This window comes from Megalops cyprinoides, chromosome 24, assembly GCF_013368585.1.
Source record: "Megalops cyprinoides isolate fMegCyp1 chromosome 24, fMegCyp1.pri, whole genome shotgun sequence".
In the NCBI taxonomy this organism is placed as follows: domain Eukaryota; kingdom Metazoa; phylum Chordata; class Actinopteri; order Elopiformes; family Megalopidae; genus Megalops; species Megalops cyprinoides.
This window is the reverse complement of record NC_050606.1, coordinates 8,006,099-8,150,277: the sequence shown is the minus strand read 5'-3', so window position 1 is coordinate 8,150,277 and position 144,179 is coordinate 8,006,099. Positions and strand designations below refer to the sequence as shown.

The following is a 144,179-nucleotide window of genomic DNA, read 5'->3' as shown; positions in this document are numbered from 1 at the left end:
TCAAAGGCTTGGCACTGACGATTTAATTAGCCTACAAACTTGAATTACAGCAAAATGAGCCCCTCATCCCCAAACCAGAGGAGTACAAAACGGCCCTCACTCAACAGGCAATTCCATAGTGCAGCCTCCTACCACGTTTCAGTTGGCTCCCCGTCCGATGGTCTCTTTATGAATATAGAATTACCTGTCCTAAAAGGAAAAGTTCTGTGTACCACCTTTTGTAAATATCTCATGCATTCATATATGTAGCATACGGGTCGGTAACCTTTATATACCCTTGTCTTTTATGTATAAAAGACAACTGACCCAACAGCCCATAAAATACAGGGCCAATGAAAATTTGAAAATGAAAAATAATGCACTGGAATGCGTCAAATACGATGGCGTAGTAGTAATAAATTTAACGTATACTTACAAGTATAATATGACTTCTCTTGCATTATTCTGTTGACAGCTTTGAAGTGGGGTTCGTAGCTGGTTAGGCTGAGCTTCGTGCGGGCATTTAAACTTTCCTTTGTCAAACTTGGGCGTAGGTGGTTATTGATGTGAAGTGGAGGAAGGCCTGTTTGCACATATACGGAGCAAAACATCGTCAACAATGCAAAACGACAATCTGTATTATATCGCAAGTCGCTGAAAGTTCATTCCAAGTTTGTAGCATGAGTTCTCACGTTATAATTTCTACAGATCCGTCCATTTGTCATGATTTGCCTGCTGCTCGTGCTGACAAGCAACGCTTTCCAAGTTTGAACCAAGGGCGTAAACTTTTCAAACCAAATTTCCGACACCTTCAAGTCGGCAACTTCTGGCTCCAAATCTGCACCAAATCCAGTCCCTCCACACAGCGTTACTGATAACGACTGATGAATTGGAATTCACATTTAATCCATTCCATGCCATAAGTTGACTTGGACCAATTAGTTGCTGACCAGCATTTTCCGTCCCTCACCTACAACCCACTTTGCTGCAAAGTCAGCATGATTTGCGGTGAGATGTAGTTGTAATTTATTTTTTTGGAGGCTAAACGTTAAGTGCATATCAGGCAAAGTGGATATGCCGACTTCCCCTCACAACTGAGCGCATTCTTGCAGAAATGAGTCATTGCTCTTCCCTCTCGTTTATTTCGTTTCTTCCATATTGTTTATAGCTTTTGCTCTTTCACATAAGTGTGTTCCAACGAGTGCTCGCGCACGCACTCTCGTTAATTTTTCGCCTAATCACAATCTTGCTCATCCGGACCAATCGATACTCAGTTAAAGAGACGCTAATTCAATCGGCCACCGCGTGTAATTTTCCAATCACAGACATTACGATTGGAAACATGATTTACAAGTACGACAAAAATGAATTTATTTGTTAACTTTCTGCTCTTATCTGCCGATGACTCATATCTAGGTACTTAAAGAGCAAGATATTTCTCGGGAGCTATTACGTTGTCGACCTAACTTTCGTAAATTTCAAAAGAAAATTGGATGATCAAGTGCTGTAACAGCTGTCTCATGTATGTCCGCCACTGCTTGCCTCTACATCACTATGACCAAAAGGCAACAGGGGAAATAAAAGTGGATTAATGCACATTGTATGACAGTTATTTACAGCTTATTGTCAGACATTTACATTTAGTTGTTTGGCAGACACCCTGATACAGAATGACTTAGAATGCATCTGTCTACACAGCTGGATATTTACTAAATCAACCAGGGTTCCGTTCCATGGTCAAGAGTACAACAGCAGCATTCTGCGTGGCAATCAAACTGGCGACTTGTAGGGGTACAATATCTGCACTTTACCACTGTGCCACACCGCTGCCCTCAGGGAGAATTGTTACCACCCCTCTCAATGAATGGGTGTCTGGCCTCCATGGAGCAGTCTGAGTTGTTTGGATGTTTTCCACCTTCCCTGTCTGAAGGGTCCGCCTTTATCTCTGAGGCAGGGAATGAAAGCGTTTTTTGGGCGCCACTCATGACGCTGAGCGCAGCGGGGCACAGTTGCTGGGCTCGCTGGTTTTTAAACACAGTCTGGATCCCCCAGCCAGCCGTTTCAAACCAAACCAAACCTCAAGGCCTCTTTATTATGTTGAAAAACAGTTTTAACACACATTAGGCTCACTCCTTGCCCCCCCCCCCCCCCCCCCAGCTTTGCTTTGTATGGGTGTTTTTGATTAATACAGCATCGGGAGTGCTCAGAGGTGTTTTCCTTTCCAGACAGATAATAAGCATGTAAACGTAATTTGACTCATCTGTTCTGCATCATGCTCCTCAGGCACCAGAAAGGTCGCTGAGGCGTCCGAGCGTCGTGCCGCCTTTCCGAGAACACGGTGTCCCGGCAACGCCTCCACATGCACGCGTGTGCCCGGCCGACCCCTTTCCCTCTGCACTCTGAACCCGACTTGACCACGTCAGAACAAGTCAGCGTAAGGTTTCCTGTGTGTGTATCTTTGTGCGTGTGCGTGTGCGTGTGTATGTGTGTGTGTGTGTGTGTGTGTGTGTGTGTGTGTGTGTGTCCTTTACTCCAGAGGCGTCAGAAGTGACTCTGGGCTCAGGTTACGATGGGAGTCCTTGTAAAAGTGCCCCAGCTGATATGTTCTACCTCTCTTTTCAAGCCCCTTTTGTGTCGCGCTGTGATCACAAGTGGAGGGGCGGTGAGAGGGTTCCAGTGGGCCTCTCTGGGCCGGGTCGGGAGGCCCGAAGAGCAGGCGGTTTTAGTTACAGGGAAGCATTATCCAGGGCTTTGAGCTGGAGCTGCAGCAGGGAGCGGCTTCGGTTATCTGATCGAACGTAAGGTTGTGAGTCAGGGCTCCAGAAGAGTAACTCCTGGATTCAATCAAACCTGCCAAGCCGTCCCGGGGGAAGAGTGCTATTCAATCAAGAAAACTCAAATGTCCAGGATTTTATCATAATGCGCTGACCTCTTGATTCAATCAAAACCCACCCAACTATCTTAAAGGGAAAAAGTACTTTTCATGTAATATTTATCTGGGGAGATCTTTTTTTAGTAGCACTTTCCTCTTGGAGGAGTTTTGAGAAGCATTTTTAGGTCCAAGGGTAAGTCCATTATGTGACATAAACAGGTCTGCTTGTGAAATCACAGACAAAAATCCTGGAGGCAGGATGGCCCTCTGCAGGTTTATGGTCCATTTCTCGGAGTGCCTCAGCAGAAATGAATAATGTTCCATTTCTCTCTCTTTTGTTTGGTAATTTCTTAGATCGGTAATTGTGGCATTCATTACCACAGTGCACAGCGAAAAAGCCTGCGTGGAAATGTTTAAAAAAGTAAGTGCAGAGGATGTCTCCTCCATCTCACATATCTGCAAGGAGAAAGGGGAAGTCTGGGTTTCTTTTTTATTTGAAAAAAGTCAAGTGACGGGGTAGACATTCATAAATCAACCATGTAAAAGCTATGTGGCCTATGCTGACTATGACCAACCAAACAGTCCTACTGGGCTCCATTTTGTTTTACTTATTTAATCCAGCTAAGATAAAAATATCAACCTACTACTAGCCTATCAATGTGACATGATAACACAGTCATGACAGACCTGATTGTGTGTCATAAACACTTCCTCAGAACATTTTAATCCAGAATCATAACCCCTGCACTTATTAAAGGTTCCATGGCAGTAACTCACCAATAAGTCCAAGCTTTACAGGGTTAACTCATAAAGACTATGGAATGAACACAAGACACAAGTCCCAAGTACTATAGCTTTTGCATAACCTTTTACAGGACCAGTTCAGAACTATAGCTTTGCTTAACCTCGTAGTGGGCCTATTCACATGGGCGAGACTGCGTTGACATCACAGTAGCCACAGGACAGCAACTGTCAACAGGTTGTTAAGTAACGGAGGGTCGGGGAGGGAGCGGGATGAAACAGATAAAAACCATTTCCAGCACAGGATAACAGCAGGCTTCTGTGCAGGGACAGGGCCCAGCTTGATGTGTAGGATGCGCTTGAACAGAACCTGACAGAAAGAAGGGGCGGGACTGCAATTCGTTCTTCATCATCCCATTGGCCAGCTCTCTACTGTCTTGAAGAACGGAGGTCATCACACCCCGGCGAATGCAGCTAGCTCTTACCCGTGTGTGTGGGAACCCGATTGAGTGGCGCCGATGACGTGAAGGATGACGAGACTGTGTCCATCTAAGGGGCTTAACGTTTCCTTTTCCTCGGCCCAGCAATCGCTCATTCTCCTGCACTTGTCTGTGTTCTCATGTTGTGCGGTGGAGAGGAACCATCAGCCCCACGCATTTGTCTTTGTCATTTGCCATCACATCACATGACTGGTGTAGGGCCATCTGGTTACCCTCATCCCTGGCGCTCAGGTTTCCACTGGGTGGTTCGACTGCATACCAGGCACATAATGCATCATTCTTCACCATGCCATAAGCTCACCAGGGAAAACATAAGCATTGAACAGGCAGTATTGATATGACAGGGTTTCTACGGCAACTCCAAACTTGAAAAGAAACATCAGTTGGCTAACATGGTGTTATGCAGGAGAACCTTACGATGATACACTTGTATATTTTTGAATGCTTGTATGCTTTAAAATACATAAAGGCATTAGAAGATATTTAGAGTAGAACGTTAAAATTTTACAACTTATTTTCTGTGCCCCCTGTAACATTTTAAGGTTTCACAATAAGAATGCATAAAATGTTCAGCTCCATCCTGCAGACGAGGAACCAACTGTATATTATATCTTGATGGGTCGGCTAAGTAAAAGTTTTTCGCCGTGTGACAAAACAATACATTTGTGATGAACTTCCCATGCCCTCTGTGATGCCAAATTGCCTCCTCTGTTACTGACCCTTCCCCGTCCTGTGCACATCCTGAGTTTTGTCTTCTGCTTACCCAGAAGGCACTGCAAACCGCCGCCCACGTTTCCTCCGTGACACTTACACTATTGTTGAGGTGCAGGCTCTAAAGTTCGGAGCAGACAGACAGCGCCTCTGTCTCAATGGCACAGCATCACCCCAGGCCAGATTCATCTCTTCCTGGATACCATCGCTTGGCAACCACAAAGTGACTTCCCATCGTCTCAGGAGATTAAACCTGTCTCCTGAAAATCCTTCACCTAAGACAATAATCTCGGAGCGAAACAAGAGACGTAGAAGGGTTTAATAGTCCATTATGCTGACAAAACATTCCAGAGACGGTCATTGACTGCAGCTGAGGTTTTTTTTTCCCTTTTCCAGCCAATGTGTCAAATAGAGGTTGAGTGCACAAATCACAGCATGTTTGTGTCTGACTGAGCAATTGTTTGGAGACCTCTTGACCCCTCCATGTTGGCTTCGCCTTGTAGACAAACTGTAACGCAGGGGCCAAAAGTGCACGTCCAATTATCCTTAAATTGTTTCACAACATGGCTCTTTCGCCGTTAAAACGTCACAGCGGTCTTTAAAAAGCACTTACGCTTCGCTGTCAAATAGTAATATAATGAGTGAGATCTGTTAAGCAGCAGATTTTTACAGTGAGTCTTCCTTTTAGAGTGCCATGTTTTCAAACAGATTCTTTTTCTTTTCCAGATTTTTACAAGCTGCCTGTGCCCTTTTCACAAAATACCGAGCTACAATAAGAGATACGAACTGCTACACATCAAGGTTGCTGTTTCCCGCAAACTTCACTCCAGTGATCATAAAGAGCCAATTTCCAGCATGGAGAAGAGGGGGAAGACCCAGGACAGGACATGGGCGAACGTGTGCCCCCCTCCCACCCAAGTTTACCCCCCTCCCTGAATTTTCCCTTCAGTGCACTCAGCTGATCAGCAGAAGGCAGCCTGACATTGAGCTGATGAGACTTTCATGGTCGACCCCCTCTGGCAAATGAATCTCAATCCTCTTAGCTGTGTCCTTCCAGGAGGGGCAGTTGCTGACCTGCCCCACAAAGTGAACGGTAATTCCAGGGGGCGTCTATGTTTGTTTGTTTGTTTGTGTTCACGGTAAGGAGCTGAGCCTTTTCACACAGATAAAAACACGAGAATTAAGCCAAAGAGACCGGCCTCCATTTAGGAGAATGGGATTAGCTGTGACTGGGATGTGCTTAGGGGCGTAGCAGAACGAGTGGATCAAATGGAGCAGTATGCAGGGGCCCGGACTCCAATGTGCTTCCCTCCTCCTGACAACTACTGTGGTGGGGGTGGGGGGTAAAAGATAACTGGAAACTGTGGAGCCCAGCGCTAGCCTGTCCTGATAAAGGAGGATAACTGCAAGCTGTCTCCCATGTCTCCGATTCATAAATTAAACAGATCCGGTTACCAAAAACAAAGAAATACATTCCAGTGCTACATTCAATGACAAATCTTGCCATATTTTGTGCAGATCCGGCTTGGAGTAGTACATTCTGTTCTGTTTTGAAGGTCTTACGAAGTTACTGTCCCGTGATTTCCCAAACTCACAACATTTACATGCAACCCACCAAATCCAACTGGCTTTGAATTTTGTAAATATAACCGAGGAATGTTAGGTTTGTGTCCTTCATAGTCATAAAAAAGCATTTCAATGGCTGTGATGCACATTAAAGCAAATGTATTGTTCTCAAGCAACATGTGTTGATCACTGTCTGACACATTGCCTTAAACATCCGTTTTCATCCAGTATCACAGCAAATGAAGTGGGTTTTTTTTTTTTCAGTCAGTACTGGGGACAATTCGTTGTGATATTATCATATACATAACAAGTAAATATCACCACAGGGAAAATAATGCATTAGTCCTTCTAACTCTCCATACTGCATGAGGGCAAAGTCTCAAGATATAATTTGTTATTTGTGTGTCGTCTCTGTTCCTGTTTATAATTTTCCAGCATTGCTCAGGGATTAAATAAAAAGCTTTTTGGAAGGAAATGGAACCAGAGGCAGGAAGAACATAGCAAAACAAGAATTATGGGAAAAGCCGCAGTAAACAGAACCTGAGAACTGTGTACAAAAGCGTGGACCTCAGAGCAAATGCACAAAAGACGTGACAGACAGAGCCTGATCTTGGACGCTTGCCGGCTCCGATTTGAAACAATCGGCGTGTTTTGTTGTCGAGAGCACAGTGTTTTGATTGGTTTATCATGATTGAGTGATTGACAGTACCACCCATCAGAGGCCCATGGAGTCTCACTCTCCAAACCACCAGCTTTTCAACTACAGCAAATATGTGCGCCCAGAATGCACAGATTTAATGGAGTAAGTAGTGCCATAAATTGCGGGGATTATCAAGATGAATGGCCAGGCAGTATGTCTGAACGCAGATGTTGACAGGAGAGGCGTATTAAAGCAGCAAAAGATTCACCTCATTTCTATTCAGAACCGAACAAGGCCACTACAGGAGAACTACTCTTGAACTGCACTATTTTTTCAGTTCTTGGTTCAAATGTGAGGTGAAATATAGTTACGCTCCAATATTTTGTCATCTTTTTCTCTAAATTAATTCATTTTTTTAAATCGCATTACACTTCTTTGTATAAAAAGAGTCCTAACAGGGCCATCTGTTAACGCTCATTGTTAATCCCGAGGCCACTATGTGTAATGTGCCGCTGTCGTGAGTCAGTGTCGTCATGGGAACAGATGGGAAGCGTCTAAATTATATCGTGTGCGTGCGAGTCAGCCAGGTGCAGTGAACACACCCACCGAGGTCTGTCCTAAATCAGACAGGGGCTGGCTCGGAGCGCCGGTGCCATCGTGTCGCCTGAAGACAACAGGGCAAGTGGCCGGCGTAGACAAGCGGGCGTCACGCTGTCAGAGCCCAGGGGGAGCGTCGACCTCCCTCGCCTCCCTCATTACAGTGTCTGTGAGTCTGTCCTCAGGGGGGGTTAGGGGGTTGGGGGGTGGGGGTGCGGCTCCTCAAATCACCTAGTGACATTTACAGCGTAAAAAGGAAAACACGGTGGTCGTGTTGGTCGGGGGCATTACTGGATATCTAATTTTCCAACACAACGTTCCATTTGTTCTGACCTTTTCGTCCGCACGGACACCATGTGAAGAGTCAGAAAACATTGGGTAAATTGCACCTATCACATGTTCCTACCAGAGGAGACAAAGGCCTGTGGTCTGCAGGAATGGTCTGTTGCTTCTGGCAGGTGGTTCATTACTGTGTTGGTGTGTGGGGCCTTTTAATAGCGTGTTTGCCATTGAAACAACCAAAAAAAGTTTCTCTTTTCTGGCACTTTCTTGTGTGATCAATGCTCCATGTAGTAGGATTCATTTCCATCCCTGAAATAATCATATAAGAAATAAATGGAAACAGTTTTGCTCCATAAGCACTACCCACCTCAGAAGTATAGTATTCGGGTAAGGGATGGGATAGGTGGAGGGGTTAATAATGATTCTACCAAAGAGGAGAGCATGAAACCAGTTTTTCACTTCATAGCAGACAACTTTAAGGCTTTGTGTAATGCAGCAGCAAACCCCATTCATGAAAACTTGGTGTGTAACCCAAAAATGTAGGAAATGAACTCAATCAATGGAATCCGTGGACACTGCTCACAGTCAGAGTGCTGGCTTTGCTCACAGTTGGACATGCTGCGCTCTAAAACTAAACCTCAGCTGGCCTACTTTCAGTCTCCCACAATGAGCACGCCACATTTTTTAACAGTGTGAATACTTTAAAGTAGCGCATGGGGGCTTCCAAAAAATCCATGTATTTCTAAACCTGGCCCTTACCAAATCCCTGCAATCATCAGAGATCATTTGGCTTAATTTTTTTTTTTTTCCAACCCGTAGTGGGTCACAGAGCTCAGTTTCAGTAAGACCATGTTCATCTGAATGTGGAATATTCATACCCGCAATTATTGTTTTAGATTACACATGCAGATGCAGAATGTCTGACCCCCCCCCCATTCGTGCTAAATATAGGGTGTGAATTTGATGTAGTGCAACTCAGGCGTTGGTGGAGGACGGAGACAGAAAGCCGGGTGAGATCTTAAACATCCCAGCAAAGAAAAATTTAAAATACAGTGTGCGCCGTGTGATTTTTTTTTCCCCCTCATCTCTCTGTCTCCGCCTCTGTGCAGATGGAGGGCTGTAATCTTGGCCAGCCGCTGGGTTTCGCTTCAGACCCTGCAATCTTCCTGGCCCATAATTAGCCACGCCGGGTCTGCGAGGACTGCAGTCACTCCAGGGCGGTTTTGGCTTTCTTTGGTAAAGTGCAGGAGACGCTCCTATAAGGCCCGCTCAGAAAGGCTAAATTATAACTCTCTTCTGCTGAGTCGTCAGTTTGACATATCGTCGGCATCTTGTTTTATTTCCGCAGTCTTGAGAAGAAAGGATTTTTGAAAAGGGGGGGGGGGATGTATTTTTTGCCCTCCGTTATTTCCAGCTGCTGATGAGCTTCGCAGGCTTCATCCAAATGCACTGTGGCCCACGACCAATTAGAGGCTGACAGGTAACAATTACCCAATCATGGCTCTGGAAACTCAACAGTCCTCCATATTAAAGTCAGTAAGTTCCTGAAAGAGAGAACAATTCTGTCAGAACCAATCAGATGCAGTCAAAGGGGAAAAAATACTCCACAGAAATATATATACGCATTGAGTCATATGGGCTGGTTTCACCCCTGATGAGTGACCAAGTGATGGAGATGAAATTATTTCATCTCCAAAAGCAAACAAACTTTTAAAAGGAATGCTATCACCATCTCTTCTATTCTGTATCAGCAGAGCTAAATAACCAACACAGCATGATTGCCCATTTACAATATGAAACAAACACCAATAATGTTGCATTCGGCTATGTGCATAAGTGCATATGTGCATAGAAGGCAGGTATATGTTTCAGTGTCTGTCATTGGAGTGATTATGTGATGTTTATATGTATTATGTTTATATGTATATACATATTTTATATGTATTAGTTAAAGTGGTTTGAGTTTGAGACAATCATCACTAAATGTCCTATTGCTAGAGCACCAGTTTGATAGTAATGCTAAGGCCATTATGTGCAGTCCGGCAATGCATTGGTTTCAGATCAGTACTTCAGATCACTTGCCAGGATGGCAGTGTAGTCACATTGGTCATAATCTGGCTCGCAATTCCAAATCTTAGTGATTTTAACTGTGCAGTAAATATCTGACCTTGAGTGGACCAAACACACCTTACTGCATGACTAAAAGATTGACAAATTTTTATGTATGCACAGTTGCATTTTGTCTGTGTCTGCATTGCCATGACTGTAATAAACATACAACCACTTCCACTGGCCCGAAAAAGCATTACAAACCAATTCTCATAATAGGTTGCCATGAATGACATATTCAGGCCTCAGGAAATGTAAAATAGTTACACGTCATGGTAGCATTCCGTGTTGTAAGTACATATGGAAACATAGCACAACTAAATATGTTCACTGATATAAGCTTTGCTGAGAGTTTGCCCTTTTTGTCTGGCAATTTGCTCATGGACCATATTTTTTTTCTCAGGCCTGTAGAAAGTATTTTGATTACTCTCTGAAGGCTGTTTTGGCTCTCACACACAGCTATTTAAATGGGAGTGGTGATGCTTATGGTCAGTGTTTGATTGCATCAGAGCTTCCTCTGTAAAGCTCCTGGTTTGTGTAGGAATACTGTAAAAAAAAAAAAGAACAAGAGGGAAAGCAAAGAATATGAACATTATATCCTTGCCCTTTTTGCATCATTTGTGAGAGGCTTTCTGTGCGCCTATAATCCCGAACACAATCCCCTCTCACTGCCTCCCACACTGTGTGTTTTTAATGAAATACAGTCCTCTACACCGTTGGCTATACAGGAATGCAGCCATACGACTATTTCCTTTCTGCACAATTGCCCGGCTTGGTGTGGTTTCAGAAGAGCTGCTTGGTGATTTCTGTCCTACCATGACAGGAATCTATCAGCAGCCTTCTAGACCAACCCATGGGGCTACTGCGTAATTGTGTGTGCCGTGTGAGTTGGCTATACAGTGTGACGGTCACAGCTACCATAAGTGATCTGTTGCAGGCTGAGGAGGCCTGTCACTTTCAGACCTGTCATGTTTGTACAGCCTCAGTGTATGGTATGTGAGGGATGAGACACTTGGGCTTAAACCTTGACCAGATTAATGGTACAGTAATCATGGTAACAGCCAGAAGGTTTACAGCACAAAATCTCCAACAGTCACCTTCCAGTCGTGCACAAATTCCACTCGAGTCGGTGGGAGAGGTAAGGGGAACGGGGCAGGGTTAGAGGAGGGAGAGCTGAACAGGCCCTTTGTCGCCGAACACACATCGGGCGACAGCTGCATCGAATCTGGCAAGGAGCGCAGGAGTCAAACGGTTAAACTGCGAGTTTCATTCACCGAATTGCGCAGGCAGTTTACGACGGCTGTTAGAAGTTTAACAAGGTACGCGGTTGGAAACATAGACCTCAGGAAACAACGTGCTCCTTATGGAATACCAACAACGCCGAGCCAACGGCGCAGTCTGGGTGTGATAGGTGACCTCATACAGCGCCTTTGCCCAATCCATACACATACATCCATTAAGGCCCAAGTAGCAGGTAAATAGATTTTCAGAGGTGTGGATTCCGACACCTCTTTACCATCAAATTTGGAAAAGGGGCTTTTTCCCCCAGGTAATGAACACTTCTGGGCCTTTCTGCGGGTGGTCTAAATTAGCTGAGCTTTCATGCGGTTCAGTCATTGGCCGAATATTCATGCAAGATTATAGCCGTGCACTTACATGAACTCCTAATCATCAGCAAACATCGGAATTTAAACGTGTCCAACCGATGTTTATTTTTCACATCAGGGGAAAGCGAAGAGAAGCGCTCAGAAAGGCAAAAGAAAATAAACAGGCTTACGTGGAGAGAAAGACTTTAGGGTAACATCCGGGAAGCACACACGAAGGGAACGACAAATCCAACAGATTTTAAAAAGCTACCATGTTGCAATGATACAGATCCAAGCTGCAATCGTTGTGAAAAGGGCTGCTCTTGGTGTTTCATAGGGCACAGAGTGAGCCCGCACACCCGTAACAGGATTGTTTGTTTAGAAGTAGCGACACACTGAAATTCTGCAAGAGTTGCCTTAGCAATGAGAACAGGGCTGTGGTGATAGCTCAGCAGAATCTCCAGCCAAGTGAGCCACTCAGAGGCATCATGTGTTTGAATTTCCCATCTGCCCTGACCAGGCGGTGAAGCCCGGCAGGACAGTCACCGGACCAGGGCCAGACGACCCTCCCGCTGACCCCTCCCACAGAGTGTTCGGGGGTTGAGGGGGGGCGGGGGGGGTCAGAGCCTGACATAGCCTGTGTACGGAACACAAAACACCAGCAGTGCTAGAGGCAGTCTGCCCTGTCATTAGGCCCGCCGCACCCTCTGAGTAATTCCAATCCTTTCCAGTCTACCTGTAATGACAAGGGGGCCAGACGGCCGCCGCAGCCGGGAAAGGCCTGGGCAAGGCAAAGGCTGGAATGCGGCGCAAACCCGCGATAACAGCGGATGCCTTCCTCCGAGCCACTCGGGGCCCCGAACCGGGCCGCAGCGTGCGAGACTTTAAGGGAAGCCTCAGCGTGCACCCCACCAGGCACTGCACTTTAATGTTGGGGGGTGTGGCGGGGGTGGGGGGTGGAGGGGGGGCTTCACGGCTGGGGCCGACAGCTCCGTGCAATTATCAAGCGTGCTGGGACAGGAGAGGAAACAGCTGCCACTCCTCTGTGCAGGAGACAACCGCCTTTGATCTCCAGCTGGAGCTGACTGCGCTGCCGCGGCAGACCAGCCCCACAGGCCTGCGCTGCTTAAGCGGCAAGGCCCCTGTCAGGCCGGGATGCCTCCATTCTGTTAGACAGTATTTTCACACAAGCTCTCCCCCTTTATGTCTTTTTTTCCTTCTTCCTTGAGATCTCTTCTTTCACCCGTCTGTCTGTCTCTGTCAGAGCGGGGAGGTACCCTTGTGTGTCAGTGAGAAGGTGCGTACACCTGTTTCAAGCAAGAAAAAAAACATTTTGGGGGATTGTGTGCATTTCAAGGGCTGTGTATATCAAAATGTACTTTGTCCTTATGCAATTTTTTACAAATGTCCTTTTCAAAACTATTAAACGTGTGTTTCATGTTGCAGAATGTCACTATAGTTTGCTAGCTAAAAGAAGTAACATTTTCTTAAATTTGTTAATCAATACTAAGGGCAAAACACTCCCCACACATGTGTAAATTTGAAACTACGGGTCAGCAATGCACATCCATTGGTTTTAAGCAAATGTCTCACATGTTAATCAACTGCTGAGCAAACTGTTGGACTAAATTAAATGACATCACACTGAATACCATGGCTCATTCTGTGGGCAGGGCTCAGTGGCTCTGTGACAATGCCATGTTGCAGGGCTGTGATGTAGAATTATACGGATGAGTGAATTTGCTTAAACTACATTAATTATAATGGCTTTTGAATGTGGCAAATACAGGGGATGTGGATTTGTAATGAAAAGAAAAATGAACGGTTTTGTATTTTATTATCCATAAGAGGTGGGGGACGAGGGAGAGGATAGAGAGAAAGAGGAAATGATAGTTTTTGCAATTCCAACCAACAGGTTGTGGTTTGAGAGGATAGGAGATGAATCCCTTTGAGACTGAAATGACTTCCTTTGAAGGTCTGGGCAGGACAGTTTTATGATTACACGGTTGACACCTTTCTGTTTAACTATTTGTGTGGAGCAGTGCCTTTTAAAAACTAGAGTTTAATTTTATCTAAAAGTGTGAGGCCTTTTGTTCCTAGAAAGGGACCTTTTATTCAGGTGACGGGCATCAATTGAAATATTTTAAACTTTCTATTGCAAACTCTTCTTGTGATTGTTCTGTTGAGATCTTTAACTTAAAAAAGAGAAAATACTTGTAATACAAAAGTTGTTTGTCTGGCTGTCTTATCTGCTTAATTATTATTTACTATTTACACTGATGTAATACCTTTGAAGTTCTGGGGTGGCTACATGACTTGGAAGAATGTGTTGAAGAGGTCTAATGCTATGTCCTCTGTACAGTAGCATAATGACTAATTGTCATGGTAACTTATCCGCACAGCGTGACACATTCTCTAAAAGCCCTGCCAGTGTCATTTCTTTAATAAAAAGGTCTTTACATTGCACAAGTGGGATTTTTGCATACAGCATGCCTAGGCACATGAAGTGCAGTTGTCAGACCATGAGCAAAAACTGTTTATGAAGCCAACGATAATCAGCGCTTTTATTTTTAAATCTCCTGACTTTCCCACCAAATGTTCTGATTGTGTCTGGATGTGTGCTTGATTCTGATCTAATATCAACTGTTTTAAGTTCATTTTATGCTCATAATTACTTCCCTCTGAGATTAATGGGGTTAGGTGGGTAATTGCTCATGGAAGCTTGGCCCCAAATGTCTGGTTTTGCTGGGTTGTAAAAAAGCTCTCAAATGGCTTAATTAGGTTCTTCCATTTATAATGTCATTACTCATTTAAATTTAGACAAAAATCCCACTTAGCTGTCTGGGTGAACGTTTCATAATAATTTCAGAGCAGGAAAATCTTGCTGTGTTTTATGAAAGAAGCATGATTGTGGTGTGAATTACAACGAAAAGCTCTAATTTAAAGAGAAAAATCCTTTAGTTTACCCATTTGCATGTTTCCAAGCTGTTCCTTTTCAGTCTGTGGCATGTGTAAAGTCTATTGAAATGGTATTTGACCTGAGCAGTTACCTTTGATTGTTACTTCTTCGTTTGCAGCAGGTGACAAGGTGCTTGGCATAATGGATGTCTCTAATGTGAGAGTATGCCTGGAATGGCAGAAACCTTAGCCATGTTCTAAACACTCCTTTCAGCAGAGTTCAGAGGGCAAGCCCCACAGGGCGTCTTAAAGCTCACTTTGCATCTCTATTGTTTTACCATAGATTTTTTTTGGGGATGGATTGGCGGGGGTGCACATTTGTCTTATGTAAAGGTTTTGATTTGTTTTTCTTTCAGTAATCTTCTCTAGGTGTTCTATTTCTACCTGGTTCAGTCACAGCCCAAAACACTTGCTCACCAGGAAAATTGATTGTGAATAACTTGATTATGATGCCATGCATGGCAACATACATACAACAAATCAATAGCTGCATTTCTTGTGTCCTTTGGCTTTAAAGATGGTGTCATACCTATCTACCAGTTTGTTGTCTCTTGTTTACATACTCTTGCTTATTACTTTCTGCTTGGTCCAAAATGTTCTTCATATGATTTAAATTCTGTGTCTCTGATAGCCAGCTCTAATCCCAGTTCTCTCCTCCTCAAACCTCTCTTTCACACTGCTTCTGTGTCAAAGTTATTTATCCTGTTAACATATGCCTTCATATTCTTAAGTCTACTCTAATCTCATGTAAGACTGTAGGTATGCTGATTGGTTGGGGAAAACCCAGGTTACTGCCTTTAGAGGCGGTATTGGTGTGCCAGATCAAGGCAGTCTTGCTTATAGAACACGTAGAAAACGAATGCCTCAGTACAGTGATGGGGACACTGCGCTATAGGAGACGCCATCCTTCCCATGAGACGTTAAAATGAGGTCTTGAATCACTACAGTCATTAAAGATCTCATGGCGCTTGTCCAAAGAGTAGGGGTGTTAACCTTGGTGTCCTGGTAAAATTCCCAAAGTGGCTCTCTACATTTGGAAATGTACTAGATGGCTACACAGTCCCTTGCTTTCCCTTCCCACCTTGTCTCCCCAGGTTGTCACTGAAAGTGAGGCATGAGCTCTCAGTTGACATTCCTGGTTAGATAAAGGGTCCACAGTAATATATGGTGAGTAATTTCTTTTGCCCTCAGTATGTGACCTCTACTATGGTTTCTGGTATGTATACAGATTACAGCATGAATCAAAACCTCATTCCTTTGGCGCTGCTAAATCTGCATACCTTTAGACTGACCTTGTTTTGCTTAAATCATGTTATTTACTCAGCAAATTGTTTTCATCTGTGTCATTACCTGAATCATAGTTCAATATTTACTAATGATAAAATCTATAGACATGTATCCATTTTAACTATAAATCTGATACTTCTATAATGCCCTGCAGCTGCAGCTGCCAAAAAGTGTGAAAATCAGCATATTAATAAAGTACTTGTACTGCTACCAAAGCTCTTGCTAAGTAACCAATTAGAGATCAGTTCCCTGCCTTCCTTCTTTGTAGCTCCCTGACCACCTCTCTTAACCACACTGTGTAACAGCACAGTTAGGCTGTCAGGTCTTGCAGGGTTAATCCCTGAGGGTCTCTAAGGGGGTGGGGTGGGGTGAGGGGTGTTGGGTGGGTGGGGGGGGGTCTCTTATCGGAGCAGGCGCTCTCAGAGACAGCCGTTTGGAGCTCGTCACTCCGAAGGCCGTGAAAACAAGACACACTGTCAGACACCAGCCCAGTGCTCCGGCAAATGGCACCAGTGGGCCTGATAATTCAGCATACTTGTCTGTGATTCATTAATTTTTCCAAGGACGGAGGTGAACGACTCCGTCTGACGATGATAAAGCCCTTGGCTTTCATAATGAAAAAAGGCAACACGCTGGCTGCCTTGCTCTCAGGTTACAGAGACTAACGACGTAGCCCCTCGGCGTTATCATTCATGCAACATTGATTTTGGAGTTGCAATGGGACTTCTGTGGCCACAGGACATTCTGATACTCCCATATAGTCAGACATTGTTTAATCTCAAGCCATATAGAATGCACGAAAATGCACGTCACTCAGTTAGCTCACAACAGCCACTGGCAAATATGATAAACAAGCATACAATCAGTCATTTCAGCACACTTTCTACCAGTAATTTATATCTATTGTTCCCATGTTATATACAGAAGTTATTAGTATAGGTCTATATTTAAAGATTTGTTGACGTTTAAGGAGGTTTAAACTTAGTAAAATATCCCAATACAGTCATCTATTTACCCTTTCAATGTGCCAGTTTAGTATCTTTGTTTCTCAAAGAAAGGGACTTCAGTACAGACAACAAAAATGAATAATCACAGTATTGACTTGTACGGATATGTGGCAAGAAGCACATACTTTTTTTTTTTTTAAATCAACAAACCAGTGAGATTCAATGAATTCAATGGTTTCAACAAAAGAGGATATCTTCCCAGGGAACAAAGAAGCACTGTGCTCGTCTTTATCGTTGGTTTGTTTGGCTCATGTCTTCATCCACTGAGGTTAACAATGTTTAAAAGATGCCTTGTTTTTCATTAACTTTAATTTTGAAAATTGTGCCATTATGTGAGTGGAATTACATTCTCACCCCAATGTTATATAGAGGTGAGTCTAAGGGCATACAGGGGCTACATTTGGAATGCTAAGTATGTCACAATGTGTTATTTTGGCGTATAAACATGCCAAGCTCTCCGGTTGAGGCTATAAGTAATTCATAAACAAAGTTTAGTTGATACATTTAGCTTGTGAAACATATTTCATTTTTAATCTCATTTATTTTGTTTTAAGTAAGGCAAAGTAAACAAAATGGCAAAATGCTTTAGCAAAAGTTTAATTTTAATTTTGAAGCTGGCCTACACTTGAGTGTTTTTATTTTTGTCTGCTACTTGTGATGTTGACATTAATGTCTGCATTGGTTAAGAAAAGAAAATATGAGCATTGAAAGGGACATTACAACACACAGAAAACACAACCAAACCAAAAAAAGGATCAACCTATTTTGAAAAGACAAGAGGCAAGGATTTACAGTCGGTTGTGAAAAAGAATTCATTTACCCATAAATCTATTTATTTATTATCTTTTCTTGCATGTTTGCATTTTAATTATGCCTGAAAATAAATGTTTTTATGGTGATGTGGCGGTTGGGGGAGTTGCTCATGCAAAATAAAAAGAGCTCAAATGAAAAGAGTTTAATGGCAGTATGACAGCATCATGCTATTTCTGCTCTTTCCTCAGGCTATGTCAACCCCTTTGTTAAACGCTGGGCCGTCGCATTACATTATTTGCTTAGCAGACGCCCTTATCCAGAAGAACTTGCGCAGAGTCCATTTATACAGCTGGATATTTACAGAAGCAATTTGGGGTTAAGTGCTTAGCTCAAGGATACGACAGCAGTGGCCCAACCTGGGAATCGCACGGGCAATCTTCAGGCTACGAAGCCTGCCCCTTCCCTCTACTTTTGAATGGGTCCAGGCCTTTAGCAAGTTAGGTTGATGTGCTTATTATACATATACGCTGTGACAGAGAGACTTTGCTGTTCCTTTCAAAGATTTGGTTCATTTTTTTTTTAATCTCCCCCTGCTTATTGATCCGTAACAGAAGGGATAAAAGGCCTGCAGTGCGTGTTCAGGAAACGTGTTCCAGAACACTCTGGATTCAATGCAATGGCATGTTTAGAAATGATAAGGTCATTAGTCCCCAGACCCCCTAATCTGTTCTCTATGTCTGTTGGCAAGGTCCTTCTAAATGCCTTCAGCTATGATTGAGACTCAGGATGGGTGAGAATAATAGAGTATTTAAAAAATATGAGTGTGTTATTAATATGGACTGTGTATACATTTTACACACACACACACACACGCACACACACACACACACACATATGAAGAACACAGGTCAGAGGGAATGCTGGGAGGAGGGACTGAGTTCTTATCTCCAGACATGCCTTTTTATCATTCCTCCTGAGGGACTTCATCCTCCACTCCTATCTGCAGACTGGGGCTGTTTGATGACAGTGTGCCAACCATATCCAGCCAATTCAGCTACGTGTGTGTGTGTGTGTGTGTGTGTGTGTGTGTGTGTGTGTGTGTGTGTGTGTGCATGCAGGCAGTTTTGAAAATGTATGAGTATGTCTGATAGGATAGGAAGTATTTCACATTTTATATCTCTCAGAAGTGCAAAATGAAATGAATATTCAGATGTAACCACATATTGCCTAAATTTACAAACACACAAAGTCAAATCAGAGCGCTCAAAAATACCACAAAACAAAATAAAACGACAAATGAACTGTTTGCCATGAGATTCTTAACAGAAGACCATTGGTTGGTACAGGCACAACAAATCCATGTATCTGTCTGCAGTGAAAGCATCCTTGTGAAAGTAATGATTTCAGGCATCGACAGACAGGTACTAGAATGATTGGTGCAGTGTTTTATTATTCATTGATTTATTCATTCATTTCTTTATTGTGGTAGGTAGTGAGACTGCCCAATCTGTTCTCACTCACCTGATCACCATTAATTTATATTTATTCTCATATGAAATGGTGCTGTTGCAGAGAAAATGAGATAACCACGTGCCCAAGTGTGCACACTTAAAAAATATCACAATTTATACATTTCCAAATAAGTGTCATACTTATGAACTCTAGACACAGTCCCAAGTGATTGACCCTTACTTAATGTTATCAAAATGAAAACAATTGTATTGAATATTTTTATGCATTGCGCTAAAGGGACAGCACAATGACTTAAGGTTTAAGCTTAATTTAGCTATTCAAGGACTTATGAACATCACTGGTGTCTTCATTGTTTCCCTTTATTCTCTCAGTTGTTGATATATGGCTGAACCATAATAGAACCATAAATCATTGTTTACATTTTGTTCAGATTAGACCAGGGGGTACAACTGAGATAATAACCTTTCAAGTAGTATAATGTAATATAAATGGAATGTACAACATGGTCATAAAATGTATATATAGAAGGCAAACCAGAGTTCGTTGCACTGCTTAAGAAAGGCTTCTACAATAATGCTGGAAACAGGGCTTGTTCTACTTTATGTTTTCAAAGGAGTGCTTTTATGGCCTTTTAAAACCAAACAGATTGAGAGAGCAAGGAAAAAAAAACAGTATTAAAATACTTTGGAGAGTTTTGCGTTGCACATTTCCACAAGTGCTCTTTTGTATATAAAGTCAGCTGCCTGTGTCTATAATCAGTCACTACATTGTAATGGGTATATTTCTCAAGCCTGTTGTGTCAATAAGCTTTTGTTTTGTTTTGTACATTGGAGGCCAGAATGACCATTGCTGACTATTATATTGGATGTCTGTCTTGTTTTCTTTCCTGCTTTCCTTAATGTAATACCCTTGGATTCTCTTATCTAGTGATATGTTAAATTAGGCTGTGGTACAAAAGAGTTTTGAGGTTTTAAACCAAACATTAATCACATCCAAAGAACTACACGTGGTTGATATTTTAGAAATTCAGAGGGGCACAAGAAGGTCAAAACTTGGAGATTGGAGATTGAAAATCATAGTTCCTGCTGCCTACATTATAAAGAGGTACACTACCTCTTTATAATGAAGTATAGATATACTGACCTCTTAACGAATTAGTATGCAGGTGATGTGCAGGTTAATTCATGGGATTGCTGGATGAAATTACCTTTTTCTTAAGTCACAATATTTTACTTGGTTGTATGACCATACAGTTGCGGGGTAATAATATAACACATATAATGCAGAGACATATATTGAAAATAAAAATCTGACAACAGCATCAACTTCAGGTTGATATGGAAAAGATAAGGTATTCCTATGTCTAGTATGAAGATCATTTTTCTCATTATTATCAATAGGACAACAGAAGTGAGTTTTTTAACAATATATGTACAGTATATGCGTTCATGAACATGCATACATACACTGCCTGTGTTTGTGTGTGTGTGTGTGTTGAAGTATTACTGCAGCTACAGCTGATGTGTATTCAGAAAGCCTGAACTTCACTTTTCAAAAAGGGCAAGTATATGTAATACGAGTCTTGTTGCAAGATTAATGTGGAGGCCAGAATCCGTTCATTCCTCCAGTGTCTCCCTCTCTTCACTCTTAGGAGTGCAGACAAGTCATCTCAGCATTCCAGCCCCAAGCTCTCTCCCAAACACATCGCTGAAATGATGTCCCTGATGTCACGGAGAATTCACCTCCATCTCAAGTGGCACTGAGGTTTGTGGAAATTACACAGGGCAGTTTCGCAAACGTTCCTCAGCCCTTCACAGTGGCAAAAGTAAGCACTGTTCAGAATGCCCCAAGTTAATGCTTGGGAAGTCAGTAGTAGCATTTAAATGTGACCCTTTCAAGAGCAATAAAGACTGTTTTTTTAGATTTTAATACAAAACTGAGAATTCAACCATGCCCATCATCTTGTCTTTTATTATGAATGACTGCCAAGGGGCAGACTAGGAGGAAAGAAAAATATTTATTCATCATTGTAGATCTCTTACTTTTTTTTAATATACCCCTTTGAAAAATGTACAAACTTTGCCAGTGAATGGGGACCCAACAGCAAGTTTTAGGAGTGTCCAATCTAAAGAATATGAACCTAATGATTGAATGCAAAGGTTTATTTATGATGCAACAGTACAAAAGGAAGCTTTGTTTTACTGCAGAATATATCTTAACTTCAAGACTGTTGCAAACGACTTTGCTCAAAATACCCACTGCTCACTTTTCCCTTTAGTCTTTAGTTTTCAAACCCAAAGACAACCCATGTTTGAGACATTGCTTTAACACTATGTAGACACTATCCCTGACACTATTTATGCAATCATTCCAATTTGTTACAGTACACTACGACGTTAAGACAGAAACAGACATGGGACTGTTAAAAGGGTGAGTTCATTTGCAATGGAAAACAAAATCCAATATAAAGGCATCCTTACCAATACTGTTAAATCTTGACCTGAAAGTCTACTGATAATAGTGTAATTGTGGCTGGAGCTAATGACTTACATAGGGGAAGAAAAACAGTGGGATCATTATGGGAATAATCCCAGTTTTGGCAACCAGTTTGAGCAAATATTGTTTAGGCCAACATCAGAACTTGAACAAACACTATATTATTTCAATCTTAATTTATTTACAGCAGACAGACACTACATTTCGCAACACCCACAAGTGGTCACTGTGTGGTCACCCATTCTTCTTAAAATTGCACAGGGCATGAGCAGGTTCCTAGTTTACTCTGGTTGAAGATTTACAGCCATATTTCTTCTATAGTTCTGACCTTGATGAATCGTCTACTGTAGGAGCACAGTGATATGCATATGAGACAAGTGAAGCACAGTTTATTCTCACAGAACACCTTGGACACATTTGAATGGCTTGTGATTGCGGCTCCCTCCCACAGCTACAGTTTGACAACGATGTGTCCAGAATTATTTGATAGGTAACCAGTCCATGAATAGACATTTTTGTCTGTCTCATATTTTAAGCACCATATTGATGTCACCCTTTCTGTGTTCTTTAAGGTAAGGCCATACAATGAGGATTTTTTTGTCTCTCCAAACATTGTCCCATGTGCCATTGACCCCACTACACACATTAATGATCTTCACAGCAGGCTAAAATTTTGAAAAAAAAAAAGTTATCTGTATAAATATTAAGCCCACACTTTCATCCTAGGAGCTTTTGAAAGGGTGCAAGATGTTTAATCCCATTACAATCTCCAAAAATATTAGTGGGCTATAACAAAAAAGTCAAAGACAAAAGTTAAATATTTGATATTCATAGTGTGAGTCTGTATATTTAACCTTGAGAGCAACATACTGAAGGTGAGCCTGAATCGCAAACAAAATGTATTCTGACTTTACGGGTGATGGTCACACATTTTATCAAAGTCAACAACTGTCACAGCGCCAGATGTGAGCGATAACTGAATGTCAGTCAAAACAGAGAGGCGGCTGTTAGGGGATGAAATGACAGTCCATTATGGGCAGTGAATGGCTGCAATTGCAATATTTTACTGAAATCCCATAATTGTTCCTAATGGAAGGATTGGATTCAGACTCATTTAAAGAGGAATGCCTCAAATCCATTTTACATTCAACCTGGAGAGGGGCGGATACCTTTTCTTTTCTCTCTAAAATGTCAGTCAGGACAGACCCTTGCGCTCAAAGCAGGCCGTCTCTCCAAACACTCCCATAAAGCCAAGTTCAAAGTTTCTGCTCTCTCGCAGACTTACGTTTGAACAAAGGCACTATGCAGACACAGAGGGGGTGGCAAAAAGCTATTGAAAAACAACAAAAAACTCACAGAATGGAAGAAATGAAAGTGTGTCCAACTGTCAGGCCTTTATGGTAGTCCAAAGGCACAGGAAAAAATTTAATGCTGTTTTTTTAATTGGTGGATAAAAAACTGTAATAAAAAGGGCACATTTGAATTATTGGGCTACTGTAAATGTCACTTTTGGGCCACCATAGATGCCATTACATTTCCACACAACTATTCATTTGTGGCCAGTGTGTGATTGTTTTAAGCAGATATCCCATTGTTTTTCTTCCTGAAATTGGATGTCTTCGAAAGATGTGGGTCTTGGCAGCGGAAGAGATATGACATTGGCCTGAGTTTTATTGTCTTCACTTTTTATTTTTACGCTTGTGCTCAATTTCCAGTAAAATAAAAAAGCTGAAAATCATAATTATGGTTACGATGACAGTGTCTGTCCCACTTCAACACAGAGAACATTGTTTAAGCATGGCTTGTTTTAAGCTTTGTCACACTATTTATCTGATAAAGGGCACAAGTCAGACTAGTTCAAACCAGTTCAGAAACCCACAGCAACTGAAATGCTTTGAAAGGCACTTTTTTTCTCTCCTCACCTCTGCCAATCTAATTTTGCACCACCAAATGTCATTTATCATATGATACAGATCATCATCCACATGCTATATTGAGACTCCTTTTGACATTGATGATGTGACAAGTTATTATTTACTGAATGAAAACCACAGACTCCATATAAATATATATAAACTAAAAATATTGTCTTGCTCTAGGGTCAAATATAAAGAATAATATACATTTTTACTGATGCCCTGATTATTTCTTTGTGAATCATTTTTTTTTTCTAAACATACAGCATGTATTGGGTCAGTTTGTGGTAAGTGATTTATGTCCACCTCTCTCGTGCAAAAAAAAAAAAAAAAATTCCTTCTTATTCCTTCTTATTCCTTCCTTCCTGGCTCATTCCTTCTTACCTGTTATGCTACCTATGGATAAAATTCACTTATCTTGGGATGTGGAAAGTCATGGGGCAAATATCTGAAAAGAAGAAAAAAAAACAGAAAGCTGTAATTAGTCCGGATGTGACAGTCTTTACCATAGTGCATGAACACACTATGGTAAAGACTGTCACATCCGGACTAATTACAGCTTTCTGGTTTCTTTTTTCTTCTTTTTTTTTTGGTTTTAAAATTTTGAAAGAATCCTCCTCGTCACGTGCAAACAGCTGCTCGGAGCTCCGTTCGCCCGGGCCTCAGGTGCATGTCTGTATTTAGCCTGCATTTACAAACACAAACTACAATAGCAAAATATTCCCATTCTCCACGCGTCACAATGGACTTGTTTGGCATGAAAACTGGATTCTACATGCTGGTCCTTCTTCCAATGTTTACCGGGCTGTTACTCTGTTTCCCTGTTGTGTGCTTGGATGTTCCACCTCATTCTCCTGTTGCTTGAGTGATACTGGAAAAAGACAATTTCACCTCTGAACATTGTTTATTCAGTGCCTGATCGATAAGTGTGATGACATCATAGGTCTGTGCTCTTGGGGTTTCTGGTAAGATATGCACAGTTTCCAACTTTTGTTATACTAGCAATTTTTTTTTTTGCTCTTATGCTTAATCATTTAATTTGTAAACAATTTCAGCAACTGAAATTTAACAGTTTTGGTAGGAGCCATAAAAATCTTGTTCAATTTTGTTTTGCACAAAGTTTAAAACAAAGCAGTTGGACCCTACTGTCAATTTAGTCAACACCAATCTCCAGCTTTGTAGTGCCCATTTTTTTTAAAAAAAGCTGCACAAATAAATATATGGTTCAGTAAATACGTAATCGTATTCTGTAAGATTATAATTAGGCAAAACACAAGTCAGTAAGCACAGCGCTCATTTGGGCCGAGGCCAAAACACAGCACACCTCGACTTGGAGGACAGCAAAGGGTAGCTTTTTCCCTCATTGCAGAGATTCTAATTACAGAGCTGTGAATCCCATCGGAGTGCTGGTATCCATTAAAGGTAATGCGCAGTTTCAGTCTGCAGGGTGGGGGACAGCTTTATAATGAACATTCCCACCCCCCACCCCCCTCCCCTCTCATTCGGCTACAGTCTGCACCTCCTACATGGATGGCATTTATGAAAAAAAAAGAAAATAATGATTTTATTCAATTACGCCCAACATTATTACATGTTATTTAGGAGAGGAGGAGGGGGAAAAAAACAAAAAAAAGACAGATTTTGTTTTGTTGTCATCTTTTTTTTTGTGCAGATAGTTCTCCAAATAGGCCCTAATAATTACTGCAGCCAATTCTGGGGCTGCATTCCTCATGGTCTGAATTAGGAGACTGTTCCTGTTTGGGCAACTATCCCCACCAGCCACCAGCAGCTCAGACATTGTGCCCGTTGGTTGAGGAAGTCTCTTGAAAAAACATGTTTGATATGCTCCAAACCTCTTTTCCCTTTGATGGGTTCCAACAGAGATGCCAAATAGAATTTTAGAAAAACGGAAGGCGACGGCAATGACGCATTATAGGGCACGATGAAAAATGAAATGAACACCTAAATAAGGACAAAGATGGAAGAGAATCAGAACAAGGGGGAACTCGGGACTACTTGTTTCAGTTTTTATCCTGCCCCGGGCAGAAACTAAATAACATAATGAGCTCTACCTCATGCTGGCTGGTTCCGTAGGTTTCTTTGGTTTCTTTAGGGTTCCCCCCCCCACCCCCCTGCTCTGCCTCTGGGACAAAATGAAGTGACATGTGGAAGATTACACTCATTAGCTAAAGTTTTTTTTTCCGGCTGGCATGCCAGAGAACTGCCTAATAGATACATGTCAACATCAGCACTTCTTCTTCGTTTTTTTTTTTTTTTTTTTTTTTTTCGGTTAATGTCTGTTTTGTTTTCTCACCCCCTTGTTTCTGACAGGGCTGTACTCTTTGCAATTTATTAAAAACAGGTGTCAGCTGATTTGTGGACTAATCTCTGCCAGGCCAGATAGGTAGTCTACTTTGAAATAGCAGCTACTGTGCGCTAGAGAAGAGGAGGGGGGGGGGTTCTTTTGGAAAGCATGTACATGTCTGTCATCAACAGAAATGGTGTCAGACACATAGAACAACAAATACTTCTACAGGCGCTTGTTTGGGACAAATAAGATATGATTCAGGTGAAGGCGGTTCTGTATATTCAGGGATGTGCTCGTATATTTTTTGCTTCATTGTAGTTCAACTGTATTTCACACATTCCTGTGGTTCCCACCTATGGCGAATCTTTAATAATCCAGCTGTGTGCTGCATTTGTGTTTGAGTGTTTGGAGACACAGACTTCAAGAAGAATAAAAACACCTTGGCACAAAGAGCTGGGACATAGATAAGCGGCGACTTTTAAACCTGTTTGCAAGAAACTCATTTTCTTGGGGTCTCAGAGGCATTTACTGACGTTTTATTCAGCTGAGTAAATATAGTCTTGTGTGAATTTACCAAGTCTGGGACATTAAATACTAGATTGTTATGCTCTATCGTTTAAAGTATTATAACAAAAAAAAAAAGGTTTTTAAAATGTAAATAAAACCTTTTCCATGAAATACTCAATTCAGTTATCACTCAGCTGAAGCCGTAGACATTGTAATTCTAGCAACTCTATTGGCCTGTTTATTTTTAAACAGAGTTTACTGAAATTAACTCTAGCTTGGCTATTCAAAGCGTAAACCTGTAAGTGTCAGGTGTTGAAAGCAGCACACAGACTAAGTAATATACAGAAATCCCTGTCCCTCTGCCAAAACAACACTGCAAGGCAGGGGCCCATATGACTAAAAAGGTCATCCAGTTGTGGGAGGCAGATACACTGGGATGTCAGTCCTGTGTAAACGGCGTCTAAGAAAAAGTAAAGGGTTAGGCCACTTAAGAAAAGCTGTCTCATTGTTTGTCTAAAAGGTATTTGGCTTAGAAAAAAAAAATCTGTTTTGGTTTTGCAGTATACATATGTTTTACCCCAGGCGCTACCCCTGAGTGCTAACTTTTTGCAGAAAGTGGTAGGGTTAGGCAAATATGAAGAAACTGGCCAAAATCTTCCTACCCAAAATGAACAGAAGAGACAAACTAACAAAAACCCAAAAGCAAACCCTATTTTAAAGTTTAAAATAAAATACAAAAAAAAGTAACAAAACCCAGTCTTGGGCAGAAGCACCATAGCCACAAGCTGCTCACAAAAGTGAATGCATTACACCTGTATTTAATGTGCCTCTGATCAGGCAGGTGTGGCCCATTAACCAATGGCTGGCTTCACATGCACGATCAGCTAATTTTGACAATCAGACAATTAGCAGGTTTCAATGCAATCTATGAAATGTGATCTGCTATTGGTAGATTTGAAATGGATTGACTACAAAGGGCTCTTAAACATAACATTTTAACAATTAACACAAACTAACAATTAACAAGCATTTGAGTTGTGTGGGACAGGTGAGGCTCTCTGTCACAGTGGGTAAACTGATCCTGGATCAGCTGCTTGCATAGAAAGTATACAGAGTCTGGGACATCAGTAACCCTTCTGAGCTCCCCAGTAAAACATCTTTTCCCCTCTCCCTCTCTCTCTCTCTCCCTCTCTCTGTCTCTGTCTCTATATGAAGACTGTGGAATTAGTATGGAGTATTATATGCCCTAAGTTGATAGTACTTTGCAATACATTTCTCAATTATTGTCTGAGAATTATCTGATAATAAAGGTATTATACAAGAGAGTCCAACTAGTTGTTGCCTGTATAACTTTTTTTCAATATAGTTTTTTCATCACATTTTTAAAGTACTTTCAGGTATGTAATACACTGTGTAGGTAAGGGACGCTGGATGGAGCATTCCTGTGTCAGGAGGTTATTTTTGACAAAATTGGTAGTTACAACCCTCTAATTCTAAGGTCTCGGGAACATTCTGGATGTAGAGGCTGCAAATTATGAGAAGTCCAGACAGTGACACATACTGACGCCTGGTCCTTGCCCGGCGTGGTTGCAGTGTCAAAAAGAATGCCAGTATGTTGTGAATATCCCTTAAGGAAAAGCAATGGCTAATTTTACAGACTTCTAGGTCATTGATGACTGCTTCCTAAATGTTTTTGTTCTTCCTAAATGTTCTTTACTGTTTGAGACAGCAATCTAATCTTCAATAACGCTAAGACTAAGTATTTAAAGGAGTCAGATCAGATCCAGTCTTCTCATAGAAGAGATATTTAAATCTAACTGTAAAAAATGGGCAAACAAACATGTATTTTACAACAGGCTAGGTAACTGCCACAGGGCACCAGTCTATTATGGAGAGATTATATGCAATTGTTTTTGGATTTATTGACAATGATGTATACAAATGTGTGACTTTGCTGGAATATGTTTGTGCTGTGTATTCAACTGCACTAGATCACTTGTTGCGTGCCTTTTCTGATGATGGCGGTAGGGTGTTTCTTCCAAGGCCGGATGGAGGATATCCGCCATGTCCGACTGCTAGAATGTGCCTTAATCCCGATGCTGAGCACCCACTGTGTGTGCTGGTGTTAGTCCAAGTTGAACACTAATGTAATTCGTTTTGATTGCACTATTAATTAAGTGCTGATTTGTAGTGGACTGACTAACAGTGTGGATTAGGAAAAGAGCTGTGGATGGACACAGATTCCAATGAGGGCATGGCATTTTTCTGTAGGCACTGTTGTTCATGTTGGCCTTATTATAAGCGCTTGGGAGGAGGACCTGTGCCTTCCTCAACGTTGGGGTTCATCTGCCATTGTTCAGTGAAAACAGAAAACCCCAAGGAATATGGTTAGTTGGATGAATCAAGCATTTATTTATTTTCAAGACAACCTGGTAAATTCTGTTCAGTTGGTGTACACCTGATACCATATTTTCAGGTAAACACTTTACCTGGGGGCTCAATATTGAAATGAGAAATGTCTTTTTTTCTATTGAAAAATCCAAGTTAATTCATAAGTAGACATGCATGCTAACCATTCTAAGATACAGATACAGATGGTCCTATGGAGAACAGTCCTGGGCTGCCATCCTGGGTTGCAACTGCACTGCGGAGGGGTGAGGGGGGTCGGGTGGGTGCAGCTTTTCTGGCTGATCGCCGGTGCGGCCTCTGGTCTGAATTATCCTTGTCCCTGACCTCCCTCCTCACCCCCAGCAGTCTGTGCATTAGGGTTGGTGGGCGGATTGAATACGCTCCATTGTGGAGGAGGCACGCTTAATGTTCTTTTCAGCCTTAATGCCACACAGGCTAGGGCGCCTCCCACACCATACCGCCGCTGGCTGCACTGAAAAAAAAAAAAAAACCCCTGGGCCCCCCCTGTAATAGCCGGGTTTATAAAAGGCATTAAAGGAGAACGGCAGGTACAGAACATTACTGTCTCGAAAGCCTGTGATAAGGGTAAATGGCTGTCTGAAAGCTCAAGGAGAAAAGACCACTGCTCTAGCTTGCCTTAGTGGTAATCTGCATTTTTAATGTGAAGCCCACAGCTCTGTTCACTGGAACTGAATGGAGAGAAGGTGCCACTTTGAGTCAGGCTAGTACATATGCCTGACAGAAAATGTGAAAACCTTCTAATACACAATGCATTTGTGTGAACATAAGTGTAACTTGAATGAATACACTTATGTTCTATTATGCTGGAAGTTGCTCTGGATAAATGTATGTAATGTAATCTAATGCACTATAGCATAAGTTTCACTTATTTTGCTATGACCCAAACAAAAAAAAACTGATCTGTTCGTCTCAGATAATAACATGTTGAAAAAGAAGAATGTGGAGAGCATGTTTGATTCCGCCGCGTGCGCGGTGGGTAAAATTTAACAACGGCACTTTCCTGAGCAAGTCTATAAACATACAACTGGAACTTTGACCTCGGCAGTAAACAGTTTTTTTTCCCCAGATGATAAACTGCAGAGCTAGCTTTGGCCAAGGAAAGAGGTTCTTTCACCCAAACGTTCTCTTACTCTCTGGACCCCACCCCCCCCCCCACCCCACAACTGGAGTACAATCTTAGATTCCTGTAAATCCTCTTTGCCCATTCAGCTCCAATTAGAGCAGTATTCGGTTTCAAGTAGGTCTGCCGCTTCCCTCTGCAAAGTCTTAGAGGGAAACGTCACTCTGAGTTATATGAAGGAAGCCATGTATTTTTTTTTTACCACCCCCCTCTCATTGACCCAAACCCATGGCGCATTAAAGCATATCTATTTTTGGAAGTGAAATGTTCTTTTTTTACATGCCAGTGAGGGGGAAGTTGCTAACAAAGGAGCTCAGATCTGCTAAATTGCTATTTTCCTAAAAAGGCAGACTTTTCTCTCTTTTTTGGGGAGAATAGGCTACCAATCTAATTCCATTCAGGCACTGTCTTGAGTTTTCAGATTCCACCATGAAACCTAGCTGGTCTTCTGAGTTGATTTCATCTCATTTACTCAGCTGCATTTATTTTGTCTTGATTTTGAATTTCACCCCTCTTCTCCCTTTCCCCTCCCCGCTCACACCGCCCCCAAATGACTGCTCCAAATAACCCCTGTGCCCGTGCTGGAGGGAGGACAAAGTACATGCATGTCCTCTTGAACTTATACTGATCCACATTCCTCACACTACAAGTTCAAAGTGCAAGCCGGTTGGTGGGTGCATTCTGCTGAAGATTTGGTGGGGGCCCCGATGCGCTGTTCCACCAAGGCACATCTCACTGTCGAAAACCACAACCGCTGCTGACATTTTCCACAATCTGACAACTACAGTAGAAAGAACCACGGTCTGGATCGAACTCTGCATAGCTCTTACAAAATGCTCCACTGGAAAGCTACCATAATACATGCAAAACTCTCAGGTGGCAAACTGTACTAAGTAACGATATCTAGCACAGCTCTGTTGACACACTCTCACACTCAGTGTTTTAGGAGTACTAAATTCACTACCCATCTGATGCAATACCCCCCTACCCCAACAAACACACACACACACACACACACACACACACACACACTTACAAAGAAAAGAGTCATTAAAAGAGTGGTAAGATAACAAGACTCACTTTTCTGTAGATTAAGCACTTCAAATGAAAACAGCCATATTACTTTGTATAAATACACATTATTGCAATGTACATTTTGATAATAAATATGACTCCAGTCTTGTTTTATGATCCAAACTGGCATGATGGTGAAAAGGTGCCAAGCAGAAAAAGGTGTCCTCAGCTGTCAAATCAAATGTATTCATTACAATCTATCACAATGCAGACATTTATCTGGACAAAGATGTGAAAGGGGTGGTCATTGTACAGGCCACAATCTGTGCTTCACAAAGCTATATCAGACTTAATTGTAGTGGTGTGATCCTGTTAAACCTGTCCTCTTAAAAAAAATATTCAAGCTCCATAATTTTATGGGTCTCTATATGTACTTTGAAGTATTTGAAGAACATAATTACTGTGCATAAAAGTGCGGTGGAATGTGGAGAGCAGGGTTGTATATTTCACAGGGCCTCAGGCAATGTAAGGCATAGGGCACTGGAAGATGTAGTCTCAGCAGGATCCAGTACATTCTGTCATGAGTTTTACAACACCGTTTGGCTTTCGCGAAAACAGTTGTCTACGTCCACAGCTCGCATTGTTCACCTCTCAACAACGCAGCGCGTGAAAGGCCGACCCGAAACACCTGCTCAATCCACCGAAAAATGGCAGAAAACGCTGGCTGGTGAACGTCAGAGGATCTAATCTCCCACACCAACTGTCACCTTCACAAAGCCTGGGGGGAGGGGCGGGGGGGTGACGGTCGATGGCAGAGGAAGGTCTATTCAGCAGCGGCAGGAGCAGTGTGGTACAGATAGGGGCCGCAGGGCGTATCAATGCCAGACTCCTTTCATTTCAGATACGGGCAGCGAGTACAGTGAGATCAAGCAGAGGGGTTCTCTCCTTTCAGGCAGTTAATCCAGGGTTCCTCTCACAATGCGGAGGCATTATCTCCTCAGCAGAGTCCCGGGGGGTGAGACAGACAATTGAGGGTGGACTGCACTGTTAGAAGATGGCACGAATCCACCCTGCTAAATGAAATCCATAATTACTCTTTAACTTGCACGCAACCTTTTTTCACTTTTTTTTTTTCACGGTACTACATTTGATGGCCAACCTTGTCATCCCACCCTTCTTTAAAGGTTCATTAAGGGTGTGCTTCTTGTACATGCTCATCCATACTTGGCTCCCCCTGACATGCTCATTTTCAGTCATTACTGAAGCTTGGGATAAATTGCCAAGTCACATTGTTACAGCTCATCATTTCTCACCTTTTTTTTCTGGATAGCGAGGAAAACATGCTGGGTTGGAATCCCTGACAGGCATTCTGACACATAACGTTCTTGCAAACTCGACGCTAATGATAGCAGAGATCTGTAACGTCACAAATTCAATCATAAGCACAAGTGGGCAGATGCTCCCAGAACAAGTAAGTGTTCAGCGACAAACACAGGATTCCTATCTTTGAGATGCTAATGCTCTCTGCTATTCTCTCTGAGCTAGACTGTTTTCTCCAAGGCAAAACTTCTGCTAAACCCAGTACTAACAGGTTCTCAAACACAAGTTTGCCTGCAGCAATAGTAACTGTGTTTAATTGCTGTGCTCTTCCCATTTTATGCCTAGAGTCACAGGTCCGTGGGTTGATCCACAAGTATTGATGGAGCTGCAGGGGTTACATCATTTCCCTTTTTCCATTTACTGTTTATGAGCATGCAACCATGCTATTTGTAGGCGCCAGAGACAGTGACTATCGGTGTTATATCAGTAGCTTCCTTAAGGTTCTCAAAGATTTTATATGTGACCAGAACTATATTATTTCAAGCTGCTTGTTTTTTCTACCTAAATGATGAGGCACCCCATGCGTGTTTTGTATGGTTCTTGTAACAAAAGTAAGGGCAAGGCTTCATCACAGGTTAGCACATGGTAGGTGAGTGAGTAGCATTGCGAACAGAATATGACCTACCAACATGTAGCCAGGGTGTGAGCTGTGCAGACAATGTGGGAAAAAGCATTGAAATTTTATTATGCAGTGTGATTTTTACCTGATGCAGCGAGTTTCACTGACCCCTCCAATGAATCCTAGAGAGGTCCACTTGAAAGAGATGTAACTGACTGTAATAACGGACATTATATCAGTGAGTGTTTTTGTGTGTGTACTTGAGGTGTCTGTGTATATTTGCATGGGTATGTGTGTGTGTCTGAGTGGGTGTGTGCACGTGTGTGTTTCTGTGTCTGTGTGTACGTGTGTCTCCCCCTCTGTCCTCTAACACAGACACTGACAGCTAACAGGATCTATATTGACAGAGCTGTTATGTTATAGCATTGTAACCATGAATTTAGTTTAATTTAATTTTTCAAAAAACTGTCATTTTTGCCTTTTTCCTTTCAGTTAAATACTCTGATACTCTGATTTCCTACATGTCTAAGCACGATGAAGCTTCCCCTCTCCAAACCTGAACCCATAAACAGAGGAAGACATTTAAGTTGAAGTGCCCCAGTTAGTTTCGTAAACATTCCAAATGCTGTTATTTTTGTTTTGGAGAGATTGATGTCTAAATGTTAACAAAACACACACATAAATGTTTAGAGCCATAATGTTAATGGGAACTGTTTAGCCGATGCTTTGCTTATTAAAGGGAACTAATACTGTTCTGGGGCACTAAATGTTTACATTAAGCCTGCTTAGCGGATATCCATCGGGGAACAACACTAATGTCTCTGTCTAGACATCATCTCATCCAGTCAATCATAAAAAGTGCTGTAATCGAATGATTAATCCAATTTGCTTTCTTTTGTTTATTCTGGGGTAATCTGAGATTTTCCCCCTACAGAAAATCTCATATATAACTGCTGAAACATTAAATTCACTCACGCTTGTACTTCCAAAGGGCAGAGGCAAGACGACATTGAGAGAAAAGAAACAAGTTCAAAAATCCTTCAGGGTGGCCAGGTTCAACTGTAAACCCCCATTGTTTTGAACAAATGACAGTTGTAATGTTATCTTGTTTATGTACTTTTATAGACTCAGTGCTTGTTCAGGCACAGACAAAAAGGGGAAACTCTTTTAAAATTAATAGATTATATCTGAAACAAATGGTGTCAGCGATGCGTTTAGAGAGAAACTTATCTGAGGGCAAAGCTGCATTGTCACGGAAGCATAATCATAAATATCAATGAACAAAATAAATGAATAAATGGTGTCTGATGGTGAAAAAAGTTTTATCCTGTCAAATGAACAAAGGCATGTGAGCATGTGCAGTACAGGGATATGTTTGCATTCCATTGTAAATGGTTTCAGCACCTACTACTTTTAATAGCCAGTGACCGAGTTTCAATGGGGCGGCTGAGAGGAAAAAGCAAGGGCCAGACGAAGCGAAAACTTTGACCCAAGCGCTAATAAATAATTACTTTGGGGCTAACCTTCATCTGACTAGTGAATGTACTGCTTATTGTAACAACTCTGGGATATTAGCAGGTAGGTCAGTTTTGATTTCTTCCAATCCCCACTGTTGAGACATGCCGGCCCTGAAGGGCCTGGCAGCGGATCCAGAAAGCTGCGAAAAGTGTGTTAACAAAACAGAGAGCGTACGAGCAGTTTAAACGGAGAGGTTTGTTATTATTACTGCAGTAATGGTCCCAGGGGAGCAGCGGCACTAGGGCTAAGGCCTACTAATGACAGTCAGGATGGTTACAGGCTGCTAAATGGAGGGTAGTGGTGATTTTTTTAAGGTTTGACACTCAGGCCCATCTGGTGCTCACTGAAGCTACCCCAACAACGGGGTGTGAGAAACAGCGCGGGGGAAAACAGTTGCTGATTTTTCATCCTTTTTTCAGATTGAAAAACACACTAAAATATCCACACATCGAGCCACACCATTTGCCCCGTAACATACAATCTGGACGCTGCTAGCATTCGGTTTTCGGTTACCTCCATGACGGGTTAAATTCATACCCATGCATTAAAAAAACAGTACAGCTAGATGTGACATAAAATATCTGCTCTAATATAACTGCAAAGCGAGTTATTTTTGAGGGTTATTAATAAAGTACGCTATACTGAGACTCAATGCAGCCACATGCATGCATTATGTGTATGCACTGACTGCATTAACATGTTCTGGACTGCTCGCTGAAATCGGCCACAGGGAATTACTCTCGTCATAGGCATGACAAACTCAGCATCGAGTGCCCTGGTGTCTATGACTGCATGGAAGTCCGTCATAACCCAAAACACCAGCCAAGGACAAATGACCAACCAAGAGGGTCATGGGAAAGTAGCAACATTTACATTTTTTGTTTTGATTGATTATATTGCTGCAGTGCTTCCTTCATGCTGCCTTTTTTGATCTGTACATTCCAGAAACTTTTTGAAATTTCAGGAGGGTATCTCCACATATGTGGTGTGTTTAGAAAGTCGGAAAGAAACAGATGTCAGAACAGTCTACTGTTACTTTTTGTCACTTACACAGTGACAAAAAGTAATATTTCCAAAACTCACCGCTGACTTGCAGAAGCGTGGATGCTGTTTTAGGCAGTTGAAGGCTTATGTGGCCCATACTATCTGCTGCTGTGGCACAGCCGTCAGATGTGAGCTGATGCCACAGATGACAATCTTCTGCGTCCACATGGGTAAGGGCGGGGCCAAAAAAATGCCAGCAACACACTTCATTACGACACCACACATTTCGTTACGAAAACCCCCACGACTTCTCCGCCGTACACAGCATCTGTGGCAAACACAGAGCTCGAAACAACACCAGGCCAAACCTCAAAAACACATCCTCAGTTCCAAGTGGACGAAGTACGGGTGTAATTATCTGCATTAAGACTGACAAATGAATAGCCTCCTTCACTTTCATAAGCGCAAAGCTGAATTACTATTGAATGAATACACTCTGTCAGACTGACTAGGGCTTTAGGGCATTAGTGTGAATATTAAAACGATGCCGCCATGACTTCCAAGATAATGCCAAGAGTACCTGTCAAACAGAAGTGTGAAGCATAAACTCCCATCTCTGTAGATGGTTACTGCATGAGTCAGATGTGTTATGCTACTGTAAAGCAAAAATTTGCCTTTAACGACTTTCATAATAACCTGCAGTTCTGCTAATGACTTTGTGGTGGGTATAAAACAGTCATCACACCAATGTCAAGGTTCAGTCCAATCAACCTGACCATAAATAAAGCTCAGCTCAAATGCTTTGGGGTTTTGACCATTTTCAATAGATGCTATTTTTTAAACCTCTTTATCTGAGCTCCCCGTATTTTGCCAGGAGAAGCATGCTGTAGAAACAATTAAACAATTTTAAAAATCCAAACCGTTTCCAAATAATTGTACAGCCCTGTCTCACCTGAGATGTACACCAGCCTCTTGTTTTTGAAACAACCCACAGCTGTCGGGCCTGAATAATTAAAGCGTATGCTGTCTGCTGTCTGTGGAGAGGCTTGTTCTGGGAGCATCTGCCCAGGAAAAAAACCTGATAATATTTTCCGGACTAAAAGACCAGAATGCTATGCTCCAAGCACTTTTCAAAATGACTTAACACAATTAAGTTCAAAGGGCAATGACAACTGACTGATCTTAATATTAACTTTAATTTGCAGGCTCCTGAAAGACACTTACTTCAGAAACAAATGAAGCACACATATTAGTTTCACTCACCAGCACAGGAAAAACACCAAATTGATAATCCGACAAAAATATATTTATATATATTTTGAAATCTTTACAATAAACTGAATCAACAAACATACACAGAGGAGTGTGCACACCTACAGTTAACACTGAATTCTTCTTGTTCCTCCTCAGAAGTCATTTTGTACCCTGGTCAGTGTGAATTTCTTCTATTGAGCTTCCATTAAAGCGAAACAACCTATTTTTCTTTTTTTTTTTTTTTTTTTTTTTTACAAATGTGCAAATAGGAGAAATTTTGGAATCCTTCAGCAGTCAGTAAGAGTCTCAGTTCAGAGCCAAAAGAGAGCCCCCCCCCCCCCCCCCCCCCGAACTCTATAGTCTTACTACAGCTCCGAGTTGATTCTGCTTTTATTTCAAGTAAAGTGCTCCTTAGCAAAACCATGCGGATTGCATTAAGGTTTTTAAGTTTTATCTTTAAAAAAAACTGAACTCAACGGGAAACAACAACAACAAAAACAACCAAAACGACAACAGCGGATGGAAGGAAGTCCTGGTTCTGTCCCGAGGAAAAAAAAATAAAAAGCGGGTCACACAAACTCCAGCTTCCCGTGGCCCCTGTACATCCCCCAGTGCACCAGCGAGAGGATCTTGTCGTTGGCGCCCAGGTCGGCCTGCCGCATCTTGTCGCAGGTCAGGCAGCAGTTCTCGTGGCCCGTCACGGGCACCATGCACTCCAGGTCCAGCTTGGCCAGGTGGCCCTTCTTGGCGTGGTGGCCGTGGAAGCTGTAGTGCAGCCGGGAGAGCATCTGCTGCCGCTGGTCCCGCAGACGCCTGTTCTCGCTACGCAGCATGCGCAGGGCCAGCATGATCAGCAGCACCAGGATCAGCCCGCCGGCGATGGGCACCGCGATCACCGCTGCCCGGAACCACACCTCCTTGGTGGAGGCCAGCTCCTGCACCCGTGTGCCCAGGTTCCGGCCGCCCTCGGGCTGGTAGTGACCCCCGTGATCTGAGAGACAGAGGACCAGAGACGATCAGACGCAATGGGACAGACAACCGCTTTCAAAAGTGAGCTGGACATTGATGAAGCTCAACATATGGAGCATAGATGTTTATAGCCCCGGTGCTATGGGGGTGCTCAGGGGTGCATTGCACCCCCAGACGGATCTCAGTTCACCCCCAGTTGTCTCCTTACATCCCAATGTCTGCATGGTATTTATGACTCTTTGTGCACCCCGTGGATTGCACTTGCACCCCTCTGTATTTTCTCCTGCCACCGAGCCTGTATATTTAATACGTTTCTAACACATACAAAAATATTACAAAAATGTATTCAGGTGATGTAAAATAAATCAAATGTTCAGTAAAACTCACTCCACAGTATATGCATACAACAGCATACCCAGGGTGAGAAAATATATTATCTTATAATACTTATTCATGCATTCCTAAAATTTGCAATTTTACATCTAGCCAAATCTTGGTATAAATTTCCATAAGGGCATCAATATTTCAAAAAAAATTCGGCTGCTTGTTCTAAAAATTGAAGACTAGCTCGCAGGAAATGGCTTTGCTTGCATGCCATAAAAAATCTGGTCTGCTTCCAGGTGCTTAAGTTAAAGTGGTCTTCGCCCCTTACCCTGTCAATGTGCTGCTGGAACCCATTAAACATCAAATCCGGGTTCCGAAAGATTAATGGGGATCGTAAAAGGGAAAATCAAGTAACCAGGGCAAGGTGAACTGATTCTGGAAATCTAAAATCTCAAGAAATTCGACAATAAAAACAGTGGTTTGCAGTTGGGGTAGTACAATGTAGAAAACTTCTGTGCATTCAATAAAACCTGATTTAGAAAGAGAAATTATACCCTGTCGGTTACTGAGGGAAATCTGTCTTTAATTTTAACTTCACGTGTTTCGAATAACCTTGCCAAGGACTGGAATTTCATCTCGGTCTCTTTTACGAACTCCATTACAGAAGACATATCTGAATCTGAATTAACGTCAATCACTACAGAATAAAGCTGCAGCGCTCACCTGAGGCGTCTCCTCTGGCATGGGCCAGATCATACAGGCCTCTGTAATTACACATATCGTCATGACAGCACTCCAACGTGGACGCGCCCACGCGCGTATCATCCGTGGCCTTGGAAATGCACACATGACCCGAGTTCATGATGGGGTCGAAACACCCATGAGTGAGCGGAGAGTTCGTGTTCTGAGGGTCCAACACTTTCGTGAAGCAGGCGTTGAGTTCCGATTTGCACATGTAGCCGGTAGCCACGCAGTGAGGCGCGTCGCAGTAACACCTTATTTCTCCTGAAAAGAGAGAAGCGGATGCTGTGTGAGTAGGAGCTGAGTCAATGAGATTATAACATGACTGTTCTGTAGCGGAATAAAACCGAATGGAGTCCCAAAGCAAACGAACAGAAACCCATAACATCACTTAAAACCTCCTGGAGGATGTTGTTGACCCGTGTGGAAATATGCTAAAGACTCCAGTTCGGTATTAAAACAGTAAAGCTTATCCTACTATAATTAGGCACCAGCGACTGTTCATTTGTTTAAAAAGGGACATGCTGGGCTAAAACTGAAAACAAAGCCGATTAAACTGTTTCTGTTTGCAAACATACTTCTGGTCGAGATCCAATGCAACGTCCAATGCAAAGTAACACAAAGATCCCAGATTTTTTTTTGAAAGTTTACTGCAAGGCCTATGGTTTTCACTGTACACTGGAATATCAATAACCTAGCTATTAAACCTTTGTTAAACGTGAACGACGCACGTGCAATATTAAAGATTCGCTACCCAGGCTATTAAACTTTTTTTTACATGAATGTATTTTTCCTGTCAATGTCTGAAGGCGAAGGCGTCAACAGAACATTTCCATTGATCCTTATTTTTGAATATCGAAAAGGAAAAAGTACAAACACGCACGCAGAGGCACATTTTGAGAAATTATGGGAGTGAATATGGAAACTTTGATGGCCCTGAGTTTCAGGTCTTGTTTAGCCTACAGTTTCGACGAAAAGATTGTTACACTAATAGTAGCTATAGGCGAGACATCGAGACAATGCATCTGTTTTCCAAAAGAACGTTTAATAAAACAATCACCCAGCTAAATGCGCTGAGCTAAATTAGTATATACCAACACACAGTTTGAAGGAGAAATGTCTCGGTTAACGTGCAGATAAAAATTGTTTGCGTTTGATCTAGGAACTCTAAATCTTACTTGCTCATTTATTGTCCGAAAACACGCCATTTGCCCGAGTGACTGCAGAGACCACATTAAAATCAAGTGCAAAAATAACGATGGAATGAAGACAGAAACGGTACATTGACTGCAACTTGCTTTTAACCATGTAACAAGACATTAGTTTATTGAAGTCAGGCTTAAAATTTGAAACTAGTCCATGTAACTGGAAGTGAGTAAACTGAGCTTCAAATCTTTGTGTTGATTACGATATCAAAACGCTATGAAGGTATGGACACGCATTGTACCATTTTGCTATTACTGTTACAGAAGGCCAGCTGTGGTCAACTTTTTAATTTTGCCGACAGAAGTAGCTGTTTATGTTTACCAAAGTTCAAAGCGCTGTGTAATTATCATGGGCACTTCTGGAAAAAAAGAATATGACCCCGTTTCCTCGCACTCTCTCCCCCGTAAACTTTCAGCACTCGGCGAAGTGCGTGCCGTAGGCTGCCTTGCAGTTCACTATACATTAAGTTTCACACAACAGTCCGTAGCCCAAATATTACTGCAATTACAGCCTAAGCCATCTTCTAGAAAACTTTAGCCAGCTAAGCTACCTTTTGTTAGAAGAACAGCCATCGCACAAAGTTCCAGTTGAAGCCAAATGGAAATGAAACTGGAATGGCGATCCATTTACGAAAAATTGCTTTCAAATCCACTTTGCTTGTCGCTTGGTTCTAGCGCAAATCTGGTCGTTATTGTTGCATGGATGACAGAGAGGTTTTGGATTCCGTTACGTGCGCTGGCACAACGCTCCAGTGTGGATCCAAAATGCATTGGCTAAAGGCAAGAAACTTTGCCCTGCATTTTCGAATTACATCCAGTTTAACACTCGCCAGATCTTCCGTGGAAACTGAGAGCTGACAGAGGAAACACACATTCCTTCTACGGTGGTCGAATAAATACTGCGAAGTTTTATTCCCCAGCAGAGAACAGTTCAAGTCCTTATTGGTGATTACGTGAAAAATATATAATAATCCAAAACCATAACCAAAGGCTCCTTCACGCGCTCCTCTGCCACCGTAAATATGCTCCTTGACTGAACTTATGAAGAGTAGGCGATATCAGCACCCACTTCACAGCCCAACTAGTCCCCGCCTTTCAAGAAACCCATTGGATTATACTGCCTATAATTTACATATACAGGGAAATTTAAATTATGATTGGCTCGCCACACTGTCAAACAATTGAAAAATTCCTCCTACCCACATTGAGAAAAGCTGATTTTTTGTCCAGTAGCCGACGTTACATCCACCGAGCGTAATCTTATTATCCCAACAGTATTATTTGAACGGCAATCCAGCACAAAACCTACTGTCGAGTTAAAATTATCTGGCCTACTGATCGATTATGTAGGCAGATGCATTTTTTTTTCCATCACAATTCACTCTATTTCCAGTTAAGAGGAATTATGGCATAGAATATCTATATTACAGGAAAATTCATTCAATCGAACAACTTCGGGTGTGTAATGGTTTATATGTAGTCCCGAAATTACTGTCATTATTAATTTCGTTTGTTTCTGAACGTTAAATGATCCCTACAATACGAGGCCGTGTGTTAATGTAGCTTACCTATGAGCTGCGGAGGTTAGAACATAATTCAACAGGATGGAAGATAGACGTTTTGCCTCAACCAACAGCGCTTTTTCTTTAAATTTAGCCTCGATACATGGAACTAAACGTCCGAGAGTTATTTAGCCTACAGTATCTCAAAGCTTTAATAAGTAGGCTAGTTATTTGTCATTCGGTCGTGTGCTTAGGCTTCTGTTGCATTTTGACAGGTTATCGGTGTACTAACGTTTTAGAATAGGTGTGGTATACCAGACAAGGCAGCTGTGAGCAGGTTTCTGCCGCAGCGCAAACCAGCAGAGTTCATCCTTCCTGATTCTGTCGTTTTCGCGAATGGGCGTCGTAGGTGGTGCAGGCGCTTTGGAAAAAGAAGCAAGCGGCGCCACCGAGACGACACAGGTAGTCTGACACTCACCTACCCCCAAACAGTATGCGAATCACAGGCCTGCCTGATCGATATCAGAAGCCTGCCTGATTACCGTTTTGATAGGTCGAAACGTGAAGCAATGTCCGAAGGCGTGGCAAGAACCTTAAGAAATGTATGAGGTGACGTGCCGAACGACATTTTAGTTAGGCTATATAGTGCCTTTCATCAAAGGATTCCCACACACTGAACACTGTGTGAGGGTGGGGTCGTAACTGCTTATCTTTAACTGAAAAAGTATCCACAGGAAGTTAACGGCATTCATTTAAATAAAAGTTGCCTGCGTCAACATTACAATTGCTGAGTTGAGGAGACAAAAGACAGCTTTTCTTCTGCGGGAATAAAATAAATGCCCACTATGCGCCGTAGTCTGGTTAATCCTGTGCAAACAATTTTATGTAATTCAATTACGGATTTTAATAAATGCAATAGCAATAGTACCGTTTTGGAACAATTCTCAATATTGACCATAGATACTAATCAAATAATTCCAAAGGTTATGGTTATGATCGTTGTAAATCTACTCTTCCAGAACATTTGACTTGTTTGTGACAGCAGCACAATACCGACGCCGGCACAGCCCGGTTATAGACTCTGCATATTTAGGGTTAATTAACCTTTACCTTGCTGCACCCCAATAAACACATGGCTATGATAGTTATGATGATTAATTATGCACTGTCACATGTCTTCTCTCAACTTCTCTGTTATAAAAAAACAGTCTGGGCTCCAGGATGGAGAGAGCATTGACATGCTAATTTCCAAAAGTACAAACACCAGATTCTTGTCAGATGAAACACATCGTCCATCACAGCGGTGTCTGCCTTTGCTAATACAGACATTAATTTATCTCTCTATAATTGCATTTTTGTAACAGAAAACTAACATGAACTGATTTTTGTCCACATTATGCACAGATGAAGTAGATGCAGCACACATTTATACTGTATATAGTTATATCATGGTTATACCTTTGAATGTTGCCATCTACTGATGAAATGTTGCAGGTTGCACTTTTTTAACTATTTATTTTGGTCAAACGTCCAGTGTTGAGCCCAGTGTATTTATTATCTTTGGCAGGCTTGCCATGGCTTGCGATAACATTGGAAAAAAAAGGATAGCTTGACCTTGACCGTATATCAGTCAAGTCTTTTAAGGAGGATTACAAAGGATCACACTTTTGTATTTTCTGTGTAATTAGAGGTAGTGTGTTGTGGCACCAGGAAACGGACATGGTTACATCCTCAGTGGTGCCGTGACAGAGCGAGGCCTCTTTGCTAACTGGTTTATGATTGCAGCAGCGGCTGCATTGGGAGCACCAGGTTGATTTCAGGCCGCGTTTCCCTTTGTGATGTGTGGCTGTATCTTTTTTTGATGGCCCATTCGCGCGCTAGTCTCAATGAGACGAGGCTTTGAGGAGAGGTGTGAGTGGGACACTAGCCGAGGGGGTGAGGCCGCCCGCCCAGATTGTCCCCCGGTTGCTCCCAGCTGCCGAGAGGGCCCTTCACAGGCTGGCCATGAATGCTGGGACCCCGCTGAGACGGCCGGCCGTTTGGGATGCAAATCAGCGGCTGTCTGTGAGCAGGACGCCTCACCTGAGAGCGGGGGGGGGGGGGGGGGGGGTTGGCTAGGACAGGGTGTTGATCAGCCAACCGGGGTACAGGCCAGACTGCCCATAGATACCCCCTCTTCCTCCCTGCCCATAGATACCCCCTCTTCCTCCCTAATGCAACACAGACCAGCCACCAATCTGAAGGAGACATTCCAGCACTCTCACTCAATCCTTTTTTAAACATTTGAGATTAATATACTGTACAAGCTGACAAAACAAATTGGGACAACATCAAAGATCCTTATTAATCTTCTTATGCGAACGACTCGTTCCTCGCCCAGGGTGCATAAGGGTCTGTGAATGGCCTTATTCATTTCTGCCTTTCTTATGACCCCGTAAAAATCCTCTCTAATGTTTTATCCTCCAAGTTTATCTCCTGCCTGCAGATACTCCTCATCACCCACACTGTAAACTGGATAGACAACCGCTGCCCTGTCATTTCACAAGGGCTAATTAGCCTTGATCAGAGACTGCAGCACCCAGCAGGACAATGTGTAATTCAGACGCTGGATTAGATATAATCAATGCCAGTGATGTGTACCTGTTTAAGATCTAAGACTGGATATGATGAAAAGGTTCCTTTCAAAATCAGTCCAAACTGATCTGCTAGTCCCCAGTTTCAAATTTAGAGCTGCTGCCTTTTCAGACTGAGGGTCACGCAAATGATTTGCAAATGGGTTTGTTTTTATTCTGGATTACTGATTTTATTTTTTTTTTTTTAAAAAAAGAACAAAAAAGTTGAATTAATGTAGCCTGAGTTTGTACATTAAAACGTGTGGTCTCAAATTTTAAAACAATGATGAAAGCAGAAAAAGCATGGAAAAAAATAAGAGTAGCAGGTCTTTTATGCTGTGGTGGGCTAAGTATACAAATTAAATGAAGGCTCCAAACAGACTGATTATTTTAAGTTGCAGTGATGTACTATTTAAATGCAATCACCATGGTGGTGTTGGTACAAACACATGTGCTTCTAGTATTAAATATGCAGCACAAGTAGCACATTTACCCTAGAAAAATAAAAAAGGGCTTGTGCAACCACATTGCAGTCAGAAGAAAACAGCTGTCTTTGCCAATTTCTCTTATGCCCATACTGAATGTTTTCTTAATCCCACAAATTAATATGAACTCTCACCTCATCACCCAGCTAAGTTAAACCGCGACTGGACACCATTGCGAATAACAATTTCCAAGATGGTCTCAACAGCAAATTGTAACCGCCTGTGTCTCCTTTTTCCTCAGCATTTACCATAAGGCCATAAAAGAAATTACAGAGGATATTTCACCGTCTTCCAGCTCTTGGTTCCTCACATCTTTTGTTCTATCAGGTGCTTCTGCATTGTTCCAAAATGCAGTTAACACTGGTTTAAGAATTAATCTCTCTGGTAACAAGGATGATCAATACTTGCTTGGTAACTTACTCCAGCTCTGATGCCCCTTTCAGTGTGGACAATTGTGTGTTATGTAGCAAAAAAAGGTATAAGGTGGATGTGACCCATTTTAAAAGTGAGTATGAAGTGGGCAGTGAGTGAAATGTATTGTCTCACAGCCACACTATCAAATATGTAGCCTTACAAATGCATTTTTGGTAGGGAGTTGTTTAGGGAGAGGGGTAAAAAAAAAATCTAACTTTACATTAAAAAGATAGTATCATGTAATTGTACTCTTCCATAATTTGACAACTCATCTTTATGTGTCAAAAGAAAATCATTTTGTCTTTTATCAGCTAACACAGAAGAGCATGGACTACATTTTAGCAATGGAATAAAGTGGAAAAGTGGACATCTGTCAGCAAAAACATTTCAATAAACTTTAAGGTGCTCTAATACCAGCTCTTGGGTGGTTTTGGATCTTGGGAATTTTTCATACTAGAAATGCATTAGCTCCACCTGCTGGAAAAATATGGTACTACATCCTAGGTCCATTTATTTGCCTATGTAATACTTGAGCAAAATCTGCTATCAATGTCATCTTAATTTTCAATTATTCACAGCATTAGGACAACTCAAATGGCCATCATCCAAACACAGTAAAATACTGCTGTGTTCTGCTACAACACTATCTTGCTTTTTCCCTTCTAGAGACCACAAAGCATGAAACGTAAGATTTGAGTGGCTATTCCTAAGGTTCAGCTGACCACAAGCTCTTCAGTTTATTCAGCATTGTTTGGAGCCATAGGAAATACAGCTGCGAGTAATCTACACAGACTAAATAGCTGTCTAAACAGATAAAGCAAAGTCTGTCCCTTTGGCTCTTCTGATGCTAATTCCATTGGGTGTTGACAGGTTGCAGGAGCATTCATCAAACCAAAAGGCATAACTCGTAACTGGTACAAGCTGTAAGTACAAACATGGTCTTTTCTTAGCTACAATGGTCACACCACCGTTGATGTACAGCAAACTGAACACTATTGAGTTTAGCATTGTGTTTGCTTGATGTTTTCAGAGCTTTAAAACTGACCAAGCTGGATGAGAAATATGACTCCAACAGTGCTGGACTGGTGTGGCATTGTGGAAACAGAAATTAAGTTTTTGATGTTCATTTAAGAGTATGTCCGACAGTCACTTTGGATGCGGAGATGGAGTATAGCTTGTGGCTATGCCAGTGAATTTAGACTGTGGGTCTAGTGGAGTATAAAAACAGAAGTCCCCCTAGCATAAGAGAAAAAGCTTTCTAACGTTCCAGGTCAAGTATGCTGACTGTAGATGTTAAATTCAGTCGGTCAGTCAGTCTTACTGCGAGGCATGTTAGCATGAACGGCCTCCATTGTGACTTCACAGCACTATTTTGCTGCCAGAATTCCACCACTGGAAGCTCCTCCCTGATCAAAGCAGCATTTCGTCCACACACAGGGATTTAAAAGCTGCCTTAAAAGCAACATCTAGGAATGCACCACTTCCTAGAAAAGTGCTTTCAGATGACCACAAAAAAGTAATATATAAGTAAGGCTCAGAAAGGTATCAAAACAAGCTTGTTTTAAAAGTGGTTTCTCACTGAAGTACTTTTGCTTTGTAAATTTTGATGGGGGGGGGGTATCAGAACAACAGATGAACAATGGTGTGGCACCCTGGGGATGGCAGTGTCCTGAAGGAAAGTGAGTGAATCAAATACTAAGCAGGGCTCCGGCGCTTGAGTTTAGCATGTTTATTACAATACATACATTTCACATTTGACCTTGTGTTTTTTTTTTTTTTCCCCATGCCCCAGTCCTGCCGTGTGCGATTGGTGGTCGACCGGACTCCACAGCGATGCTTCGCAGTGTTAGCTTCCGGTGGCGCTGTCATTCCGTCATACAGGGTGCAAAAGAAAACATGTGTAGCGATAAATCATGTATACAACAGTTCTGATATACTAGTATTCACTGCAACTTTTAATAAAATCTGTTTGGTTTTTTTTTTAAACCTCCTTATTACTTGAGCAACTGTACAGAGGAATGAAGTCTTGGCGGACCCAAAGTGCCTTGAGAATCATCTAGTAAGCATTTTTTAGTTTTTTACTTTGAAGTACAGTTGTGAAATGGAAGGAGAAAAAAAAAAAACAGTTGGAAATATTGGAAAGAAAGCAAGGGTTTTTTTTAAGAGGGCAACAGTGCGCTTCCTTTCCCTGGGGGGGAGTCGGCACTGTGCGTTACCCTGCGGAGTGGAGGGGGTGGGAGGGGGGTGGGGGAGACGGTTGGGGCGCTCTCAGACCGCACTTGTTCTGTGGTGCTGCGGAGGGGTCTGACACCAGCCCCCAGGCACTGGAGAGATCTCGAGGGAACACAGCATCGCTGAGTGAGGCGGACCTCTGGTCCACGGCGGCCAGACGTGACAGACCATTGAAAAGGGGGAGGGAGGGGTGGGGGGTGGGGGTGCCTCTGCACCGACAGCCTCGCGTCTGGATGGGGACCCCTATCTGGATTGTGCCTAAACCTTCACTGGGTACTCATGGAATATTTAAAAAACCCCCAACAATCCTTACAGGAGTCTCAGCGCACCGGACCCTCCGCTTCACTGCGGATCTTATGTCACACGCCCGAGGCAGCGGGTCACCCACCTGTTCACGTAAGCTAAGGTCTGTGGACGAGTTAACATGTGGAGAGGGCTAACATACTTAGCCAGTATTTAGGCATTGATTAGTTTGGATGTCAAAGCTCAGATAGGCATGGCTTTCCATGGCTTCACTCTACAAAAATGTATTTACAACATGGATACATCTACAAGAAATCTACACTCCCGAGGGCTTTGCAAGTCACGTGACCCTTCGCCGACGCCTCCTTCCCGCCCTCGTCTCCCTTTCTCTGCCCAGCCCAACGGTCCAAAGCCTACTCAACCGCAGCTCAAAAGTGTTAAGACTGGGCACAGAACATCAGTTCTTGGGTTCCAAACCGTGTGCGATCGGTCTTCCTCTTAGTTCTCAGACCATGAATGAATTCTGATTCTTCAACTTGTCGAGTTCTTTAATTTGCTGTCTCAAAAACAGTATCCTGCAGGGAGAGGAAAAAAAACAAACTTTACCATAAATCTGAACGCATTTTCTGTTGTTTTGATCAAGCAGTCAGTCACTTAGTGTGTTAATTTTAAATGATTAAACACTGATGATGTATCAAGTGATAAAATACAAACATAGCCAAGCCATTAGCAGTTCATTGTTACCACCTAAATTAGGGTTTCTCAAGTCCAACAGCAACCCCCCATTTTTGATGTATTTCAATGTTAAACATTTGTATTACAGCAACTAACAGATGTAATATTTTGCTCTAGATTATAATTGAAGACATACATCACATACTAAAACAGACTTATCAGCATTCAATGCATTCGCATCAAAACAGACAAAAGACAGTGTCTATATGGAGGAAAAAAAAATCTGCAAGTTCAGTTCATCTCATTAAAACAGTTCAACATTATCTGGTCTTGTTCAAAAGGCCCTGTCTGCCTCACTGTCTTTTAGTGATAATGTGATGCTTTTGAACTGTTCTGAAGTGTTAAATCCAGAGTTAGACTAACCACCGTGACTGTGCAACTCTATACAATGCATCTAGCTAGGCCTCAAGAACAATTCAATACAAACACTTCACACGTTGACCTGAAAGGACGCTTATAATCCTACAGTATGAAGCACTCGTAATACTTTAACCCAGCCTACCATGTATAAGCTTGACTGGCCTCTACATTTACCAGTGGGGAGAGGTACTGCGCACTGTACAGCAGTCAGACACAGTGAAAACGCAGCAGTGAAGGGGGGCCTTACCTCTGCTCCCGCAGTGTTGCCTGAATTTCACACACGCGGACTAAGGACCTTAAGTTTTTCAGTTCTGTACAAATTTCGGACATATAAATGCTCCCCATGTTGTGGGCTTCCTCACGTAACCTTGAGGCCTGGAAGACGAAGCACACGGCAGCGTGTTAGTGGTTGGAGATCTGTGGGTGGGGTGGAGGCGAAACACCAGCTGGGGCAAGGGGGGGGGGCCGTACCTGCTTCTCCACGTGCTCGGCGGGCCAGCCTTGCACGTGCTTGATGAGGTTCTCGTTGAAGTGTGACGCGAGTGTGGGCGTGAGTGCGCACGTGGGCCTGGAGGGGGCGCCGGGGGGCACGGAAGCCGTGGCGGGAGTCGAGCTGCTGTTGCTGCTGCTGCTGCTGGAGGCGATGTGATTTGGACCTGGTGAGGGACTCCTCTGGCTGCTGCTGGGAATGAGAGGAGAGCACACTGGAGACAGGAAGGGACCTGGGCTTACAGTGAGAGAGCTGCAACTTCTATCCAGGGAAGGAGAATACTGCTGAGCCGCTGACTACATACTTAATGTAAATTTCTACAGTTGATACTCAACTATATAAATCAATAATATCTAAAACATGAGGTACTTTAGTACCCCTGGATAAAGGAATCTGCTTCAGGTAATGGTAACTGCCAATCACCAAATGCATTATACTTGCACTTCCAAGTCTCACCAGTAGATGGTGCTGTAAGACTAAACTTTGGAGTGACTGCAGTGAACCTGCGAACATCCCGAAGCACTTTCTTGGTAGCATCACATGTGGTTAGCAGACTTTACATTGTTCATTACAAGTTACCCACACACATAAGCCTTATTCCACTACGATAAACACTAACACGCAGGTAGGAAGGACACGCTGAAAGGGGAATCGCACGGTCTGTGAGGGGTAAGGGCGGCGGTTACCTTTGTCGCTGAAGTCGTGGAGAGTCGTGCTCGTGTGGTTTCTCAGCAGGGACGGGCTGCTGAGGTATGGGCTGTAAAACTGGTCCTGCTTTCACCACCGGTGTGCTAACCTGGAGAGAAGCCGACAGAGGAACAGGTCAGTAAGGTGGACAGCCTCACCTCTCAATCTTGACAGCTTCGCAGCCTTATCTCCAGCCCCACTATGGAGCCTAACACTGCTTAGACTGCACACTTAGACTGGAGTCTAACATCGATGTGCTGCTTCATGCTGTGTCAAGAGCAAAGGAGGTGGTCTGTCCGTCAATGATGCCCCGCCTCCAAAGAGAGTTCACATTAGGATTGCATGTGAAAGACATTCTCCTGAAACACTGGCCCCTTCTGTCATTAATACTACTTGAAGAATCTCATTGAACATCTTATGGGATGGCATTTGCTTGCAAGTATAGCCAACATAACCTTTCCATTCCTATACTGCTCAACAGGTGGATGGTAAGAGGGCGCTACTTAGCACAGAAGAGAGTTGCTTTTTCTCGACATAGTGGGCCAGTCAGGAGCAGCATGTGCGGACTAGTCTGCAGAATTCTCTCAAATATCTTATCAATTTTCAGTCCTGCTCATTGCACGGCAGAACGTGAGCGTGTATCTCACACTGTGGTAACAGGCCGTTAGCACCTTTGCGCTACTAATCAAGGTCGACACCACCTGATGCAACATTTTAAGACAACACGGCGCACAGAAACCATACGCATTCAATAATGCGTTAGTAAAGAAAGGCAGATCCAAAATGAGCAGGTAGCGCATACAGAGGTTCCGATGACGAGGCGTTAGGCAAACTCAGGGCCTTACCTTTGTCTGTGACGACACGGGCGGCGTGTTGAGAGACTTCTGGGGCGCCGCGTTCGTCTGCGGCGTGCTTATTCTGGGTGACACGTAGGACCGCGGTGACGAGGCGTCTGACGTTAATGACATCGGGGACTGATTGGACTGTTGGGCTGGGGTGTTTTTTTTTTTTTTTAATGGATCGGGAGAGAGGAAATGGAAAACACATTAATGAGCACGCTCCGCTGAGAAGGATCCATTCTTATTCTCACCATCTGTGATGGAGAGGAACCCGACGCAGGGAGTGTGGAGAGTCTTCCTGACGTGTTCGTGTGAGCTCCATCACAGGACGCGGTATTCGTAAATACAGCTCCACAGCAGCATAGTATCCCAGGAAAAACTCAGCTACATATCAGCCTCGGCCGAGATTCACTCCACTGACAGAAACTGGTTATTCAGACAAGCAACTATTCGCTGTAGTGCTCAACCTGCAAAGGGTGCTTTACAACACTGGCTGCATTTTCCTCTCTTAATAAATGGATTCCGTGTGCAAGTGATGCACTTTCAAAATTTCAACAAGCCAATCAAGCAATTAAACAATCTGCCGTTAGAACCCAGTCTGAATCATTTGTTTACGAGACTGATTAAAGATGTGTATTTTTCAATGAGCTCAATTAAAACATGGGGTCTATAATTTTGGAAGATTCAGTTTCCTCATGAGACCTAAATTTTAACAGATTCACAGGCAGGTAAAGATTTGAACAACTTTATAAAACCACGCTTCTGATTAAACCACTTGTGATTGAACCAAAAAAAAAAAAAAAAACAAATCACTCGAGAAATTTAAGCAGATCAAATGACTGAACTTAAACACACACTATCCTAAAGGGATCGACACTAAAGAGTACCTGAAAACAAGGCTTCCACAGCGGCCATACCTTGAGTAGACAGCTGAGCAGCTTGGGAAAGCAAAGTAGTGATGTTGAAAGCAGATGGTCCAGCTGTGAGAATCTTATGAAGCATAGACTGTAATGAAGCTTGTGTGACAGCAGCTGTGAGAACTAAAGGGGGAAAGACAAAAAACAAACACAAAGACACAAGAGATACGTGAAGGAGGCCTGGCTTCACAGGGTCAAGCAGCATTCTGACATCAAGAGCTGCTCGGGCTGCGCTCCTGAGCATCTCGGACCCCTCGACCGATCGTCTCAGAAACCCTAAGCCCCCGAGGACTCGGACAAAGCGCTTCCGGCGGTCTTAACGTGGTGCCGACCGCAGTCCTGCTTCGGCGCTGAAACCCCCGCCTCCCCCCGGCCCCCTGACCCCGGGACAGGGCTGACAGACTGTTCCGGTCCGCGGCTGCGGCATTCAGTGATTTACTCCAATGTTTAAACGCGGCGTCCTGCAGAAAGCCCAGCTCTGAGAATCAGCAGGAAACAGCGCTGACCCACTTTTCAAAAGGCCTGCCTGCTGCGTTTCTCCACAGATGCTGATCGTGGTGCGAAATACAGATTGAAGACTCAGATAAGGTTATGACCCTGCTCTGCGTGTGTGTAAGGCAGACAATGAGAAACCTAGCGGACTGACTGGTAAACTGCTCAAGTGTGTGAGTGACACTACCACTTTCTAGGAAGAGCTTGAAAAACAGCTGGCTGAGAATATGAAGAGCATTAAGACATATTCTCAGCTTCTACAGTAGCCTGCATAAAGAAAAAATACATTTGGTCATACCTGAGTGATGATGCCAGTCTTGAAAGGAATTAAACTAATGGCTTTAATTTCCTTCAGCAGCAGAAAATATTGATATGGAGAACCACTGTAATAACCTCACCATTGAACTTCAGCTAGGACGAGGTGTCCCTTTGGCTAAAATCACCAAAGCCACATAAAGAGAAATTTCTGAGGGCGAGAGACTGCACGCTCGAAAGGTCAGACTCATTCGCTACACCACGGCCAGCGGAAAACGAGCTACATCAGGAGAGTCCGGGACTCCACACATCTAAAATGCGAAAACCTAACCACGACCGATTCCCACACCGTGCGTTGAGCGTTTCATACTCCGGATAACACACCCTCAGAGGAGGCACAGAGAGGGTTAGGAGGAGAGACATGCAAGAGACAGAGGGACGAATGCTCGGATCTGGCAGCTCAGAGCGCTAGCTGCAGAGAGAGAGGGAGAGAGGGCAGAGGCGAGCTGCACTAATTAGGAGCTGGGGCAGCAGAAGAGGGGGGTACAGGGCGGACAGTGGAGTGCAGACCACAGGAGCTGGGGGGTGTCGGCGCTCACTATAGACCAATCTACATGGACTTTAAAAGAGAGGGTGAAATCAGACCCTGTTGGCACTTGAGTATAGGAGTACTTGGATGTCCGTGAAACGTGCATACTCCCACATGCTGTTTCGCCAGAGTAAATAGCCTGGTGTCCCTGGCAGCTGAAATAAGCCAACAGCTGTGATCCCCTCAAGGGGCACGCTTGACAAAATACGGCAATTTTCGGTTCATTGTGGATTTTTTTTTGATTTGGCTGACATAGCAAACGCCGCCGCTAACACGAAACGGATGTTCGCTGCTCTGTTGGCAGGCGTTTCGTGGACGCTGTGGGGTCGGCTCCTTCTCTCTCTAGAGCAGGATGTGTGTGTGTGTGTGTGGGGGGGGGGGGGGGGGGGGGGGGGGTCTGTTACCTTCGTTGATTTTGGACATGTCCACGCTGGCGTTGTTGAGCTGCAGGGTGGCCTGCAGCGCCGGGAGCAGCTGCCGCAGCAGGTTGGGGTCCTGCAGCAGGGGCGGGGCCGGGGACTGGAGGACGGGGGACACGGGCACCGTGGAGGCCACCGAGCCCGGCGTGCCGCAGGGGTTCAGCCCCGCGCTGGCGGATGACGACGACGACGACGACGACTGGGAGGTGCCGGAATGGGGGGCTGGCTTATCCACCGGAGTGCATTCTGGGAAAGGGAACATGAGGGCTACATTACAACTAGGCCCGGTTCAAAGCAGTGGCCAACACAGCTGGTACACTGACTCTAATCACATAACCCCCATTCCAAACACTGGTATCAGATCAGAACCTGCATGGTGGTATGCATCCCACACTGCTTCCAACATTTTTCTATTGTCCCCACCTCACTAGCTGGCAAGTGTAGGGCTTTATCGGTGCAGGTGTGGATGTGTGTGTGTGGGAACGTTGAAAGAAATTCCAACAGCTGCGTCACAATAACAAGCCTAAGGCAAAGCCCAAAAATGCATGTGGGAACACGGGTTCTGTATCCACAGACGGTGAAGCAGTTAAAGAGAAACCGAGGGAAGTGGTCCAAAAAAAGCAAAACGGATTAAAAATCTGGAGCGTAATTAATTAATGAACTGGGCGTTTATCTGTTGACTTTTGCTTTCTCCCTTTTTCTTGACTGATAATAAATGGAATAAATGTAAAGCCTCCTCCGGCATTATATTTTCCCCAACAAGGCCCAAATGTCTGATTCAGCAAAAGCAGTTCCTGTAACATCACACGGGATGCTCTCACGGCCTGCTCAGTACTGCTGAGTTACGCCGTCTCTGGCTTTGTGTGGGAGCTAGTCACGTCTGCGGAGCTGCCGATCAATGGAAGTCACGATTCAACTGCACATTATGAGAAGGGAAAAAGAACACAGGGGTCTGTTTCATAAAGAATTTATGAGATGGAAAATAGACAACTTTGTTACTGAAACTGTACTTATCGATAACTAGATACGCAGTGCCAGCCTTCACAGGTTATGTAGTATTTAACTGTTAAAACAACTCCCAGGTCTGAAACGGGAGATGACAGGTAATCAAAAATTGTTCGAGTGCCTTGCCAACACTCAGCCACAGTGAACATCAGTCTTCTGCACGCACCTTACAGGCAAAAACCTTTAATAAATAAGGTGAAAGACTTATTGCTTTGGTTTACATAACATTTCACCACCTGTGTGTGCAACAAACATGCAAACTTAGCAACAAGAACGTTGTAAATCGCAGCTGTAGTACTGAATATTCTGAATAAGTAAAAAGTATGCCTCTCAACTTTAATGAAATGAGCTCATTAAGCTCTAATTTGTTTCTCAATCACCAATGCATTATGGATCATATACACTAACTCTGTCAATGTACAGTACCGAATTGATTTGGAAGTAAAAATTAATTCACATTTTAAGACAAAGACGAAAACAATCCACTCTTCCTGATAAAGTGCTGGCTATCGAATGCAGCACCTGCTGAGATGTATACCAAACGCTAAAGAGCCAGAGGTTAAAGAAATACCAGCGTGCCCATGTGCAATCTGCATGTCCGTCTCAGTCTCAGTTTTTTGGTAAACAGTTCTTTAGCATGCATCAGCTAAAGGTCAGCTACACAGTTTTCATCTCTGACTGATCCGGCCAGCCGAAGCACGCAGGCAACTGAAGACAAACACCATTGCAAAAACAAACACCAAAAACTGTTAAATTTCAATTCAAATAAATTTCATTGTGGATTTTTACAACTGCACGGTCACAAAGCTCTGAAAGGCAATTCAAAATAGATTCCCCAAATAAGGAGGGGGATTGATGATTACAAATCAAAGGAGATTAATGTTCTCTTTTTAAAAGCTCCATTTTTCAAACTCTTCAGAGTCACAAATTACTGCCATTAACTCCAACAATCCATAGCATCTTCACAAACTACTATATGCTTATTTATACTGAAAAATGCCTGCTTGTACATCAGATAAGAAATTCATCTCATCCAATATATGTTGTCTTCTTACAAAAAAAGAGAAGGATCTGCCGCTCTCAAAGTGGTTCAGTACAATCAATTTATATTGGCATTACATTAAAACTTTAATGTACGTGTATCCACACCGTGTAGCTCTGGATAAGAGCATTTGCTAAACAAAAATTTGGCACTCTAATTTATTTTATGCATGAAGCTGTTATTTTAAGTATGCTACTCACCATTGCATGAATTCAAATAATACTGTATAGGGATGACATGATTGTTCGTGTTTTTTTTTTTTTTTTGGCTAGTTTCACAAGTGCATTTTAACCACTAGTGTGATTTGTCAGGAATTAGTCAGCATCGACTGGATGTCAAAAATGTAAACATGCTAAATGTTCCCATTTAGTACGTCATTCTGGCTAAGTGTCTTCTGAGTGACAGAATGTAAATATAAATGCAAATGTACTCAAAACAATGTAAATATTTCAGTGCAACTGACAGCCAGTTCTCCTGGGTCAAAGGAAATGAACAAGAAAATTTCAGCTTTTAACAAGAATCAACCTCATCCATACTCTATTGCAACTATGTTTTTTGAACATAAAAATATGATATGTTGGAGAAAACCGTGCATATCATTAATCAAGCTGCCAAATACACCGCTGGTGGAAAAACTAGATATGACACTACACCAGGACAAGTCCTCTCACCTCCAGGCAACTTATGCTTAGACAAAAGACGATCTGAACTGCAAAGAACTTAAACTCAGCCATGTTTACTGAACTTTATTATTAAAGCAAAAAAGCACACCTACCATTATCCGCATGCCTTAACATGTTCCACGCTTGTCCTATATCTTTCAGGAGAGCTCCTTCTGAGAGTACCTGTGCTTTGGCATCTCTGTGCAGCCATGCGGCAGTGTGAGAGCTGGCTGGCTTTGGTAAAACTGCCATCACACTGAGCAGAGAACAGCCAGCAGCCTTTGAGGGCGCCAGAGGGAGACACAGTCCTGCCACGCTCTCAGTCTCTGCCCTGAATGCTCTGCAGCCTGGCCTACCAGCTCCGGTGCCATCCCCCACCAAAACCGAGAATCAGGCTGAATACTCAACGCGCCAAAAACAAGAACCTAAAGATCTTAGCCCCATCAGATCATAGCGTGCAACTCTGAAATTCAAATTCATTAACTGACCGGTATTTACGTCTGTAAACCGCTCTTTCTGCAAGCCTGTCTTCATCCACTTTCCAAATAACATCTGTGACATCTCGTGATTCCAACTACTCGCAAGCAAAAAGGAAAGCAAGCCCAGGGGCTTTGTTTACACGCAACCCGACCTTGGATTTCCGGCATGTATCGCCACCTTGACTTGAAGTCACACCTCCATGTGAAATAATAACTGACAAGTGGGTAATTAGCAACCCTCCCCCTGGAAATGTGAGCCGTGAATAAATTGCGTGTGTAATGAGCAGGCGTATGGCAAGGCTGCCTAAGCGTGACGGGGCTAACCTACGACTGGTAGGCAAGGTTATTACCATGACTGCTTGTCTGGGACAAGGCTAACCAAGCATATTCAGAGGAGTGTAGTACTTAAAACAGTGAAATCCATTCCTCTACAAAAAAAATAAAAAAAATCACCTACATGTTTCACATATACGTACAATTTCCCTGGCACAACTAAAACACTGACCTCTACAGAGACACTATGCTCAACCTTCAAGAGTTCAAAACACAGCAATTACCATTTACCTAAGTATAACTTCCATTCACTCACTTCCTCCAAGTCATCATTTTAACCAACACATCTAAGGCACAAAAGAGATTCATTAGAAGTCCTATATCCCAAATGAAAAAACACCCTAACATTCTGTGTTCTAAAGCACATTGTGATCTGTTCCATTGTTGTTTCTCTTGAACCCCCCCCCCCCCCCCCCCCCCCCCCCCCCGAGGTCCCAGGTCCCACTTCCCGGTTTCCCGCCCCCCAAAATGGCTTTGGGTTTTCTGTTCTTATTCTCTGTAAACAAAGCTCTGTGACCGTGCGGCTGCAAAAACGCTCGGAGGGGGGAAGAGTGTGATGGCGACGCGTCTCTCCGTGGGCCGTACTCACTCGCGCTCGGGAAGCCGCTGGCGCTTGTCGCCTGCATGGCCTCTCGCCGGTAATCCCGGTCTTTGGGGAAGCTGTTGACCACCGCCACCTTGGTAGCCTCCTTCTGCCTCTGCTCCCTGAGAACCGAGACAGACACACACACACAGACAAGACCACAAAGCCGTGTCAGTTTCACACACGCTAACGCCGAGGGCTAAGGGGTTCATCAACGGACTGCCGGTACCTCTCCAGCAGCTCTTTGGGCTTCTCCCACTGAGACACCTCTGTCCTGCAGTTATAGTAGTACTTCTTCCCAGAGGAGCTGATGTGTTCAGACCAGTCGTCGGCAGGTTCGTAAGGCTGTGGAAAAGAACGTTCTTGGTTAGGGGAGGGGGAGGGGGATGGGGTGGGATGTTCGGTTTACATAATCTAAATTTTAGGTAGAGTTCAAATCTGATGCAAGCTCTTGCAATACCTGCCAGAGCTGATTTTTACATCTAGGCCTGCAGCTTGTATCTTTAAATGAATTAATCAGAAATCATGTGCATAAAAAAAAAAATAAGAGCAGAAGAAAAGCAGGGATGTGGTATTCATTTTTCCCTTCCATTCAACTGGCCCGGTGGCTCACTCGGCACAGAGAAGCTCCCAACACGCTTATTAAAGGCCTGAACAGTTCACCCCAATTCTAAATTCCTCCCATTACACCTGTTGCATGTTCCAAGCCTTGACAGCATGCTATGAATTTTTAATGGCAATACTTTATAGATCATTACAGCAAGGGCGTTCAGATTGCCCACTCTTACAGGAACGGGTTCAGTGCATTTCCTATGTGACTAACACGCAGACAACTAATTGGTGTAAATGCAAGGCATTGCATTCGATTTTTACAACCCAGGGACTGTGTCGGTAAAGACTGGCTGTAATGGACCATGCAATAAATCAGACCTTAAAACATCTAAAAAAGAGTCTAGTGGCTAAGGTGACAGAGAACGAACTTACATGATATGAAATGAAAGTGCTAGTTAAGAATGTCTGAAGTTGAATGAATAACAGTTCTTCATAAGTTATTGATTATATTCATCATAATAACTGGCCCCTTTAACAGCCAGAAACCTACGCAATTATGAATTTTTCAGAAGGCTTCTTTGGTCAACCATTTTAAACAGACTGTCATTAAGGTTAAGGATATGAAGTTTTATCACTGGATGGTGGTGGGGGGAGGGGGGGGCTCAACCTCACCATATTCCATTTGGCATTCATCTACTCTCCATTTCATAAAAAGGTTTCTAGCCGGTTTCATCTCCTTGTGAAGAAGCAAGAATAAAATCTGTTGCAACAAGTGAGCGATGCACATTTCAAATCTCAATCGGCGACACACATCCACACAAAAGTCCTTATCAGCAGCTCACGGTTTATCCTTCCCTTCAAAGAAAAAGATTTATGAGCAGGAGTGAAATATGGAGATATTACCCATGCATGCATAACAATGCTATCTGCACAATACAAGGAACTGGGTCTCATGTATGCAAGAGGCCCTAGACTACAAATTGCCAATGATTTGTCACAGATGACAGTGAAGAGTTAAGGACATTGCATATTTAATATCACACCCATCTAAACATTAGAAACTATGGCATATGGTACTGGAGTAACATTTTGTTCAAGTTACCAACTATTTTCTCAAAAAGTGGATTAGCCATACAGACAGACAGAGCTTCTGCTAGGAGCAACAGTGGCACAACTAGGTTAAAATGAGCACAGTAAACAGATTAGATTCCATAAATGCCACGAATAGTGGCAGCTACACTATAGACTGCCAAACATGTAACCACATATAGAACAAGCCTTGGGCTGATCCAGGTCTGTGGTGTGGGCTGTTACTGGGAGAGGGCCACTCATTGTTTTTGATCTAGACCAGCCAAATCTTCATAGCTCTTTCTATAATGACATCACTCAACTCAAAGCACAAGCAAGGGACCGACTTTCCGTAGCCGTTTATCTCCTAAGTGGACCAGCGGTTGCTTGGACACCTTCAAATCAAAGATACTGGACACTGGAAAGGTGCATGGAATTCCAACAGGTTGTAGGACTCAAAGGAAAAATTAAAATCCGCCTAATGGTAGATTGTCAGTTAGCCAACAAAGCTAAGTAACAGCTGAGATTAGGCAATCTACTAAACAGGTATGGAAAATGAAATGTGTATGTTCATGGAAATGTACTTTATTAGAGATCACTTTCATATATAAAATAGAGGAAATAATATTGGAAACATGGTAAAATAGCAGACAGTATAATTAAGCTCTTTCAGAACAGAGGCATGACCAAATTTTTAGTAGCCTATATTTCAGTTTTTCAAATAACCTTTTCCCCCATTTTGTAGAAGTACCTTGCCTGTAGAAACTCTTAATCTCACTGGTTACCCTCAATCTTCATAAATAGCTTTACACACAATAGTTTATGTCATTCATGTACAACAACGAGCAAAATAAAACCAACTGCATGACCAATTTGCTTTGAAATAAGATTCTTATGTTTTAGCAAACAGGAGTTAGGCATGGGCCTGTCATCACTAACTGACAATACTCGACAATATACAAAACATTCTAGAAAGCGCAACACACAGGTAAGGGACTCCCGAGGGCACAGGAGGAGATTCATTCTACTCCAGCGCAGGGCTGATGTATTCAGCAGCTGACAGGTGGCAGGCCCTCACAGGGGCAGCCCCTAGGACACCACGACATCTGGAGGGGACCGGGAGATCCGTGAGAGAGGAGCAGCCTTTGCCTATGGGCCGCGAGCGAAGCTTGCTGAGGGCAGGGAACCGAGCCGCGGGTCCAGCATCGGCTCTGTGCTGCCCGCTCTGTGCTTTCCCAACCTGGGCCCAGCTCCCAGGCAGAACCATCCTCCCCACCAGAACACAGCGCCTCACTTCTGATTGACAGCGGGTTGAAAGAAAGTGCAAACAACCTCGGGGGAATATTTCACTGAAGCTGAACTGTCAAGACTGACAAAAATCAAGGAGAAGGGACAAGGGAAGGCCATGTGGGCTAAAATGAGTTCCAGGATCCTACCTGTGTAGCATTAGGTGTCAGGCAATTTCACTTTACCCAACTGTGGGCTACCAAATAGTGACCGGCAAAAATCAATAGCTAAACAAAACATGACAGAACACATGCCCAAGTTTTCTCTCATGTCAATCAACAGGTTGACAATGACGCAAACTACATGCTGTTACAGTCAAAGTGAATATAGGTACCTGGAGGGGACAAAGTTTCAATGCTGTAATATTAATCACACTTCATTCAACTCCAAAAGTACTCAATGCAAAAAACATACTTACTGCCTCTGAAGTTCTGCTTGGATTAGAATGTGAATTTGAGCTATGAAGAGTGCTGTGATTGTGTGAGTTTTCTTGTGGTGAATAACTGGTCCCTGAAAGAGAAGGAGGGAAAGGTCAGTCAAAATCCAGATATTTTCTTATGTAGACGGTCTAAATCGTCAGCATAATGCTAACCCTCTTTTAAATACAAATAAGGCAAAACCAACTCTAGCACAAGTTCTCTTTGCAAAATATCTTCACAGAAATGTGAAAATATTTTATATTTATTCCCAGAACAAAACGTAAGATGAAATACCAATAAATTCATATACCTATAAATCAAAACAGGTAAAAAACAAATAAATAAAAAGTAACAGCATGGCCATCTTCTGTCTCAGTTTTTTGGTAAACAGTTCTTTGCATGCATCAGCCAAAGATCAGCTACACAGTTTTCATCATTGACGAATCAAGCCAGCCAATAAACCTGTATCCTCAAAGTGTACAGTACAGTAAAAATTAAACTCCAGCGTTAAATGCTTGCCAAATACCTGTGGTTACACATTAGAAAACATAGCAAGCCGTTTACCAAATCATGCAGTTAGCCGCTTAGTACAAAATCATACTCACAAAAACTCCTGACACAAAGTCAAAAACACTTCTCAAATGGATCACATTTACCATTTCAACTGTCCAACATCATGCACACTGTCCCCTTCCAAGTATGTGCTAAGTGACCTAACAAACAACAGAATCATTTCTTCCATTTTAACACTGACCAGGTGGAATTTATTCACTCTAGTGTTTCAAATGGTTAGGATCCACAAGCACATTAAGAGAAAAGATGCAGTCACAGCTCGTGCATGTTTCAGAGAACAAACTGCAGGAGTTACCTGGAGAAACGCAAGTTGCTGTAGCGAGTCGCGCAAAAAAAAAAAATTCACATATCGACAGGTTGTAGTGAAGTTCAACAACAAAATGCCATTAAGTTAATTACATTAAATCAATGCAATTAACCTTTAAATGTAAGAGCTTCATTAACTTTGTATGAATGAAAAGTAAAATATTGATTCATACACTTAATCGAGCAGGAGAGAGACAGACAATGTGCAATTCATGTTGTTCTATCATTGGAATGCGGAAGAGAATCACTGTTACCGATTACTTTGTTAATATTTTGGCCATATACTCAAATATTACTGAAATGGAAAGGGGAGAGGTAGCACTTTTCTGCTCTTTAAGCTTCTGCTCTGTATGAGTCAAAAATTAAAGAGAGCAGAATTTAATCATTGTCATTTTACAAGATACAGCCATATAAATCCAGACTGGACATGCTGACTGAACTGAAAACTTAAGTGTGCCTAAGAATCAGACTAAATTTTGACTGAAACATGGTCTGAAGCAGGAGGTAAAAGAAATAAGGCACACAATTTCAGGTGTGAGACTGAGTGGGCCCTGAAACCCACCTCCCATGAGTCTGTGGGTTTGTTGTGTGCAACAGGTGGCGGTAACTACAACGTGCTGCCACCAGGGCCCAATAACTATGGCAACAGCAGAGGTGCGGTGGGCCTTGAGGAAGCTGCCCATCCCTTTGTACATGATTAGAGTCATCACTGAGAGAAAACCTGGATCAATGCAAGCTTTTTGCTCAAGACATTTGAAAAGGTGATTGCCAATGGGAAACAAAAGTCATTCACAGGGGGAAGTAAGGGCAATTGCTGTGACCCTAGGGCCTTGGTGTTCGTAAGCTTGGATGTGCACACAAGATATATCCTTTGGCAAGCAAGATACTTTCCTTAAGATGTTCCTGCTAATTCAGCCCTTCCCTTCATGTAACAATTGTGTAGACTAGTACACTTAACACATCCACGCTAGAGAATTCCTAAGCTTAAACAAGGCATACAAATACACTCTGGAAGCATCTGATTATATGCATATGCAGTGTATGACGTTATTCCTGTCACTTTACAATCCGGAAAATTCTCAGACTCATACTATGCAAGCACAGAAGGACAGACTGGTATCAAAGTGTGTTATTTCCCATATTCTTAGCATATTGTCTTCAACACACAAACACACACACACAAAAAAATGAGGAGAGATAACATTCATGTGAGCATATTAATAGAATGTTCTGGAAAGCCAGAGAACATTGAATATTATATTCTATGCTACATCTACAAATCAGATAGTGTATGGGTCAGTACCAAGTAAAGGCCAAATTCATAAATGGTTATGTGCCACCACTGTTGTTACAGGAAACAATTTAACTACACAACAAATGTCAAATATCTGAGTACCACCATTTGTTTGGGACAGACATCTTAAATTGTGATGAATTTATCTAGAGGAACACCTGTCTCCTATGTCCTTTGCGCTGCCCACATGAGTGAGTTACTGGTCCTGCCACAATTCAAGCAGGAACCTGAGATACTGTTCCTGTAAGGCACACTTCTGATAAGTTAACTGAATAGCAGGAAGCACATTCAAATACAAAAGGACAGAGGAAAAAAGCCCTCTCCTCAAATTAAAGCTGCACCAGTGGGACTTGATCTCTATGATATGTTCAGTCTCTAAGACCAGTCACTGGACAGCCTCTCTATCTTGTTGTCTGAACACAGAACGTTGCCGTTTTACATTTGCAAAAGAACAATGACTCCACCTACTCATGTGTTATATATTTGAATCATAATATCATCTAGCTATTTAGTTAGCACACCATCTTATCTTGGGGATTTACATAGCGTGGTTTTATATATGAACCACTCATAAAGCTGCATATTTACTGAAACACTGGTTCTGCATCTTGTACGAGGGTACAACAGTGACTTGCCTGGGATGTGAATCAAAAACCTTGTTACAAATCCTATTGCCTAATCACAATGCCACACTGCTGCCTACTTTGATCTTCCAAAAAAGACTAACTGGACCCATTAATGTGGCTCACTGATGAACACTGCACTGCAAAATGCCACAGTTAAATGAGAAACTATTGATCATTTGATTTTCCTACCCACTCAAATTGTATCTTTATGACCATGCCCTTTCCATTAATTGCGAACGGAATAATCTCCCCGAGAGCTCAAATAAAGTATTCATCACCTTCCCTGGTAGGCATGTAAAAAAAATCTGCAAGCAGGAGGAATCAGGAATTGGTAAACAACAGCAATGCTGTTGATCCTCTACATCCTCTTTGTAGATCGATTAGTCAATAATAACTGTACACTTCTCTGCTGGTCACTTTGATAACAAGGTCTAAAGCTATGCATGTGCAATTTTGATGCTTGATGAGTTTTAAGGTGCCATTTCCGGTCACCAGAATTTGACAGAAATTTAAGGGGGTCTGAATGCAAGCCAATGTAGTATCAACTGATCTGCAAAATGGTCTGTCTCATAGAAAATATAAAGGTAAAGCTGCAGAGTATTGGACAAGGGTCTCTTGGCAACACCAAACCTTACCACATACTTACAGCTCATCTGTGCAATGCTGATGGTAATCTACCCAACAGACTTGCTGGTAACGTACATGCAGGTGTTCAGTTAGAAAACGCACTACTGGATAGGGACCCTGTGACATGTCTGTTGGTTTGAACAGTAAGGACGATATGCAACCCTCACGAAAACTTAACCATCTACAACTTACCAGAACACGGGTCTTTAGCGTGCAATTTGTTCTACCCTCGGTTACTTAATGATGGTCATATTTCCTGTGATGTCTTACCTCCATCTCTCTCTCTGAGCCGATGCGTGTGGACTGCTTTCGCCTTGCTGTGGCCGGTGCTGTCGCTGTGCTTGTTCTCGGGACTGTCAGACCGCCGAAGCATTTTGCAAGGTGGACTGGGGTCTGAATTGTCCCGCATCTTCTCATGGCGGTGATCACTGCCCGGGTGACTCTTTGATGGGTATTTAAGAGTCTGCGAAACAAGTCAAACACCTCAAAGCATTCCGAGGAAGGCGAAACACCCGAACAAACGTGTCTGGCTACCCTATGCTGTGCCGTATACCAGCAAACTAACCAGCCGCACCAACTAACTAGCTACCAAGCTACGTCACGATGCAATGCTATAGCTATGCATCATGTAAACACTTAGCTCGCTGGATAGTTATCCATTTGCATGCATGTTCAACTGACAGTTAAATTACCCAGACAATATTTGTATTACCTTCTTCCTCCGCATATATTAACCAGTTAGCTAACTAGCTATTATACTAAAACAGAACGTTAACCATATTAATGTTGATCAACTAGTAATACATGACGGCCATGTAGCTGTAGTGTTGAAGTGTCGTCCCACCCACAATTTAGCTGGCTTGCTAACAGGCTAAATAAACTTGTTTAGCTATCAACAGCTCGCTAGATAACATGGAACTGAATTGCATTCAAATTCAGAATTCGTTCCAATTTCTAACGATAACTTGTAAGCTAACTAACTTAACGTTAACATCGGCTATCTTAACTATCTGCAGAGCAACCTCGCAGGCCTAAACGAAATTAAAATATTAAATCATTTATATTAAGCGTCGACGGTCAAAGCAAATTTATACATCTACAACACGTGGTCTACGACTAATTTTCATGTAAAACGTAAATTCAATAACAAATAAACGATAAATGTGTACTTTTGTTGTATTTTTCCGCACTGAGGCCTGTAAGTGTTCGGAAAGCCTGCGCTAGATTACCCCCCTTTTAATCTTATTTCGGTTTCTTATAACCATAGCTACCTGATAGGGTTGAGAATCCCTTCGGTCGTTGCACCTATAAATAGAAAAAGAAAACAATTAGAGACTTGATCATTGAGATGTCGATCTTGACAACTATGTTAGAAATATCAACAGCCGAAACAGCTTGACTAAGTTTCTACTTATTTTGGTAGCAACAAAAATGGCGGATTTGTCAAAGCGGGGAAGGAAAGGGAGGAAAAAATCAGAATATAACATAATGAGCGGTTTACCCATCACTGAGTCTCGGTTGTTTCCTTGCATGCATTACCATCAATGCCGTGTTAGGGTGTGTGAAGTGGAGGCGAAAGATGGACAGCTTATTTGCTTTTCTTTTTTGTCTTCAGGCGACCCGATCTAAGCTATTATTTCAGTACTTCTGGGTGTATGGAGTTGCTCAGGCTGAGGCTTCGCTAATCGGAAGAGCGCCCTCGGTCCATCTCACTCGCAACACACTAAACTGAACCCAGGCTCGCTATCTACACAAGAGCACAGCGCAGCCAGACAGCCGAGCCCCGCCTCCCCCCGCAACTACATCCGGGACACTCTGTACGTCCAAATCGTCTTAACTCGGCTAAACTCGGCCAAGTTCTTCCGGTTACCGAAACGAAAGACCGTCGCAGATCAGTAATTACAAGTGGGAGTACGTGTGTTGTGTTACTGTCTGAGTCTACAGAAAGTTCCGTTATGGCAATGAGTCTTTGATGAGTTACTAAGTTCTGGTGTCAACAAGAATCTAGGTGATAAAGCTTTTTTTTGTTTTCGCCGAGGCACATTGCGTGACAGTATATACATATTTATCTTGTTGTGACGGACCATTATTTTTGTATGACTGACAATGCGACTCGTAGTGTTTACGGTTATCATGAAACATCTTATATACTCGAAAGATGAGATAGTTTAATGGTCTCTAGCGACCTACAGGTGCTATTTCACTGCCTATTATTCTCTTTCACATATTGTCGTTTCCTTTTAAGTTAACCTTTAGGAAGATAGTTTAGTTAGCTAACTAGGTAGATGTATGCAAGTTAGCTAGCTAACAGCTGAATGGCTGTATTAGTTATCTGTAGCTAATGAAAGAGTCATCAAATGGAACATGCGCCGTTGCTTGGCAGATAGCTACCTTTGCAACAAAGTACCGAGACTAGTCTTACATGTTCCTCTTTCCTAAAACAAGTATTGCATCCTGCTTCAGTAACCACGTTAGCTTGCCATCTCTAGCGAACGAACGTCATTCAAAAGAAACTTGATCTTGCAGTCTCTCGATATCATTTAAGGTGCATTTCCATTAGTCATTATCTGACAACTATATAACTATTTTGCAATGATTCAAACTCGCTGGGTCTGTGATTTTTTTTTTTTTGTTATCTTTTACAGACTTCTCCGTTATTCACAAGTCATATCGCCTGCCATCTTGTGGATAGTTGTGGATAGTGCATGTTGTCAAGTCGTTTAAAGTTCTGAATGAGGTTCTGACAGGACCCTCATTGGTCAAACGCTCCCCGAATATCAAAGCAACCAAACAACGTATTCCGCATATAAAGTCTAAGTGAAGTATGTGGAATCCCAAGCACCCTCACAACTTATTCCCTGAAATAATAAAAGCAGTAAGGCTTCATTTCACACTAATCTCAGCAATATAATTGCCATCTTCACCACGTTCTGTCACAGTTTAGAATAATTTCACATCACATGATTAGTTCTAAAACAAATTAGTTCCGGCAGAAAAGCACATGACCGATGGCTGTGTCAGTGCAACAGTAAAGTGGTAAGACACAATTGCATATTAATGTTCAGCAGGTTCTATTTACAGTCTGATTTAGGGGATGGAAGGGTAGGCCAGCGGCAAGGCCATATATAGTATGAAAAGTGTGAAGCAAGAAGTAGACCTAATATTTCTGTTCACCATGTCACAGTATATATCAGTAGATGGAAACCTGTGATGAAGATACGTTCCATTTCTTGATCTGCAAATGATGGTTGCTATGGAAAGAAGATGATGCCATGCATATCTGTATTTTTCAATCAAGAAAACTAAGTTCAGACAAGCAATATCCCCTACATCTGAGGAAATTAAAGTTTATACATTTTAAAGAAAACCTAAGATCTGGTTTAAACAAATGTGGGTCTGTTCTGCATAGCACAGCATCAACACCAGGCAAATTGTGGCGACTGAGATTGACAAGAACACTCAAAGTGCTTCCTGTATGCATGTCTGGGTCTTCTGTGAAATCTTTGTTAGGCATTAGAAGTAACAGGAAGAAAGAAAGCCCGTGTCACATGTTAAGTTCTTCATCAATTGTTGGTTTCATCTGTCGGCTGCCACTAGGTGTCACTGGAGACTGTATGATACTGAAAATTTTTTGATGACACTGGCTTCGATGGCACATTTGATACTCTGCATATTCACCTCTTCGACTCTGCATGCACGGATTTCCTTTCTTCATCTCTCCCATAGATTTAAAAGCCTTCCTTAGAGTGATAGACAGACATACAGACAGCATACAGCATAAGCAATGGAATCACTCACACTGCATACCAATGTAAATAAATACATTTCAGAACAATGCAATTTGGTGTTTACTTTTTGTCAAATGTTTGCTTTTAAATGTGCAGCTTCGGTATCCATATAAATGTTTTATATGATGTACAAAATGTTTGGTTCTCTTTAATCAGGGTTGTGCGTAAGTGTATGTGTATAAATGGTTTCTGTGGGTTATTTTCAAGTTCTTTCACAATACCATTTTCTCACCCCCATCTGAAAATCATGACATTGTATGAGAAACCTAGACAGTACCACTCACTCAGATCTAGGCCAAAGAATGAAATGCACTGTGGTTGCTTGAAGTGGTTGAGTGGTTAGCAGCAGACTGTTGCAATGGGGCTGAAGAGGAACAGAGGGAGGGGCAGTGGTGTTCCCCACGGGTTTATTGAGCGTTTCTGCTTGCTATCTTATTGGGGTCAGCAGTGGTGATCAGCCTCGGGGTGGCACTGTCCGTTCTGGGTTTAGGGGACAGTGGAATCTATAATTTGTATGGGACACACACATGTACACAACCACAATGTGCGGAGAACCTATAGAAAATTATTTCCTCAAAAATGTTGGCACCCTTCCGAGGATATTCAGGATTCAGGATCCTACTTCCTGATAAATGTAGATCAATGAACTTGAATGTTTTCACTGACACTGCACTGAACAGTTGCATTAACACTTACCATAGTTCATGAATGTCTAAAACTTTACACAATAAATATTGGACTATCATTGGACTAATGCAAGGGAGTCATAAAACTCTGTGGTGGTTGCAAGGGGAATTTACATTCACCTGGATTCAGCAAAATGTCAACAAATCTGGGTTTACATATGCTGCAGGTGTATGGGGTAGTTCTTCAATGGTAAGGAGACAAGCCCAGAGGACTCCTTGGTGTCTAAAGTAAATGTTTGAGTTAAAGGTAAGTGGGCTATTTACCAATCCTTAGTGGTAAAAAAGGAGTATTTTCTTATTGTTAACTGTTGAAAAACTAGCAGTAGTGTGCACAGTGTTTTATCATGTTGTCTGACAAAGATTGCACTGTGGTTGAAATGCGATCTTGTTTGCAATCTACTTTCAATCTACAAAGCAGAAGACAGTTTGCAAAAGTTTGTTTTTGGTTTGTACAGCCTTTTCTGTCCACACCATCTGCATGTGAAGGTCATGCATTTCCAGTCAGTGACAGGTGTTACCTGAAGCACACATGTTGAATGGAGAAAGACTCTTAACTGGCCCAAATGCCCCGTGTTTGCAGCTGGAGCAATCTGCACCAACAGCACAGGGGGCAGACGCTGACTCTGGGTCAGTAAATGAGAGGACCAAAATCAGTTTGGCTGTAATTGAATTCTGGGCCAGGCTGATATGTTTGCTACAGGGTGTTTGCTGCTAAATGGCTCTTCCGCCATGGTTGAAATTAAGAGTTAGTGTTTTTCCATTGGCCACAGCATGCAGTTGTTGCCCGGGTACAGAGGAGAGGGAGGGGGACACCGCACTGACTCTTTCTGTATCTGCTCTGGGAATGTAGGATGATGTCGGGTTGTGGGGGAGGGATATTTATATCAGCTTTCTGTGTTGTGGTGGCGAGAGAGAATGGTAACCTCTCAATGTGCAGTGGAGCATAAGAAAACATAAGGGAGAGGGAGGGATGCTGGAGTGTGGAAGGGAGGGCACATCTGAGGGACACTCTCTGTCTGCGCTGCATATGGGAGTGGGGTGCGTGGAGGGCACTGTAAAGGTGGGAGAGAGACACAGTGGGCAGGACTCAGGTTTGTGGGGCGACACTACATTGTGAGGCATTGAAGGTGCACTGGAAGCCCGGGAGTTACAGACGTGATCAGGTTAGTCCTTCATCATCAAGTCTCATCCCCCCTCTGTGTGTGTGTGTGGGTGTGTGTGTGTGTTTGTGTTGTGTGTCATTTTCGTTTTACTGAATTTACAGAACTGACCTGTCATCTGTGGTGTCAATCTGCCATAAATGATTATAATGATTCAGTTATGATCAGTTTTGTTTTTCTAATGCTTCGTGTTCCTTCAGCAATGCCGTGATGCATTTTACACAGCAAGTTCAATTGCGGGATGTCTGCGGTAAAATTAAATTTATCAGGGTTTTCATTGAATTCTGTTGAATAAGATGAACATGCTAGAGGAAATAAGTCATATTCTGACTGGTGGAATTTGGTTTTAACCGCCCTCAATGTTCACAGCAGGGTAATATCAATGTTCTGCTAGCAGTTGAGCTGTAAGTTACTCATAAACGAAACCAGGCCTGCTATGGCATGACAGTTGTCACATGCTGTACAGACACATTCAAATCAACTTAAAAAAATGCTGTGCATGTCCGCTTGCCTTTTCCACCTTCAGAATAGATGGAGGCCTCTGTTCAATCTACCTACAAGTTGCTTTGTCATGAATTTGAGTTGCAAAGTCAAGCAAGGGTTACATGTCCATTCACATTTGTCATTAATTAAACCCCGAAAAACTGACATAAACATATGACAACTGAAGTCATACATTTATGTCAGCTTTTTCTGCTCTTTTTCCTTTCTTTTTTTGTTCTTTTTCTGGACAGTGATAACAAGGCCTAGTTAGGCAGAGCTGGTATCGCTGTTCAAACCGCACATGCCCTCAAGGGATGGCACACTATTGACTTGATCTTAGGATCTGCCATTTTTCCATTTTAAATCCAGGGTGTGTGCTTTCTGAGGCCGCACATTCATCAAACACTTTATGTCATCAATTTGACCTGTATGTCAAGTCGGCCTGGGTGTGTACGCTTACGCCTGTGTTATTAATTTGTGTTTCAGAGAAAAGTCTGTTGTTGATTATTTGTCAGTTTTCTGTGTAGATGTTTATTCCTCAGCAGTTGTTTCTTGATGAATCAATTCATGTTAGTGCAAGCTATTGATAGGTTATTGACATGTTTGCCATTTTACCCATAAAACACTGGTGATAAAGCACCACTGGTGTGTTTGTGAAGCATTACTGCTACTTAGTGGTATGAAAGACCCATCTGAAGACTGTGTCTCTGAGCAAGAACATAAGCCTGCACCCTTGTACATTAGACTGTATTTTTGCTTTGCAGAGGCTCTTATGTAGAGACTTGCATAGCTTACCATTTTTCACACCCTATCCATTCGTACAGCTGGACGTTTACTGAAGCAAGTCATTTTTACCACAGCTGTGCCACACTTGGGAATTGTTCTGCCAACCCTTGGGTTACAATGCCCTGCTCCTTACCACTATGCAACGCTGTGTCTCTCACACACACACACACACACACACACACACACACACTGTCCCCATCCTGCCTGCCAGTGTGAAACAAGCCCCTGGTCCCTGTCTCTGTCTTCCCACTGTCGTGTGATGGCTTCAGAGCTACAGTATAATCAGTTGCAGTTGTGTCCCAGAGCCGTGACGATACGGGCTGTTTTTCCACATCGCTTCCTTTGCACCCCACCCCACCACCTTTGCTTTACCCTCTCTTGCTTGCCTGTCCTTGATTGCAGGTTCAAATCCTGAATGGTTGGTCCTGAGCATAGCATTATACCCCACTCCCCCCCCCCCCCCCCCCCCAAAAAAAAAAACAGTAAGTGAAATGAGTTAGAGAATACGAGAAATTGTTAGTCACTCTGGTTAAGTGCATCTGCCAAGCAATACACATGGCAGATTAAAGCCTTTCTCCTGGGGTCACCAGTTCGTACATTCATGGGTGTGTTCAGTAAAGTAATGGAAATAGAAATAATAATAAAAAAATGAATATGACAATAAGTTCCATATTTCCAGGATGTGAACTTTGATCCAAGTACTTAGTCTTAAGGTTCACCTGCATCCAAGGCTGCGCAGTATGTTCTGGTTGGATTGAATAAAATACAACCATGAATCATTGCACTGGGGTCAGGGTTTGGTAATCAGCCGGATGAACACAGGAGAAGCAAATGTGATATCTTTGAAGGCAGCACGCCCTTGTATCCTTTCCATTCTTCCTGCTTTATGGCTGCTGAAGTGTAGTGTCTGAATCGGCGAGGTCACAGACTCGGCCATAGAAGGGTGGAGTGTTTAGTTTTAGTCTCATAGCTTAAGGCTTTAAAGCAGTGAGATACAGCGCAGCTGACTGCCATGTAAACGGTCCGTATGAGGGCCTGTGTTTGTCATATGAGGGCTTTGGTTTGGAAAAAAGTGAGGTAAAATTGAGAACTTTTCTTGCTTCCTTTGACTGTTACCCTTGAAAAAAATGACATTCATTGAAATGAAAAATGAAAAATGATCTCATTCATTTTGATCCAGGTTTAATAGCAATCTAGACAAAATGGTGTGTTGCTACATTGTCTTGATGATATCATGCTAGCTTTGCTTATCTTGCAACATGTTACATGTGCCTTGTAAGTGATGCTAATGTCTCACAACCCACAAGCCTTTGGCAGCTGTACCTGCAACAATACCACAGTGCTTTAAAGACTTTTTTAGAGAGAAATCTTTGGAGAATCTTTTGTTTGATGTGTTACGCTTTAAAATGTTATTTATGTAGGAATGCAGGTCTTCCACACAGGAAAAAAAATATTTGAAAATTGAGAAACTTTGCTGTTTTTATGAAAATGGCAAACCACAGAGATTTATGTGCAGGTCTGCACACTACACACTGGTGTATGCTAAAACAAGAACCAGCCATCATCTTTGTTCATTCACTCCCTGTTAGGGTTGCCTTCCTGTCACAAGAAAATCAGCAGATTGTTTCCATGTGTCAATGTTTGTTCAGTCCACTAGATGGCACTAATGTCATGGGAGGCCAATAGGAGTGTAAGGGCCCGGTGGAAGTTCAAACATATCTTTCATTCCGATCAAGTTTTTTCCACATGGTAAATGCATCCAAAAATCTGATACTGTGTGATATACAGAAACCTGGAATAATGTCTTTTCAGTAAGATTTCCTTAATGAGTAATTCTTTAAGACTACTCTTTAGAGTCCTCCGGGGCATTGTAACTGTCTTAGGTGCACTTGACAATACTGATTGGTTCTTGGCTTCTGACGGGCTCCAAATGGAAAGATAGATTGGAATTTCCAAAAATGCAATAATCCCCTTCTGGTGGAGGAGTTGGTGTTTGTTTCCTGGAGGTAAATATTCTACATAGGCCTTTCCCAGAAACCCTGCTAACTCCTATGCTCCCTCTGGCTTAGAGCGGTGCATTGATTTTGTTCGTCTCGCAGTGTTTTCAGAACTGTTTGTTTTGAATGTGCTGATTCTAGTATGGCTGACTCTCTTCATCCATTGAGATATTTTCCAGCGTTTACTCTGGCTGCGGAGTGCTGAGGCTGCCCGGGGTCCTGCTCGAGCCCAGCATTCCTCTTTATTATACAAAGAGAGCTCATGACACGGCTGATTTACTCTGATGACTGTATTCCTACACATACGGTGTGAAATATCCCATGGCCCCGGCCAAGAACGACAGGCCGCGTTACGGATAGCTCCGCGGGGTTCCCCGCGGCTCCCGTGCTGGGAGAGCTCCCCGCTCTCCGCCGCTCCCGTGTTGGGCTCTCCGAGGCTCCAGCACTGGGAGACCTCTCCTCTCTCTGTGGCTCCCGTGCTGGGAGAGCTACTCTCTCTGCAGCTCCTGTGCTGATAGAGCTCCCTGCTGTCTGCGGCTCCCATGCAGGGAGAAATCTCCTGTCTCTGCTTTCAGGAGGGGCTTTTAACCCTCAGCTCTCTCCAGTGTTTCAGCCGTTTTGCAATGCCAGGGGCCTGGAGTCTGATCAGCGCTGGAGGGATGATGACAGCCCTAGAAGCCTGCTCCCTGTCAATGGGCTCTATCAAATACAGTACCTCAGTGGAATCGGGCCTGTTGTATAGCCAACTGGCACAGACAGTCAATGACAGGGACGGAGAGATGTGGTCTGCTGGTACCTATGGCTAAACCAACCAACGTTCCTCAGAAATATACCCCATCTGCCCATCCAGCCATGCCTCCACCACCCTCCCTCCCCGTGAAAATCTATCTACATCTGACCCTGTATGCTAACAATAGTTCAGGTGCTTGATGTACAATCAGGAAAAACTGTGCCATGCAGGCTTTTTTTGCAAGGTGCAGATGTGGGAAGGCAGATGCCGGAAGGAGTTTGGGGTGGGGCAGGGTGTTCTGATTGGCCGGCATGCTGTGGAGGGGTGGGATGTCACGATGAACACTGACGATGCACGTCTGTCTGATACAAAAACTGCAGCTCTCAATCTCGTTAGACCAGGATCAATCAGGGGCGGGATCCAGAACAGCCATCCAGCGCTGCAGCTGCTACAGGGGGCACGGAGAGTTCACCGGGGATGGCTCATTCATTAAGTTTTTCCATTTGTGCAACAATTAATTGTCTACTCATGTAATATCTTGTGGGCTGGAGCATGTAACCACAGCCTTTGGAAGGCCATAAACCGTAGTCTATAGGAACTCGCACAAGCAGAGAACATTCAACAGGTTACTGTTGTGCATTTTGAAAGAGGCTGTTTTTGATCACTGGGCAGTTAGCTGTACGAATGTTCCATTTCTCAATAATAATTTTAATCATAAAAATGTGCGGGAGATAACGAGTACTGTTACTGACAGTGAGAGAGCTTTAAAGCCAAGAGGACGAGCTGGTCTGGGATCTGTAAAACGGCATGACTCGCCGACGATTGGATGGGAAACGCAGTAAAGTTTTTTATATGCGAGGCACGTGCGCGAGTCAAGGTCCAGGGGCGAGTCAGGCCGCAGCTGTGCCTCCACAGGCCTGTGCAGAAAGACCCCCCAGGCCCTGCCACGCTTCACAGTAGCGCCCTCTGCAGGTCTTGGCTGGGATAAGACTCCAGGGATCCCGAACGCAAAGCTTTTTGCGCAATCGGCTCCGTTTTGACAAATTACCGCATTTCTCCCCAAGGATGACAGCGCTCGGCTTGGAAATATGCAGCGTTTTGCTCTTTCCTCCCCCCCCCCCCCCCCCCTCCGTTTTTATTGTCAGAGATTCTTCGAAACTACGTGAAAGCGGAGCCTTGCGTGAAAGCGACACTGCTCTGAGAACCGTCTTCCTCTTCAGCTGAGTTGTTTTTCCCCCTCGTGCGCTGCACTGTCACGATCCGTGCACCGCAGCCAGGGGAGGCTTTTCCGCGGCTGCCGCAACAAGTGACAACTGCCTCCGTGTTCTGGTGAGCCGACAGGTTTCCATGTTCTTCTGTCTCTTTTGCAGGTGGGCGCCGGTTCTTACTGTGAGCCTGCTGTGTTTGCTCCATTGGCCACTCAGGGGCGGCAGTGTAGCATAGTGGGTAAGGCGCAGGGCTCGTAACCGAGAGGTTGCTGGTTTGAGTCCCCTCTGTGGCACTGCTGCTGGGCAAGGTACTTAACCCACAATTGCCTCGGTAAATATCCACATGTATGAATAGATAATGTGTAAAAACTGTAATCAATGTAAGTTGCTCTGGATGCATCTGCTAAATGACAATAATGTTATGTAATGTAACTCCTGTTCAACACAGCGGCAAGTCTGACTGAGGAGCAGCTGTTCTCAGTGACATTCGTGTTACTCAAACATTGGAGCTGTCACCCCAGGTCCCCTCACTTCCACGTTATTGTTTTCTAGGGCTCTGGCATAGGTCCAGCGGAAGGTGGCTCAGTTCATCCTGGGAGCAGCGGTCTCTCCGGAATCGATCGCCGCGCCTCCTTTTTCCCGCCCGGTGCTACTCTGACGCCTCCGTGTGACATTCCGCAGGCGGGCACCATGCCAGCGCTGTCCGCCGGGCCTCGGAAGAGCTCAGGTACCGCGAACCTGCCGTGGTGTAGCCGGGTCAGGAACACTGGCGCTTTTGTTTCCCGGCGCCCCGAGGGACCCGGCCCGGGAAGGCCCGGTCTCCGGTCGCCCCGGAGACGTGGAACGCTGTCCACCCAGCACATCCATCACACCCCGAATCCTCGCTAACTTAATCATCAGTCCCACTGCATGCTTCCCTGAGACTTCACATCCCACAGCCAGGGTCTACAGCAATCAGGCAGCTTTCCTTTGTAAAACTCCACTGGAGAAAGAGACACACACCTCCACACTGTACACAAAAATGATTACACACCTTCCAACCAAACTGGTCCTGCTTATTTTACTCAACATTAAGATTCACCGCAACCAACTTATAATTGAAAATGTTTTGGCAGGGTTGTTATGATTCAATAACGTGTTCACATATTGCACCCATACACAGTCACTTCCCTGTAAGTCACTCACAGAACTGCTAATGCAAGTAAATACTTTGCAGGGTGTCATAGATTTTTTTCTGACTGTCAAACTTACCCTCTAGATAGATTTTGACAGTTGCAAATGTTAACCTTAATTGGGTCTAACTGCTGATGTGATCATGTGACCCTGTCATCATCAAGCTGTACCAGAGTGCTGGTGGCATGCCAGAAGGAGGCCCTGTACCCTCCACAGGGCTGCCAGCGTAGCCTCAGGTGGTGGTCACCTGGGACCAACAATTGCAGAAGTGGATTAAACATTTAACAGGCTGACAGAAGGTCAGGTTTGGATGAGGGAGTAGTTTACGAAGGTCTGTAGCTGTGACCCGTATTTCTCAGAGATCCCCCTTTCCACCCACACGCTCGTCCATTTATCATAAAAATTGATTCTGCCTCAGAACATTTTTCACAAATTGTCACGTTTTCCAGAGGGAATCGAAAAATCCTGAAATCCAGAGCCAGCTGGTGGGAAAGAAGTGGAAAATGACTTCCTGAGCCCAGGAAAGGGAGGTCGAGACACTGCTGGAAAACAATGGAAAACCAAACAAACAGTGGAACAGGAGCACAAGGAAGGCTTGTGAATGAAAATATCCACTCACTACAGAAGCTCACTACAGAAGTCCAGAAACTGTTAGACGTCCAGAGGGGGGCTATTGGTGAGCTTTGGGTGATGCTTTGAGTGGGCTCTGGTGGGCTTTTGTGATGCTATGGGTGGGCTACGGGTGGGTTATGGGTGGAGATTCACCCAGCAGTGCAGAGGGCAGAGATGCCAGGCCCTGGCTTCCATCCTGTGGTACAGGGTGGTATGACGGTGCAGGGTGAGTCCTGCTCACGGTGACCTTTTCACTGCAAGCAGCCGGGCTGCTGCTGACCTTGTTGCTCAGATTGAGAGAGCTGTGCTGCTCTCCTAGCTCTCCCTCCATGTGCGATATCACAGCGAAGTCTTCCAGTGAATACAGTGTAAGGGAGAGAGAGGGGGGGGAGAGAGGGTTAATCTGACAGGTCTCCCTGCTTTCCCAGTGTCGATCTGACAGGTCTCCTGGTTAAAGACGTGTCATTCTCTCTTCTTCCTCTGTCGCAGTGTGGAGGACTGAAGAGGAGCGACAGGCAGGAACAGTGACGGTTAAACGATGTGCTTCCCTCCCGGGCCCAAACCTTCGCAATCATTACGTACCCGTAGTGGAAATTCGTACAGACAAAGTGAAAAGCCAGACCGTCCATTACCACAACAGTCATTTGAAGCAATTACAGGCATGAGACTCGTTCCCTATGAAGCATGTTAGGAGCCACAAATCTGTCCTTGTTGATAGGCCAGTAAAGCCGTATTGTGGAAATAGGAGTGCTCCAGACATCCGGAAAGTGTTTAATTTGTTCACTGCTTGAGAATGGCAACAAAGTGAAGCTGGCTGGCGACGTGACACGGCAAAGACTAGGCTGAAACACTATTATACGCGTGAAATATTTGCAAATAAAAACACACCTTCTTGCGCTTCGTGTGAGAGAAAAACATGTAATCTAATCACAAAAGCCTACATGGGCGCAATGACCGATCATTTTCAACATCAGCAGCGTACCCAACGCTATTTCTGATTGGACCATAAATGAATTCCACGTGTGTGTGTGTGTGTGTGTGTGTGTGTGTGTGTGTGCAAGTAAATGAACAGCACGAATAAACCTAGAATATCAGTGGGTGTCTGTAGCACATGTGCTTGCATTGTGTGCTTATCCCTGAGGGAACTGCTGGGATCATTCTATCTGCACATGACAGGTGTGTGATGCTGTGCTATTCCTGTGCTTGTATACCATGCACTTGGAAGCACTCATATTTTCTCACATTTTCCATTAAGATAAACAGGCCTGGTTGACATATTGTGTTTTATGAGAACACAGTATGTTTAATCTCTGCAGGAGTGGCTTTATTCATTACCAGTCTGCTTTCTGCAATAACAAATTCAAATGTAGTGTTCAGATTAAGATCTAATAAATAAATGAACGGATGAAACCAAACAGTAAAATAATGAACCCAGGGAAAACAATAAAGAAGATGGAAAACTGGCTTTGAACCGTCACCACTGGAACTGGGGCCACTGGGAAGGCTGTGGTTAGGGTTTGCTTTCTTTCTAACTTTTTGGAGTTTAATGGATCCATTGGAACGAGATTAAGGGGACATTTGGTGAAGGGATTTATCCCACACCATATGTTTAAATCCTAAAGGGCAAAGCACGGGGACTGTTCCCATGACCGGCCAATGGCTCGCGAGGACGGACTTTTGTGCCCTTGTGTGAACACTTTGATGTCCTCTCCTGTCACGTGTCTGGGACACAATTCGTTTTCCATGACTTGATATTCCTGTACCTTTTAACATGCTTAGGAACCACTGGAAGTATATTATTAATTACCTAAAGCAGATAATTGTATTGCATGCTTTACTTGGTTGACAAACAACTATTGTCCAGGACCAACCTCATTGTTGACATATGACATACTTATTTGGCTGAATATTAAATTCCTTGCACATGGGCACAACAGCAATGCCTTATTCTTGGTTTTGAACTTGCAACCCTCTGGTTACGAGACCAGTTGCCCAGCTATCCTGTATTTTGTTTGGACCTGCATGCCTCAGAAGATTAAAGATTTTTATTTGTCTTGAGAAACAACTCTACACCTCGACTGGAGTTACACATATCCTGCTGGACTGGTAAGATCTGCTGTTAACAGGCCATACCTCATCCCTGGATTGACTCTCAGATGTAAGCCCTGGAACATTTATGATTGTGTTGTCTCTCTCTCTCTCTTCTCTGGATTGATATTAAGCATGAGGGATCCATTCACGGACTCCTGTTTAATATTAGAAGAGCAGAATGAAATATAATGGCACAGAGTGGCGGCACATTGGGGCATAGGGGTGAGGTAGTGGTTGGCACTACAGCCTCCCTGGTCTGGAGTCTGGAATATATACACAGATCCTGTCGTCTGTATGCGTGTGTTGCACCTACATGTTCTCCACGTGTCAGGGGGGTTATCCTGCTGGTCTGGTTTCCTCGCTGCTCCCAGAGACAGGCGCGCGCCGGGTGATTTGCTCATTCTCAAACTGGCTGTCCCTAGGCCCTGCTCTATCCAGGGACTTGGATCGGCGGTGGCTGTCTGGCTTTGCCTCGTGGGCTCGGATAGCCAGTGGGGGCCCCTGGGAAAAGGGCCTGTCAGAATACGAACGGATGATGAATTTCACTGTCAGAGAAGTTATGAGCGCAAGTCAAATTAGGTGTGCGTCTGTTTGTGTCTGTGTCTGTCTGTGTCTGAGCCCGAACCCGTGCGCAGTGTCAGACAGAAGCAGGTCCCACTCAGCTGTGCATTTAATCGCCATCCCACCCGACATGGACAATATCCAGCAACAGAAGCCTGCAGAAGCTCTTTGTTCAGAACCGAAACCCATTAGATGTGCTTCAATGCAGATTATGGGTCCTGTTTGACCTCAGAGACTCTGTGTCTTGCTTGCCATCTTTGGGTTGCACATACCTGAAGCAGAGGCCTTCCATTTTAAGCCTTTTTCTATATTTTCCTCTTGCACAACTACAGAACCTCTGTTTAATCCTGGTAATATTCTGCATATATGACCTCTATAATGGAAGAAAACCTGTTGAATTTGTCAGCATCCTCAGCCATCTTGCACTCAAACAGACAGCTGCTTCTGCGTATGTTCGCCCACTGAATTCAGCAATGAAAACCAGCAAAATTAGACAGGCCCCTCTCGTCAGTTTGAATCTAACATGGGAAAGGGGAGGGTTAAATAGTTAGTGCAGGGTCCAGTTAGGCTGTTATTGGGCCTATAAAAGTCACCAGTGTTATTCTGGGTAATATGTGTAGGTCCCTCAAGTATGTATTGCCTGCAACATTAAAAACATAGGCTGAGTGTCTGCCTTTTCACTTAGCAGAGACAGAAAGACAGACATTCAGTCAGAGAGACAGACAGACAGACAGAGAGGCAGGCAGGCAGGCCGGCAAAAGAAGTAACTCCTTTACCGAATATGCCTCCTCACTAAAAGCAAGTCATTCCTTTTTTTTCACGGCCCCCTCTTGTCCCGCGCCATCCTGTCTTTTCAAACAGAGGCAGCATAATTGCACCGCAATCATTTCCAATAACGAAACACAGCGCTTCCGTATTTTTCATCATTAACCCGCAGGCTCTATTGCTTCCACAGACACGGGGCCTAATAACGTAGCTATGAGTGATATGACAAGAATGACGATATCGGATTTCTCGAGACTAACAGTAAGTTTTTCCACACCGACGTGAAGAATGCAGGGCATCTGGAATCTGTGACGCGAGAACCAGGGGTTTGCTACGGGAGCACTACATCCATTTCCAGCCATTTATTCCTCTCTCAGGAGCCCCGCTCCTGCCACAGGGATACAGTACTGAAACCTGAGAATTTGTTGCCACTGGAAGGCTTCCCTGTTTCCAATTACACTGCATCAGAATGAAAATTTCCACTTCGCTTTTCGCAAAAGGGGTGGGTGTCAGGGTGGGGAGAAGGGGGGGTTGGGGAGTTCTGTTTGATTGGAGAGCGATTTTATTTTTGTATTTTTTTCTTTTTTTTTTTTTTGTAAGGATAAAACTTTCTGTCCTCATGCAAAGAACAGTGAGTACTGGACAGAACATCATTTTGAACTAACTAGCTGGTATTATTTATAAGCATTATTATTAGTATTGCTGCTCTGTTTTGGGTATAAATAGAGTGCTTATAGGTTACCTAGGTCCCCTTGAAATTCCTCCCCAGCCTCCCCCATCCAGACCACTGTTATGGACTTTGTTTTATATGTGTGTGATGAAGGTTACTGAGTTTGCTGTCTCTGTAGGGGTTGTTATTTACCTGTGTAAAGAAGGTTTTTGTATCTAGTTCATTGTTACATTTTTGGTCTATGTTGTTATGCTGCAGGTTGTTGGGTCTAGCCTAATAATGTGTTCTGTTTTGTCTGCATGTGTGTGAGGCATGCTATTGGGTCTGGCTCCCTGCTACTGGCTATGATTTATCTGTTAGCAAGAAGTGGGTTGTTGGATCTGGCTTCATGTTCTGGATAATGTTTTGTCTGCAAGTGAGATGGTTGTTGGATTTAGGCCCCTGGTTTGGGCTATTTTGTCTGTGTGTGAAGTGGTTAGCCATGCAGTTATTTCGGTGGTTTCATTTCACTTTTAAAAGTTGTTGGTCTATCAAAAATAAGCCTCCGGCCACCTGTGTTGTTCCAGTGGGAGTGGAAATTTGTGAAGGATTTGCACACTTGTGAAGAGTTTCAGTTGGAGAGGAATAACCTCAGTCTGACCTGTTTGTTTTTCCATATATTAAAAAAAATCTTTAATATGCCTGAGGATTATTAACAGAAATCAATTTTTAAAGGATTAATCTTGAAGAAAAACTGGACTAATTGGGTGCCTTCAAGGATGTATTTATGGCTTTTTCCCTGGAACCAGCTTGGTTCCCATAGACAACCAATCATTTGCAAGAATAATTTGGCACTCAAACCAAAATGGAGAAAATATATATCATTGCTGAAAAGGTAGTCACTAAAAATGGCCCTAATAATAACAACTACGCAGAAGGTAAGAAGAGAACACATTTAATGAATTTGGAAATTTTCAGCACAGTATTGTTTAAAACACAAGCATCATACTATTTCCACATGTTATAAGAAGAAAACGTTCAGCTCATAAAATATCTCAGGGCCTCAGTCATTGCCCCTTTTTTGTTTTTAGTTTATTTTTTTGGCTGACAAGCAGGGAACACAAATCTCGATGTCATGTAGCATGAAACAAACAATAACCTGTTTGTCTGAAAACATAGGGTTCTCCTGATGTGACCCAGTACAGTATGCGTGTATTCAATTAGGCCCTTCAGGGAACTGCCTCAATTTCTGTCTCTGTGGCAAAATGTCTTTGAAGAGTAGCCTGCAGCTAACTATTGGGAGAACTTGAGGTCAGTAATGAAGTGGTTGTGGAACAATGAAAACTAAATAAATCAGCTCTGAAATGTTTGTGTCGTTAGCTTTGGTAAGTGTGCCTGGCCTGGAACCATTTTTTGTGGGTGATATATTATGTCGAGGTGCTTGATGTTTGAGTTTTGTAGCTGTAGGGTTTCGTGTCCAAATTCATGCGATGGCACTGAAACCATGGATATGGCTGGAGGAACATGGCAGCTTGGATCTATCAATCAGCTCTGAAACTGTTACTGTCATTATGGCAGCCTATGCAGAATCATTTTTCTACTCATAGATGATATATTTCTTTCGCAAGCATGAGAAATGCTATCGCCATTATGGCTGTTTAACATAGGTCAAGAGGACTGGTTCTTCCTGTTGGATCCAAGATACTTGGGTAGTTATGCACTTGAGGCTTTGGATTAAAAGCAATTTTAAATGAATGTTGATACATGTTCTATGCTGCAATATTGAGGATTGTACCAGGCAATTTAAGAATGATTCACAATTATATAATGAGATGCTTTGCGCTTCCATACAAGTTGATATATCTTATTAAGCACAACATTATAATAAATGAGGAAAAATCACATTTTTGGCCAAAAATTTTATCAGAAATTTTTTCTGGGAGCAATATTATCATGATTAGCCTGCTTGGAATACATTTATATTCCATAAGACCGTAAAAAGCAAGTGAACAGCCTCACTAACTGTAGACTATAAGAACACTTGAAGGTGCACTGCTTTTGAATTCACATTACTGAACCTTATGTCAACATCTGGTTTTCATCATAAGTATTCAAATCAATGAACTGATAATAGCTCTGAATTATTAAATGCTAAGCGACAGCGACACTGTCATTATTTCCCTCTCATGTTTCTGTTCAGTTTCTCAGACTTCCTCAAAATCTGGTAAAGCATCTATATTCTTTAAACACCTCTTTCGTTTTCCCACTGCTCACCACTGAGCTCGCTGTTATCGATCGGAGGGATATCAATTTACGAGCTTGTTCGAACTGAAAAGGAAGTAGGCGATTTGAAACTGTGGGTCAGCTCTCCTCGGCTTTGATCTCCACATGTCAGGCTGCCCGAGACGTGTCCGCTGAACAGGCGTATTTCAAACACTGACCCTGCAGCCATTCAAACATTTTTCGGAAGTCCCTAGAGAGATGTTTTCCTGCACACACCTGCAGGTGGACAGTAGACCTATGCCAGATGTATTTCCATATTTGTATTCCTTGTACAGATCGTTTTCACCAGGCAACATTTGACACAGCTTGGGATTAACATCTCTAAAGATTTGTCATCTCACTGAGTGCACATTGTAACAAAATATAATAATAATACAGACTAAAATATAATAATAATGATAATAAAGTTTAGGCTATGGTTTGATTTACAATGAACCCCTCTGTACTGGACTGAAGCTGCAGTAAGTGTGTGCCCTGTTCTGGCATGGACTGTTCGATTAACTGAAGGCTTGTCCAAAAAGGGTTAAAATCCTGGCCAAAGGATCCAAGTTATGGTCAAGTGCTTGGAGTTATTTATCTCGGTCTCTCTTTTCCTTGCTCCCGTTGGTACCCTTCTCTGTCTCTTTATCCCAGGACTCTGTACTCCTCTCAGCATCACTCTCTTCTCTCTCCTTATTTCTCTGTCTGAGTCCCCACATTTGCAGCTGTGTAGTTCTTGGCGGGAGGGCTATACCTCCGTTGCTGGTTTCGTTTGGAAGCTTGCTTGTGCAATGGGCTGTACTGAAGAATCTCACAGCACCGTTATGAGTGAGGGAAATACTCCTTGCCTAGATTTATTTCATAGTCCACAGGACTTAGACCCTCCACACAGTGCGAATCTCAAGGCTCATCTAAAGTCATCAAAGCCCTACGCCTGTAACATCTGAAGTACATTTGCCGCCACCAGTCAGTGTGATATCGTTACAGCAAGCGTGGATTTCAGGGAGGTTACTCTAAGACGTAGAGCTCTCGGTTCGACAGTCAAAGGTATTTGTCAAGGTTCGCCTTCCCTGCATGTTCCAAAGCCCCCGCTCTCTCTGTCCATGAGCTCTCGTGGATCTGAGCCCTGACCGATCGGACAAACAAGCCTCATAGTCAGACAGTTTCCTTCAGCCGAACAAGCGGGCAGTCACGCTCTCCTGCGATATTTCAAACCCCAAACAAGCAACTGATCTTTTCACCATACACCAATATCGAATGACCCCTCTTTGAAAACATTTTTTTCCAAGCGCATGGATCAGCGCCGGAGCCAGACGGGTGAAGCGGACGGGAGAGAGAGGGGTCCCGCGTCACGCGAGATGGGGCGCCCCCAGAGCCCCGCCCTCTCGTCCCATGAGGCCGAGCGGTGATGGCTTCTCCACATGCTCTCGCCTCTGCACTGTCCCGTGTCCCTTAAATCTTTTATACTATGACCTGACATATGCGTTTCCAGCTCGTAAATGGAGGTGGGGAGCAGGTGACCTGCCGTCAGGTTCGGTTCTGATGAGCACTGCGGTTAGGCCGTTGTCCCACGAGGCCCAGGCTGGCGCTCGTCAAGCTCCCTGAGACAGGTGTGTGAGTATTAAAAAAAAAACCCAACTGCAAACTTTAACATAACTGAATATTTACTACCGACACAGAAGGTGCAGAGCTTAAAATAACTTTTCCTAGCGCTCAAAACTCAGGTAAGAAGTGCATAGCATTTTGTGCTACGTTGCATTAAGATGACTCAAACTGAATGTGTTGTTAGGCATGTGTGGGTATAAGCCTTTTTTATATGTTGTGTAACTGAGATCTGAGCATTTGAAAAAGTTATTCTAAGTACAACCATCTAAATTGGTTCTATCAATTCATTAAGTCTCAGTGGGCAGCAGCTGTTCACTCATTACATTATTGTTATTTAGCAGACAGTCTTACCCAGAGCAACTTAAAAGGTTACAATTTTTACATGTTATCAATTTTTACAGCTGGATATTTACTGAGGCAATTCTGGGTTAAGTACCTTGTCCAGGGGCACAACAGCAGTGCCCCGGTGGGGAATCAAACCAGCAACCTTTCGAGCTCACAAGCCCTGCTCCTTACCACTATGCTACACTGCCACCCATAAGACCCATGCCTCACGGTACAGACAACAAGATGCTGCTGGTGGGATGGAACAGCAGGGCCTGGTGGGATGGAACAGCAGGGCCAGTGTTAACTATACCTGAATCAAACTGATTTGAGATCTGTTTAAATGCACCTCCATAGTTACCCTGGCCTATATGAGGGCACTTTACTGCTCTCTTAAATTGGGTTCGGTTACATTTGGACATTCCATCTCTAGTCGTTTCGTGTCAGCTCTGGTCAGGTTCTCCTTAAATTGAATTTAAAAATCTGCTTTTCTCTAAGCTGGCAGGCGAGCAGGCCCCTGTGGATATTATTATGACTCCTGTTTGTTTTAAAGATCATCAAATGGCTTGAGACACTAGTCATTGCAATGCGTTCTGGCTTCGGTCTGGACACAGCATGCTGCAGACATTCGAGGGGATCGACCAGATAATGGCAAAAAGGGAAAATTCATGAAGTAATAAATGTCAAGTTGTACCCACAACCTTAGTTATTTATTTATGCATTTATTTATTTCTTTACTTTCTTATTTTTTAAAAGGAGAAATAGATTTAGAAATCTAAAAAAAAAGTGGTTATGCTGGCTGTCACTTTCTGCATGTTGATTTATGCTTGGGAAATTTGTGGGAAGCCATGGCATGGTACAGCATGATGCCAAGAGGGTGTCTTGGCAAATAAGGAAAGCTAAGAGTACACAGCTCATGAGGATGGCATTTGCATCTACAGTATCGATGTCACTTTTTCTGTTTGTATGATCCAGGCAAGAAATAGCTTTAACAAACACAACAGAAATTGGTAATTCTTGAGGCAGTATTGTGTGCTTGAACTAAATGTCCCCTCAACAGACAGAAATCCTGGACATTGCCTTTAGAGACAGAGTTTGGTTGCTATAGCTTTTTGAAAATAAAAAAGAAAAAGTGTGTGTGCTTGTGAGCACGTGTAAGTGTATGCAGTCGTGTGTGTGCGTTTGCAGAAACAGTATTGACCTCCATCTCCTTCCTCTTCCTCCCCAGGTGTGTGTGAGCTGCTGGCCACCCTTCCCATGCAGATTCAACCTCATGTGAGTGAGGAGGACAGCGACTTTCTGCAGGACATGTTTGCAGACCAAAGCCTCCTGTCCCTGGTCAAGGTAACCCGCAAAGTTCTCCTTCAGACAATGAAGGGAGGAGGTGGCAATGGAGTCACTGAGCATCAGCTAACCTGCACTCCACTCCAGTCCTCTAGGTCTCACTGCCTTTTATCACTTTCTCTCTCCTTTCTCTCCCTACGTCTCTCAGACCATTTCATTATTGATCTCTTTCCCCGGTGCTGTTAGCTCTTTCTCTCTTTCCCTCACACCCCTCTCGCTATTTCTTCTCTCTCTTGTCTTCTCGTCTCCACTTCTGTTCTCCCGCTCTTTTACACCCACTAACTGTCTCTTTATGTGCAGCATCCTGCTGATCACATTCCTTCGGACGGCGCAGTAAAGCGGAGAGCTCCAGAAACACAGTGATGAATGCATGTGCTAGCTTCGCGTTCGAGCCAGCCAGCGCTAATGAGTGAAGCACATGCTCTCTGGCCTTGCTCGGGGAAGCAGTGAGGAGCTGAGTTGCGCAGAAGCCAAAACGCAGCCGCTTCCAACATTCAAGGACAGCCGTGGCCCAGTAGCGGCTGCCACGGCCGTTTCTATCCCGATTTCCATCCCTTCATGAGTGAGAAACTCCTCACTTGTAAGAATTTTATTGACTTTGACTGAGGCTCTTCACAACGCATTAAGTTTATTCTCTGCTCAGAAGCGTTTTAAACGTTTTAACCATTTGGTTCGTGACATTATTTTTAAACAAAATGTTATTTATTGTGATGGAAAAGATGAATGTTTTTAGTAACCATTTAGTTTCATTTCAAACTCAATCATTTCAACATTTTCTATCTGTATTTGTCTCTTATCAAGGAAGACTCCATAGTATGAATACATACTGTAAAATATATCATTGGATTGGTCAAAGAAAATGAAACACGGAGAAAACAAATTATGCCTGAAATCATTTTCTTGGTATTAATATGTCAGATTACAGGACGTATATACATTTTTCATATGTATTGCATACACATATAGTGATTTTCTTGGCTCATATGATTTGCTTGTGCTCATGCTTTGTAGTTTTTAAATATTTCTACATTGCTGTGCATATGCTTATAAGACATTCCTCTCCCAAAAATTGCATTGCAGTAGAATACATTTATATCATTGCTGCGTTTTATTTTTTAAATAAGGAACGTGGTGCACATAATGTAATTTTACATATTTCTCAGAGACTTGGCCATGGGCCATTTCATACTGGCCTGTGTGTGTTTTTCCATGACCAGCCAGACAGCAATAACTGGCCCTGCCACAGCAAGCATGGACACTGCAGCAGGACTGTGGAGGAAGAGAGAGTGATGGGAGGGAGAGAGGGAGATTTACTGGGAAGGGGCAGACACAGGGGTATTTATAGGGAGAGGGGAGGAAGGCACATGATTTACAGTGATGTGGAGAGACAGGGTGATTTACAAGGATAGAACTGTAGTAGGGAGACTGACAGGGATGTGGACAGAGACAGGAGGATTTTCGCAGACAGGCAGAGATGAAGAGACTTACTGGGATAGGGGCAAATACATGGAAACTTACAGGGATACAACAGTGTAGACACAGAGGGACTTAGACCAATACCCTAGGAGACAAGGAAATTTACAGGGATAGGGGGATAGAGGCAGGGGGACTTAGAGGGATACGAACAGCTACAGGGATATGCACTCAGATAGGGCAAGCAGCAGATATACACAGAGACAGAAAGAGAGGCGGGGAGATTTTACAGAAATGGGGCAGAGCAGGGAGCAAACAGGGACAGGCATGAGGAGATTGACAGGGCGGAGACAGAGACAGGGGAGAGTGACAGCCTGACACGCGCAGGTAGGGCCAGCGCTGACAGCGAGCCCGGGCAGATGGGAGGGGAAATACCAGAGAGTGGCTGTCAGAGGCCCAGCTGTGAGGCAGCTGTGGGGACTGGCCAGAGAGTGGCCTGAAAGAATTCAATTTTCGGGAATAGTCTGGCAGCCTGGACACCAAATTACCAGTATACATCTGTATATACTAACAGCTCCAACCTCATAGACTGGTACAGCCAGTCCTTGACAGCAGTGGTCATTTTTTTTATTAATTTTATTTATTCATTCTTCAACTAGAGGGCATAGATTGTATTGTACATTGTTAAAAAATGTTTCACTTCTGTGAAGAGCTGGATTCTCTGTGGTCTGCATTCTACACTGCCTTGTTCTGCAACAGCAGGCTTACATTCCACGGGCCCTCTCAACCACAGTCTATAAATATCTCAGACATTTACAGCTGAATGCTCCCTAATTCAGCACAGCTACTGTAGTTTAATATATAACCCATTTAGGAAGAAAATCGGGTAAACTTTGGCACACACACGTAGTTTAAAATGTAAGCACGGCTTAAAGTGCGCGCAAATCTCTAGAAGGAAGGTAATTAATTTCTGTCCTCTTGAAGCGCGCTGAAGTCAGTTTCAGACCATCCCTGACTTTTGAGGTCAGCGGGATTTGTCATCCTCTGCGCGGCATGTTAGTGGAGAGGCAGGTACGGGGTGCTAGGATGCGCTCACCTTTTCGGAATTTCTGGCAGGTGTGCCTGGCAACCGTCAGCGGCACACAGCGTCGGTAATAATCCCGCCACGTACAATTTCACAAGCGTTTAATGAGCCTATAAATCGCTGGAGCTGGGGGAGCGAATGAAGACATTGTCATAATCTGACAGGTGAAAGGGCTAAGCCCGCTGCATGGAAGCCGTCAGTCCCCACCTTGACTGTGACTGTGGAGAATCGGAGGCCGAGGTCCGCAGAGATCTTGAGCAGATTTCCTGAAAAGAGGCAGAGAGGGAGATGGCCCCCGCCACTGGTACATCACAGCAGGGAACAATGAAGCTATGGAAAGGGAGAACCACTGTGTCAACACGCGGACGAAATTCGGGGAGAAAACTGATCCCTTTAACATTAAAAGCGATATTATTATTTTATTATTTGTTTTTTTTTTTTAAACATTCCTCATTTTAGGATTCATTCGTCAAATTCCAAGTTTGTGTGTGAAGCCTCGGGCCACATGATACAGCTTTTGATTTTTGATTCGTTCCAGGTAATAAGTAGCTCATCCATGTCACAGTCAGTTCTTGTTTCCTTCCTTTCAGCAAGAACCCTTTGTAGTGCTCATAAATGCCAATCTACAGATGATCTGTAGATTCAGGGCTTTGCTTCCCTTCTCCATGTTCCTCTGTCAGATATATTGTCAGGCTTTATTGTGTATATTTTAGGATTTATTAATATACAATTCTACCATGTACATTTTTTAAAGTTAACAATCAGGGGGTGAATGCTGACAAGATTTGATTACCTTTCACGTAATATGACTCGTCCATGTGGTTGAGAGAAATCAAACGTTTACCCTGGAAAAAGTCCGAAAATCATGAACGATATTTCCTGTTTTATGGTTTCTGCCACGCAGCCTCACTTCGGGACACGAACGAAAACGAGGTGTTTTTTTTTTGTGAATGTGTGGGGGAGATTACTGTTGTACTGAACCATTAAAGACTGCACTTTGAGTGCCATAATAAAAAGGCCATGGCTCTCCACCTGATCAGAGAGCAGCTACAGGTGCCTATTGTTTACACTTCTCAGGCTGTATTTCTTGTGCATCACCCAATAGTTAAAACCAGTGACTCTTCCTTGAGGCTATGCTCAGACCTGCCTCTGTATTCGCAGCGCCTCCTGCAGGTAGTGTTGAGGACAGTGAGTCTGGGACCCGCCACACAGCTGTCTGACAGAACAGGCTCCTGTGTCATTTGAGAGGAGTGAGTAATTTTATGTATAGTTAAAGCACCTCTCTCATCCAGAATTCCCTCTTTGCGATATTATACCTGAGCTCATAGGCTCCGGTCCAAATATTTTAGAAAGAGAACAGTGTGCTCTCAAAAAAGGCATATGCCAGGTTTGTATAAACAAACACTTTTTTAATATTATTTCCAACACAGCGACGGAGATGATGGATGGGCCTGTCCTTATTAGAAGAGACCCCTGACTGAGTTTGGTGGAAACTAAATGAAAGCATTCTTATAAATATCGCTAGGGCCGTTCGGGAGAAAAAAAATCGGTTTGAAACGCAATGAACTGAAACGTAACGGTGAAAGGTATCGGGTGCGATTCCTACTTTCTCATCTGTTTTGTACCTGGTGGTTTCACAAAACAGACGGGAGGAAGTCAAAGCCAGCGGATCACATGGATCCAAACTCTGATTGGCAAGCAGAGGGATACGAAAATAAGTGGAAAATTCAGATCACAATCTGCTCCTTTAGGGGTCCCTCACGGGCTAAATTCTGTGCCCAAAAAATAAAACAAACAACATCTGAACTGGGGGATGTCTGATTTAGCATAGGCCTCTGTATCAGATCTTACTCCATGTTTTCAATTTACTTTGACATGTAAGCTGTGTTTACAATCCGGAAGCTTACATGAATCGTTTGAATTCACTTGTTTAACGAAACCTGCATAAGTAATAAGTTGGCTGCAGGGTTTTTTAATTTATGTTTTTTTATGAGCAATGAAATCAGATATAAAATACTAATACTAAAAGGGAACATGATGTAAAATTTTAAAATGTAAAATCTTTTATCTCTGCAGGGGAAATGGGTCCACCAATGGGCTTGTTCTCTGCAGCTCATTGTGTACATACACAACAAACAGAATCAGCTAACGATTTAAACATGGCGGCTTCTCAGGGTACGCAGCCGTGGCGGATTTTGCATTTGACTTCACAGGTTCAGTTACCTCAGGTTTAATGGTAGGCCTGATGCAGTAGATTCAAGTGAGCTCTCTTAAGGCAGTGCAGCACAAATTTGTTTACAGAGGGGGGTTGATGGGTGATGAAGTCCAAGGTTTGAGGCTGAGTATGTATAACAAGCTCTGGCTTTTCCACACATGGCCTGATAGGAGCAGTCCTACTCTTCCCAGTACGTCTCAGGCGTGTCCTCTGTGAACTATGACATTATGCAAATAATCTAGTGCCTTTTCAATGGTTCAAGACAACCTCTTGAGGTAATGGATTGCAACAATCAATGTTTGCATAAGTCTAATGAAAGCAGTGATGGAAAAAGGAACAGAAATCAAACTATTGAAAATAATACTTAATTACATGTCCAAAATGTGCAGACCACACATCAAAGGGCCGATGTAGTAGAATTTGTTTACTTCACATTCATTTTGCATAAATTGAAACCAATGCCTTGCTTTTTCAGTGAAATGTTGAATATTCAGTGTAACCCAATCACCTAGCTATGATCAAAACAATTCAGCAAGTAAAATTTAATCAGCTGTTGCTGGGTGATCCTTAATAGAATTGGCAAGCTTACTACGGCAAAAACAGTTACAAACAGGTTGAGAGTAATCATAAGTTTAAAGGTAATTTCTCCTTCTTCCCTACTTCTTGTCATGGGCTGCCACTGGCACTAAGCAGACAACACCATTGGCTGTCAGGCACCTAAGATACAGTCATATGCAGTATTACAAAAGAAGAAAAATCGCAGCATAGGTCTGGTCCAATAATACATTTTTTTCCAGTGTTTGCAGGGCGAGGGAGGATATCCATGTCATTTTAGAGCATCAGCTTCATTTCATAGACTAGATTTCATACACTGTGCAACAGACACGTCCAGCAAGCTTTGGCTGCTGAAAAGCAGACATGGTCTGTGCGCAGCAAGATGGATTGAGTAAATATTCTGCAACTGACAGGATTTCAAATTCAAACTCCCGTGTCTGCCCTCTATTTCTCTGTTGTGACAGTCAGTCCCCCCCCCCCCCCCCCCCCCCTTACATTCAATCAGACTGCGTGTGTGTGTGTGCGCATGTGTGTGTGTGTGTAATGAGGTGTTTTGCATTAGCCACTGAAGTCCCAGCCAGGGTAGTGAATGCACCACACAAGGAACAGACAGATGGGAACAGTACCAGGAGGTGAAAATGGGCTTTCAGTGATGACGGTAACCAGGCTCTCCAAGATTCCCCTTTCAGGCCCCGTGCAGAAATACAATACTGCCTCCGGACCTCTCTCCTGCAATTAGCTTACTGTAACTTTGGAGGATGCTTTATTTAGACGTGCGTGTGCCTCTACGCCGACGTGTTAAAGACACAATGGCAAGAGACAACTGGCATCACGCTGCACTGGTGACCAAGCTGTCAAAAGGCATGTTGAAATGGTCGAAATGGTACGCCCAACATCTTAGCTGAGTGTGTGTCAATAGATTTAGTAAAATCTTCCGTGTTGTTACTTTGCTTTAATTGTGTTTCGATAGAATCTACTAGGTCTACATGCTGTGCAAAAGTCAAATGAACAGCAAAACAACAGAAATGAATACTGTCCATCCGGTTAATAATTATGTTGTAAGTTAACTGGTAAGATTCATACCTGAAAGACTGTTTACTTGCAGAAGCAAGTTCAGAAAATATCACACATTGCTAAAATGGAAGACTGGATCACAATTTCTTTACTTGAACCAATATATTTCTGTAAAGCTTAAGTTATCTTTGTTTTTGTCGTTTTGGCAGATAATGCTCGCTTCCATCACCAACAGACTTAATTACAGAACATATGTAGCTGGTGCATTTGTCTGTAGGGAAAGTGTATTACGCAGCTGTTTTTGCATTTTGTTTAAGAAGTCTGTATTGAAACACCCTCAAACGCACGTTTATACTGGCAATGCGGAATAAGCTTTTAAGTGGCATTTTGATGTCTTCTGTGAAACAAGTGAGGTTGATTTCATTATAATTTGACCCTCTCTTTTCAGGCACCCCTCTTTGATTTCACTTGCACTCTTGCAACCATCTCTTTCTGAGCTATGGCCTTCACACACCGACTCCAGGATATGCAGTAAACTGTAGCTTTTTCCACTGTGTAGCAGATTGTGCCAGCAGTTCTCTCAAAGGGACCTGAGGAAGCTGAGTGGTAATATATGAAGCAAGGTAACAGCTTTTAAATTTGAGATGCAGGCAGATAGATTCTAGGTGGACAGTCTGTTGGACCCTGTACTGATGTGTAAACAAAAGCACATAAGCTTACATTCATTTAGTCAGAACGTTCCACATTAAGCAACCACACTCGCTGGAACTGGTGTTCCCAAAGTGAGGTCCCTTCCCTGTATCTTGGATACAGCATTACTCTTAGCTGTGTAGATTATTAAGAAGAGATGAACTTAAGGGAACAGTTTTTCATTTTAATTATAAAAGTCTATGACAGCTTGAGCCAGTGACTTCAAGTTTCGTAGTGTTAGGGCCCACCTAGATAGCAATAGGTAGCAATGCATTGTGGGAAGGTATTAACTCGCTTCCTTGTGTCTGAGATGGTATGTGTGAGCTCTGCACATACATCAGCGTAGGCATGGCATTTTATGTACATTATTCGACACAGTCAATGCGGGCTCACATGTTATAGCAGCCTAAAGCATGAATCATAAAAAGGTTCTTCTTGGCATGCAGCTCACAGTAGACATGACTAAATAAATAGCTGACGAGTTCTTGACCAAATCCATCTGTTATAATACCAATATTTTGAAAGGGACTGTCAACAGGATTGCATGTCATTTAGTTGTAATTTCTTAAATACTGTTGCACAAAACTGTTTTCTGACATAGTCACATTTTGAACTATGATCCAGCTTCTTTTTTTTGTACTTGTCTTGAATAACCAGCAAAGCTCTGTGTCCTCCAATGGGTGTTTTCAAAAACCTGAACAATGAACCCTCTGAAAATGTTAATTTGATTTTTAAATGACATGATACCTTACTTTAATCATGCCATAGCTCTCCAGATTTTCTTTTGCCAGTTTCAACAAAATAAGTCATCATTCCTGTTTGAAACCTGCACAGAAACATGGAGCCACTTTAATACCTGTGATTGGGAACCACCAATTTATCATCTTGATCTGATGGAATCTGATACTGCTTCACTAACAACTGTTAGAATGAAATAAATAAATAAATTCTTTAATTACAGAGCAACTGTAGTCATCAACATCACAGCAGAAGAAAACAATCTTTGTTCTCATTTGAGCGGCTGAGCCTTGTTGTGTTTGAGTGTTTCTTGTCCAGCTTTGTGGTGGGTGGCGTTCCCGTAGCATGGTCTCGGACCTCTCTCTTCTATTGTCTTTCATAGTCTAGTCCTGGAAGCAGAATGACATTGCCTAGCATTGCTCCGCATACCCAACCAACCCCAACACTCCCATGACCCTTTCAGGCCTGTTGGCCACGTCGTAGTGCTCCTCTTCTGTAAAGACAGTGACTGGCAGACAGGAGACAACACTTCGGACCATCACCGCCCTCTGTTTAGTCTCCTATAGCCGAGGTTTTTGGTGCGTTCTCCGACATCCTGTGTAATCTTGTGTCAGACCACAGCTCTTAAATCATGCGTGAGAGGTGCATCAGACGAACACTCAACTGCTGATTGCGCCAGGGTTGAAGTAGATTTTTTTTTTTTGGGGGGGGGGGGGGGGGGTTGTTTTGTCATGTCCTTTTCCCTTTAACTGTCACTTTATCACTGCTTTTCAGGCAAGTTTTTTTTTTTCATTCCGTTTGTTTAAGCAATCCCTGATGAATGTAGCGTAATCTCAATGATCTCAAGTGGTATTTATATCTGAAGTAAATCCATTTCTATCAATCGGCAAATGGCATCTGATGTTTTTTTGTTAAAAAAAAATACTTGGTTATGCTTTCCATTGTACATACTAGGTACGTTGACTTCATAATTTCATGAATTAACTGTGTTATGCAATTACACACATAACATTTTACATATGAGATTATGGTGTAAGGTTAAAGGTCATGGATATGGTATGGAGTTGAGCTAAGGTTACAAAGATAAACTGTGTGATTATAGACTGCACACATTTTGCTATGATGTAATTATGTTGCAGTTACATGTAATGACTTGACGGAATAGCTTATGTTAGTAAAGTGCTTTATGAATTGTGACCAGCACGAAGCACTGTGCTCTGAATTGGCTCATGAGGGGGTCTGTCTGGTGCCTCTCTCCCTGTTTCTGTCTTTGCCTGATCTGATCCTCTTCTTGTCTAATCCTTGGCGAAGGTAAAGATTAATGATGTCTCACTGAAATAATACAGCGTGGCCTCTGTTAATGGACACCGCAGAGTCTGGGACCTGGTGTTTGTACAGCGCTGTGTCCCGCGGGACCCTCCCACACACGCCCCCACCACCACCACCACCAAAGCTGATCCCAAAACATTTCTCTCCTCTCAGATGCACGAGAGGCTGAGGCGGTACGAGCACAGGAGTCCTTACCCGGTCACGGGCTCCGCTGCGGCCCTGGCCTATGAGGTGAGTGGTCCCTTATCAGCTGTTTGCTGCTGTCTCTACGGAGATGCACTGTTTGCTGATATCTATCAGGCTTTGTAGCTGCCCTTCTCACTGATATCTCTCAGGCTGTGTACCTGGCCTATTTGCTGATATCTCTCAGGCTGTGTACCTGGCCTATTTGCTGATATCTCTCAGGCTGTGGCACTGCCCTGTTCCCTCATATCTCGCAGAGAGGCATACACAGAATAAACAGTCTCCATCTAGTGAGTGACACCAGATGAGGTTTTCAGCGAGGTTTCGCCTCTGCCGTTGGTATAAGTCTCCATGACACGCAGCGGATTGGACTGCTCCACAGACAGTCAGATCTCTCCACCTAAATCCCCGCCCACCCTCCCGGCCCTGCTCTCTTCATTTTTTAGCTGCTGTGCACATTGATAGAGATCACAGGTCTTGGCCCCCCGAGGGGAGAGTGATACTCCACCTGCAAGGCATTTCCCCCCGCAGAGAGAGTACAAGCCCGCGCGCGGAGAAAAATGAAGACGGATGGGAGAAGCAGGGACGTGATGAGATGTGAAAAATGACAGATGAAAGAAACGAGGCATGTGATGTTAATAATAGCGAAAGGCTCTGTCGTGGCATACCTGCGATGCAGAACAATTCACCAATCCATCTTCCTCCCAAATATCCGTGACGCCTCCTACCAGAAAATAATGTCTGAGCACAGGCAGTACCGATGGAATGGCTCATTTCCTGAAGTCACACTTGTGTCCCTCTTCCCCTCTCCCTCTCCCTCAGTATGAAAAACAAATCTCCGACTTCCTCTTTCGCTCTGTCTTGCTTATCAGCCAATGTAGTTAGCAGCTCTACTGAATAAACACATATCGACTATGAGAATCGGATTCCTGATCTGTCGTCGTTTCCCCGCGTCCTTTCATGATAATCAAAGCTTTGAATCATGCCTGTATTTTTTTTTTTAGGACAGCACAGAAATATGTTACTGTAAAGATCCCTGAATCCAAAGGACAGAAACGGAGATAGAAAGAAAGGAAAGATATATTCACATGTAAGCCCAGTGGCTTTTACAGACTGGTTGGCAGCTTTCATAATGTTTCTTTAGGAAAGACTTTCTGTTCTCCTGAGCTGGGATGAGAAGACAACGTCATGAAGAGGAGCCGTGGCGATGAGAAAGTCCCTATTGTAGGGTGGATTGGTGCCATGAGGTCAATGAGTCTAGAAATGCATTACTCTGGCCCAGTGTGACACCACAGGGGAGAAAGACAAATGATGACAAATGTCTCAGCATCCAAGCCCAGTTCAGAGAGACCTGAGTAAATACAGATGGGTTTATAAGCAAAGCTCGAGAGGTAAAGGTCCACTTCTGTGTCTGTTTCTTTTCTTATTCAGTCCTCACTATGGGCTTTGGCATGTACCCGTTTTAAATGATATTTCTTCCCGACTAACTGACTCCACCCACCGTTTATAAATTACACTCTTAATTTTCTCGTTTCCCCTGAAAATGTTCTTAGGACCTCGCAAGGGGATTATCCGATATCAGGGTGAAAAAAAGCTGAATGGTTTCTCAATGCGAATGTCAACACACCACAGTCCAGCCCACAAAGTGATCCAGAAGGCATCCCTTATAAGCTTATAAAAAAATCATTTTACTTTGCATCACCTTTCTAATTAAAACCATTAGAAGGTTACTGTTATTAAAACTGTTCTAAGAATATTAACCATTGAATCACTAAAGGTGTTTTTGATCAGAGTCCTTTTGGTTTCAAGTTTTAGTGATAAAAATGTGATGTTTATTTGAAATAGAACATGACACCTGAGCTATTGTCTGCTTCTGTGTACAGGTGAGCAAGGACCAAAAACATGGTTAACGCTACCCCACAATCCCAGACCACTCCAGGCCCTATGCAGCCTAATGCTTCTTAGAGAGCGCAATAGTCCTGAACCTTTGTCTCAGACAACAGCAAACCTGTTTACCGGGTCTTTTTAAACAAGCATCACTCAATGCTACAGTGATCAATATTGAGATGGAGCAGGAAAGCGCAGATGCTGTCTTCCCAGCAATTAACAACCAGGGTTAAGTGGCACTCGCTTCTCTACAAATACAATGATGGGGAACACAACTTGCTTATGTTTTAGGGCAGCGGAACTCTGACTGAAGCTCATGTTGTGATAGTCGAAGTCATTGCTTGAGCAAAACATGAAATTAAGGCTGTATGTCAACTTAGCTGGGGAATGCAGTTTGCCTTTAAGCTAAAGCCGTCTTGTCCAGTGTTTTTTTTTATTGTTTTGTTTTTTTTTTTTTTTTCTGGAAAACATGGTAAGCCTGTCTCCTCTGCTGTTTGGGAGTAGTCATTGCAGATGTTCTACTTGGCGCGAACGTTGAAAGGTTTATAGCGTTCAAAAAATGAGCAATCAACAGACACTCCGGCATTTCCTCTTCCTCAGTCACGGCCTTCTCGAATGGCACCTTTATCACACTTGGATCGCACAGTCGTACATTCCAGCGACAAACATGACCTGAACATCCTGATCTAGGAACAGAGAAACTGACATATATCAGTGTCACTGAAACATACATATGCGATGAAAATCTGTAGTTTTAGGTCTTACAATTTATTTACTTGTGTTGCAGTCAACAGAGTTTCAGGAGGCAATGGAAATGTAAACTGTGTTTGCCAGATTACACTTACGTAGAGAAGCGTAAGACCCAGGTCTATATGTAAATATGAAAATCGAAATTGTAGAGTTTTTATGTGTTCAAAATTAAAATCAAAGTGTGATGAGTAGGAATGGAAACTGACATTTGTTATTGTGGTACCCTTAACACTGCATGTAGCATGTGGTTGAACACATCTCATCTTTTGTGCGAGAATCTGCACTTTCGTGACGTGGGCTCATTATAAGAAGAGGAAGCGTCCGGAAAAAGCTGTGCATTTATAAACCTGTTGCCTTCTTACACACCTGACTGGTAGTTTGTCCCCCGCACAGACCCCACTCACAGATCTCTGACCATCACACTCAGCGGAGCACAGTCCTCTTTTGTGTGCTCAGCCCAGTCACAGTCAGATGTGAACACAGTATCCCTGTCTTGCAGGTATGGGGCTTGCTGCGGTAGAACACAGTGTGCATATCGCTTGTACTCCTTCGTTCCTTTGCCTCTGCCAGCATGGGGATTCTCAGAAGTGTCGCAAACGGTAACCAGCGCTCAGCCCCTGACAGCCTCGGTCTTCCTGATCCTGTTTTTTTTTTGCGCAAGCCGGCCTGCAGGCGCGCGCCCAGGGGCTGAGACTCTGCCAGGACGCTATAAATAAGACTGTGACTAGCGGTGAGGGACTGGCCAGCGGTGACCCCCACAGTCTGTCCTTAGTTAATCTTTCTCTGTCGGGGGGCAGCTCCAAAGAGCCCGGATTGATGGCCTGTTTATCCCAACACTGGCTTCTGTTTGAACACAGCGGAAAGTAATAGCCTAGAAGAAGATGTATTGTTTGACTCTCGGTCAGGTGGCAGAGGAGGCTGCGCTCAGAGGCTGTTAAACAGGAGAGCGTCGACTTTCCATGCCATCTGTCCTTTTTTAATGTTTCGGAGGCTCAAGGTAGGAGGTTATGGTGCTTTCAAAACTGGCGTGCGAGCTATGATTAATCTCTCTATAACCATGCCCTTTGATGAATGTTCCTAATGAGACCAGCTACTCTTCTCACTTCAGCAAACACAGAGCAATGGCACTCCAAGATGAATATCTGTTCATCAGTTAGAATACCTGTGTTTTGCTGCGCAATTTATTTTCTGTGTTTCTCTACCCCCCTCAGCTGGCTGCGGATCTGCAGAGCAACAAGGAGAATGAAGAGGTCCAAGAGCTGCTCAATCTGCTAGCCAAACCCCACGTCAAGGTGAACAGTCTCCCAGGCCTCACACGCACACCAATGTGCTCATACCCTGGCCCTGACACACAAGCTCTCCTTCTCACACAGGCTCTCTGGCCCTTACACACTCTCTCACAAATGCACATGGTGTCATGCTCATTGTCATACTCTCTCGCGCACTCACACACACATGCTCATTCTGCCACATGGTACATGCAATCATGCATGTTCTCTCAAACACTCTCACACATACACATGCTGTCACCCCTATCTTCACACCGGTTCACTGCTTCTCACATTCACTCGCACAGAGAAGCTTTCCCTACACTGTCAAACACGTGCAGTTATAATTTCATGGCGGCCTTAATGCAGACTCTGACACGCACATTTCTCTCTGAAACCGGCATGCACGTCATCCGAAAGATCCATCTAACCAGGGACTCATTTAGTTGAGAACAAGGATTTATTTAATGCTAATATTTATTCAGTAGTAATAATAACCATATTAACATGATAAATGACCTCAGCACCCTAATAGAAAGAGATTGTCCAACAATCTGAAAATGCAAAAGGGAGTGACTTTGAGGAAAGACCAGTGGGCTCTGGGTGCCGTGTGAAAAACACCCCAATGGATCTGAATTTCGCCAGGTGCATTTGGTTTCCAGGCCCATGTGAATCACAGCCACACCAAATGCAAGCCAAACGATGGCTGGAATGGCGGCCTTTTGCCATCGAATTCATATCACCGGTGATTCCAGCTAAAATGAACCCTTTTTGGATGGTGCATTAATCAAGGTGTAAGGTGCAAGGCTCCCCTCCATGACTCAAGCGTGAAAAAACAAACCGAATCCATAGCAACATCTTTAGAGAGATTAATGCACTTATTAGTCTTTTATTACAGTTATTGCTCATTATGACTTCTGGCTGTTTCTGAAGAGCAAAATCTTATGCTTTTTTGGAGCCCAACTGCTTCCCACATTGACTATACCAGTACGGCATAAAAACACTTTTACGGTCCAATTTTGTACCAGGCGCAGAGGATACCCTCATTTCCAGAGTTTCGCTAACTAGATCCTGATGCCACGACTGGATCCGTGGTTTATTTTGACAAGTCCGATGATCTGTTTTGCTAAGCTCACATTGTTTGCAACAAAAACAAATATGTAACGGAGGCGTCCAGCACGATCAAATATTGGCCATCGCTCGCCCTTGACAAGCGAGTTCAGAGGGAGAACAATATTTGGCATGAACCGTGCTCCAGCCATTGCAAGAAGTTTATTTACTTCTAGGAAATCAGCCTACAATTCAGTTCAGCCCAATTAAGGGTGAGTCATGGCCACTGACACATAACAGGCTTGACTAGCTACAAGCAAAGTTTTCTCCATGTGCTACCTATTAACATACCTACGCTGTTATTAGCTATTGTTGCTTATGATTTTACAGGCTGTTACAGCCTGGGCTGTTTTTAGTAGGCAGGGGACACGAGACTTGAGGAAGAAGTGACCATTGATTATAAAAAGCTAAAAGCAATGGACGGTAGAATTTGTTGGTGTGGGTTGGAGGAAGGGAAAAACAGGAAGTTAGCAGGGGAATAGTCCATTGGCAAAAGCTTGCGAACACATAGTGATAGCTGCAAGCCATATTGTGTGTTAGCTATTGCTTTGCACCAGCCTGTCGACTGAACCACTGAGCATGTGCTTAAACCTGTGACTGACAGTTTGGGGAAGGCCAATTGGAAGGCAGCACTGGGGCCAGTCTGTTGAATAATCTGTGTGTATCACCAGGGGCTATTTGCAGGAAGTCTGAACTCTGGTATTATCTCATACTTTTATAGTCTCATAACCGTATTAGCCTTGTTAGTCACTCTGGATAAAAGCGTCAGCCAAAAAACAAGTAAATGAAAACAAATTGTCCAGCTGTGTTTCAGGCTGTGCCGGCTGAACAGGACAGCACAGAGACAATTCCAGCCATGGCACTTTCATTAACATGACAAACTTCATACTTTGCCACATTAATCATGTTCTTTGAATTAAACAAGGAAAATAAATGAAAATGGCTGGACTGAATTTCTTAGATCAGAATTCAAAGGGGAAAGTGTCTCAGGCGCTGTACTTCGAGGGCTATGCATATGTTGTTATGTCTTCCAATCAGTTTTCTTGATTCCCAAAAACAAAAACAAAAAAAACAAAACATGTGGATGAACACTTCACATGTAAAATAGATAATGAATTGCAAAAACCAGCATAGGAGCAGCCTCCAGGCCATTGAGTTTGCCACCCGTGATCTGGCTTTGGGAAAAGTCTGGTAATTAGCAGAGGTGGCTAGATGGTACAATGGCTTTAGAGTGACTTACTTTATGAGGGTGACGAAAATAAAAGGGAGACGGTGCCTGACTCTGGTTGCTAATTCTCTGTCCGTCTCTCTCAGGGGAGTTCAGCCATTGCACACCAGTCCTTTCTGCCCTCACCATCTGGTCCCTTTTAGAAACAGCTTGAGGGACGTATTGCTGCCTGCTCCCATGTAATAAAATATTGTTTTTAGAGAAGATTTATTTCTCTGAGGCATATGGCTGGAAGATGTTTTTTATCATGTAAAAATGTTTCCAGAGCAGTGGGGATAACGAGTTGTTAACTTGTTTTTGAAATACATTTTGGAATTCGATAGACGGGACTCCTTAATGTCAGAATTTTAATTTTGTGACTGGCAGGGAATTTAATTAGAAGTTTACTTGGCACAAATTCTAGACCTCCAGTGGAACCCTTAGTAAAAAGATATGGTACGGTGTGGTTTGTTAACTGCTCTGCCCAAGTTCTACAGCAGCCAGGTAATAGCCAAGGTAAACAACATTTATCTTAATTAATCAAATAATTGCTTCTATGTGTGGTCTGCTAGTTTTCACTATGGATGGACAAGAGCCAATCTTTTTTCCAGCCAACGGAGCTGAACTAATCAAAAGATTTCTTAATTAACGAATACATTTGTCTTTTTATGTGTAAGCAAAGCACTGGTTTGTTAATATGATAACACAAAGAGTAAATTGGCACTTCCTGTTTACTTTCTGGAATTTTCCATTGTGTACCTCATTGGCTGAAAATTGACCAATCACTTGGAGAGGCATAAGCATTGCTGCTGTTGTTCTTCCTGCAGAGTCTGCTGTCTGTCCATGATGTTGTGGCAAAGAAAGGTTATGACCCTGCACTGCCCCCACTTCCAGATGACATGGATGATGAAGAAGACTCTGTAAAGATTATTCAACTGGTCAAGAATACAGAACCACTTGTAAGTAGTGCTTGATATTCTTCATATGCTTTTACTCCTGTTTATTAGAACTACTGCATTTCAGATAATAAAAAGAGTTCCTCAAAAGCATTAATTTATCATTTGTTCATTAATAAATAAAAAAAAAACTAAAGAAAGAAAACTATCCAGTACCATCTTCCCCAGGTCTTCATTTGCTCATGCAGATGTAGACGTGAGTAGTGTTCAATCGACAACAGTAAGACCTGAAGAGGACGATTATGATGAGATCTACTCAGGAGCCAAAAAAAGCAACTAAGTCTGTTTGACGATTCTTTAAACGCCGGTCTGCAAACACGAAACTATAAACATCGGCCTTTACTACCAAGCTAACCTGGAAAGCTCTCCAGAAGGTCCCCCTTGTGCCTCTTAATCACACAATCAAACAGTATTCCTCCCTCTACATTTGAGCCATGTTCTCTGGGTCACTGTGAGGACAGCTGCTGCCCCTGAACCCTTATGAGCCTGGTTGGAGTTCCACGCTCAGTAAATCCATGTTTCCAGCCTTCGTCCCATTTACATGTACACTGACTGTTTTAACAAGAATATTTTGTCAGCCATTCGCGATACAAGCACAATGGCTGTTGGGGTTCGGTTCATCTAAACAGTACCACAACAGCACATCAAGATGTCTGGTTCTTGCTAACTGCACTTTGTTTCGTTATTGCCGCCCATTCCTGTGTATGTGGATGTATTACATCGCTGCCTCCCATGCCTGCCAGTGACCTTCCTTGGCTATAAGTCCCAGTGCATCACAACATTTGCCAGTGGCATCAGCAGGAGTATGTGGTTCTGGCTGCTTCTTACCCACAATGACTGATCCAGGATCACCTTACATAGCCCTAATCACAACCACAAACCATAAAGTTAAAAGACCTAAGTTGTGTCCGGGGTCAGCGTTCGGGATCAGAATCCGTCCACACCATAAGCGGTAGGTGTGTACAGCGGCTACAGCCTTTCTGTCAGAGCCCCTGCGGTCAGCGTGATGCTCACCCTGCCCTTGCTGTGCCTTCAGGGTGGAACCTCAACCTCACTTAACTTGGTTTCACAAATTGAGGGCCAGCAGACCAGAGGAGGAGGTCTGCGTGCAAGGCAAAATGAAATCAAAACACAACGTTCAAAAAATCTGATTATGGGTTCTATTCAGATGCCAGGCTGGCAAAGTTATTTGCGTTGGCCAGGGAGTGGTGAATACCTACAGCTGTTACAAGTGTGCCAGTTGAATTGTTCAACTGTCCTCTGCTCCATAGACTGCAGTCTTCTGGAGTAGCCTGGGTCATGCAACCAGTTCTGGTCCATTCTCATTATTCTAAAGTGACCCTCTGACCTTGGACTTCAACCTTGATCTGACCTTATGTTAACGACTCACATTCAGTACCTACTGTAATGTGAGGAAAGTGATGTCCAGGCAGGGAAAACAGCACAGCGCATGCATGTGCCATACAAATTTCTCTTTCAACCCGAATTGTGCAGGGTTTTCAATCCCCTCCAAAACAGACTGGTTTTGATATGCCCTTTAACCAGCAGTTTTATTGAATCAGTCTGGAATTTCTAAACCTGACATCATTACATGACCGCAGCACAATGATTCTGTAACGTTTTCCCACCCTTAAGGTATAGCCCTTGATGGTTTGTCTACGTCTGGAGGGATCAGTGTTACATTGTACGTGGGGCCATCTGATGACGCAGCCCTTTACCGCTAATTTAATTGTGATTAGGTGAATGGATTGTATTCGGTAGTGCTGATTAATTGCTATCATTTTTCAAGGCTGTGACTTCATGTTGTATTTTGGTAACAGGCAAAACTTAATCTTCGTGATATTTCCTTTGTGCTCCTACTGAAATGTAAGCTGTGGCATTTATTAGTAAAGTAAAATCAGGCTTCTGAAAGAGGCATAAACATATGGGACCTTTTAAAATGATCCAAAAACAGCCACATATCTCATTGAAAAAATGTGCTATTTACTGTGTGAATGCAAAACCTTACGGTACCTCAAAGTAAAATGTTGCACATTGCCTGATGTCTGTCCAATATTAAAGTGAATGATAACAAGTGTTGGGACAGACTGACTAATAGAAGTAGTTACAGCTGTAGATAAAGATTGTGCGTTGTAGATAAAACTGTGATGAAGAAGGCTGTGTGCTAAAGCACTTAAGAACACAGTGTCACATCAGACAGAGTCAGACACAACAGCATCTTCTTTCGGTCTTAAAGCATAACGTACTGAACCAATCAGCAGGAGAATAGCATGGATCAAAACTGACACAAAACAAGGTGCAAATATTACAGGACAGTCTGTAGTCTGTGCAAGGTTTGTGAGGTCTTCCCCTGGTGAGCTGCTCATTTGAACTGTGCATAAACAGCCATGGTGTGTGTGTCACGCAGTCCTTCATTTGCATGTCGGAAGTTTGAGTTTCCCATTTAATATGGGGCCAGTGTTTATTTATTTAGTTTGTTTTTCTGTAATTCTGTAATGTACAAACAAAATAAAATGTAAATTTTATATTAAAGCCATGCCTCTTTGATCTCTGAGCCTTCTCTTTGCGTGCGGGTCAGCTTGGTTTCCCTCATTGGCGAACTGTGAATGTATACAGTGTGCTGTTTGTACAGAGACCTTAATCTCTCGTACACTTTTTGCAAATGAGCACTGACGTTTGGAAGTGGTGCGTTCTCCGAGGGATAATTGAAATGAAAGCGGTCGACGCTCAAAGGCAGAGATATAATGATGCCGTTGTACACGCAGATGGCAAAGTACGATGGGGATGTTTTTTTGCTGAGATGTGAGGTGGTGGCCGGTTTGCCATTACGCTGTAAAAGCATATTTCACCCCGACTTTATGAGGTCAGGCATATTTCTGGAGGGATGGTGGAATGAATTAAGTTTTGTCAAACATTAACACTTTGAAGGGAATCAGCTGTGGTGGTGGAGTTTTAAAAAAAAAAAAACTGCCACTATCAGGAACGTGCTTTGTATTATTCGGCACCTGGCAGTTCCCAGCAGGAATTTCCTTGTAATTATCTTGACTGTAATGTGTGAGGTTAAAGTGAGGGTTAAGGAAATAAAAAGGAATTTTCAGAGCACTTTCTAGGTAGGACTTTATGATACTAATCACTGGCTATTTAATAAAACAGGTGGGAGGCATGCAACAGGTCATTTGAAGGGGATAAGGACATAGCCATGGAATGAAATATAAAAATTGTATTTTTATAGAAAACCTGGATCAGACTCTCTCCTATACTTGTGGAGGAGTCAGTTCTTCCATCTACATTAGCGGCTATATCTTTATGGATCTGATTCACAGACAATTATTGTATGCCGTGTCCAGATATGATCTTATTTAATATTTTCAGAAAAAGGCATGCATTGCTAGACAGAGGCAGTATATCAAGCCTAAAAATGCTTTTCTTTTTATTAACACAATATGCCAACTATCAAGCCATAATGTGAAGTGGCACACTTAAACTTGATATGATTGTAGGTAATTGCATTGACGAGTTCTTTTCCATTGTGATGTTTTTTTTTTCCATTGATAACATCTGGTTAAAAGAATGTTGGAATGTGTTTTCAACAGTGAATTCGCTCTCATTTTACAAATACCCCAGTCAGACCCGGTGGAGAAAGTTAACTATCGTCGTTACATTCTAAATCTAAACAGTCGTTTTACCAAGTGATTACTTAGTTTTTTTTTTCCATTTCTTCCCCTTTTTAGGGTGAAAAATAATGCTAGGCGACAATGTTCATAGGATAATGTTATGAGTGGTTTGGCAGCGAATGGATGAAGTACGAGAAAATGGATACCTGTGCTAGGTTTCCATGGCAAATCCCGGGGGAAACACCACTGCTTTAACAGTCAGGTCACAACCCACAAGTTTCAGCCACCAACTATTCATAGCTTGAACCAATTAGCCACCATATATTCAAAGACTCAGCTGTTCAGACATTAGCTATTAAAAACTGCAGCCACTAAGTGAACCACGTTTTGAACATCATAGCCAACAGACTCCACACATGATAGTTTTGAGATTAATTTCTTTGCTGACATACATTGTTATTTGTGCTGTGGGCTGTTGGAAAGATATTAATCCAGATTTAACCCTACATGCATTTCATTTCTCTTTCTGGGTAAAGAATATGTGACATGATCTATTTATCACTGTGTACTCAGTTGCATGTGTAGAATGTGATGACAGACCTCTGCTCATTTTACAGTTTACATGGGAAAGAATGATGATCTGATCTAGAAGAATGATGCTCTGATGCTCTTCAGATTGAATGGATTAACATGGTGAATTTTGGCTGGGTCTGCACTAACAGTCTGAAGCACACATGTGTTAAGACATCTCACCAGTCTTCAGTGAGTAGTGCATACACATGGATCTGATCATGTCAGGGACTAGCAACTATTGATCATGTTACTGATGAGGAACTGGCCACCACTTGCTGCAAGTATGCCTGGATCTATGCTGATTGGTTGCTCTGAAACAAATGTCACTTTTGAGAGGCTCATTCTTTCCTAATGAGATCCAATGAGGGGCCATTTTCTGAGAATAAATAACAAGACCAATAAACAGTGCAGTGCAATAAACCTGCAGTTTCACTTGTAATCTTTATTTAATATCTCCAGATTATCTTATGTACAAATTAAATATATAAATTAAAATTAGTAGTAGGGTGATATTTGAGAAAATTGCTGAGGGGCATTTTGATAAGAGCATAGTTTTGAAAGATAGAGAGTCTGTTCTTTCCCCCTGAAATTATACACCTATAGGGAAACCCATGGAGACATTGTAAGCAAGGGGAAATTTTTCTTTGGGTTGATGGTGAAGTGGTGCCCTGTAATTGCGAGTGGAGCTTGGTGTTTTTATCTGGCTTCATAATTATCAGGCATCAGTCCCACAAAAGCCTCAACTCAAGGCTCCGCCTCCCAGGAACCCCTGTAACACAGTGACCGTTGTCCAGCACTACCCTCTGCATCATGATCCACAGGTGGAGAATGCCCTTCATGTGCCCATTTGTGATGACAGGTCTTAGTAAACCAATCAGTCAGTTTGGGGCCTTCAAGTAGCACTACGAGGCCTTGGGTGGTGGTGCCTATTCTCCATTCCGGCGCAGTTCTGACAGGCATTTATTTTAGTATGTTTAGCCTGTGTTTATGTATTTGCTTTGCCGAGCGAGGGGCGGACCGGTTAGCACGTGTTAGCGAGCGGTGCTGCGGGGGTGAAAGGGAGTGCAGCAGCTGTAACGTGTCAGTCATGGAGGAAGTCACTGATTGGAGAGGGACTGCGTCCAATGTGTTATGAGGGCCTCGCGGTGCTCGTGGAGGGAGCTTGATGGCCGCCTGACACCTCCAAAAATGCGACGTACCCCATGGCTAGCACGGCCTCGGTTCGCATCCAATCAAATCAATCAGAAATGATTAAGTATTGAAACTGCACTGTAAAGTGTCAGATTTGAAGTGGAAAAATTACACACACACACAAAAAAACAACAAAACAGGCTGGCCAGATCAGGGGGAGTGTGTTGAAAATTGTCAGCCATTTGAGAGAGAGGAAGAGAAAGAAAATAAAGGGGTGAGGAGAGAGTGAGAGGATTACAAGAAGGACGCTCAGCGCAGATTATGTCAACAATTTCTGGGTGATTTGAACAATATTTTTCTTTTCAACAAGTCATCCCCTCTTCCCCCTCCTGGAGCTGTTGATTAGTCTGAGCTGCTGGAAATTGGCCATGTTTTTCCTCTCCTCTAGGGACTTGACTCCTGAGTCCCAGACATTGTCCGGGAACATACCTCAGGTCCAGAAGCATGCGTCCAGACTCGGCTCCTCGCTCCTTCGTCCCCCCGTGAGCAGATTTCACACATCTCTCACACAGCCGGCCAACACGCCACTGCGGTCAGATAAGCCAGGAACCCTCAAGAGGGGTCTCCTTCGCTCTTCAACCTTCCCGGGTGCTCGTATATTTTTCCTCTCCTGCTAATTGGTGCTGACTGCTTCCGGATTGCGGCAGTTCCACATCCTTTTAATCACAGAGCTGCCTGACGACTTGGCAGCGGCACGGCAGGCCTTATCACTGGATCTCTTTCAGCTACTGTGCTGTGCCCGGTTCAGAACAGGACGTCCCGTCTGCCTTGCCTCCTGGGCCTACCAGAATGCAGACGGCCCCATGGCTGCCGGGACGAGGAGGGGATCATGTTCAGAGCAGGCTGGATCTACCGGGCAGTAACCAGTAACCACTAACCGACACCCCATTAGGCTGGGTCATAGTGTCACACAGAGTCGGAGAGACACCTTCATCTCTTTTGTCTCTCAGTACCATTGAAAGCACTGAGCCTGACCCAATAACAGGGGTTTCATAGTCTGGAGCACTGTGCTCACTCCTGATTTTTCTGCTACGGAAGCTCTCAGTTACTCGATCGAAGCAATCATTTGATGAACTGATGAAATGTACTTATTTTCACGGCTGTTCCCCAAACGGATCCGAAATGCAGTGCTTTGAATTAAGGGCACCCCCTGCTTCATCGGCAGCGAATGGCCTCGAGGCAAAAGTATCAGTCGTGAGCGGAGAGGAAATGATCAGATCAATGCGATGATTCAGAGCGAAAGCCGATATGGAGGTCAGAAATCGGGCTCACCCGGTAGGATGAGATGTCAGTTTCCTCTGGTCTGCAGGAATCTGCCACTCATCTGTAGCAGCGGCCATGTCTGTGTTATGGCTGGAGAGTGAAAATAAACTGCTGCTACAGTAGAAGGCTGTGAGGAAGGTTTTGTGATGTGCGGAGAGCTGAAGGTACCGCGGTGTGGGATGTGACTGAACACTCTCTCCTCTTGCTCTTAGAAAATAGAACTAGAAAATAGTATGAACAGCTAATGCCCCCAATTATTCTCCAAATCTGTCTTCAAAGATTGAAGTAAAAGCAAAAATAATAATGATAAATTCTTCACAGAAAAAGTAAATTTAGCCATGCATCTGCATCAGTTGGTATACAGTATTATACAGTGTAACAGTATTAAGATGGTAACCAAATGTAATCCTCTAGTGACTGCCACTGTCTGTCATTGTCCCCTAAAGCAGTGCGGTTGCCTCTTAGAGTTGAATGTCAGTGCCTCTGTGGCACTGGAGCATATTGTCAGTGCATCCCAGAGCAGTGTGAATTAGATGGGAAACCATATCTTCAGCCTCAATATCTTTCAGCTGCAGGCTATGTAGGCAGTTGAGAATGCAAATGGCTGTGGACCACTGCAATACTCTACACACTGTGTATTCGCAGTATCCTCCCATAGAAAGCGATAGGGAATGGATTACTGTAATTTACTCTCTTAGAATATCTTTGTTAATGTCCTGCTATGTCCTGTTTCTCTGCGTCTGTTAAAGGGGGCGACAGTGAAGTGGGACGAACAGACCAGGGCCATCGTCGTAGCCCGGGTAATGAGAGGTGGGGCCGCAGACAGAAGTGGTGAGCTTTTGGACAGCGCTCTCCTCCTGGCTTTTCACTGTACTTCTCTGTCTTTGTGCTGTGATGTATTTTCCTTGTGTGAAATTGATGTACCGGGGTGATTTGCCAAGCCCAATCTCACTAATACCCCCATGAAATGGAGAAACATGCTGTGACTAACAGGCCCTGTTGCAGTCTCTTCCTCCAAGGCTGGGGGCTTTAGAGTAAATCTCCCACATAAACCTGGCCCTCTGAATAATGAACTGCCCTGAGCCATTATGTACTATCAGTCCACATCTCGACAGTCTGAGTTTTTAATGTTCCGTGGCTTTCTGTGAACTCCTGTCCAAAAACTGATGTCAGATCAGAAAGGTTAAACTGACTGAAATCAATTTTATGATATGTGAACGACTGAGGAGGAGGATTATGCAGTTTGTGCAGTGAGTGTAGATGTGTAGCTGAATGTCTGTGCACATAGAAGTATGAATGTGTTTCTGTTTCTGCATGCGAATGTATGTGTGTGCATATGTGTGTGCATGGGAGGGAGAGTGAGTGTGCACATGTCAGTGTATACATGTGAGTGTGTACATACTGTGTACGTGTGTGTGTACATGCCTCATGTGTGAGTGTGTGCATATAAGGGTGTGCATACTGTATGTGTGTGTGCTTCAATGTGTGAGTGTTTACACTGTATATGTGGATGTGGTACAGTATGCTTTCTCTCCTGTACTGCAGGTCTAATCCATGCAGGGGATGAGCTGAAGGAAGTCAATGGAGTTTTAATGGAGAATAAGAAGCCTGAGGACATCATTCCCATTGTGGTGAGTGTCTCTGCCCAGCTCCTAGGGCCTCACACTCCCCAGGGGCTGCTTTCACTGGTTAGATATAGAGGTGGTGTCTCTCAACTGGGCCTCTCAGAGCTCCATTTAATGCCTTTTTATTTAATTTAGGTTAATAATAAAGTTGCAGAGGCCTTTAGTGCGAGTTGTTCATTTTGATGTGCATTCAGAAGTGATTGCATCATTCATAGTCTGTCATACAGGATCATGGTACCCCCAGGTTGGGTCCCAGTCTGCTCAGGTAACGTGACTCCCACATCCCTTAGTCTTGTGGGCGTGGCCGAGAGTAAAATCCTGCAGTTTTGGCAGGGGCAGGGGGGAATATGTGGTAGAACAGCCCGCCACCTGGCTTTCCTCACAACAGCCGATTCATCTGTAATGATTTTATAACAGTCTCTCATCGGATTACTGTATAGTTTGAATTAAGGAAAGTGAATCTCCATTTCCTGTCTGTTTTCTCCATGTTAGGCTCAGTCTCGTGGGGCCATAACGTTTAAAGTTGTACCGGGCATCAAAGAGGTCAGGCCAACTCTGGAACCCAAGGTATGTGCTGTCATAGAGATTATATTGATTATGTTACATGCAGACTTTGAAAGAACAAAATGAAAGGCTGTCTCGTAGTCACTGCCCACAGTCCCCGGGTCCCAACGGTTTGCCGTTTTATTTTCAAAGGGAAATGGTCTGGTGAAGTGAGAGCTTGTAGTCTGAACATCTGACCCGACCTATTTGTGTGTATGTGTGTGTATGCGTGTGCGTGCGTGTGCCTGGGCGTGTACTGCTTAATGTGTTTATTTTGTCTCTGCGTGCCTGCTAATCAATATGTGTGTGTGTGTGTGTGTGTGTGTGTGTGTGTGTGTATGAGAAAGAGTGTGAGAATGTTCCCTATTCAGAAATTGGTTGGTGGAACAGTAGGGGACATGGGGAAGTGGGCTGGAGTTTAAATTGAAAACCTGCTGTTGTTCTGTGGGTGCACCCCATGGGACTGGGTTCTGAAGTATTGTCTTTCATAGACATTTATCAATAACACAAGGTCCAGTTTCACCATGTCCAGTTTCATGCACGCAAGTATTTTCACCCTCTGGAATATCATTTGTGAGAGAATAGTCTGTGTCTTGTTACCTCATTTTTCGAATTGGTGGTACAATGTCCATTTCAGAATAGGATTCACCCTATGCATATGTGCCAAAACTGACATCCCAGTTATCCTGGTGTATTCTTTGCAAATATTATTACTACAGTGGTTAATTATATTTTTGGCAGACACTCATATCCAGAGCAATGTATGAGGCTATCATGACAGTGCAGTGCGGTTGCCTCTTAGAGTTGAATGTCAGTGCCTCTGTGGCACTGGAGCATATTGTCAGTGCATCCCAGAGCAGTGTGAATTAGATGGGAAACCATATCTTCAGCCTCAATATCTTTCAGCTGCAGGCTATGTAGGCAGTTGAGAATGCAAATGGCTGTGGACCACTGCAATACTCTACACAATGTCCATTTCAGAATAGGATTCACCCTATGCATATGTGCCAAAACTGACATCCCAGTTATCCTGGTGTATTCTTTGCAAATATTATTACTACAGTGGTTAATTATATTTTTGGCAGACACTCATATCCAGAGCAATGTATGAGGCTATCATGACAAGAAGCATTAAATGCATCTCTCACAGGGGAAACAAGAACAAGAACACAAAGACAGAACAACACAGGAACTGAGCATCAAAGTGCAGCAAATACCACTGCTATACTATATACACAGGTGCTCCTATTTGGGTACACATCTGCAAAAGGAAAACTTAAAAAAAAAATCTTTCAGCAAGCATGTTTTAGTACTGTACTGTATGTTCCACTGAATACCTCAGAGCCAAACGAAGCACTCTGTCAGGATCAAATCTAAATCCCTGGCTCAAACATTTCGGGCAGTGGCAGCACTTGGTAAATTATTCAAATATGAATTAAGCATTAGTGATTACTCTCTTTCGATGCTGGCAGACTGGAACTCATGCTGTAATTCACCGTGACATCCTGAGCTTTGTGTTCACTTCACAAATGTTCATTCACATCTCTCCTAAGTTCTACGCAACCTTTGCGTTGTCTGTCGACAAATTAGGTCTTTTAACATTTTATGCACGCATTTAACTGGACACAATGAAAATCACCAAACTAGGGTTCACAATTTGTATATTAAGAAAAGGACTTGAGGGAAGTTGACTAAATTTAATCTTAATATACATGTCGGCCATTGGCACTGTGCTTCCTGTGGTACCTGATTAGGTTACGAGGAGCTTTCATTACACCTTTAATCACAGGAAATGACATCTCCAAGAAGCTGGGATGGTCTAACCCTGCATGGTCCTGAGTTTTATACCCAGGTTTGCATTTTTCAGAGGAGCTGCTGTAGAAGGGGCACTGCAGAAGAGATATGTTGTTGCAATATTGATATTCTTCCTTTCAGATGTTTGTCCGGGCACTTTTTGACTTCGACCCCAATGAGGACAAAGCCATCCCCTGTAAGGAGGCGGGATTGGCTTTTAAAAAGGGGGATGTCCTTCAGATTGTGAGTCGGGAGGAGCCGGCCTGGTGGCAGGCAATACACAAAGGCAATGGCAACACTAGGGCGGGCCTCATCCCCTCCCAAGAGCTCCAGACAAGGTGAGCAACCAGGCTACGGTGGCCAAAGGGCTATGTGGTGTACTGGTTAGGGAAATTACACTGCAGACCAGGGGGTTACAGATCCAAATCCCAGAAGGGAGAGTTGCATCCTTGAGCAAGGCTTTCCAACCTGAATTGCTTCAGTAAATATCCAGCTCTATGAAGGGGGAGCTCCGTCAAGCGTAAGCATTGTAAGCTTCCCTTGATAAGGTCACCCGCCAAGCAAATAAATAAAGCACCAGACCATGCTGAAATCAGCAGTCCCATCTCCCACTCATTTCAGCTGTACCTGAACGTGTTTGACTTCTGACAATGAGAGAAATTAGCTGCTCTGCAGAGCCAGAATAGTTTGGACTTCCGCGCACGTCTGGCCTGAAATGAGTAATGACAGAGGACGATTCAGTTTGGAAGCCGAGCGCATGGAAAAATCGCACATCAGTGGTGCTTGAAAGCAGGCTGATGTACAACAGAGAGTTCAGGGTTTCAGCTGATTATTGGCACCGCCAGAGGAACGACAGTTCAAAGCACCCAGATTTATTTCAGCGCCGTTTGAATAGAGGGCATTGTCTTCACATCTTGCTTTTACCTTCCACTGCATATATTAAGAATGGACTTTGTAGGGAATCACGTCAGAAAGTCACTGTTAAAGCCAGTTCGGTTGTGAAAACTGTCGGTTACAGTTGCTGGTGTTTTTTTCTTCCTCCTACAGGAGGCTGGTGCTGAGAAGAGCTCTAGCTCGTGTTCAACCCCTAAAAACCTCAAACCAGAGAACCTGTAAGCTCATAAATCTATAGAGAAGAATACCAATTATTCCAGTTGTCTCTCTTTCTGGGGTGTGGGCCCATATTTATTAAAGGAAAGGAGGTCAGTTGTCCTTAACAACCCTCCAAATGCATTGATATTGATGGGGTAATGCTGAGTGCTTCCCGGAACCCTAATGATGGATTAATACATCAGAATCATCCCATTGTGTTCCTGCTTTTCAGAAATGGTTGCATCCTTCACTGCTCATCTCTAGGGGAAAGTGGCATTGTTCCTGGTCTGTCTCTCAGGCATTGCAGAATGCTTGGCACAAGACTGAGATCTGCTGTCTCCGACTGCAAACTGGAAAACACTCAGTGAGATCTTTGCAGGATGTTCCTAACTAGCAGAGGATTCATGACTTTGTTGCGGGTGAAGATGCAATAGGCCTTCCTTATGAATTACACAGGCTCTGCTTTGCCCATTAAAAATGTTTTAGAGGGTGTGAACATGCTGTTGCAAGGCTTAGAGGGGCATGGAAATATTCCAGCTGAGAACATAGCGTCATGGACTTGGACTGCTTTGGAAACACGCAATTATATATTTTAAAGAAGACCTCACTCTAAAACAGGCTCCAACTCAGACTCTCTAGAGTTTCTTGAAGAGCTTACCCAAAGCCAAACTGCTCAAACAAAAACTGCCTGATTTGCCAGCCACACACCTATATTTAAATAGCCTTTAATTACATAAGAGGGGATAATTTACTGACAGCTGTCTTAAACAATCACAGTAAGACAATTACAATTACCTGATTTGTAGTGGAGTTTATGAAACCCAATCTGTATTAATAGATTTGAATTGGTGACCGATTAAAGACAAATAGGTCCTACTTCTAACAAACAATTCACATCGTAACAATTAACACACATCAACAATGAACAATGATCATTATCACAACTGTCATGTCAAAATCCAAGGTTAATTCCTGCTGCCTTGGAGGGGATTTTCATTTTCATCATTTAACTTGAATTCGAAAATTCAAGAGGATAATTTGAGACCCTGAATATCTTCATAGCTCATTTATGTGAACAGACTACATACATAACATAAACCATCTACTCATTCTGCATACTGCAGACAATGTTGCTGACAGGCATCAAATATCTCAGTAGGAGAATTATGTGATCAGGAAGGTTCCTTCGATGTGTGTTTTTTCTTTCATGTACATACACAGATCCAGCATTATACAAATCAGATGACACTGAGACATGCTTGCTGCACAGGATGTGGGTGGATCCCAACATTGTTCCTGTCAGCTTGTTAGGAGCAACAGGAAATATCCCAGTCGTAGTCCTATTTGGGAACCCCTCACATTGTGGCCGTCTGCTACAGCGGATTAGCCATTGGAATGCCCCAGCCAACCTATCATAGCATACCCTGTGCTATTCTGAGAACATAAGAAAAGATGGTATTTGTGGTATACATGCTCATTCCACAGAGCATGTTTATGCATGTATACACAAATGACAGGCTGTCATATACCCACTACAAAGATACTATTGTAAACCTTTTAACAACAATAAGACAGCTACTGCAGTCTGGCCACTGGAGAACCTATTACTGGATTGAGATGACATTTGTCCTTAAGTTACACATAAATACAAGTAATACTTCTGAAAAATGATCTATTTGCACTGAGCTTGCCAAACGGTGTTTATGAAGAAAAAATAGTATGATTTGCATCTATAACGGTGATTTAAATTCAAGGATAACTTATTTTAATCCAGGGTGGAGTGCTGCTACTCTTTTAAACTTTGTTTTATGACTGTAATGCTGTTGAAGGAGAAGAGAGTTTTTTCATGTCCACTCAACCACAAATATCTTTTGGATCTTTGGGATATTTACCCACTGTGTAAGTAGATTGATTGAACATTTTAGTCTAAATGTCACGGCTCAAAAAAAGACAAATTATGCTCATTTCGCTGAAGTTAAGAAGGAATTGTTCCCAAATTGTCACAAGATGACTCAGCCGAACATGGACTGAGAAAAAAGTATCAAAGCGAAAGTTTGAAAGAAAGATGGCTCCTCGCTGCTACCTCTGTGATCTCCTGGAATTCAAATCCTTTAAATAGCTACCAAAGTAACATCTGCCGTATAAAGAAGAAAGGACAAAGCACAGTGCTATCCTGACCCTCCTGTGCCCCCACTGGATATAACCCTATTGAGTCAGCACAGCTGGACAACCCCTCTACGAGAGACTTCCTTTGGTTCAACATGGTCATTGTACAGGCGTGTTGGCAGGGCCTGTTTTCCATGAGGAGGATTTAGAAGATGAACACTTCCACATTCTAGAATGTTGGTTGATGAAACCTGGAAACAGATGAACTCAGGTGCTTTCTGGCTTTTGCCTTGGTCTTCCTAGACTGTCCAGTGCTACATCTTGATAAGAGCAATAGCTTTTGAGAACTTTGCATGGTAGATTTCTCTACACTGTTGACATGTGATCTGTCTGTTTTTACCATTAATATACAATTTAATTGGATAAGATACTTTCTACCAAAAACCTTGTTTGCAGTTATATATCTCTTTTTTTGAAAGACTGAGTATTTCTTCATTCTTTCAGTATTTCTTAAGAAACAAAGTTAAATTGTTTTACAGCTTGACTGGAAGCATAAAATTGATACAAATCACAACACTTGGGACTTCAAGTAAAGGTATTCCATATTCAACTGCCAAACACTGTATTGACAGATATTACTATTACAATTTTGAATACAATTTTATTTTTATTTTTATTAAATTTTATATTTTATTAGAAAAAGTGTGGCAATAAGCCCTATTAAGCAAATGTCTCATGAACAACTGGAAATGTAACTGCGTTTATCATTTTATACTGTAAATCTATAGATTGTAACCATTACAGATGCATGTCAACTGCTTAGATGTACATATATACAAAATATATTTCATGATAGCTGGAAAATTCCACTCACATCATCTTGGAAAGAGGTTAGCGGTTAGTTCAGGCCAGCGACTCTTCACTAAAACCCATGTGCACGCTGGCTGAGACCCGAGTGACATCTGTCTATAATTCAGTATCATTCGCACGGCCATACCTGGGGTCAGATTACAGCTTATTCCAAAACACAGCACTCACAGGTCTCATGGTAATGGGCAAACTAATCCCACATGTTCGAAGAGAAAGCTCCAACATGTCGTAATATGCCTCATAATTATTCCTGCAATTCAGATCAAACAACATGAATCATTTTACTGAATAATTTGCCGTAACTGTAATCCCTGCAGTATGTCCATTGCGCTCGATTTTGTAATGCTACTGAAATTTCTTAGAAAATAGACATTGATTCTGTGGGCCCTTCTGTCAAAATCTGAGCTGTCTCCATTCTGGAGTGAGCTGCAGTGCATATAAATACATTGAGTAAATTTAATTTGCAGTCAATGCCTGTGCTGTATCATTGCCCATGCACATTGAAACTATTGAGTCTATGAAAACTGGTATGTATTCAACATGTACAGCAGTTATGTATGACATTCCCAGTCTATCGAAAACACAGCTGACCCACAGAGATCCTCTAAACCAGCAGTGATGATGTATGTGTGCGTGCGTGTGTGTGTCTGTGTGTGTGTGTGTGTGTGTGTGTGTGTGTGTTTGGGGCTGCTGGAGCCCACATGTGCTTTTCATCCCCAAACGCACGTCCTGTTCTGCCACGGGCACATCTGTGGGCTTTGCAGCAGTACAGCGCAGCGTCTCGAACACGGCCGCCTGTGTCATCCTGCATTACAGTCTGGTAGCACTGTGCTCTGCCACCCCACAGCAGGGGCGATGTTCGGTAGGAAATTGCAGGGCCCCATTGTCACTGCGGAACCACAAACTTTCTGTTTGCTTTCGCAACGCTTAAATCAATATCGCAACCGATGTCTCATCCTAAATGAGTGGGAACATTTATTTTCATTTAAACATATGGGTCATTTCCTATTGGTCTTTCTCTTCCATTTTTGCCTCTTTCCATATCAATACCACATCATATTCATCATGTGAATTTGTGGATGAAAATGTGACTGAAATATTCTGTGGAAGGTACTCCAGAGAAATGAAAGGAAAGCTAATCCTAACGGATGCAATACTTTGCACCGCAGTCTGTGCTAAACTGGTAGACCTCCCTGTCACGATCCCCCATCTTTTTGGAGCCTGGTTTTACTTAAAGTCGAATGTCAAGTTACCACTGCAGCAACAACAGAACGGCCATAAACACGTAATCCATGCAGAACAGGATGTCAGACACATTAAATCTCCTGCAGCTTCTTGTCCGATTTTACTATGTCATTGTGGTTAAAGTGTTTCAGTGATCCGCAGTGATTAATAAATGTCAGTTGTTATTGGTAGACATTACTTTTGTCAGTGGTGCTATTTTTCACAGATCGGTACTGTACCGTTGAGCAAAACCGTATGATTAGCTGGGGAACCCACAAATCTTCAAACTGTTTGCATTTAACCCTGTTTTTTGGAATCAGGACCACATTAAGGAGGAAATTTTTAAATGTACACAAATGTTACTTGCTAGTAGGAATGTAGAGGACTGAGAGGGGGTGTGTGTTGTGCGCGTGTGCATGTGTGTTTAAGTATGCTGAATCACATCCTGAAGGAATATTGACATACTTGCTTTAATAAATATAGGCCCACGGCTTCATTGGAGCTTTCCCCTTTTGCACACCATAAATATTTCCCATTGGAAAGATGTTGAAAATCCTGCTGCAATACACAAAATATGGGTGTAATTTCCTGTTGCTGTGTTTTTGTTAATTTAGTGTTCTCTCACTTGTCTTCTTTTTTTGCCTTTCAAAGATACTGATGCTGATAAATGTGGTATGTGACTGCTATTTTTTTTTTTCTTTTCCAAACTTGAATTCCGTCTTGGTTCATTAGATGTTTTTCCTTTAATTTACCAATGTCGCGTTTTGATTTCTCTATGCCTCCAGAGGAGGAACCTGAAGGTACTGCTCGCTGGACCACCCCCAGTTACCTGTTGGATTTGCGGTGGTTGTCTTGCTGGATGGAGATGTGGTCACCCAAAGAATTAGGATGCTGATATATCTTCACCGACGTATAACTACCATGTTTTATAATAAAAAAGTAAAAAAAAATGAATGAATTAAAAAAAACTGCCATGTTTAGTGTGGCTGTTAGCCCGAGACGAACGGCTCCCTCTTGATATTTTTATTGCTGCTGTTTAAATACTGTAGCGTAGTAGCTTAGTGGATGGCAAGCTAAGATGGTACCACTCTGAAAATTAAAAATTCAGCTAAAGTAGCTTTTGTATCTGGTGCAAAACAGCAGCGTTGTCACTACAGAGCAATCTATGCATGACATCGCAATCCTATAGATCAGAGGCGACATGCTATTTCCACTTGTTGTGCCAATTAAGCATTCACCTGCATGAGCATGAGTGAGCATGTGAACATCAAATACAACAGGTCATATCAACCCCTAGATCCTGAATAAGAATACAGACTCCTTTAGTGGAAGGAAAAGTTCTGGTCTTTAGCATAGTGAACTAATAGTCTCCTTTACTGTACCGTAGAGATGGTAACGGCCGAGGCTAAAAACCCACGGCAGACCTACCCCTATTAAATACACATGAGAAAGGAAACAGGATCAATCAGTTCCATTCTTGTGAGGTTGCCCTCTGGTGTTGAAGCTTTGCTTGTCTTCATTTGACCTGTGTTTCTTATATGTATAGGTACGTGCAAACCCTCTCTAGTTTCTGTACTGAGGGACACAACTGATTTGCCTCTGAATTTGGGCCACTAACACTTCTTCTCTGGCTGTCCTTTTCTCCTCTTTAATGCTGCAAATCTTAAGATGTAGACTACGGAGCCATAAGTGGAATCCACATAGGTAAGATGCATGCTGCATCGTCTCCTCTCACCCCCTTTTTCCCCTCTTCCTCGCTGTGCCTAAATGTATTGGTAGCACCGGTGTGGCAGACACTGATCCTCTGACACAGTTCCCATGTTTCATGAACAGAGCACTAGAAGTACCCCTCCTCCCTGCCTGTCTCCCAATTCTGTCCCTCTCTGTAGTCCTGCTCTTTGTCATCACAAATGCCCCGTGTTCAGTTTCCATTTAGCCCCATGATATTAGATACAACAGATCTATAGACAGATACGACACACATATGCTTGTTGCATTGCAGATAACATCAGGATAAAGAGTTGTTTTTTACAGTTCATGTTCATTACAGTTTTTACAGATCGTGCATGCTTGTGAGACGGAGGAACTCTCACCCATTTTACACCGTGAACCTTAAATCTGGGGTAAAAATTCTTTAATAAAACATCAAGGCAACAACAGAAAAAAAGCAAAGGACTTACGAGTAAGAAGGTTTCCTGGATTCAAGAGAAAATAACACCCAACATTAAACAAGAAAGAGCACAGCCAGCAATGATGAAAAGAACTAAAACCTGTTAGTAAAAGCAAGCTAACATTCATATGACATACTGAAAAAAATATGTATCCATCTGTGTGTATACATCCTTATAGTGTGGCATTGTAGTCTTTCTATTCCCTATTGTTTTTTCATCATGGACATTAAGTTATATAATGATTTATGGCAGAAGCAATGGAAAAGGCATTAACAGAATTATTATCCCCATTTACAGCACTCCAAACTCAAATAGAATTTTCCTGTAGGTTATGTTTTTGCTTTCAGATGACATGCTCTGCCGTGGTTAGGATCAGTGGCAAATTTCGTGCTGCAGTTGAAACGAATATGCCATTCAAAACTGTCTTATATAATACAACCAGGTTTTGCCATTTATCCTTTGTCCCTCTAGTACAGTTTACCCTTAACCTTCATATGTGAGTTTGATTCTAATGTTATCAGACTACTGTTCATAATTTGTTATAATATGCTATTAAATTAAGTTTCATCTGATTATTCTGCATTCACGGTACACCCCCTTTACTGATTCCTTTAAAAATTGCTTTGTACACTTTGATTTTATTTCCAGCTGTTTTTATTTTGACAGGTCATTTTGACATAATTTTTTTTCCTCTGCGTAATTTGTGTAAAATGTGAAGCTCATTAATACGTGATTTGTTTCAAATCTGTTTTCCGCATTCGTTTGAATTGCATCCACATTGTGTTCTGGGCCCTGTTGAGAAATGCTTTGGCTCATTAGTGACAAAGAGTCCTGCATTTCACTGGGGGAAACAGGTTTTATGCTCATTTCGTCATTATGAATCTAACAGCTATGATTTTCATGCTGTAATGGAAGCCCTGTCTGTGCCCTTGATAGCTGATAGTCTCAGAGGTTACCCTGATTGCTGAAATAGCACACTGTACCAGCATACCACATGGGCCGGACACTGGTCTGTTGCAGGCGTATTAGCCCACTCCATCACTTAAATGGAGCACCAAGTAGAAGCACGTTGGCCTACATTTGCAAAGACTGTGGTGCTGCCTGCCTCAGCTGAGGCCAGAGCTTACAGATTCTAGAGTCAGGTTGTGTACTTTGTCGGTTCAGTCTGTGAGCTGTATGAGGTGAAAGCAATGCTTTATCTTCTGTTCTTCTGACTTGCTGTATTTTTCATGCTCCTTCAAAGGTAACTGTTCCTGAGAAATTCATGACTTTGTTCCCAGTTCTGCTTCCATGCAACAAGGCTTTCCTCATTGCGTTTGCTTCATTCCTGTTGCGTTTCCCAGCAAACGAACTGACATGAGCCCGTTGGAGAGACTTCGATGTTTCTCTTTGATTTCTGATGTCCTTTCCATCCTCCACTGGACCAGCTGTATTTCATAAGATGTATGCCATGCTGTGGTCATGCGGCGGTTTGGTTTTGGGACGTCATAAGCACATCCAGAACACTGGAGTTTCCGATTTCGCAGGGGATTTGGTACGGTATAAGTTTCCATCAAATGTGTCTTAATTATTTCTGCCATCATCAGCGGGGGTTTGTTATTCCATAGGGTTAAGCATTAACCACTGGGCCTTTTTCTTCCCAGCCTAACTGTCCTTGTGCTTTCCTCGCTCACTCAGTGTGCTAACCCTGAACTGAACCTGCTGTCTTTCTCTCAGGGCACAGTGTGCCGTATTTTCCAGTCCAGCTAATGCTGTTAGCAAATTCATCACTGTTGGACCACGGAACTTCTGTAAAACAACAAACAAATTACAAGCCTCCAAAACACACGGAGAGCTGTTCTAACTGGTGATGTAATTTCATTTCGAAATCTGAAACGGTTATTGTATGAAAACTGGTACGGCTTTCCGGAATATGTTTTGTCTGCTCTCTGAAAAGGACTGATTTTATTTTTGTATTTCATTTTCCTTGCAGGGCGGTTACACACAAAATATATGCATTAGCCCATTACATGTTCAGTCCTTCTAATGTGTTGCTCCAGAAGACCCTTCTATACAGTGAAGTTCTTTAACCTGTTCTGTCTACGCGGAGAAACTCAACAGGTTTAAGACTCTTTCTGCACAGAGGCAAAAGCTCAAACTATAGAATGAAATGTAATTGAAAAGGCTTGATCTCAGATGGATCACTTCTTTCTGCTTGAAAGAGGGGGGGAGGGGGGGAAACATGATTTCCCCAATTTTCGTAAAATTATTCATGAGTTATGGCTGGGATTGAGGGATTGGGTCAGGGATGGAAATTTGGCAACTTGGATGAGGACGGAGTGTGGCGGCCCTGTAAGATTTTTTTCTTTTCTTTTCTTTTTTTTTTGCATGCCGTTATCGAAATCCAAGGATAAATCCCTGCAGCGACGTCCTTTCAAAACAACCCGACAAACAGCCAAAAAAAACCTGGAAAAGGTATCAACTCCTGAATCCAATCGACGCTGTGATGGAAAAACAGAGAAGCATTCCAAATATGATTAAAAAAATCCCTCTGCTTCCAAACAAGATTATCTAATCTGCAAAAAGTTCGGTAAATAGAAGCCAGAAAATAACACCAGGTTTGAATGGCAAATCATTTCCATCCTTAAATGGATCCTTTTAATCACAATTTCAGGCAGCCGCAGTATATGTGCTGTAGATGTAGTGTAGTAGAACAGTATTCTGTGTGCTTCATTAAGCGGATTGATTTTCCAGACTGGATGAGGGTTTGGATTTACTTGATTTATATGATACTTTGAAAACGGATGATTTATTCGTCATTTGATTGGACTTATCTCCTTCAATCAGTTTCGCATCGCCATCTGAAAGTGGAGTATATCATTTAAAGTGGGTCATTACTTTGTGGTTATGTAACTTAATGTCATTGCTCTCTTGCATGAAAGCCAGGCAGTATTTCACTGGGTGGGATTCCATTACGATCGATGCACAGGATTGCACTCAAAACTGGGCAGATTAAGCGCTGGATGCAGTACGTTGATGATGATGAAGGCAGGTGAGGTGACCGGGGAAACACTCCAGTGGATGTACGTTGCGCACCTTGGCATCAGAGGCCGGTCAGGTAGACCATGGCGCTGTAGACTGACATGCGCTTTAGCACAGCGGACAACCGCAGAGGGCTCCTCAGCGAATTGAGCGGCATTTGGAGCCGGCATTCCGTAGAGCTTGGGGGAACAAGACGAAAGGGAAAAGCAAATATTGTACGGGGAAGCTAGACTTCTCAGCCAAAGGGCTTGTGCAGCGCTCCATTCCAGCCTGAAATGCTTCGGTAGTGTGCCCGCTTTCCGTGCGCGGGACAGTGAAAACGGATAGCGGCGTACTCATCCCCAGACAGCCCCTAATGAATTTAAGGCAAGTCAGTTTAATGCCCATCTGAGAGATGACTGTTCAACAAATTGCTTTTCTTTTCGAACAAACACACGGTTTACTTGCTCCCCAGGTGGTGGGAACCTGAATCAGTCATTAAAATGCACAGCGATGGACTCGTGAACGCACCCCCGCCGATATGCAGGGGCCCGCTGGAGTAGGCCATTTTTAAGCAATAGCCATTCCTCCATACAGGTGCTTTTCTAAAAAACTGTTTCACTCATCGCTATGGTACGTTGCATCTTAGATCACCAATGCTTTCTCCACAGATTTGCATTTTCTCAGGTCAGCCAACCAGACAAACATTACTATTAAAGCCACTATCAAAAGAATATGCGTGACTCAAGGGTGTTAGCAACAGTTTAGCTACTGGAGGTTCTATACTCTTTTATAGCTGGTTAGTTTTAATTACTGGTAGTTGATGTTCAGTTTTTTCATCCTTTTTTCACTACGCTTGACAGTAGAAAATTTGTCATTTTTTTAAAAGGAAGTAATGCTCATACCAGATTTCTGTAATGTCTGTCGCACCCATTTAACGACTGCTGCAGACAGTGAGGAAAAAGATGCTCTTAACATGCCATTTCGTTCATACTGTAGGAAGCAGATTCAAAAACAATCACTCGAGCGTAGGATGAGAAAAAAGGAACATTTGTGCCCACGTTATTGTAGACGGCTAACTAACGGCTTCCACGATAAACCATATATACACTGAATGTAACGCCGACCGCCAGCTGACGCCGTCAAAGAATTTTCACTCCCAGACCGTCCTCCCCTTCAGCCAGACTGTCAGCAGGGCGGACGCCGTACCTGTCAGCGCATTGCTCGAGGGAAGGACGTGCGTGCAGAAACTCAGACACATGAAAATAAACGCCTTCTCCAGAGGCCCTGTTGCTTCCTGTTTCATCACCATGCCATCATCCCCGCCGGCTGACCCGTCCCTCAGCCATCTACAAAATCGGATACTTTTTCCTCTGAGGGTCTCGGCTTTCGTTAGAATACAGGGAAAGGTGCCACGACCTTGCGGGACGTCCATGGTGTCTTTTAGGTTATCGTCTTGCTTTATGGGCATTTTGTCGCTGTGTCTCTCAGAGCTCTTCTGACTGGACAGAGGGAAGTTTGTATTCACAGTGTGGTTAGGCCCCCAGGGAGCTGGCTCTGCTCACATTTTAAATTTCCTGCGTGGATGCGAGACATTGTCCTGCTGGAAGACGGACACGCGGAAATACCGGCGGCTTGCAGCCGGCTGCGAACTGCATGCTGTTCCTTTAGTGTTTGCATCTGTGCTCTCCAGAGGCAAACAGCTGCGGACCACATCATGCAGCCACCTCTCCTGGTACAGTACACCGACTGTACTGTGGGAGGGAAGGTCACTGAAGTGCCTGAGGGACTGTTCTCAAATAAAAAGTCTGAGGATTTGAGCCCTCTGAAAAGACGACCTCTAAATAAAAAGGCGCTCTGGAGACTCGCGACTTCCAAGTTCTGCATTCCCTCTGTCCCCTGTTGTCCCTCTTTTAATTGTCTGACTACTGTACCTGAGTCATAGCATCGCTGTAGCCTGTCGGTTCTGTGCAGGGACTCAAATCCCAGCCCAACCCCAATCCCACAGCAGAGCTCCCAGCCAGAGACGTGGTGAGCTTGCTGAGGTAAAGATCCAGATCCCCAGTAGCTATTCAGCTGTTCTGCACCGACTCCAGGAATTGCTCTTTAAGTCTGTTGTTCCAGCGACAACGATGTTTCACTCAAGATAAATGTCCTTCCTCTCACGGGGTCACTCTAGCATGACTGACCTGAGGTGGCAGACGAATGAGCAGGAACTGGCTTCTCACCCAACACATGGAAAATCACATGGCCCTCAGTGGAAAATCTCTCTTGATGTTAGCGGAACCATACCCATACCAGGCTACGTACATGTGTTGATGTGCCTGGGCTGTTTGACTTCTGGCATGTTCGCTTTGTAAACAGCATGGATCTGCCACTTCCTCTATAATTTGACCCACTCGCAAGAATAAAAGTCCCTCTCCAAGTGACCATCTCCATTCTCTCAGCGTAGTGGAAAATTCCAAAAAGGATTAGATCAAATTTATTTATTTTACTTTCTACCTCATGCTGTGTCCGACTTACTACAGCATCTTACAGCATCATATTTAGGAGTTGTGTAAAAGCCCAAGTGAATTGCGGCAGTTACGCAATGTTAGGTGTCTTTAGTTCAGCTACCATCCGTTGTAGACTGAAGTGCAGCTCAAGCCATGAATCATTTTCTCCTTTTGATACGGCTGTTCATCAGTGCAACCAGACTCACACTGAAATCACACTTAAACAGGACTCTGTAGTGGCATTTCTTCCACAGATAGTGCATAAACCAATGGAGTGATGACAGGAATCATGAAGTGGCCAAAAAACAGCCAAATATTCAGCAAACAGCCAAATGACATCCCCCCTTGCATAAAATTCAGATTTCACAGCGCAGTAATGCTGTTTATTGGAATAAAACAACTGGCAGCAAATTCACATAGCAGCGAATTATATGGCCAAGATTCATTGCTATACAACCCCTCTCACAACCAGACAACATACCAGGCACCAGACAAGATGACAAGACACATGGACTACATCAATGGCAAGGGTGGAAAATTGGCATGTGCATGACATCAACAGAAGTTTGAAGGAATGTGCACAAATAGTTTTAGCACATCATTAAAGTGCATGGTAGCCTGTTCCGTAAACATACATGAAATCCAGTGTGATTTGCTGTGGAACACAGTCTATCCAATTCATATGTTAATTTCCACTGGAAAAGAAAAAAAATAGGAAGCCTTTAGTTGTGTATGCCTGTTCTGTACCAGCCAGCTACAAGCAGTGAATGCAGATGTAACCACGTCCACAGACACATATATGGTCTCATTACATTTACATTTATTCATTTGGCAGACACTTTTATCTAAAGCGACTAACAAGTGAGGCAGAATCAACACACACACACACACACACACACACACACACACACAAACACACACGTACACATATTTAGACACACAGGCAACGCACACATTCAAGGGTGGTAGCACGCGGCCATACTCACACACACCCACATACGACACACACACGGGGAAGCACTGCACTGCGCTGACAGAAGGTCAGAGGAAAAGTGATGGACGAGGTGTTTTGTTATTGGCAGCTGGCCTGCGAAGGAGCTTCCGCCTCAGCAGGAGAGACAGGGGGGTGTGCCAGTGTGAGTGTGGTGGGAGCGGGCGCTATGACACGGCCGACGTCCCCACCTACGAGGAGGTGGCCCCCTACCGCAAGCAGCCCGGAGCTCCGCACAGGCTGGTGGTCCTGGTTGGTGAGTGGATTCGTCTGTGGTTTGGCCATGTTGTAACCATGAATGCTTTTTCCTTTCCTTTTATCATGTTTTTCATTCCTATATAATTGGTAGTCCGAGTAAATATGGACAAGTACGTCTGAACTGCACACACAGCTACCCATTCAACAACCGCTTTCTGACGGCCCTTAAAAAGGAAGCTTCCCCACTATTCACTGTAAGGTAAATATTTTCATACGGGTTCTATTATTTGGAAGACACCTATGGGTAATTTCACGTGCAGTGAACCGAAGGCGGTGAATGATCAGCTCCATATCCTCTGCTTTCTCTGTTCCCTCCAGAGTCCCAGCTTTGTTTGGGGTCTTTCTGTGATGTCATTTTAAACGGCGGGACTCCAAATGAGCCAAGAAAGTAGGGGCATTTGTCCAAACATGGTGGTGTCTTCGCTTGGCTTGGCCAGTTGCCTTTCCACTCAATTGAAGCGCATTCATTCCTTATTTTTTGACATCTTAAAATTTCGAAAGTGCTCTAAAGCGCTGATCCCTAATCCTGGGTGCTCGAGATGTCACCGTCAGATTTTGGTGATGATTTAATAAATAAGTACTTCATTACTTTGTTTTTGCACGTTCTTCATAATGCACTATTGAATGAATGGAATTAATGCATTTACTGAAATGTAGTTCAAATCAACAGAGTAGATGTTAGGCAGTGGAGCTGTGTATTTTAAACGTTTCTCTGTGTTCACTTTAATGACATGGTAATGCACATTAATTAAATAATAAGACATACTGATATAGATATGCAGAGCTTGGGGAAATCTTGATAAGACACAGTACATTTGAAAAAGGATATATTGGGGGAAAAACATGCAAACACAACATGCTTCACTCTGGCTCTCATATAAAATCACACCAGGGCTGGCAATGAGAGACCCTTCATTAAATATTTTACTATCATCCTTAAAAATCCTTAAAAAATCTTTCCATTCTTCCGAACGCCCAAACATTTGAAATTAAATGGTGAGCTTTTGGATGTTGTATTCCCAGTCCTCTTACGCTGGGTATCACAGCAGCGCACACTTTCAAACACAGCTCTGAAGTTCAGCTTTATGGAGCCTACAAAAGCTGTATTCACCTCAGTTTTGGCTGATCCCGGTCTGCACTTTGGGCAGACCCAGACGACCCCGCCAGGCAGGAGGTCTGTCTGAGGCTGGAAAGGCCTCTTATTGGCTCTCAGACACTGCATCGTATCTGCTCAGCATTTAGCGTGGATGTTTTAAAGTTCAAACATTACAGGCTGTTCCTCTAATGAAGGCATTGATGAGGTCTGACACTTTTATTAGCAGTTATTTAGCACTGCAACTCTTAGGCACTGTACTCAGTGCCTGGTGGGTCAGAACAGTGGAGCAGGACATTCCATATAATATCAAATTAAACTGAGAAACAATTGAAAAAAAGATGTTGATGTGTGTGTGTAATTTGAAAGGCTGGTCTGTCACATCGTTAATGCTTTTTTTGAACAGTAACCCACAATGAATAGTTTATTTCTCCTCCGACAATAATCCAACCGCAGTGTTCTGCTTCTCTGTAGATCAGGCAGCTTGCTCATTTAGCAGATCATGGTCCTGGCAGCTATTTTAATGTAAAATCTATGTCTGTCCTGTTTGAAGTAACAATGGTGCAATATGTTCAAGGTGGGAACATCTGTTAGTATGTAGATGATGTAATATGTGGAGTTTGCTTAGCAGAACTGCTGAAGTGTAAGGGAGCGTGGATCATTTTTCATCCTACAGCGAGGCCCTCATAGTACGTCTCAACACCGTCTGGCACGCGAGACCGTCATCCATGGAAACCATGTAGCTTCATCTCGGTCCGGCAGCTCTGTCACCGAAGCGAGGTCCACTGCACATAATTTCACTGCTGAGATGAGGGTCATGAAGGGACTTTGTTAATTCCTGCTTCTGGTGTTAACATCTACAGTAATAGTAAGACTTCCCTTACATGCGCGTCTTTTGGCTCGATGATCAGGCCGATCTCACTGCCTTTGTGTGTTTGCTCACACAAGTGTTTGACCAGAGTGAGAACATTCCTCAGGAACAGGACTGACATTCAGACAGCTGCAATAGTTATGCTAACTGTCTAACAAGAATGACTCTCCACCAATCAGAGGATAAAATGTTATCACACAGGAATTACGTGATTCTGACTGGCATGTTTGCGTGTGGGTAACTGAACAGCGGTTTTGCATAGAAACTACACCACATATTTGTGAGGTACCAGTCCACCCATTTTTGAATAAGCAGGAAACCACACAGACTTCTTACACTTAAGTTTCATACCTAAGCTGTCATTTGAATGCCGAATGTGAAAGTGCCTCAGTAGGAATAAAATCCTGCATTTACAATGTTTGCGGCCTACTATATTAAGTAATGAATAACAGCAAATATGTGCAGCTTAATAATGGCCCTGTTAATGTCTGTAAAAAAGCAGAAAGCTGGAAACAGATCTTTTATTTCCAGTAGGTACTGAGAATGCGTTAGTCTCTCTGGTCATGGCTGAACTGAATCCAGTTCATAGAGAGCCTTTGTGCTCACACGGCCGCTTTCTGGCACCAGATCGATCAGCGCTTCCTCCGCAGGAGGCTGCTTTTGACAGTGAACTGAAATGATAGTGCAGGATAGATGGGGAGAAGCCCCTCTGGAGTTGAACAGGGCACCTTTTGTTTTTGCAAAGCACATTTTCCTTCAGAACAATTTTTTTGCCTCCTCCACTATGCCAGAGACAGGACTCGGGACTCGGAGTCCATTTGTGTTTTGTCCCTCTCTGTGAAACGCATTTGCCGTGAAAAAGGAACACTCAATAAGCTGAACTCGTTTCATGCAAGATTAAAATGACAAGTATTCCAGGAATCCTAGTTAATATCAACAGCCTGACTGTGGCTACAGTAGGCTGAGGGACACGCTAGGCTGAAACAGGGTGTTTAGTTGTGCACACAAATGCATTCTCGTTTCATCCATTAAAAGACACAGACACCGGGTCTCTGAATTCATATCACATTGATTATTATGGTGAAGTAAAGATATATTTAGGAGGGAAAAATATTACACAAAATCAACAGAAGTGTGTTGGGAAGCTGCAGTCAGAAGTCCATATTTTACTTTATCAATCATTCAGACATAGTGAAGAACCAAACAACTACCTGACAGGATGGATCGGTTGTTGGATTTTTAAATTGTTCACAAAGTTGTGGTGTGGCACAATTTTGGATTTTTGTTTGTGTTTGTGGTTGTGTCTGAATTTGTGCCTGTGTCTATGTGCATGTGAGCATGCATGCACACGTTTATGTGGCATTCATATTTAGGGCTTCAAGTAATCTGAAGTTAAACTTCAAACAAAATATCCTCTAATCTTGTGCATGTCATCATACCGACACTGACAACTGACAAAACTATTATGTACTGTATTATGTCTGCATACATTGCATTTCTGTACAGACACGGAAACCTGACGGACCACATAACCTAACACTGACAGTAATTCTTGCTTTGGCCCTCAGGACCCAGGGGGGTCGGTCTTAACGAACTGAAAAGGAGGCTAATCATCTCTGACCCGGAGCAATTCAGCGTGGCCGTTCCACGTAAGTCCAGCACCTGACCCTCGACATGTCATGGGCCAAAGGATATTCAGTACTAAAACTCACACATGGGGTTCTTCACATTTGGAACCATCTGTAATTCAGAAAAGAATCTTGTTTATGATGTTTATTAAGAAATGACGGCCATTTATTAAGACGGTCATTTTTTTCAAGGACGCAATCCAAATTTAGTGTGATTCCTGTTGTATTTAGCCTCCTTTAGGACCTTTAACCATTTGCGATTGAGAGTAACTAGCACAAGAAAACTATACAGCAATTTAGCATTCATGTTTTGGCTTTTCTAAGTACTACCTATCTAAAACATAAAATCAGGGCAAGTCAGGTGAAAGTATGGGAGTCATTCCAAAAGACGGTATCACTGAAATCAGAATCAGATTCTCCGTATAAGACTGAAATGAAAGGAGCCACTGAATGAATGTCGCACCTACTCATAAAGGTCTATCATTCCCATGCGAGAGCCTTTCTGGGGTAAACATTCAGGAAGTGCCGCCTGTGTTGAACAGTCAGAGTCACACGTTCTGCCTCTCAGAAGGGGAAGGGGGGGCTTAGTCTCCGCTCTTGTGTAGCCGTCGGCTTTTCGCAGCCGAGTCTGACGGCGGAGAGAGAGAGAGAGAGAGAGAGAGAGAGAGCGACAGAGGGAAGCTGTGTTTTTCTACCTCCTGAAGAAATGCCATTCCTCTGCCTCATGTCCTGGCTCCATGCTCCCCTCCTTTTTTTCTCTCCGAGAGCAGGAGCGAAAGGCCGCCGGCCGCGGGGGCTTCGGTGAGGTCGCGACTCCCGCTGTGATCATTCCGTGAGGGATCACCCTTTAATTCTGCCAACCCATAAATCAGACGTGTTTGGACAAATCGGTTTTACTTGATTTAAATACACACGATGAGAGGTAAAATAGTTGGTGATTAAAGTTTGGGGGCGGGTCAAAAAAATTCTTTTCACCATTGGCACAAATTACTTTGTTTGTAATTATTCAAGTGTAGAAAGAATGTCAGATATTGAAAGTTCAACACTTAAAATGTCACTTGTGTTACAGTCAGACTGTTACTTTCTCCTCAGAGCTTGTTAATTGTTTCCAAATGTGACATGTTATGGCAACGTGTTGCTCATGTGGGATCACCTTCTTATAACCCTTATAGGAAAGCTGTGTGTTAAGACCAGTTTAGATCAAACAAATGATTTCCAGTTAGTCTGTACACATAGTTGGGAGTGAATGTAAGATGTTGGGAGGTTACAAGACCTGTCCTGACCAGGTTCTACGTGTAGAATCCACAAGATTTATTGGGCATTCCTGAGCCAACTGGAGTTGCAAATGACACATGGGGCACCAATGATGGGGTTATATTTGCTGGGGGGGGGCTGTAGTGCAAGCATTTGCTTTAACATAGCATTCGTTTGATTCAGCTTCCTTTCAATAAACACTTGGACAGATTACACTGTTTGGAAAGATAACAAAAATGCTAATGTGTCCCGCTAATGTCTATTTTTGCTGGGTTAAAAAAAGACCCCAACCCTGAGTGGGGTGAATGTCAGATTTATACTTAAAGTAAATAGATAAGCTAAGAAACGAATAAATAGTTCCTACCCATTTATGTACTGACTGCAGACCTTCGCAAACAGCAGTTGATGTCAAGCATTCTAATTTTCTCAAAAAATAAAGTGCATTCTGTGAAAAATGTTCCATAGGCATAGTTTATCAACGGAGACTCAGTGGACATTTCTAATAGCAGCATCTAAGATCACTCGCTCTGTATTTGCACATCAGCAGGGGGGGTCGAAGCTCTGACTTGAGTCCAGCTCCATGGTTTGTTATTCATGGCAGCTACAGCATGGTGGTGATTGAAAGCATGTCACTCAGTCAGAAAAAAAAGCGTGTCAAAAAAATGAGCTAAGATCTAGATTTCTGTTTTACTCTGTATTTCCAATGACATGGAGCAGATGCTGGCCTTAAAAAGCACTCGGCTTCTGTGGTTTGATGAAGCACCCCGCCTCCACCCTACACACACACACACACACACACACACACACACACACACACACACACACACACAAACATGCTCTCTCTATTAGACACATAAACATATGTTATCTAATGGCTGTAACAGCCGTGTCTGCATGAGATATGCACTTCCAGAAGCCAAATCTAACACTTGGATGAGTAAGTGATTATTTGCCGGATTTTCTTCTTCTGGGATTTATTGGGTTCCCATGCTTTCGGCCTGAGACACAGAATCAGTAAATCACGTTGCTGTTCGCCTCTGAACTTTGCTGGCTCCCGCAGCCACACAGAAGCTGCATGGAAAAGCTGATTGTTTGTCCCTCACAACCATCACCTACAGCGAGTGCCCAGTGTGGCTGTGCAGAAACGCTGATACAAAGTTCTCATTTTTTTGGAGCTGTGAAGACAGACACTTGCACTAGTGTACCATGCATGCCTTTTTAAAAACACTGTCATATGTTCCTGTTGGCACCCTATACAAATTGCTCCAGAGCCATTAATGTTTGTTAATGTTAGGACTTTCAATGAACGCCTTAAAGATAAATTGCTGTACATCACATTCTTTTTTAATATTTGCTCGTATGTCTAGGTAAGCTGCCCGATTTCGTGCACAAAGTTTGAGTTTCTTATTTTTTTCTGTGGTTGCATGCATGCAAACTGAAGGTACAGCTACTATATGAGCTGTTTGGTTCTTTTTTTAATTATATGTTTAATAAAATGTATTTGTTGTCAATGTTTATCCAAACCACTCTGCAGACTTTCAAAAAAAGCATATAAAAGCAACTTTTATGTTAACAACGATGGCTCCTTTTCAACTTTATTGTATTGTCTAATGACGTCTGGGAAATGTGTTTTTATTCCAGCCTTGTTTGAACATAATAGAAATGAAGCAATTATAATAAAATCTAGACAATGGAATTAGAACAATGTTAAAGAGTTGGTTCATGTTAATCATGACTGCAGTATGGCACGGACTGGTTGAGGGACGTGGCTGCCCCCCTGTGACCCAATCTCTTTGACCCACAGACACCTGCAGGGCGAAGAGGAGCCAGGAGACTGATGGTGTGGAGTATAATTTCGTTTCCAAACACCATTTTGAAGTTGACATCATCAACAACAAGTATGTATCACACCACAAAACCCACCACAATGAGTGAGGAAAGCTGATGGAGGTAATTGCTTGGTTGGACTTGGACAAGAATTACCTTTTAAGGAGACTGATTTGGTTTGTGCTGGGTATGTCCAACAAAATGAAATATTATCCCGGCATTTTATTGTTAAATATTTACTGTTCTTCACAATATTTACAATTAACTTCAGGTTCCAATCGGATACGCACATTAAATTATAACTAAGAAAGGCTACTAAACTTTTTCAAGCACCATCTCTCTTTGTTAACATAATGTAAAGTGTGTGAAAAGGAGAGATGTGTAGTTGAGCTGGAGATAATATGCTTTTGACAAGGCAGCAGCCCCTTCAGATGTAACAGAGGGCCCATACTGGCTGGAAAGAACATCTGATCTGGGATCAGATTAAAATCCTGGGTGACAACTGCATGAAATATATTGATTTGGGCCTACTCTTTAACTGCCCGTTCTCCTTTACTTCCCGAGCCCAGTGTCTGTCTGCAACGTTTAATTGCCTCTGAGGTGTAAACTGTGTGGTGCGTAGGAGAGTGGAGTGAGAGGGACACGCCGGGGCTCCGGGGATGGAAATTACCGCGGGTAGACCAGAGCTTAGCTGTTATTGTTTCGCTCCATCGCATGTTTGCAGAGCATGCCAGCGACCCCTTCGCCAAGAAAAGTCTTCCCAAAAGCACTGTGGTGCCATGTCGAATGACTACTGCTTTCCAAAGGAAAACCTGCACTCTGGGGAAAATCTCTTTATCCCCTATGTTCTCTTATTTAAGGGAAGCCCAAATTAATTTAAAGCTATTTAAATTCTCTTTAGATGCACTTGATCTGCACATGTTTTCTTAATATTAGCACAGCATTCCTAATGAAAACCAAACCACTGTAATGCCTTAAAAAAACAATAAAAAAATGCAAGCAGTAAACATGAATGCATTATTTATTTTCTTACCAGATGCCTATTATGTACGTGGCATAAGAGCTGGATTTTTGCTTACATTATTAATATTAATAACAGCACATTGCAAAAAGGTGCAACAGCCGTGTTTCAATCAGTATTTGAACCAGCAACCTCAAGCCTCCCTGCCAGCCTGAAATAATGAGGCTATGTAAAAAATATGGTGAAATATCAGTTTGCCGTAGCTTGAGGTGGAGACGTGGATTAAGTGGGGACTTGGCGTTTAAAACAAACAGGTGTTACTGATTGAAAGTGAAACTTAGAAGATTAGATAAAAAATATTACCATGCCAAAATGTCTGGAGTTGTTATCTGCTGAAATATGCTACAACTTCCTCTGTGGATGGGGGTGTAATCCTGATGCTCCTTGCCGAAGGAGGTGATGTTTTATTTACGGAAACATGGTTATTTCAGAGTTGAATCAAGGGATGGAAAGTGGAGATGTGGTTTTTCAAAGGCAGCCTTGTTTTCCGTCCATATGCACGTGCCACACAAAAGGTGACCTCTCTTGTGTACAGGGAGTACAAACAATGTAGTGAGTTATCTCAGGGAACAAACAAGAAGCATGAAGCTTTTCTTAATTGTTGTTCTTACTTGTTCTTAAAATCAACACTTCTTTCTTAAAGTGTTAAGAAGTTTCTTAAAACTTCTTGAAAAAAGAACCCGGTGTCTTGTTGCCTGTATACTCAAGAGACAACGGTTCATATATTTTCTAATACAAACAGTCAATACTTTTAGTTTACATTTACTCGTTTTGCTTTTTTGTAAGAGCAGATTCTTGGGCAATATTTATACAGTATAGTCATATAATGCTAATAACTACTGGTCTGATAACAGGGCTCACAGATCTCAGTTCTTCCTATTCATTTTGGATTCTGTTTTAAATCATATCCCATAAGAGTAGAATCATTGGCATTGTTTTTGTTTTTTAGTCCCAGGCTTTACTGTGCTGTACTGATAGTGATTATTGTGACTGTGAGACTCACAGACCCGTCGTTGTACCCCAGGTTTATTGAGCATGGAGAGTACAAGGGGAATTACTATGGGATCAGTCTGGATTCTGTGCAGTCCGCCCTTGCAGGGAACAAGGTTTGCCTCCTGGACGTGCCAACCCATGTGAGTGCCAAGCTCTAACATTGACTGTGACTGTTCCAGTGTCCACCAGAAAGTGGACAGCTGATGCTTCAATGGACACTGTACCTCCATTTTGACGATCTCAACGATTGAGCTTCTGCTGAAGTCTTGAGTTATTCCCAATCCCCATATACCCCTCTTTCACTATTGTAGAATAACCCCATGGCAAAGAACTACTGAAGAGTAACTAAAAAAAAAAATCACTCCTGAATGCTTTCCTGGAAACATTAACTAATTGTGTGGCCACTTGGTTAGCCAAATGCGTTCTGACAAACATCTTTGGTAGTGATTACCTCTAATTTTCCCCTTTTTCAAGATTTCATTTTTGGCCCCTCTACAAATGTGTGGTAGCAAACGCCCTCTCAAAGTGGCCTATATGTCACGCTTGCTGATTTTTACCTAAAAGCCAGAAGCCAGAATGACATCATCACATCTCTTTTCTAAATTATGTGTTTTGTTTAGGTTATTTTCCCATTGAGACCATAATGGTGTGACAGTGTACTACCAAATGGATTATGCAGACATTTAAAGTCCTGTCAACCTGCACAGGGGAGACCCCTCCGTTTATGTATAGATGGGATGTTTGCATACTTCATACCATCATCATGTGCTTTTTCGTCCAGATAGCTTGGCCTGCTGAAGTTGGGCCATCGCTTTCTGATTAATTTTATGATACGAGGTCATGACTTCCTTGTTTTTTACATTACATTTCTGTCTTCAATTTTTGCTTGAATGAGGTCCCTGTAGAAAAACTAAGAATTTTTCATATTGAGCTCAAATAAATTCTTCTGCTGAAGCCACTCTACAGCAGTGTGCCGCAGTGTGTCAGTATGCTACCCAATGCTTTTCAAGGTGTTGACATCACAGATGGGGGTAGCAGTATGTCATTACGCTCCCAAATGCTGTGCAAGGTGTTGACATCATCGATGGAGATAGCAGCGTGTCTGTTTTCTAAGAAACGCTGTGCGAAGCCTTTACAGCATAGACCGGGACAGGAGAATGGGAACACAGTCCGCACGTCTGCCAAAGCACGAGTTCGGTTTTAGAAGTCTTACTCCCATTTTGTGTTTAGGCCCATAAGAAACAGCCACCCCTTACAGACTTAATGGCACTGTTCTCCTTCACACCTTGCAGAGGATAAAACCCTTACGGACGAAGGAGTTTAAGCCTTACGTGGTTTTCGTGAAGCCCCCGTCTCTACAGCGTCTGCAGCAAAGCCGGAGGAACGTGAAAGTCATCTACAGCCAAGACGAAAAGGGATCAGCCAAGCTATTCTCGGTAATATGTGAAAGGATATGGAGACTTCTGGTGAAAACACTGGAAAAAACACATTGCCCTTAATCTGTATCCTCCTGATTAACAGGAACCAGCATGCAGTATAAATTCATTTGAGAAATAATTAGTCTTAATCATAATAAGTCATAATTAATTATGTAAAACTTTAATCAGATGGCGATCTAATTAGACTGTTATGATTCCAAGTGCTGGAGTCTCGAGAGTTTGATCAGATGGTGAGAGGAAACACATATACCGTAATGGGATTCTTGCTAGCAAGTTTCAGGAATCCTCATCCCTCCATTTTCCCTCTAGGGATGAGGTAACGCGCACACCTTGCAGTGCAGAGCCACAGCAAATGAGTCCTACCTGCAAGGCACTGCCATGAGTCCGCAGGGCATAAAATTTGCTGAGATGGGCTTTAGTCTACAGTGTTCATACCGTGGACAATCTCTCACTGTGAATCATATTACATGCATTAGGAGGGAGGGCCAAACATAAACACCCCCCACCACAAGAACACACACACACACACACACACACACGCACACACACACACACACACACTGCCTGAGCTGAAGGGGTGCTCCATGACCCTGACAGCATCCTCTCACCTCCCCCTAACCTCTCCATCTACCTGCTGTCCCCACTATCCAGGTCACTCAGCTCTGATATTCCTTCCTGCTTCCTCTCTCTTGCCCCTACCACTAAACAGTGGAGCCCACGCTCCAACTTTTACACGTAAAATACCATTCCACACATGGTTGTCCACAATTTAACCTCCTGTATACTGCTTTAAGTTGTTTCTGCTTCCAAAGCATAGTACACAGGCACAGTACAACATTGCTGCAGTTAATGCTTTCTAAGTTCTAAATGACCTCAGGATCAAACTGTGAGAAAAGCTTTAACACTTTAGATTGAAAGCATTAAGTTCAGCAATTTTTCAAAGTAGACTGCCAAACCACAAACATTTTCTCACTCACACGCAACTTTGACCAATCAGTTGCAGAGGCAGATACATAATATTATATTTTTATATATTTAGAAACATAAGGCACACTTTTCCTGGCCAGCTTGTGTGATTTTTCACAACATGATGAGAATATTCTGTTTTAGCCTCTGTGTGAGGTTGGGACTGACATATCTGAGGGGTTCATGTTGAGTCTGAGTACTCATAAGGAGTGGAAGGTCAAAGGTAACATCAGTGCCATCGATGAACTCTGAGACAAAGTCTCAGAGCATAGTGCCAAATTTTGCTCACAAAAAAATTTAAACTGTATATTTACAAATAAATGCTTTTACTTTACTTACTATCTTTATAATAGTAGTAAGTGTTGCTTTTATTAGTAGTAATCATGGTGTTGTTATTACTGCTTCAAAACTAGTGGTCTTAAAAGCAGACAAATCACTTTTGCAAAAGATAATATAACACTGGTATCAAATTGACTTCAAACAAAACAAGTGACTTCTTGGTATATAACTAGGTGTGTTATATTATAATAATGTGATACTGCACTGTCTTCTGGATGAAATGGCAGTGAAATACATAATTAGCCTTTCCTGCTAAAAGCATCTCTGCTTTTTTTTCCACAAAGCTGACAGGTGATGTCTCTCTCATAAAAAAAGGGAACAGGAACCAGACGATTAAGGAACCAGACACCTTTGTGACTCAAAACTCTGTTATTAGTACCAAGGGGCAGGTGCACTTTAGTCGAATCCATAAAATCATATTTTTCAGCCAGGGCCTAACAGCCTGTACAACAGCCAATGCTCCTTCTCGGAGAGCCTTGATAAGCACTTATTTCACTTTGGAGTTGCTCTCAGCTGGCTCAGAGGAGAGATACCAGCAGGGCACGGTAGAAGCATTCTCCTGAGGATAATTATTAAACCCAGAGTCTGGTCAGAATTGGACCCAACGTCTGAGTGAAGTCACTCGAATAGCTGACCACAAAGAAAAATAGCTAGGGTCAGCTCAAATCACTGGTAATGTCATGTGAAGTCATTTATTCTCCAGCCAAAAACATTTTTGTCCCTGAAAGTTCAGAACCAGGTTCTGAACTGGCGAAGACAAGTCTTTGTGTGTGTGTGTGTATGTGTGTGCGTGTGTGTGTGTTTCTTCAAAATATGTGATGCTACTAAAATGAGCTTGTGAAAACTGCAGAATATTATAGGAATTTGTGGCAGTTTTTTACTGTCTGTGTTTATGCATGTCTGTTCATTACATCTAGAGGTGGTTAAAAATATTCATTAGATTTATTTCTTTTTCTTATGCATCTAAAAGGAGGAAGACTTTGAAGAAATGATCGTTTCTGCCCAGGTGATGGAGACCCAGTATGGCCACCTGTTTGATAGAGTCATAGTCAACGATGACCTTGCCACTGCCTTCAGAGAGCTAAGGTCGGCATTGGAAAAAGTGGAGTCGGAGACCCAGTGGGTCCCAAGACACTGGACACTCCCCTAAAAAAGGCAGAGGAGTTATATCAGTAAAAATAATGGATTCAGACACAGTTAGCTCAAATTTATGAAGGGCTGTATTTTTGCTTCAGCTCTTCCTCAATGAAATAAGCCTTGCGCTTTGGTATTGCGCATAGATGACTGCTTTCCGTCCATATAAATACAGAGGAAGCACCAAATTAGTGTTTGAGTATGTACAGACTGCCATTTCCTGATTGGCCATCAGCTGTGGCTACTCTGTGCGACTGCCATCCAGACCTGAGCCAGCACAGGCTTATGTCTTGGTGTGCTTGGAACATTAGTTTATAGAGACCAGAGAAGAGATCCCTTCTGTCTGGATGGAAAGTTTATATGACTGTTCATGTATAGCATTCAGCCTCAGACAGAAGAAAACCATTTGCCTTCACCGTCATAGTTTTTTTTTTTTTTTTTTTTTTTAAATGAAGTTTTGAATTCTTAAATTAGCTTAAACTTTTAAAACAGAAGATTTTGGTTAGACGGCAGACTGATTTTGCAGAGGTACATTCAGGAAGGAGTGGATATAATTTTATTAAAGATGATTTCATACATTTTAATATTTTGTCCATTTAACAGACTTTACTATGTGTTTTTTTCATTCAGTCCTTTAGTATAATTTTTATGCATTGTAATTCCTACATGTTGCTCATGGTTTTGCAAATGTACCACAGCATTCCATCACTACACGGAAGCTCATTTTATAAATAGAGACTGACATATTGTATAAGAAAATAAAACTGAGAGAAAGTTTAGGGTTGGATATACCAAGGACTTCCAAACTGACTATGTATGGGCCATTTACTTTTTATTCATTTGTTACATCCAACCAAATTCTTTTACTGTGGTTTCAAGCTTCGATTCTACAAACATGTTAAATGTAAACTAAATCATCTCCAAGAACAGCCATTGATGTCTTGTACGCATTTTTCATTTCATCCAGGAGCCATTAAGTACCAGACTTTTGTGTTCTATTATGAGGAATGTTCCCATTCTCATTTAATTATGCTCAACTGTAGCTGCATTTAACCCCATTAAATGGGTCTTAAACAAGAAACAAAACAGAGAAACAAAATATTTCCAGATTTGCATTAAACAATGCTAAATAGCTACATCTGACTCAACAAGGTTTATTTAACATATTAAAGGTTAAGTTGCCTGTTATTTTGGGTGAGCCAAGCTCTCTTTCTCCAGTCTCCGACTCAGTCTCAGACTCTAATTGTAAATTACCAAGGAACATCTCATTGAGCAATGGTTAAAAACTGTGTGTGTGTGTGTGTGTGTAACAGCAAAAGAGAGAGAGGTGATGATGTAGTGGAGAGTTTTTATAAATGCTTGTTAGTCCCTCCTGCATCCTAATAATGTCATTCCATCACAACCAGCAATACTACAGTCCAGCGTCCTGCAATGCTGCATGACTTGTATGACTGTTAGTGACACTTCCGTATATCTTTGTTCTTGTCCTTGTCTAGCTATCGCTTGAAGCATAACAATGGTGCACTGCACACATACATCCCCTTCACATCTGTATTTGTAAGTGAAAAAAAAAAATCATTTTGTCTCTTATCTCTCCCAGAAGGCTCTACCAATGTTTTCTTGCATATTTTCCCTTCATTTCCAAAAAACATTCCCCTCTTTATTTCAATAGTTTCTGTGAATAAGAATTCTGGAGCTAGCAGAAACTCATTCTGCTGACTGTGTACGCTATATTAAACAGGATTTAAGCTGATAGATATGTGTCTTTTATGTTTTTGAGTCTCATGTTAAAATATTAATCTAAAATCTGATCTTTAAAAGTCAAATAAATGCATTAGTACTGTACTACACCATGGGGTTTGCCAGTTTTTAAATGTCTTTAACTGTAACATGAGCTCCTCATTTCATATGTCTCTTTGATCATGTTGTTTTGTAATATTCATAGGGAACACAGAGAACTTGTTTTTATTGTAGCCTTAGTTGCAAACAGTCATGCACTTCCATTGTTTTTTTTTTAATATAGAACAGGCACATCCTGATCTTGCATGGCTTGCTTATGAAGCCTGACTTTGTGCCCTTGCCTGCACTTACCAAGAGACAGCTAAGAAAGCATAAGGAGACATGCACCAGAGCCTAGCTGCATCATCATGTTCTTATTTTAGCTTCATATGTGATTTCATGGGTCAAGGACGAGCCTATTTTCAAAGTCCACTGTCTGATAATATGATGGATCCACACCCACTCTAATATTAAGACCACTGAACATTCTACCAATGCATATATACCATTTTGGTTGTAAAAACTGTATGAATAACAAACGCCCCTACATATTCCAGTGTATCTTGTGCGTACTTTTTCATTTTTAGTTGGGTTTTGAAAAACCCCTGAACGCCTTTCAGGATCACATTAAGAAATATTCTTTTTAGCAGGAGACTTTGAACTCATGGGGAACATCTGGGCTTCTGTGCAAGGCGAGCATCACGGTCCCTGTAATAAATAAAATAAAATAAAAAAAAACTATCTATATATTAGCTTCATCGCGACCATATAAAAAGGCTTAGTCCACCTCTCAAACCGTTTCAACTGTTTTGCCAGTTAAAATGAAATATGACGACACGCACAGCGCTTTGGGGTGGCTTCAGGAGACTGCAGCGCAGTCTGGGTGCTGTCTAAGACACCGCTGCACTTGCAACTCCCACACATCATCCCAGCTGTGCCGTGAGAGCAGCAGCAGTGAGGTAGCTCCGATTGTAACCTCTGCTGACGGCGTCGGAGGAGTTATGGAGTGCGCTGAAGGGCAGTCATTACTTGCACACACATTTGTGTTTGCTAACATCCCCCCACCCCCGCTCCAAGAAATAACACAGCTGGGACTGGTGCTGATACCCGCAAGTTTAATCTGCTGTATGTTTCAAAGTGTCTTCATTCCTGATTCATCCATGGTTGCATGTGTCTCCCATTAAGACCGCTTCCAGGAATAGTATTACTGTATATCTGTTTACAGTGCTGCATTTTACATACATATTCATGCATTTCCAAATAGATACCTATTCTGTATATTCGGTGTACCATGGATTTCTTTGTTAAAAAAAAAATGGTCTTTTATTTATATTATGAATTTGCTACAAATGGATTATCTCATCATCTGAGGGTTTCATAAAATAATCAATCAGACAATGGATCTTCTGAATCAGTTCTGAGGATGTCATGTCTGTCAGCTATGAAGGTGCATGGTGATGGGCATACGCCATCCAGATGAAGTAGAGATGGGTGACTCGACATTGAGTCCCGTGCACCACGATACCCTCAAACATAACCTCCGCCGATCAAGCTGTGAAGCATCTGATCACCTCACTTCGCTCCTCCCTGTCCTCCCCTTCTCTCAAATGGTGACCCAACAAACCGGGCACACCGCTCCCCACAGTCATTGCTCACCACGGCAGGGTGCCCTCCACCTTTCTCCACAGACTCAGCTGGGATCCCCTCTGGGATGGTAAAATGACGATGTTTCTGAAAGCAGTGCTGTGATGCATGTACCAGCCACGCCTTGGCTTTGCTGGCACAGTAGGAGGCTGAGTCTATGGTAAATGGCTTTGCTCTGGGTCATGCACCTTTACAAGCTGATGTAATCTCCAATAAAGAGCTATCAGCACAGTGAGAGTTATATGTGTTGAGCAGATGAGTGCAGACATATGGCCAAGTCTGGTTGAAAGGGACGTTGTTATGAAAAGGTCTCCTCCACTCAGACTCTCTTAAAACTTAATGCATCTAAAACATAACACCCTATTCAAATAAACAGCAAAAATATATATATTTAAGCATAATTAAATATCAATCTAATAATTAATCTTATTCATATCATAACTGAATATTGTGGTTTATGGCTATTCCTTGACACAGGTTTGAAGAAATCCAATCCAAAATAACATCCTGAAATAAGCTTAAATGGTTTGTGTGTTCTGAACTGTGTAGACTTGACAAAAGGATAAAGGAGCAGTGTTTTTGGCATCAGCTACAGAGTCAGAACATTGACACTGTCCCAGCAGATCTTGTGGTAGCAGGTGCTGATGTTGGTGAGTGACGTTGGAACTGCCCTGGGAAGGCAGAGCCGGAGTGGTGCGGAGTTTGGCTGCTGGGATGCCTTTTAAACGATGGGGCAATGAGTGATTCCCAGCAGAGTGGAGTGACAGGCGGACCACACGAGGCCGAACCTGCCCGCATGAACCCGAGTGCAAACGCCAGAGAGAGTAACCCAGCTCCCGTGTCTC

General features: G+C 42.9%; 3 protein-coding genes across 6 annotated transcripts; 1 reads left to right on the top strand and 2 right to left on the bottom strand.

Moving 5' to 3' along the window:
* Positions 1-36,891: 36,891 nt before the first annotated feature.
* LOC118771298 (BMP and activin membrane-bound inhibitor homolog) lies at positions 36,892-41,533 on the bottom strand. Of its 2 annotated transcripts, none has more exons than XM_036519252.1 (3): positions 41,355-41,533; positions 38,564-38,845; positions 36,892-37,538 (listed from the first exon to the last, which is right to left on the bottom strand). In XM_036519252.1, exons 2-3 carry the CDS (start codon positions 38,793-38,795, stop codon positions 37,117-37,119), a joined length of 654 nt encoding a protein of 217 aa, XP_036375145.1. In that variant the 5' UTR covers positions 38,796-38,845; positions 41,355-41,533; the 3' UTR covers positions 36,892-37,116. The 2 variants fall into 2 exon arrangements, with proteins under 2 accessions (XP_036375145.1, XP_036375144.1); XM_036519251.1 differs by lacking the exon at positions 41,355-41,533 and adding an exon at positions 40,338-40,809.
* Positions 41,534-46,527: 4,994 nt separating this feature from the next.
* Positions 46,528-65,676, bottom strand: LOC118771233 (WW domain-containing adapter protein with coiled-coil-like). Of its 3 annotated transcripts, none has more exons than XM_036519163.1 (13): positions 65,415-65,676; positions 65,185-65,218; positions 64,184-64,376; positions 60,487-60,578; positions 57,391-57,506; positions 57,168-57,283; positions 53,043-53,303; positions 51,303-51,425; positions 50,392-50,537; positions 49,546-49,655; positions 48,841-49,051; positions 48,617-48,744; positions 46,528-47,849 (listed from the first exon to the last, which is right to left on the bottom strand). In XM_036519163.1, the coding sequence occupies exons 1-13, from the start codon at positions 65,453-65,455 to the stop codon at positions 47,780-47,782; spliced, it is 1,641 nt and encodes a 546-aa protein (XP_036375056.1). In that variant the 5' UTR covers positions 65,456-65,676; the 3' UTR covers positions 46,528-47,779. The 3 variants fall into 3 exon arrangements, with proteins under 3 accessions (XP_036375056.1, XP_036375059.1, XP_036375058.1); XM_036519165.1 differs by having other exon boundaries at positions 46,529-47,849; positions 48,841-49,048; XM_036519166.1 differs by lacking the exon at positions 51,303-51,425.
* An 18,480-nt stretch (positions 65,677-84,156) lies between these two features.
* On the top strand, positions 84,157-139,927 carry LOC118771535 (MAGUK p55 subfamily member 7-like). The gene is made up of 18 exons (XM_036519542.1): positions 84,157-84,269; positions 84,446-84,474; positions 86,022-86,137; positions 95,329-95,406; positions 99,207-99,287; positions 102,408-102,539; positions 109,927-110,008; positions 110,723-110,808; positions 111,295-111,369; positions 113,281-113,477; positions 114,187-114,251; positions 120,100-120,135; positions 127,180-127,344; positions 130,879-130,959; positions 133,997-134,090; positions 136,065-136,173; positions 137,326-137,469; positions 139,748-139,927. Exons 1-18 carry the CDS (start codon positions 84,157-84,159, stop codon positions 139,925-139,927), a joined length of 1,863 nt encoding a protein of 620 aa, XP_036375435.1.
* The last annotated feature ends 4,252 nt before the right edge of the window (positions 139,928-144,179 follow it).

Bases quoted from the DNA above. Each gene is read 5' to 3' on its own strand.
- LOC118771298 (XM_036519251.1), bottom strand. From the start codon at position 40,413: ATGGATCGCCATTCCAGTTTCATTTCCATTTGGCTTCAACTGGAACTT. The intron at 38,846-40,337 runs GTAGCTTAGCTG...CTCTCTTTTCAG, and splicing joins GGCTGTTCTTCTAACAAAAG to GAGAAATAAGGTGTTACTGC. The intron at 37,539-38,563 runs GTGAGCGCTGCA...TCTGTCTCTCAG, and splicing joins TGCCAGAGGAGACGCCTCAG to ATCACGGGGGTCACTACCAG.
- LOC118771233 (XM_036519163.1), bottom strand. From the start codon at position 65,455: ATGGTAATGCATGCAAGGAAACAACCGAGACTCAGTGATGG. The intron at 64,377-65,184 runs GTAGCTATGGTT...CTTGTTTCGCAG, and splicing joins GGGATTCTCAACCCTATCAG to ACTCTTAAATACCCATCAAA. The intron at 50,538-51,302 runs GTATGGCCGCTG...AAAACACCCCAG, and splicing joins TGCTCAGCTGTCTACTCAAG to CCCAACAGTCCAATCAGTCC.
- LOC118771535 (XM_036519542.1), top strand. From the start codon at position 84,157: ATGGATCAGCGCCGGAGCCAGACGGGTGAAGCGGACGGGAGAGAGAGG. The intron at 86,138-95,328 runs GTAACCCGCAAA...CTCTCCTCTCAG, and splicing joins GCCTCCTGTCCCTGGTCAAG to ATGCACGAGAGGCTGAGGCG. The intron at 136,174-137,325 runs GTGAGTGCCAAG...CACACCTTGCAG, and splicing joins TCCTGGACGTGCCAACCCAT to AGGATAAAACCCTTACGGAC.